Genomic DNA, 144,179 nt, shown 5'->3' on the forward strand with positions numbered 1-144,179 from the left:
GCGACAGAACCGCTGACGATAAACGACAAAGATACAGATTGGAAGAAAGACGAAGAAAAAAATTGTTAGCTTGGCTGACTACCATGTGGGGGACCCGGGTTCGATTCCCGACAACGCATGGGATTTTTTTTTACGCGTAATGATGTGTCTACTAGTAAAGTTACCATAACGTACTCGGGTCTTGGATTGCAGAATAATATGGATGATACTGAAATCTTGGATTGCCGAATAATATGTATGATACTGAAATGACTTGTATTATTCATCAAGTGGATGTAAGTGTGGGTAATGGACTGTTTCAAAATTGTATCACTGATTTTAAGAAGCCCTGTTGTGCTTGGGTGGAAGTTAACTTTGTTCTGTTGTTTCTAACTGCTTAACACGACAATTTTTCTCAGTTCTTAAGAGTCTGTATCATCCTAAAAGAGTTAGTAACAATTCCAAAGGCCTACTTTTCATAGTAGCGTACAACCTACTGCATCTGAGGAAACCTTTTGTAATTGAGTGGACGAACAATTTATTGTGTCGTTTCTGAGTACTAAACCCGTCTTTCTTTCTTTTTTTTTTTGTGTAATTGTGTACAACCTACGGATGCCTCATTTTTTACATTTAACGTGCGGATAATCGCATGAACATTTAAAGTATTGACGTATGCCATTATGTTCACTAGCTCAATGACCAAACGTATATTTAGTGTGGGGCTCAAACGTTTTATCATAGACATTGTGGTAGACGTTCTGTGGTCCTGTTAATAGGGCATGCATTTAGCTCTATGGTTTTCTTATGTCTGTAAATGTTTTATGGACTAATAGCTCTGTCTACATCCTAATATGTAAGTAAATGTTTTTAATACTGAAAAAAGTAGAAACTTGTCGGGAAAGACTGGTCACTCTCTGTAATAAAAAAATTGAGTGAGGTTATCACCGATGGAATTTGAGGTGTCATGTGACTTGCAGAACAACTGACGATAACAGACGAAGATACAGATCGGAAGAAAGGCGACAAAAAAAAGTAGTCTGCTTGGCTGACGAATGTGCGGCTGACAAGGGTTCGATTCTCGGTAGTGGCTAGGATTTTTCTTTGGTGGGAGGGCTGCAACGGGGAACATTCTGCCTCATGATGTCAGATGAGGAGCTACTTGAGGAACAAGCAGAGGCACCAGATCTGCTAAAGCGACGGCGGCTTGGAGTGCGATGTGCTAACCACCATGGCATCTAAATGACCCCAATAGCAGAGGATGACACGGCGATCAGTCGTTCGCGATTGGTCCGTCTGAAGTCAGAAAGGCGGTGCTCGTAAGGTAAGGGTGTTTTTTTAGGCGAAAATTAAAATGTTATGGCTAACCATCGAAATGTAAACTTATTCACTTCAGAAACGTAACAAGGTGGAGATGCTGGGAGCAAGACATACGCGCCTCCACACAAATGCAGTGATACAAACCTGAGGGGGAAACAGGCTATTTTAGAAGACAGATCCAGCAAAGTTTTGAAAAGCGTAAGATCATTCGAATAAAAAATTAAAAGTACTTGGAGAAAAAAGATGTGCTCACTGTCACATTTGTCGAAGTGAACTAAGAAAACCTCTAAAGCGGACTGAAGAAGTAAATGATGCAGTTTGCAGTCAGGAGCGAAACTCCAATAAAGAAGTGATATAATTTATAACACACTGTAGTACGATTCTGGGACGGCGGTATCACTGCATGCGAAGTGGCGTAAACATACAAGACAATAGTTGTGCAGCTGCCAGGGGAAGGATATTCCACGAGTCTCGCAGTTGCGTGCGAACTCCGCACCGTCGACACCGCCGGTGGCTCTCTGGAGAAGAGCCAGAGATGCGCGGCCTGAGATAGCGGCAGCTGCTCCCCTGCCCTCGACTGCAGCAGCCCGCGGCCGTCCGCTTAACTAATGGCCGGCCGCCGGCGCAATTAAAAGCCCGTGTAGCGTGCGGGGCGTGCGGCGGGGGGCAGTGCAGCGCGGGACGAAACTCTGCGCAGCGCGGGCGGCCTGTCCGCGTAACGAGACAAGGCGGCTGTCTGCCGCTCCAGATTCTACACGCCGCGCCGGCTCCAGCTAGCTCTAGCTCCCCGGTCCAGGCAGCGTGCGCTTTGGACTGCGAGGGGAGAATCACGAACATAAGCCGCCCAAAACAACGAATAGGACATAACTTTAAAAGCGGATTGTTGTTGTTGTGGTCTTCAGTCCTGAAACTGGTTTGATGCAGCTCTCCATGCTACTCTATCCTGTGCAAGCCTCTTCATCTCCCAGTACCTACTGTAGCCCACATCCTTTTGAATCTGCTTAGTGTATTGATCTCTTGGTTTCCTTCTACGATTTTTACCCTCCATGCAGCCCTCCAGTACTAAATTGGTGATCCCTTGATGCCTCAAAACATGTCCCACCAACCGATTCCTTCTTCTAGTCAAGTTGTGCCACAAACTCCTCTTCTCCCCAATTCTATTCAATACCTCCTCATTAGTTATGTGATCCACCTGTCTAATCTTCAGCATTCTTCTGTAGCACCACATTTCGAAAGCTTCTATTCTCTTCATGTCTAAACTAGTTATCGTCCATGTTTCACTCCCATAACTCCGAACTTTTCTTTCGTTTCCTTTACTGCTTGCTCAATATGCAAATTGAATAGCATTGGGGAGAGGCTACAACCCTGTCTCACTCCCTTCCCAACCACTGCTTCCCTTTCATGTCCCTCGACTCTTGTAACTGCCATCTGGTTTCTGTACAAACTGTAAATAGCCTTTCGCTCCCTGTATTTTACCCCTGCCACCTCCAGAATTTGAAAGAGAGTATTCCAGTCAACATTGTCAAAAACTTTCTCTAAGTCTACAAATGCTAGAAACGTAGGTTTGCCTTTCCTTCGTCTTTCTTCTAAGATAAGTCGTAAGCGGATTGGAAAACAAAAATGCTAAACAAATGAAAAACGAGTGTAAGACAATTTAATTGTTACAAAAAGCAAATGAAAAACAAGCATTGGTTTTTGCATATTATCCTACCATTATGCCCAGAAGTATGGCGACTTAGTGGAATTATAAAACTGAATTCCCAAGTCACAAGGGGCGATTAATAAGTAATGCAACACTTTTTTTCCTGAAAGCAGATTGGTTTCATTCAAGATTCCATAACACAATATTATTCACCACACTTCTGTCTCCACGTGTGGCGAAATAAATAAAAAACATTTTATATTTTAAATTCCACGTCATTGTTGATTTAATCAGAGTTCTCACCTTAGACGTAGAATTAGTCCTTCTGCCACAATATTAATTCATTAGTCGCCATCGATGTTCTTCTCTTTGTTGACCGTGTGTACCATCATGAGTCGGCATCGGTTCACTTCACGAAGACGGTGGAAACCAAGGAATACTATGCTACGTCGCTATAAATAATTTTCGTAACACTTCGATACTTTTCACTATTTTTTATTCACAACACAATAAGACTTGCTGTGCTCATCGCACAAACCATAATTACCAACCACATGGCTGCCTTTCCGCACAGTCCAAAATCACGTCCATCCTCCACAAGGCAACAATCGAAAGTGTCCCTTAGCTCCTTGGAGTATCAAACAAAAGAGAATCCAATGTGAACTTTACAAAGATTATAATATACATGCCTCTCAATTTATCTTTGGCGCAGCTTTTAAGATATTGTATATCTCTGCATAGGAATGTGTCATTACAACTGCCCCCCTACTGTATACTGTCACTAGAAAATTTTATTTGATTGACAGGATACAGTAGTCGACCTTGCAATTGATAGGTTTGGGGGTCTTTTATTTACAAACTTCATTTTTATTGTCTCATTTTCATGGCACTGTGAATTCTTTGGTATTTCTGAGTGTGTGTCAGTTTTTTGGTATACTTATGCTAATATTTACAAACCTTAATCCTAATATACAAAGTTCTGGTTAATACTGAGAAAATGACATCATGTAGTAAAGTTTGTACAATAAAATATACACTGAATACAACGTTACATACAAATGTTTCCTTCCTCATCCGAGGTGAAAATTAAGTCCTTGTATTGCTTTCTGTATTTATTCTGGGGCGACGAGCTTTGTTCGCTAGCCCGTGTTGAATATGGGCGGGTGATACGCGCGCCTGATTGTTTGGTCGTCCGTTAGCTGGCGACGTTGGTTGAATGCGCGCGCCAGTGCACTGAATATACACCGACGTGCGGGTACCGTCAAGACTTCCGAACCTCAGTATGCGTGTGCTTTTTGTAATTCCTTCCAGTACTTAGACTGGATACAACGAGGTACATTGGAATATGTGCCCCGAACAACACACCACACTATGTGCGAGGCGGAGGACGATCCCGTCGATGCAGCTCCTGGTAAGAAGCGTACCATGTCAAACTTGTTTGGCATTGTCCTTTCCTACTGTGACGCCATGGGTCGTTTGACGATACAAGCTTCAATTTTCGCTGTCACTTGTTTAGGGTCGCTGACATTTGCAACGTAGCACTACTTTGCACAATTTTAATTTCTACGCACACCACTTTAACCGCGAGTATTGCGATCGAAACTTCCTTTTCACTACACTTTTTTTTCTTCGCATTAACCCCTTTTACCTATTGTACTGAGATTCATTCCCCTCAATACTTCTGGTCAATGCACATAATTTGTAAGTCACGGGACTTGGCATGAAATACAAAATACATCACATACAATGGAATAACATATAATACATACAATACATTGTTTACATTAACTACAGGAAAAAACTATCGACTAAAATTGAAAAAATTTTTGACCACTCATAGTGGCTTCTTCGTCTTGGATTTTACTGACACACACGCTCGCCTTTTTCCATTAATCTGTTAGAAGGAACAAGTCCTTTGTTTTCCTTCTTGAACTCGAGTATAAGTTAAGGTTTACCTCCGTTACGTATTCTTCATACGTAACGACATGCATCAGCATGCTGAGAATACACCTGTAGCCGCTCCACTGAAGCTTGGGAAGGGAATTTTCTACCTTCTACTTAGGGTAGTGGCAACGACTACGTGTATGCTACGGTTTTTCGCGTATAAAATCTGAAAATGCACGAAATAATCATTTATATGCAGCATAACCCTAATATGTACAGTGTTTTGGGCGTAAGCACATTCTGGTGTGCTTGTAAATCATTAACCCTAATAAAACTTCCTACCTTAACATGGACATATAAACATAAAATTTTGAAGTTCAGGGTGTAACTACTATTACTATTTACAGAGTTTCATAATAGCGGCACGCCCTTGTTTGCGTGTATCATCTTCAATTAAAGTGCGCTTATAGGCGTCTTGTGTTATCATGGGAGAAAAAATACAGACATTTTAATGCATCGGTTGTCATGAAAATCTATGTACACGAACAATCAGACTTTCATAGCTTCAGTGCAGCATGAAATTCTTTACTACGCTTTTGTTCATAATTCATTCTATAGACGATTCCTTTGCTTACAGGTCGTCGATCACACTACTTACCTGTTTCTCGTATAGCGGCGAGATCATTTTCATTCTTTGTGACTGTAAATTGTAATATGTGTGAAACATATAATTTTGACATGATTTTTCCTTTCATGTTTCAAGTGGGTAAAGTAATTCATACCTTCCTTCTGCATACATGAGTGAAGCATCGCTAATGTTGCACTTTGTATCAGGTTTTTCGTATTTTCTCGTAAACTCGTAGAGTCTTACGGTTTTAATTAACTTGTTTCTTGATGTTAGGTATACATGTTTATAAGAGGTTGTCTTAGAGTTTAATTTTCCTTATACACTTCTACGTTGTTTAAGTTCCGTACATGTACAGAGCTTCTTTCGCCTTTCACACATTCATAGATACGTTTATACACAAAAAAATATCTACCACTATAATATACACTTTGCTGGTGGGGCCCTTTTTCGGTACCCTGCACCATTCCTTCAATATTCCAAAATAATTCAGGGTGTGCTGAGCATCGTCCCTTATATTAATAATACTTACAACTAAATATTTCTTCTTACATACATAACTGCCTTACAGTCCATTAATGCGCATCATTCCCTATTTTCCTCCTTTACACTTTAGCTTTCGTACATGTACCCTCGTGTACAGCTTATATATTCTACAAAGTTGTTTGCTGAGTGCTTCAGGTGTTTCCTAACGTTAATGTGTGTCTCTCTCTCTATAAACTCTAGGTATTTGTTTTGAGAGCGATTCAGTTCATTACTCACGCTGCATAGATCTGTTTATTATTTTCCTATTTTAAAGCTTGTGTCACTCTTTTCCTTAGTCACAAAAATTCCCGCGTTTACCTTGTTGTTCATTCTGAAAATCGCTATCTACTGTGTAATGTAAATGTATGCGTTATCACTTTGATTTCCTCTTTGCTGCTTTTTCCCTATATGTAATTGTGTGCTGTTCTCGTGTACATAGCCTTTCTTCCGGTTATATATCTGCATTATTTATCTATTTATTTTTTTTTTCTATTTTCTTTCTCCTTCCGTACAAGCTAAGATTTTACTCAGTATAATATAATATTACAATACCGTCTATGACCAGTATGTACTTGCATGTTCACTTTTATTACGTAATACCAGCTTATAATTAAATTTTCTAAGTTACTATTTACAAGACTTGTGTACCCTTTCCTTTCTTGTTTTTGAATGACTTTCGTCTCTGTGTCTCATAGTAAGAGTGGTCTCAAAACTTTTAAACGTTCCGCGCATGCGCGCTTACGTACCACGACTGGACTGTAGACGCGGGGAAAACTCTGCATTGTTGGTGAACATTATTCGTGATAGCCACCATCGTGTAATAGTCACGTGACACCTGGACTCGACCGCGCATGCGCCTTAGCGCTTTGTATACGCTCAGCTGATCGGACATGGAAGGGGGGAAGATTTCTCCCCGGCTCGCTGCCTACAGCGCGGCCAATGACCTCGTCTTGACATGCAGCTATCGCGTGCTCATGAGCTGAGCATTGGATTGCAACTTCGACGCGTGGTTTCTTGCTCGTCTCAAGCGAACAAACTCTGACCGTCGCGCTAATTTGTCTTTGTTCCCCTCTCTTAAATAACTGAGTTAGACTACAAAAGTACTGTATGGTTTATTTTTTAGTGTTAAGACTCACAGTAACACATGTTTCATTAGGTTTGGTTAAATATGCGTTTTTAAGCTGGCATATGCCCCCAGTTGTTCGCAAGTTTCTTAGGTTAATGACAGCAATTTTACTATGTGATCCAAGGTTGTACAATTTCAATTTTGCTAAAATAACATATAACCTTTAATGAAAAAATTCCTTGATGTCCTTGTGGGGGTATAACCCTTTCACCTTGCCCGTTCGTGTGTTACCTAACAGATAACATCCTGGGTGAGGTTTGTCTATTATAATGAAATGGCCATCATACAAAAACTGCCACTTACTACTTTTTGACTTGTTACCTATAGCTGTCAAGATTTTACAATTTTCCGTTGGCAACACTGGTACTTTTAATACTTTCGAAACTTCTTTAAATAAACTGTTAGAAATAATATTCGTAGATGCGCCTGTATCTAAAATTACGTTGGTAATTATAGTTCCTATCTTTGCTGTTATTACAGCCTGCACGAGGTCACTTACCTTGTCCGGTGCTTTCACCTCTTCTTCACATAGATCATCTTCTACGGTCGCATCCTGATCATATCTTAAAAATAATTGTCTAAGATGTAATGTGTGCATGTTTGTGCCCCCTGTTGTCAAGTCGGTCGGCCGGTGGGGGCTCATTACGACCGATTGTTGTTTACCGGGGGAGACAACGGCGTTGCTTCAGTAGTGTCCGTTACGTCTACAAAGTGTACTGAGTGGTTATTCTGTCGCCAATTAGTTTCCGGACCGCTGCGTGCAACATTTTCTTGCGACCGGCCGTCGCTATTCCTCCTTGGTCTATCATTCCTATTACTGTAACTATTGTAATTTTCATTTGTGTGCCGCCTTTCATCACGCGGGCCTGACCAATCATTCACGTGATTTCTATCATTTCCATACCGGCGTGGACCGTAATCTGTACTATACCTTCGGTCTTCACGTCTCTGTGGCGCCGAATTCCTCCGATTTCCGTAATTCCAGGTTCCATTATTTGGCCTTGTCGCATACGGATGCCAACTGTGTGGGTTTTGTCCACTGCCATTAAAATGATATCCGTTACCGTTGTTTTGATTGGTTCCGGAATATTCATTCCGATTACCTGTGCTCGGCTCTTCTTCGTATATTAGATCAATTGAGTCAAGCACGGAAAGAAAGTATTCAAGGTCGTTCTCCGGTATGGTTACCAATTTTTCGCGTAAGTTCGCGGGTAGTTTGTTTTTCAGAATTTTGAGAACATCTACGTGCGGTATTGGATTGTTCCAATAGCGCGTCTTATTCAAGTACTTTTCGAAATACTTTCTCAACCCGCCGTTTTTGAGGTTGAACGGTTGTGGGTTGAATACTTCACGGCGCAGTCTTTCTTGGACCCCAGCAGACCAATATTTCTCCAAGAAAGCCCGTTCAAATTGTTCGTAGGTGACGCACTGTTCAGCCATGTCTGTGGCCCACAAAAGTGCGTCGCCTTGTGTGAAGCCTACTACATATCTAATCTTCTGTGCCTCAGTCCAGTTTCTTGGTAAGACATTTTTAAATGCTCTTACAAATACGACTGGATGAGTTTTTCTGGATTCTGTGGAGAAAACTGGAAACTGTCTATGTTTCAACAGGCTCTCATCGACTAGAATCGTCGAGATGCAAGGCGACACGCCTACTGCCTGTTGCAGCACCGCGTTTGGCGAATAGCCATTGTTTGCCTGTGCCGGTGCGTGCACATACGCCGGACTGGGCGCGTGATGTTCTGCGTTATTGACATCGTAATCTGGCACGGGCGAATAAGTGTCGCACTGCCTGTTGCTTGACGTAGGCAAGTCATTTGAAACATTCAGTCTACCAGCAATTTCCTTGCGTATTCTGTCCTCGGCTACTTTGATTTCATTACCTAATTTTTCAAAAAGTTTTGTTTCCCGGTCAGTTATTGATTCATTTACACTACCGTTTTCTAAAGTTTCATTTATTTTGATAATGTCCGCGTTGATACGTCGAGTCTCCTGTTTCAGAAAACCGACTTCTTCGTTAACTTTATTAACTTGGTCAGGTATTTCTTCACATGCGGACTGTACTCTTGTTAAATTTAATTGAATAGCCTGTACGTTTTCATGTATTTCTTTTTGTACGGTTTGTGTTTGATTGTGTGTTTCTACTATTTCTGACAGTTCCTGTTCCTGTTTGGTTGTAAGATCTGACAATTTCTTTTCTAAGTCATTTGCCAATACATTGTATACACTATTGACGGTTTTGATGACTTTGTCTTCGATCTTTTGATCGATTTCATTGGTGAGTTTATTTAAGCGTTGATCGAAATGTCTGTGTATGTTTTCAAATTGCGTGTTTACACTTGAAAACTGCTGTTGGAACCCAATTTCCATGTTTGACAATTTTGTGTTTGTCATTATTTCTAGATTCGCCAGTTTCTCGCTCACATTTGACATCAGACTATATAATGCCTCAAGCGTAACTGACGAAGCTTGTGTGTTTGTATTTATGCCATTATTTGTTGCCATTGTTTCTCTGCCACGGTCTGATTGAATCGAAACCGGGCTAGGTTCACTGACTTCACGCGAAATATTTTCATCTGATCTGGTAATCGATGCTTCATCGACTGTGCACAAGGTTTCATTTGCAAGTGGTTCGTTATTGTTAATCCCTGTGGAGTGCAATTGAATTGTATTTACTTCTACATTATGTTGTGCTGAAAAACTAATTGCGTCATCATTTACGTCACTATTGTCAGAATCGGTGACGTGTCCATGAACATTTGTCAAATTAAAGTTCTTCGATTCCATTGTGAAGATATTATTTTTATCTGTACTTTACTGTTAATCTAAATCTTTAAATTCTCTCGCAGTTGAATTAATAAAAATATCTCGCGATTGTTATTTGTTGCGCGTCGGAAATTTACAAGATGGCGCACTACGTCTTCTAATTCTGCGATTGTTGAACATAAAAAAGTAATTATCAAAGTGTAATTGTGTGTTGCCACAAACACTACCAGGATTTTAATATGGACAGGAAAAGGTTCTGCTTTAAGTGGAGCTAAGCCAACGTGCAGCCACTGCATGCGTTTGCGCTTTCCTACCTTAATTCCGACTGAGCTGCGTCACTCACGATTACGTTAGTTTTGTAAATCCTTGTCCTTGTTCCTTCTGGTTATTGTGCCATCCGTTTATACAGTTAATATTGTTTCACTTTATTCGTCATTTTCCATGTGCGTCATGTAACAGAGAAACAGTAATTAGTACAAGTACATTTGTAGCACAACAATGAAGTACTTACTCTTTGTTCCACCAGCACTGTCCTGTCACGGTCGCCAGTGTGGCGAAATAAATAAAAAACATTTTATATTTTAAATTCCACGTCATTGTTGATTTAATCAGAGTTCTCACCTTAGACGTAGAATTAGTCCTTCTGCCACAATATTAATTCATTAGTCGCCATCGATGTTCTTCTCTTTGTTGACCGTGTGTACCATCATGAGTCGGCATCGGTTCACTTCACGAAGACGGTGGAAACCAAGGAATACTATGCTACGTCGCTATAAATAATTTTCGTAACACTTCGATACTTTTCACTATTTTTTATTCACAACACAATAAGACTTGCTGTGCTCATCGCACAAACCATAATTACCAACCACATGGCTGCCTTTCCGCACAGTCCAAAATCACGTCCATCCTCCACAAGGCAACAATCGAAAGTGTCCCTTAGCTCCTTGGAGTATCAAACAAAAGAGAATCCAATGTGAACTTTACAAAGATTATAATATACATGCCTCTCAATTTATCTTTGGCGCAGCTTTTAAGATATTGTATATCTCTGCATAGGAATGTGTCATTACACACGTAAACTCCGCTGAGTGCGACAGCCTTACAGCACTTTACGACTCTACTGGTTGATGTCAGGGCCAACGTCGAGCTGCAGCGTCAATAATTTCGCCAACATCCGCATACGGCAGAAGCAATTCCGCACAGATGGCCATTCGTTGCTCTTTGTGGTGTTCTATTAGGTAGCACACGTCTTTGAGTACCCCAACTGGTGGACGAGTATGTCAGCACTACCAACAGAGACGTCCAGTTGTGCAGCGAGGTATTCGATTTTGATCCGTCGATAACCTCGAATGAGAGTGCCCGCACATTCCAACATTGCAGGAGTCCCAGCCGTATGCGGCCAGCCGGAACACGGGAGATCAGACAGGTTGAGCGACCTTTTTGTCAGACGCCTCCCCCAACGACTGACCGTGCTTTTGTTCACTGCTAGGTCTCCTTAAGACATTCTGCAAGCACCTATGAATATCTACGATGTTCTGGTTTTCAGCCAAAAGAAACACATTTGCATCTCTCTTCCTGGAACTCACCTCCATTACAGGCACCATTTTGAAGGCTATGTATAGCGCCACCAGCCATCGGAACTTCATGAAACTTTAGGAGCTGAAGCGGGAATATTCCACGAAGTTGCACAACAAATTCTGCATTTTTTCAACCGAAATTGGCCGAGAAAAAATGTTTTGTGTTACTTATTGAACGCCCCCCGATCATTCCCCAGAATCCACATGCAGCACATCCAAAAGAAACCGCGGTGTTACTGTCACGACGACCCGTCACAGTCACATATCGCTATGCGATGTAAACTCACGCTGCCTCGTTTTCGCTGTTACTTCAATCATATTGGAGCGGTGTTCTTACGTGGGCAGCCTTGTGCTCGCCGCGCTGGGGGAGTGCGTCTCTACGGCCTGTTTTGTAGGTAGAAGGCAATCTGTCAATCTCATTAGCTCAAGGAGCCCTCCTCCAAGGTTACAGGCGGTTTCACTGAAGTCGGGTACCGATCGGCTTCGCTGCTTTTGAGGGCCATGCAGGGTGCCTATTCTGTATCTTTCCGCCATTGTGCCGATCGTTTCGGTACTCCAGAGCACCGAACGGTCTAGTACTCGAATCAGAGCCCCTGCATTATTGAGTACGCATTTCGGAAGCGATACCGTTCGGATCTAGAGAACCGAAGCGCTGTTGTCGGCTCGAGTCGCGCAAGCCAATCAAAAGCAAGCGGCTGCGGATCCGCGCATGCGCACTGCAAAGCGCACAGCGCCAGGAACACAAAGCGCCTAGCAAACGACACAGGCTCGCTATTCTTCGAAGTACCGAAAATTGTGTTTACATTGCCATAACGCATGAAGCCGCATTTCATCGAGCTGACGTGCCGGCCTTCATCGCTCTTGCCTCCTCCTTAACAGTATAAGGCGCAGCACATCCATTTCCGTGATTCTCAGCTGAAATGCATAGAAATTTTTAGTTTCCCTGACCGCATGATTCCACGCATGCATAATAACGATAGCGTATTTGACTGTATTCTGCAGATTGTCGTAAATGATGCAATATGTCATCTTATTCTCATTCACACTAACATTGTGTTTTGGATTTTAAGTTTCGGAAAATGAGTTAAGAACAGTGTTTAGTACCACATTGTACTAATACATCTATAAAAACACCCGAATAATTGATTCTCAGAGTTTCAAAGAATGAGAAGATAAACAGAATGTGGTTATAACTCGCTCCTAGAGATCCAAATGATTTAGCAGCCCACTTCCCTGTGTGATACGTCAACGGTTTGGGTCTTCAAAACGAAATTGAAAAAACGCATTTTCGATAGATCCTACAGTTCGTCGAAGTTTATAACATGCATCTCATTAAGGGAGAATGTTTCACATATGGTACTACAGTCTAAAAATATTACGGCAAAGATTTTTCATCTCTGTCTGCTGTTGTTGAGGATTCGATCACAGATAAATACTTGTGACAAGCAAGATTATGAAGATGACTGCGGCTAGTTGCACTACTGGCCATTAAAATTGCTACACCAAAATGAAATGCAGATGATAAACGGGTATTCATTGGACAAATATATTATACTAGAACCGACATTTGATTGCATTTTCACGCAATTTGGGTGCATAGATCCTGAGAAATCAGTACCCACAACAACCACCTCTGGCCGTAATAACGGCCTTGATACGCCTGAGCATTGAGTCAAACAGAGCTTGGATGCCGTGTACAGGTACAGCTACCCATGCAGCTTCAACACGATACCACAGTTCATCAAGAGTAGTGACTGGCGTATTGTGACGAGCCAGTTGCTCGGCCACCATTGACCCACATCTGAAATGTAACGTCCATTGTTCAAAGTGCCGTCAGTGCGAACAAGAGATGACCGAGACGTGTTGTAAGAGGTATGTGCTGCCTGCGATATGTAAGCTAGAAGAGAATCTGAGATCAAAGAGCAGTGTTGACTGCAGTACGAGCTGTGTAGCAGTAGCAGTAAGTTGTTGCTAGCGAGCAGTCGCCTGTCTGCGCTTGTCAGTCCTGTCTGGTGTATCATGTTGGCTGGGCCGGTCGCGGTGCAGCGATGCCGGAGCCTGAGTATTATTTTATAAGGTAAAAAAGCTGCCTCGCGCATTTCTAGTAATATTACGTAAACTCACATGTAAATCTTTTAAAAATGTCCTAATAATAATCTTTGTCTAATTTCTAACAAGCTTTCATTTCAATTTAAAGAATTTAATATTTTTTTTAATGCGTGATCATTCCGATTGTTGCAAAAGAAAAATCATTTGCTTCCTTCCATAAATAACAAATGTATAGGCCAGCATTGCACAGAGCTGTGCCGGAAAAGAGCTATTGTAAGAGCAGATAGTTGCCGACTTTATCGAGGTGAGAATTTTTGCTTTTTATTCAGAATGATCTTACAGGGCCATGACGCAGCACTGCTGTCGTCCAAATTTTACCAGGTTACTGAATTTATTTTTTTATTACGAGGTTTAGGAATTTTTCTGTTTCGAGCTTATATTAAATGAGAAAAGAATTTTGTGGGGACGTTAAATGGGAACCAATTTTGTTCAGAGGTTACACAAAAAATAGAATCATATTTTTATTATTAATTAAGTTTTTTGTGAGGTTACACAAAAATTGGAATCATTAACCAAATAATAAATATTATAATTATTTCGTGTGGGGAGGCTACACTTGGCGACAACCTGCCAGGATCGGATTTCCTTTGTGAATTTCTGAGAAGTAGTCATATATCTGCTCTTAATTGCTTAAATGTAGTTTGCATCTGGCGCAACGCATTTACTAATTTGTCACTCTTTCTTTCACAGATCATCGGCAATTTATTGCTCTTTGTTGTAATTGTTTGTTTCATTTCGCTTTGTCTTTGTTTCATTTGTGCTTAATTTTGATTTGTAAAAAAAATGCCGCGAAAAACTCTTAACAGTACATCGCGATGTGCAATGAGTGAAATTGCCGACTCGATTAATTTGACCGATAATACTTGCGACACTCAGTGTAATGGCGATGATCCTCCATTTACAGACAATCAGTGCATACCGATCACTAGTAATGATTTTAATGCTAATGATGAGCGAACAAATACAATTATGTCCAGAGTAAATGTAACAATTGATGGCGCAGCACGTTCCGATACAATGAACGCTGCTCAGTTTGACACACCCGGTTTGCAAAGTTTGCATAGTGAACAGATAAATTTTTCTCACGAAGATGAACAATGTAGGCAAAATACGTCAGATTTATTTGAGTCCGAGGTAGTGACCAACAGTGCACATCCAATTGGCGAACCTTTTCAAGAATCAGAAAATGACCAAATGGTTACACAAATCGTGACAAATTCCGATACACCACCACATAGCTCAGAGAAAAGAGTCGCTAATTTTGGCTTGGATCAAATTATGGCAGTATTGCTACAACTTAATGAATAACTAGACAACAATTCCAAACAGTCGAATGAAAGACAAGATAACAACTTCAAACAACTTCATGAAAATTACAAACAACTCAATGAAAAATTAGACAACAATTCCAAACAGCTTAGTGAACAGATTACAGCCGTTGCCGTGCAATGTCATGATACTAAAGAACAATTACGTGAGGAAATTAAGGCTTGTGCTAGGAACAGTAGTGAAGAAATTAGATCTGTGGCACAAGAATTAAGTAGTGCACATGCAGCCACAACTAAAATACCTAGAGATGAAATTAGTACAGTCGCTAAACAATGCTCTGAAAACGCAACACAGTTACGCGATGAGTTTAAATCAATGTCAGCAGAACTTTCACGTACACTGGATGTGAAAGTAGATGCGAAATTTGACCAACAGAATAGCCAAATTGACGAACGTTTTAATCACCACCTACAAAACAGTGAAACGCGTTACCGTAAATTTATACAGGAACAGAATAAAGTAAAGCGACAAGTCATGGAAACAATTACTGCACAGAGACAGGAAGATAAACGTAAATTGTTTACGAAAGCAAAAACATACGTAGACAACAATATTGCTACAGTATCAGGCGAAATTAATGCTATCAAACAGTTGAACACCGAATTACATGATGAAATCTCTGATCTTAAAACAAAAACAGACACACACACACAGTAGACTTTCAGACAATGACCGACAGACTTGAACAATTAGAACTAATACAAGCTCCCGATGCCATCAAAGCAGACGTTAAAAAATTGAACGAAACGACACGTAAAATACAAAAACAAATTAATGCTTGTGATAATGAAAACGATGATCAGGTAAAAGCACTGACTGAAAAATATGATGAATTGGCCAGTCGTGTTGATGTTATCGAAAGTAATAATGACACCAAATCAGACGATACGTCACCTGTTTCGTTTACTCAAACACCCGAATTTCAAAATTTACAGCAGACGATCAGTGAGATAGGTTCGTCCAATAATACATTACGTAGAAAATTGTCAACTTTACAGCAAGAAGTGACAGAAATGAAAAATGTTTCAGCCTTTAACACATCACAGCATACGCCACTTTGCGAACATTTGTCAGACTCACACAGCCAGTATAATTTAGGTAATTTACAGAGAGTACATGAGTTAGATTCCGAACAGTCACAGACAAATAGATTCCCATACAATCCTGAACCTGTTCAGATGTGCAGAGACGATAATTTTGACTACAAGCACTTTCTATCAGTGAGAAAATTTAAAGTATTTAAAAATGACAGAACACAGATTGACGCTTTGGACTGGATACGACAATTTGCTTTTGTATTTTCATCAGCTTGGCCTGTAATGCAGAAACTAGCATTGGACTGGATACGACAATTTGTTTTTGAATTTTCACCGCCATTGCCCGTAACGCAGAAACTAAAATTTAATTGTAGCGCGTAATTGACCTCAGGGGATTCATTACACTTCGATGAATATGTGCCGTAGCGTGCACAGGGCCCCGAGCCGTAGTAGTGCTATTTCATCTTTAGTTTTCTGCACTGCTGCCTTCTCTTCTACTATCCTTTATATCTATCAAAACAGCTCTTCAACTATCGATCTATCTAGGATTAGAAACGTGTAAAGAAAACCCGATATGACAAATTTTACCGAAAGTGACAGTTTTCATTAGACGCTCCAGAAATGACAACCACGAAACTTTAATACCAGACAAAAATTTAATCATCAGTATGTGTAAAATTATCAGCAACAGCAAACACATTTTGGTAACAATAGAGGTTTTTCCCAACAACAGCAACGAAACCAACCGGTTAGCATACCTAACCAACAATGTAATGTGCAAGGTAAACCAAGCTTTAATGTTTCGCCGCCTACCCGTATAGCGTCGGCCACACCAAATAGCAACACACAGCAATACGGAAATCACTACATACAGAAGACACATCATTTCAACTCATATCGCAGTGCACCATATAGCAATGATTATCATTACAGACGTAAAGGTAATGAGCACAATTTTCAGCGTACGTTTAATAACAGTCGGTCTTACCAGCAGCAGAATCATCCGCAACAACAGATTATCATGAATGAACCAGACAGTAGATATCATCCCGAAGGTAATACGTCAGGAAGAAATAACAGAACAGTACAAATAGCGGAAATGCCACAGCATCCTCCCGCAAATGATAGCACGTCACATAGAATTTGACTAGATATAGTACAGGTTGCATCTTCCAACAACGCAAGCAATACTTTTGACACGCAGAATCTCGTTCACGAAAATGTTATTGCTTTTGACGACATCCGAGACACTCTCTTGCAGGAAAGACCAGTTATTCAAAAAACCATTTCCCACCCTGTCATTGAGGTAAAGATTGGATCATCCAAATTTTCAGCAGTAATCGATTTTGGATCACCTATGTCAGTTATAAATGAGGAAACTTTCAACGAATGTAACAAAGAGAATACCTATCCTACGTTACCATTAGGCAAAACTAAAGTAAAAGGAGCAGTATCTGGTAAAGGAGTAGATGTAAAATTACAGACACATTTATCATTTTGTATTGCAGGTCATACATTTCACTCAAAGTTTTGGATTGTTCACTTATTGACAACAGACGTTATTTCAGGTACAAATTTTCTGGTACAACACGACGCAATTATTGACTTTCAAAACTCCTATTTAATGTTAAGGGATGAAAATGTACAACTGGCTTTAGAATTTCAGAAGAACAAACAATTAATCGTACAGAGGTCATTTCCGCATCACGTAACGTAGACTGTCATTCCACATTGTTCACAGATGCGTACGTAAACAACTATAATACTCCAGACGAAGCCGACTATGACGTTATACAAATGATTTCTGATTAAGTTAAACAGAGCAGTGCAAATACAGACGACGAACGCACGCAACTACGCAAAATTCTTTTACAGCAAGCTCCAGTTTTTGACAACGTCGCTGGTACTATGTCCGGTTTTATGTATGAATTTCAAGTTAAACAGCACGACACAGTTAAAGCCAAACATTATCCCATTCCGTATATTCACAGAGAACAAGTTAAGAAAGAATTGCAAGCTATGCTTGACCAAGGAATTATTGAACCGGCAGTTAGTCCGTACATAAACCCACTCCATATTGTTAAGAAAAATGATGGTTCACTTCGTCTCGTACTTGATTCGCGTCACATCAACGACATTATTATTAATGAAACAGATCGCCCACAGACACTAGAAGAACTTCTACAGAAATTTCATGGTACTACTATTTATTCCACGTTAGATTTGAAATCGGGATTTTGGCAAATTCAGCTCCATCCGAACTGCAGAAAGTACACAGCTTTTCTCTGTTTTGGTGACTGTTATCAGTTTTGTAAATTACCTTTCGGTTTAACTATTTCTTCAGCAGCAATTATTCGCGGTTTGAATAGTATACTTCCGACAGAACTTAAAGACAGAATCACAACGTATGTAGACGACATTCTTATTGCAGAAGCTAACTGGTCTGAACACAATCTGATTCTTGAACAACTGTTACGAACTTTTCGTGCACAAGGACTCACAGTTAATCTCAGTAAATTTCACTTTGGCAAAACTTCTATAAAATTTCTTGGACATGTAATTTCAGCAGAAGGCATTGCGCCTGACCCGGAAAAACTTCAAGCTTTGCGTGACATTACTGTTCCTACAACGAAGAAACAATTACGCAGCTTTTTGGGTTTAACTTTTTTCGTAAATTTATTCATTACTCTGCTTTAGACACCCCTAGATTATGTCAATTGACGGGTAAAAACAATATTAGGTCCTGGGATAGCCAAGCACATTCTGAATTTGTGAATCTGAAAGAAGCTTTGTTGAATGCACCACTTTTATCATATCCAGATCTTACTAGAAATTTTACCATTGCTATCGACAGTTCTAACACCGCTTTAGGCGTACACATTTTCCAGGAAATTGAAGAAGATGGTTGTACAGTAATTAAAAACATTGCCTTTGCGAGTCGCATTCTGTCACCTGCTGAACGTAATTATTCTGTTACAGAACTTGAAACATTATGTGTTGTATGGGCATTTACGAGATTTAGGCATTTTCTTTATGGAAGACACACTACCGTTTACACAGATCATAGAGCTATACAGTTTTTACTTTCCGCTAAATTTACACACGACAGATTAAGCAGATCGAAACTTTATTTACAAGAATTTAATTTTACAATTGTTCACATTCCCGGTACACAAAATATTGTAGCTAACGCACTATCCCGTTCTCTCAGCAACAATCAGCAAGACATCGCAACCAACTTCTGCAAAGCAAATATCAGCGTCATGTATATTCAACAAGTTGCATTTGAAAATTTCATTTCGTCGTCATTATGAGACATAGCACAAGAGCAGAGTAAAGACAACGTATGGAAAGAAATAAATCACCTTTGGCAAGATAGGAATAATGTTACCATTAGAAACCATTACACTGTACGCAATAATATTCTGTTTCGCCGCTCTCACCCTGACAGCAACAACTGGTTACTATGCATTCCTGACGTTAACAAATTAATTTGGTATACTCATTTAAGTTACGCACATTATGGAGCCAGAAAATGTTTTCTAATACTGAGACAGAACTGTTATTTTACCAACATGGAGAAACGTATTCGACGAGTTTTAGCGTCATGTAAAATCTGCCAGAAAGCTAAGTCAGACACGACTTCACATATTCCTCCGTTACATCCCATTGTACCCGTTAAATTGAGACACATGGCCGCTGTAGACATTTTTGGTCCGATTCCCAGAACTAATAGAGGTTTTTGCTACATCTTTGTCGCTGTTGAACTCACTTCAAAATTTGTTACCTTCACTCCGTTACACAAAGCTACTGCTAAATCTGTTTCGAAAGCATTTGTAAAACATTTTTCATTTCATGTAGGGCATGTATTGAAAGTAATTTCCGACAAGGGACCACAATTTCGATCTGCTATATGGACACGTATGTTACGAACAAGAAACATTTCTCTGATCTATATATCCAAGTATCATGCTGCTTCGAACCCTTGTGAACAATTAATGAAAGAAATTGGTAAACTGTGTAGAATATACTGCCATAAAAGACATATTGATTGGGACACACAAATACTCTCATTCCAGGATGTAATTAATTCCATACCAAATGAATCTACTATGCTATCTCCGACTGTTATACTGAAAAATGTTGAACCACCTAACAAAATTAAAGAATTAGTATCCTTTCCTACATCTCGTCGACTACGACACCATGAAATAATTGACATTGCGCTGAACAACATCAAACGTGCCGCAGAGCGCCGGAGAAGACAGCAAAAACAGGTTTGTACACGCCGTGACTTTGACATTGGACAGAAGATATTAGTGTGTACGCACTATTTATCTAACAGAGGAAAGAGTAGATGTAGTAAATTTGAGTTTCTATACGCAGGTCCATATAGAATTCGCAGCATTCCTCACCCCAATGTAGTACACGTCGAAACTCTGAGAACCAGAAAAAGTAAAGGCAATCACCATGTCTCCAATATTAAACCCTTTATTGAATGAACATACTTTATGATTTATCACACTGTAATGCCATTTCCTGATTTTTATATGACCACTTATACAATTATATTTATATGAACACTTACTGATGATTATCATATTTTTTCTTGGCAAGTGCCCGGCAAGGTAAGGTTAGCAGGGCGCTTTTCTTGTCGTTACACATCAGACCGTGCACATTTTTCCAGATAAACTTAAACATTTTATGACCACTTATGCAATCATATTAATGTGACTACTTACTGTTGATTATTATATTTTTTTCTTGGCAAGTGCCCGGCAAGGTAAGGTTAGCAGGTCGCTTTTCTTGTCGTTACACATAAGACCGTGCACATTTTTCCAGATAAACTTACATATTTTATGAACAATTATGCAATTCTATCTAGTGACATATTAATTTTATCAAATTCTCTTTCCATTAAAGTCTTCAACTCTCGCCTCTATCAACTACACAACATACAAGCTGAACACAAAGAAAGTCATTTCTTGTCGTTATATATCAGACCGTGCACATTTTCCATTTTTTATGTATGTATGATTGTTTTCCTGTTTCTTTGTATGCACTATGAAATCTTTAAGATATAACAAACACCAGTTGACTTTGACATTTTTGCCTTATGATATCTCAACATCGTGACTATTTTACATTTTTTTTTGCTACTACATTATGATACTCTTCGTACATTTTTGCACATGCACACTGTCTGTGTTTTTGACATATTACGTTTTCCGTCATGCTATGTTGTATGCTTAATTATATCACTAGAAACCAGTTTCATTTAATGGGCATATGATTTAAATGCAAGACATTAATCATTGTTCATCATTTTCAGAAAGCAATAACATGTAAAAGAAATAAATGAAACAAACCACACTGGATTACTATGAAATGGGAATTTCGCCTTCGGAATGAACGAAAGAAGATGCAATACCTCGTCACGAAGAGTAAATGGATCAGTATTAACAAACATTAACATGAATATACTATACACATCGTCTGATAGCAGTCTTCACTAATTTTTTCTTTCAGAATACGAGGCGATTGATGCAGGCTGTCAGACAGAACTACACATCTTAGTTTTAGCGATGAAATATGTTAGTAATAAGAAACTCTATACTATGAATAGTTATATGAAGTAAATGGTAATATGAATAATGAATAATGAAGTGTCTTTTTGCAGATGATAATGAATGATGATAAATAGTGGTGCTGAATATGGTAATATAAATAATGAAGTTTTTCTTTGCAGGTGATGATAATAATGAAGTTATGGTGATATGAATAATGAAGTTTTTGTTTACAGGTGATGATAGTGATAAATTTTATATGGCCACTAAACGCACCACTTTCAATTAGAATCATGAACCAAATAATATTTAAAATTATTTCGTGTGGGGAGGTTACAGTGTAACCAATGGCACCCCATACCATCACGCCGGGTGATACGCCAGTATGGCGATGACGAATACACGCTTCCACTCTGCGTTCACCGCGATGTCGCCAAACACTGATGCGACCATCATGATGCTGTAAACAGAACCTGGATTCATCCGAAAAAATGACGTTTTACCATTCGTGCACCCAGGTTCGTCGTTGAGTACACCATCGCAGGCGCTCCTGCCTGTGATGCAGCGCCAAGGGTAACCGCAGCCATGGTCTCCGAGCCAATAGTCCATGCCACTGCAGACGTCGTCGAAATGTTCGTGCAGATGGTTGTTGTCTTGCAAACGTCCCCATCTGTTGACTCAGGGATCGAGACGTGGCTGCACGATCCGCTACAGCCATGCGGATAAGATGCCTGTCATCTCGACTGCTAGTGATACGAGGCCGTTGGGATCCAGCAGGGCGTTCCGTATTGCCATCCTGAACGCACCGATTCCATATTTTGCGAACAGTCATTGGATCTCGACCAACGCGGACAGCAATGTCGCGATACGATAAACCGCAATCGCGATAGGCTACAATCCGACCTTTATCAAAGTCGGAAACGTGATAGCACGCATTTCTCCTCCTTACACGAGGCATCACAAAATGTCTAACCGCATACCCGGAAATCGCTACATTCGGAAAAATGCTGAATTATTTCTGGCAAAAAAAATATAAAGGTCACTGTCGGTTGTTTCACTCACAGCAATTCCATCTGCGTCAATTTCATATTTCGTTTTTTAAACACACAGAAATCACGAAATCATTGCTGAGGAAGTGCGCTCTTACATGTAAGTAATAACGAATATTGGAGAAAAATCATAACTTCCACGAATAACAATGTCTCGGAACATGTTGCACATATGAATAGGAAAAAAAATTTTTTTGCACTCATCTGTGTGCGAACCCGTATCGCAATCCCGCGTGCTAACCACTTGGCCACGCCAAACAATGTGAACATGGGCCTCAATTCCGATACTATTGCGTAGAGGAACGTAGGCTGACTTGGTTGCCAAACGGCTGTGCGTAAGTCATAAATAGGTGATGGTTTGGAAGGTTTCCAATATCAGGCTTCACATAATTGCTTTCCATTGTTACTTGAAAGTTGTAAACACGTTTCGATAATTACTAACTAAACCATTTGGGGGAAAAAGTTACTAGTAATGTCAGTTCACACTCATGTAATATACGTACGTAAGCAGAGCCGATGTCTTGATATTTAATGACCTTTAAACTCTTGTTTACATAAAAGTAACACGTATTTTGAGAGAATATTGACCGAAAATGTTCTTTTTTTGGATGGAAACATTCGCAGTAACAACCTAACCTAACTATATTTCTCATAAAGGAAAATAGTCTATTATGAACTCACTTTCCAACCACTTTCCTCTGTTGATTCTTAAGTAACACAATCACTAAATCCAAATCTAAAACCGCTAAATATGTTTAAAATAACAAATTATAGGTCTACATAAACCATAGCTCACCGATCGACAGGGCCACACCGAAATCCAAAACCTCTCGGTACAATTGTCGTAAAATCGGTGGGAGGACCGTTTGGTAACAGGTCTCAGAAGTTTACTGAATAGACTAACCTACTACACCGATCGATATGAATGATACAGAATAGGGCCCCAGGCTCGTGTACCCCCTGTAGTCAGTGAACGCCACGGCCGCCCCGCAGTCCACAGAGAATAACTGAGCACATTTTTGCCTTTCTGCTCGTCCTTCAGAGAGCAAGGTGCCGCGATACCGCCTGACCAGCTTGGAAGAGTCAGGTGCGTTCACTCTAAAAAGGTGATTCACCCAACACTACTGCATCGCTCTGGATAATGTTCTTGTTGCAGAACGCTGGCTAATAGTGAAGACACTCCTTCGGCTTAGTACCAACTTCGTTCTTAGAAACATGCGCCCGGTACACAAAAGGAAGGACATTACATGTGCTTTCCCTCGCTTTTTGATGATTTCTACAATAATTCTCGTCCATCACATTGCCAACAGCGTAGACTCGTCCTATCCGTGCAGAGTATTTTGAGATGGGGAGTGAGAAGGAAGTTAGGATTGTTGAATCCTGCCTTGTCATCGAATATGGGGCGTCTAGGAAACCTGCTTTCTCGGATCACTAGACAAACAGTTCAAGCAAATCGTATTAATGAGTTTTATTACGAAATGAGCAATGACAATACTTGAAACTTCCTGACAGATAAAAACTGTATGCCGGACTGAGACTCGAACTCGGGACCTTTGCCTTTCGCGGGCAAGTGCTCTACCAACTGAGCTACCCAAGCACGACTCACGCCCCGCCCTCACAGCTTTACTTCTGCCAGTACCTCGTCTCCTACCTTCCAAACTTTACAGAAGCTCTCCTGCGAACCTTGCAGAACTAGCACTCCTGAAAGAAAGGATATTGCGTAGACATGGCTTAGCCACAGCCTGGGGGATATATCCAGAATGAGATTTTCACTCTGCAGCGGAGCGTACGCTGATAAGAAACTACCTGACAGATTAAAACTGTGTGCCGGAAAGAGACTCGAACTCGGGACCTTTGCCTTTCGCGGACAAGTGCTCCACCAACTGAGGTACCCAAGCACGACTCACACCCCGCCCTCACAGCTTTACTTCTGCCAGTCTCCATAATATCCTTTCTTTCAGGAGTGCTAGTTCTGCAAGGTTCGCAGGAGAGCTTCTGTAAAGTTTGGAAGGTAGTAGACGAGGTACTGCCAGAAGTAAAGCTGTGAGGGCGGGGCGTGAGTCGTGCTTGGGTAGCTCAGTTGGTGGAGCACTTGCCCGCGAAAGGCCAAGGTCCCGAGTTCGAGTCTCTGTCCGGCACACAGTTTTAATCTGCCAGGTAGTTTCAAGTATTGTCATTGTTCATTTCGTAATAAAACTCATTAATACGATTTCTTGCCAAGTTCTTTGTAACATTTCCTTTGTTATTGTTGCAATCGTATGAGTGATACGATGTCGCAAGGTAGGAATATCGTACACTTTGGTCGCATACACGCGGTCCTTCACGAATCCCCACATAAAGAGATCAAGCGGCGTAATGTCGAGTGAACGTGGTGGCAATGGGTCCTCCGCGACCGATCCAACGATGGGGAAATTTCCTATCCAGGAACTTGCGAACAGCCGTTGACCAATACAGAGGAGCTCCATCTTGTTGAAAAATGATATTGGGTTGCACGTCTTATACCTGAGGGTACACAAACTGCTCCAACATGTCCAGATGTACTGACCCATTCACTGTTTGTTCCGCAAAGAAGAAAGGCCCAAAAATCCTGTCGTGCATTGGCCCGCACCAGACGTTTAGTTTAGGGCTAAAAAATGGCTCTGAGCACTATGGGACTCAACTGCTGAGGTCATTAGTCCCCTAGAACTTAGAACTAGTTAAACCTAACTAACCTAAGGACATCACAAACATCCATGCCCGAGGCAGGATTCGAACCTGCGACCGTAGCGGTCTTGCGGTTCCAGACTGCAGCGCCCTTAACCGCACGGCCACTTCGGCCGGCTTTAGTTTAGGGCTATCACGAACATGTTCAATGACAATGTGCGGATTTTGCGAACCCCAAATCCGAACATTATGTCTATTACCCCTGCCTGATAGACGAAAGGTTGCCTCATCTGAGAATAAACATCTTTCCAGGGAAGGTGGCATCCATATCAATACGCTGCAGCATATCCACAGCAAGTTGTTTCGGCGTGGTTTGTCGTTTGGCGTCAGATGTTGCAGAATTTGCACTTTGTAAGCACACATATGAAGACGCTGGTGAACTATACGATGCAATGTTGATCGAGATTCATCAGGTTGCCTAGATGCTTGACGAATTGATTTACGTGGGCTTCTGAGAAACGTTTGTCTGATTTCCTCCACTGTGTCTTCTGAAACTCCGTAACGTGCACCGCCAGAATGTTTCAGAACACTTCCTGTTATCAGAAACTTCCTATACCATTCCTTAATTGTGTTCACATCAGGTGGATGACATTCATACACGCGACATTATTTCTTTGCACAGTATTCGGCGATTTTGTTTCAGCAAACCACACTACTGCTTGCAGACGCTGCTGCGGAGTCGCCATTTTCACTTCATGCGACCATGTTGCACTCTGGCGACTATACTTTGCACATCTGACGCGGGACTCTAAATTCTTTGAGATGCTCCACAACGTGGTGAATTTTTCACTGTCGTATCTACTATGGTTTTTCTCTCCTGGGTCCTCGAAATCAGGGAGGTTTGAGTGGGATACCCCATGTTTTCGCATGCAAATGATGATAAGGGTGGTGAATGTCTTCGTTCAAAGGACTGACCCAAGCACCTCGTTCCTTTTGTTACAATTCGGGACTGGTTACTGTAGGCCTAGGAGAACGAGTAAGTTCCCTCTTCAACATGTCCCACGCGTATTCAGTTGGCGAGAGATCTTAGTATCTTGCTAGTAAAGACATTTGTACATCGCGAAAAGCACGTTGTTTCTCAGTACAGTATGTGGTCGTGCGTTGCCTGCTGCAAAGGTACAACACCGTCCTGTCGAAGGAATGATAGTTGCACGAGAATAACAGCCTGTGGAACGTAGCTGGTAGTGGTTACTTTACCCTGCTGAAACATCAAATGTGACCGCGAGTTGTAACTGATTCCCACCCCCCTCACACACACCACACGAGGCCTGTGATGGTCCCTGTGCGTCGTGGGCGAACGCACTCTGGAATAGGCAGCTCACCAGGTCTACGCTATGCACGTGTACGTCCATCACTCGCACACGGACAGAAATTACTCTCGTCAATGAAGACAACAGAAAGAGCGATGTGGCGCAATCGAAGGGCATACTAGAAACACTGTGCAACACATCTGCGCAAAGCTTCACCAGATTTTCACTGTGGTCTCCATTCACGACCGGCCGGAGCCTGAAAATAAAAAATCCCTCGTAGTACAGTGTATATTTACACTTCCGGGTTACAGAAGCCTAGTCGTACTGTTCACACTTTCTACATACTGACACAACAAAACTCTCACACTACGGCCGTACACTGTACAGTGGTTGACTGGTTGATTTGGGGGGGGGGGGGGAGGCGACCAAACAGCGAGGTCACCGATCCTATCGGATTATGGAAAGATTGGGAACGAAGTCGGCCGTTTCCTTTCAAAGTTAGTATCCCGGGATTTGCTTGAAGCTATTTAGGGAAATCACGGAAAACCTAAATCAGAATGACCGGAAGAGGGTTTGAACCATCGTCCTCCCGAATGCAAGGTCAACCTGGCTCGGTGTGTACAGTGGATTTCGGCAAATGTATGTAGATTCTTGTAATGTAGGAAAGAGCAAGGCTACCATTTTGTTGTCTGATTGAGTCTGCATGTCATCCATCTTCATTTTCATAGCGCACTAGTCCAAAATATCACTGCTAGTCCGACTTATAATCTTAGCAACAAAAGACTCGTAAATTCTACGCGTTCGGCAACGACCGTTAGTTTACTTTTTCTTATCATTTGTCTCCAGTGGACTTTTAGTTCCAGTACTGCCGACTCCAGAAAACGCCTGCATCAGTCCTAACAAAAAGAAAAGTGAGACTCGCGGCAATAAGTAACGATACTAACAGGCACCGGAATTATAGTGTATTTGCTGAAATAGTACGTTCAAAAATTGCTAGTCCTATCCTCATAGCGCAGTTTTATAACACGACCCTTCCTAAATTTATGAGTGTTCTTTTTTTTCATTTTCGTTTCAAATGGCTCTGAGCACTATGGGACTTAACTTCTAATGTCATCAGTCCCCTAGAACTTAGAACTACTTAAACCTAACTAACCTAAGGACATCACACACATCCATGCCCGAGGCAGGATTCGAACCTGCGACCGTAGCGGCCACGCGGTTGCAGACTGTAGCGCCTTTAACCGCTTGGCCACCGCGGCCGGCTTCATTTTCGTAACTCTTTGCTGATTTCCCATCAATATCAAACAGATCTTGGTTAGATTCGACTGGTTTACTCTATTTTTGTACTGTGAAAACGAATCACTGTCCATAAAGTGGCAGGATTGACTTTTTATTATCACATTAGTCATTTTAATTCTCTGCCACATTAAGAAAAAGCAGTAACTGTATTAGGCATTATAGTAATTTCCTATAAAAAATATGGACACGCCATTCTACGCGCGTATTTTCTTGTGAACGAGGTCTTACCGTGTTATACGTGTATCCTGCGTTAATGATTACACAATTAGTTACATGATACTCTGATGAGCCAAAATATTATGACAACTGCACACATTGAGAGCGAATATCGCCTAGTGCGGGCACGTGACACGGTAAGGAAAGTATGTAAGTAGAGCAGAGACGAATGGGGATCATTCCAGGGGCGATTAGGGCCGAAAACGAGATAAATATACTAACATAACCAAAACTGACCAAGCACAGATGTTTGCGGGCCTGTGATTGGTAATGTGCTTCTACGAAATGGCTAAGTTGGTCGGCTGTTCGCGTGATACTATCGTGAGCAGTTGTGGAAAGTGGTTGAAACAAGGAGTAGGGGAAAAGGTGTTGGACGTGCTCACCCTCGCCTCATCACAGAACGTGGAGATAGGAAACTTTCCCGCGGTGTTTCAAAGCAAGCCGTTCCGCAAGTGACGACCCCAACCTGTTCCACTGTTAGCCGGCTGAAGTGGCCGAACGGTTCTAGGCGCTACAGTCTGGAACCGTGCGACCGCTACGGTCGCAGGTTCAAATCCTGCCTCGGGCATGGATGTGTGTGATATCCTTAGGTTAGTTAGGTTTAAGTAGTTCTAAGTTCTAGGGGACTGATGACCTCAGAAGTTAAGTCCCATAGTGCTCAGAGCCATTTGAACCATTTTTGTTCCACTGTTGACCGAACGACATCGTCCGTTACGATTGTAGTGGGCACAGGATCATCTAGACTGGACCGTGGATCGATGGAAACGTGTAGCGTGGTCGGATTGCACACGTTGTCAAACCAGATCGATGGTACTCTCAAGATATGCTGTCATCCAGGCGAATGGACGTTCGAAACATAAACCACGCCACAGACGCAGTACGACAAGGGTTCGGCGACGGGGACGAGGGGGAATGGGGCATAGAAACAATATTATGCTATGGGGACATGTGGTAATAACTGAAGGCACCATACTCGTGGATCGTTACGGACCTTCTGAAACACTTTATGCATGACGTCTTTCCTGACAGCGATGTCATCTTCCATCAGGATAACTTTCCGTGTCAAAAGGCCTGAATCGTGCTGCAGTGGTCTTTGGAGCATGACAGTGAATTCACGTTGATGTCTTGTAAGCCAGATTCGCCTGATCTGAACTGGATGGAACTTATCTGTGACGCTATCGAGTGCCCACAAACTACTGGAACTGCGTGACCTGTGTGTGGACATCTGGTGCTACACACCTCCGGAATTCTGCCAAGGACTTGTCGAATCCATGCTACGAAAAATTGCTGCTGTATTGTGTTCTCAAACTGGACCAGCACGCTATTTAGCAGGTGCTCAGTGTCTTGTCTCGCCAGTGTAATTGCTAGTATATGTGGTGTTAATTTTAACTGAAGACATTGAAAGATCTCGAAAACTACACATCGGATCAAAAAAAAGTTGTGATTGTAATTTGTCTTGGAAGGGAACATCCAACGTGACCACACTTGACCCATAACCCCACCCCGTGAGTGGTTGGCGGGGGCAGCTTTGAAATCTTCTATGGGAACCCCGTTTTTTTATACCAGATTACGATTCTACGGCAAAATCTACATAAGTTTTGTCTGAATCATTTTCTTCGTTTCGCCACAGGTGGCGCTGTAATCGAAGGAACAGAAACAGGTACACAGTCGCAATTTATGACATGTTACTCAATGGCCCTTGAATATCAAATGGGACGTGTGATCTCGCCTCCATGCTGCAAGAGTAGGATAGGCCAGTATATCAAACTTGGAAACCCTATTCACAACGTTGTATTCCTCCGACATATCGACCAGGCGACTACTCGACGCGCCGCTGTGGTCATGGCTCAAGGCGAATGCTACTCTACTTTTCCTGTTCAAACGTGGTACCGCCAACTCCAATACATTAGTGATGCTCTCTTAAAACGACCGCACACAGGACAGAAGTATATATATCTGCGGGAATGTCAGCACAGGTATTTCTGATACGGTCGACAATGTCTTCAACGGCCTGTTGGCACCTACTGGTACCCTTTATCTTTTACATATTCCACAGAAAGAAATCCGGCGACGTCTGATCCAGTGTCCTAGCTGGCCAATTAATACGGTCATCTCTGAAAGACCCACATGTCAGTGTAAACACGGTCTAATACCTCCCGCACACCAGTTGCGTAAGCCGGCCGGTGTGTCCGAGAGGTTCTAGGTGCTTCAGTCTGGAACCGCGTGACCACTACTGTCGTAGGTTCGAATCCTGCCTCGGGAATGGATGTGTTGAAACGTCCCCTTAAAAAAAGTTAAGAATTACTGTGCTGGTAAACCCCTTACGTTATTTGATTTCCAAACAGCTGAGCAAAACTGAACGTACTCAGACATCTTGCTCTTTACTTATTCTGATCAACACTAAACTGACACACAATATTTTTTAGCGCAACGCAATCTGACTTTCAATAATCCCTACAAAAGAATGGCCCTGACTAACATTAACCTATACGTTTCACAAATCACTTACCTCACAAAAATCTTCATTGCTCGAACTACTGCAATACAGTGTACGCCAAAACTGCCAGCTGAATAAAAGATTCTAAGTACTGAAGGCACTAACTACTGATAGGCATAGTTAGCAAATTAAAGATTTTGATAGAGAACAAACAATGTATTTACCTTAATAGTGTTCAAAAGTCATAATATATATAGCCGTTCATGGCATCCAGTCTTACAAATTTACTGTCTCTGATGGACACACGTCCAGATCGTCCGCTCTCAAATTTCCGTCATCTCTCTCCCCACATCCACCACTGCTGGTGGCTCACCTCCAACTGTGCAGCGCTACGCGCTGTTAACAGCCAACTGCCCAACACTACAATAGGCAACAACAAAGCAAACCAGCCACAGACTACACACAGCACAGCCAGTGATTTTCATACAGAGCGCTACGTGGCGTTACCAATATAAAAACCTAAACAGCCTACTTACATAGCCCCCGTGCTCCCCACAAAAAATTTTACGAATTGTTTTGGGCAGTGGCTAATACAGATTTCAAAAAAAATTTCATAGTTACAATAACAAAGATATCAAATTGATACAATGTTGGTCAAAAGGTAAAATTTTCTCACAGTCCATAAAGACAGTCCTGATCATTCACCACAGTAAAATTGCAGTGGGTTTTTTTCTCAAAGTGTGAGCACTAAAAGAGAATGCACACGGAAGTAGTGGATTTCCATGCAGTCTTGAAGAAGTAGTGTTGTCCTTTCAACGGAAAGACAGTGCTGACTCTTGACATGCAGACAGGTAATGGGACACAACAGAGCAAACCCACAGCAGAGTCAGTCGAAGTCTTGAAGAATATTGGTAGGTAGGTCATCACAGAACAGACCACTGTAGTCTTGTTAGAGAATACGGTATTGGTGGGCCACCAGAGGTGCAGACCCTATGAAGTCCTTGTAGAAATAATGGTGTTGCTGAGTCATCAAAGGTGTAGACCCACTGTAGTCATTGTAGAGATGGCTAGCAGCCATCTGTTGTGACTGTGCAGGTGCACAATCACCATAGAAGAGTCTTGTGGACAATATAGCAAGTCCATGAACCACCACTTGTGCACTCACAATTTTTTTTTTAAATGTCCTTATAACCAGCAATGCTGTTATCCAGTCCCTTGCTGAATTATTAACACATGTGCAATCACTATCAGTCCCTACTTCTCACATATTGTCCATATACTATGACCAACAGAAACGTGTGCAGTGAAATGTAACTTACAAGTTACTTAATTTGATGAACTGGTGTCAATTACAATTTTATAATATAAGAATACAATAACAAAGGTACAAAATACATCATTAAAGAACATAACAATACAGATAACATTTGTAGTAATAGGTGCTTTACAAAAGAATAGAAATAAACATATACATCAGTGTTACAGGAATAATGACATAAGTAAATACATAAAAGATCAGAATAACTTTTGAAACATCAACTTCACACATGAGCAACAAAACAGAACAGATAAATAATGTCTAAACATCTTTACAAAGTAAATAACACATTATCAGAAAAATTCTACAACATAAATCTTATTAGCTAAACACATACAGACAGGAAAAACACAAATTCACATAGTGTAATAACACAAAAATACAGGACAGGGTTTGTTTTCAGTGTGACATTTGGTACTGCAGTCCACCCCAAAACTTCATTCCATATATCTTTCCTCTTATTTCAACATTTGTTTCCACCAAAAAAATTCTATCCAAGCACGATTTCTGTATTTATATGTTCACACATTTCTTACCTCATTATTTATTTTCTGTTATCTTACCTCATCATTTATTTCCAAGAAAATCCTACCTAAACCTGTTGTCCCTAAACCCTACTATTTTTGCTCATATCCTCTTTCAAAATACGTTTTTGGCCAAACCATTTTCTTATAGATTCTCAATGCATTTCTTCCAATTTATCACAACTTGTTCTCTTATATGGCCTACCTCATCTTAAGCTAACTTAAATCTACTGAGCTCAGATGTTAAACTAAGCGACGAGGCAATGCAGCAGCACAAAACAATTAACGCAAACAACAATGACAAAAAAATGCAAATTGGCAAAGCAAGCAACAGTAAATCTAAATTAACACAGCAATTGCAATATTACAACTAATATGAGCCAATGTGCAGCAACAAGAAAAATAAATCAGTAGTAAAACTGGCTTGACAGAGTAATACAAAGTGAAATTTAGTAGCACTATGCCTGGCAAACAGCAGCAGCAAATGCAATAACTTATACCTAAACATGACAAAGCTCAAGCAGAAAAAATAGTACACTAAAGACAACAATGCAGATAAGGGAGATGTCTATTCACATCTTAATGTCTATATAATTAAAGTGGTGCACCACAAAAACTTATTCTATGAAATAAATTACCAAGTACTTGAAAAGAAATTTATGTGTGCAGTTCCTGTGAAGGGAAGTGTCTTTTTGTGCTCCCTCATTTTTTTGGAAGTATATCACAAAATTATTATTTACTGGATCTGTGGACAGAAAATATTTATATTAGTACATCTATAAAATTTTATTTTAACCATGCTGCAGTGCAGCTAGAAACTAGATGTTAAATAAAATAGGAAAAGCAAGGCATGAAACGTCATTCACTAGCCATATGGCATTTCATAATGCAGTAAACAATCTTTAAACTAGCAAGAAAATATGTGTGAAATGTTTCTCATCATTTCATTAGGCATTTTGGTTAATATCATAAATTAAGAGCTCCACAGTGTAATCATATGTTTCAAGTTTGAGCGTGTTGTATTTGCGATGCTTTCGACAAAGAAATGTCAATAGCGAGGATAATGGCCTCTTTTTTTTCTCCACCTGTGCCTCTGAAAGGCACACACTAATGGCTTTTTTCCAGGCGACTGTCGTGCAGCTGCATGCTTACAGTGCATTATGTCAAGGTGACCTACCTTCCTTACCGAAATATTTACATCAGTTTCCGCTACAGTGACAGTTTGATACAAATAAAATTTCACAGGTCGAAATATTTGCGTTACAAATCTGTAGAAACAAAATCCTATAAATATAACAATGTCCAAAAAAGTTTCGCCGGCATTGTGATACATTCACGCATTTACACACATTTCATAACTCTTAAAGTACGATTCTTGGTTTCCAACATCCTTTTTCACAAATCAGAGTCCCTAACCACTACTCATTATTACTTACCTTATTACACATATACATATTCGTCGACATGTCAATCTTGCGTCGACACTTCAATATTTCATGATAATAAATACGTAGCATAATAAAATTCCCCATATATCATCAGCTTATTGATCATAAACATACCTCAAAAGCATAATACACATCGTCATCATAAGAACACCATAACACCTCAGTCAAATCTCAAAATCGTCGTAGCTTCCTGGAATAATTTCAAAACCTAAAAAAAATTCTGTGCTCATTTCAGTAGTTTCATCTACCTCAAACTTACTTTAAAAATCATGCTCCCTTGCCAGATACATCATTCAAAGCTCTCATAGTATCACAATGGTCCCGAAAAAATATGAACAGTTGACACAGTGCAGACAAAATACAATTTCATAAGTGTGAAATTATCCAACTGTGTAATTGCGTAAACATGTGACACTGACGTAGTAAAAAAAATGTTTGTTTCTCTGTTAAATAATCAGATAGCTGTGTAATTCTGTGTTAGAGAAATATGGTACCGATGTGTAAAGTTGTATAAGCAAATACCATATTAGCTAGGGCTCCTTTTGCTTGCCAAACACATGGTACACAAAGTAGGCGTGTACCCCCTTGAGGATTAATGTAATTATACCCTCAGGTGTTACAGATTACAGCAATGAAGTGAAATGTATCACGGAAAACCTTTGTATCATTGTAATTCAAAAATCTTTAAAAATAAATGTTTTAAGTACAAAATTAATCACTCAAATACGTGTACTGTAGCGCTAAACTGTGCGTCTTGTTGTAAGATAATCTCTGTGGAAGTGTCGTAGTTATTGTCCTCCGAAAGCTAAGCTCTGCAGAAGTCAATGTACTTACCTCATGATAAACAAAAGTGAAATGCTTTGCGTATAGATATCCCAGTTATTACGCTTATTGCCGTGATGAAGAAAGTACTGTGCTGTAACGTATTGTTGCGCTACGGAAAAGGCTGTTTCATTGTAGCTATACCACAAAAGTTACTACTAAAACATGTTTTACTTTCCAGAATAATTCAGAAAAACTGTGCAGATATAAAACAGAAACAACGCAAAAGCAACATTGTAAATTGTCACTCATTAGTAGCGTCGTGATAAAATCGTGTAGCTGTCACATAAACTAACCCCTGTGTCATCTGGTATCTCACAGACAGTACTTTAAATCCAGAATGTATTTCAAGTAAACCAAAATGTTGCATTAAAATCTCATTAGCAGAACTGGTAAATGTTCTAAGTATGTGAGCCTTATAGTCGTTACGTAATCGTGCAACTAAAAAGCAAGAATGAGCACACACAATAACACTGTGAAGTCTGTTCACTATAACAATGCATTCGTAATTTCTGTTTAAATAAGTTCTTTTGGTTCTTGACTGGATATGTAACTTCAAACATTGTTGCATGTTAACAGATTCTAAGTATGACAAAGCATACTACTAATGTAAAGTGAAAAGTTTTATGGCAAAAACAAAGTTAAAAAGCAGATTATCTTTCAATAAACGGTTTTACATCTGAAATGTGGTGTACCTTTACTCTTCGTAGTACGCAGAGTTTCAACTTAAACGCAATTATCATGTGTTATACGTTGGATTCTGTAAGGTTCATTGTAAACTAGAAAGAAATTGTTACTCAAGTGTTTCTTCTTATGTGACAATGAATGAGCTTTAATGAGAACTTTCTGACTAATATATAATTTCTTTGCATTTGCTTTACCGTGTAGTTTTCTCCTTTTGTCTGCTGCAGATTTTATATTTTTAATAGCCAAATCAATTATGTCTTTGTGTCGAAGTTTACGTGTATTCGGGAAAGGTACAAGGTCTCTGATTCTGTTCGGTGGTTCTTCATTCTTCAGTACAAGAGTAGGTGGTAAAGCAGTGGAGTCATGAGGCATTTCATTCAGCACGTTTTGAAATAAGTGTAAATATCTGTCCCAATGCTGATGCTTTCTGTGACAATAAAGTCTGCAAAGCTTATTGATTTCTTTCATAATCCGTTCGGAAGTGTTACAATGTGGTGAGTACAATGAAATAAAAACTGGTTTGATTTTATGATTCCGAAGCAAGTGTGACCAAACAGCAGATCTGAATTGCAGTCCGTTATCGGAAATGACTTTAGCAACGTGGCCAACTTCACGTATGAAATTTTTAACAAAGGCGTTGGATACAGACCGTCCAGTGGCTTTACGTAACGGAGTGAAAGAAACAAATTTTGAAGTAAGTTCAACAGCGACTAGAACGTACGAAAATCCATTAGATGTTCTGACAAGGGGTCCCAAGAGATCAACAGCAGCACATTCTTTTAATTTAGAAGGAATGATAGGAAACAACAGAGCACGATGTGAGATAGTAGATGGTTTCGCCTTTTGACAAAGTTTACAAATACACAAGACTCTTCGAGTTCTCTTTTCCATATTGTTAAAATAACGAGTCGTCCGAAGAGTATGATAACATTTTCGTGGGCCAAAATGTGCATAGCTGAAATGAATGTACCAAATGAGCTTATTAACAAAATCGTCAGGAATGCAAAGTACCCATAGCTTGTCATCAACAGTGCAGCGTTTGAAGAGTATGTTGTTCCTAACCAGATAATAATGCCGAATCTGTGTGTGTGTCTTTTCACGCCATTTGCTTTTGATGTCTTTCCAAATCGGATCTTTATCTTGATCATGAGCAATGTCCTTTAAAGATGTGGAGATGAAGTTTTCAAAGGCGACTTTCTGAATGTAAAGAATACTGAAATTTTTCTCGAGGTTGCCTTCTGTGTTACTTTTCTCAAGCACAGCCGGTGCACGTGACAGTGCGTCCGCAACAATGTTCTCCTTGCCGGGACTGTAGACTATTGTGAAGTGGAATTCTTGCAGAAACAATGCCCAACGTTTTAACCTGTCATGATTTAATTTTGAAGACATAAGAAATTGTAATGCACGATAATCACTGTATACTTTTACGTGCTTACCAGAAAGAAAGAAACGGAACTTGTTAAATGCCCAAACGATAGCTAAAGCTTCTAATTCAGTAACGGAATAATTTTTTTCAGATTTTGTTAGCACTCGGCTAGCAAAAGCAATGGTTTTCTGAACATTAGTGTCATTTTCTGTGGCTTCTCGAAATAAATGGGCACCAAGACCGACTTTAGAAGAATCCGTGCTAAGGCAGAAATTTTGTGACAGATCTGGATGAGCTAGTATTGGCGCATGAAGTAGCGATTCTTTCAAAGAATCGAATTCCAGCTGTGCTTGTTCGTCCCAGTTCCAAATAGTATTTTTTCCAGTGAGAGAACAAAGTTTTGGTGTAACTAGAATTTGCATATTCAGAAAACGACGGAAAAATTTTACGAGACCTAGAAAACTGAGGACTTGTTTTTTTGTGGAAGGAACTGGAATGGCTCTGATTGCTTCTAACTTTTCAGGATCCGGCTGAATGCCTTCAGAAGAAATAATATGTCCCAAAAACTTCACAAGTTAACTGTAATTCCAGATTCTGCAAAAATATGTAACACGCTGTTGAGGATGCGATTGTGTTGTTCTCATGAGGCTTCTGCTATCAGAATATCGTCCACATAGAAGGTGATGTGACGTTTTAAGAACTCTGGTAATATGGAATTTAGCCCGCGAATAAATGCTGCCGAAGAAATGTTCAAACCAAAAGGAAGTTTCCGAAACTGATAACAAACGCCGAAACAAAGGAAAGCTGTGTATTTTCTACATTCTGGATGAAGTTCGATCTGATAAAAGCTGGATCTGAGATCAATAGAAGACAACACTTTTACACCATTAAAATTTTGAAGAAGTTCTTCTAACGTTTGCGGCCTGTCTGTTTCAGGAATGATGATAGTATTGATTTGTCTCGAATCTAAGACAGGCCTGATCGATCCATTTTTCTTCTCAACAACATGTAATGGATTGTTGTATGAGCTTACTACAGGCTCAGTAATGCCCTCGTCAAGCATAGATTGTATTTCTGTACTAACACGGTCCCTATAATGCGCCGGAATTACGTATGGTCTAACACAAAATTTAGTATGCTCACGAACACGAAATTGGTATTGAAATCCCTTGATTGTTCCTGTTTTGTGAGTAAAAACTGTGGAATGTGCTTGTAAAATCTCAAAAAGGTCTTGCCTATCAGTGTCATTACAATTCTCAATTGTTTGAATTTTATTCTGAATTAACTCATTAGTATCAAGTGCGCCGTCGATATCATCCCTGTCAGTATTTGCAGAGTGATTTCTGGTGTCAAGTTCTGTCGAAAATTCCGAACTGTTGTCTAATAGGAGGTAAAGCCGATTAATTTCTTCATCATGGTTTGAGAGCCAAAACTTATTTCAGCATCGTGAAAGTTTAAGATTGCTTTGTATTCATTCAAAAAGTCTACTCCCAATATAATTTCCGTCGACAATAATGAAACAATAAGAAAGTTCATAGAGAAGCTGTGGCTTTCACAAAAGAATTCTAAGTTGGTTTGTTGGCGTACATCTACTATTTTTCCAACGATTGCACCTTGTAATTTAATCTTACGTAACGGAAGTGTGGGGTAATCGTTGGACTTGTTGCATTTGCTAAAGGCTGCTTCACTAATTACTGAAATAGGACGGCCAGAGTCAAATACTGCCGGAAATTTTACGTCATTTACTGTAATGTAAATCACAGGATATGCAATGTTGTTATGTTTTACGTCGTGTTCCTGGAGTAAGATGTCCCTAATGTCTTCCATTTTTACGTAATTACTAGCTACGGCAGCTGTGTCGTCAGTTTCAGAAGTACGTTTTGTGGCTGCCAGCGGTATGAGTCATTGCCTATTGTCTCTTTGCTGGCGCGCGTCGTTATTGGGATTTGGAGACCTAACTTCTACAAATTCACCTTGTCGAGAGGGCCCCGCCCTGTTTGAATCCCGCCAGTTCTGATGCAATTCAGGTCTGTCGTTACGATCATATCATCTGTCGTCATGTCGGTAGATTCCATAGTTTCTTTCTTGTCAGTCACGTGGTGGAGAATTTCTCCCTGAAGCTTAACTGCGCGATGGACCGTTGCGTCTAAAGTTATTCTGTCTCCCTTGATAATAATTATTTTGGTTCCCATATTGTCTGTTTCTCTGATTGTCTCTGTGTTAGTCACTACTGCGGAGAGGTGATCTTTCCCTGTAATTATTACTACTTGCCAACGGTTGTCGTACGGGTGGTGTCTGTTTTGTTCACGATTTGTGTTGTGAGAATAGCCTTGTCATGTCCAGTTATTATTTCTTTCATCGCGGAATTGTGACTGATGTGACCTGTAATTGTTGTGTTCCTGTTTTCGCGTTCCGCGATTGTCAGTGTCGATTTCCAATTCTTGTAACAGTACCTGAAAAGCTTCAATGTCATCTTTGCAACGTCCTGCCAAAATAATATGTCGTAAATGTTCAGGTAGTTTGATTAAGCAAATGTGGATGAGTTCTGAGGGGCTGTATGGGTTTCACAGGTAATGATTCTTGTGCAACATGTCTTCAAAATATTTCACAAGACTGGAAAATTCAGATTGTTCGAAGTGTTTCATCATTATGATGCTATGTTTTACTCGGTCTTGTGTAGCTTGAGACCAATATGCTGAGAGGAAGGCATGATAAAATTCTCCTTCACTGTGACAATCGTGAATGACCGATCGCATTCTTACAGCTGGTTCATTCTCTAAGTAGCCACACATAAATTCTAATCTGTGCTCTAATGACCAGTTGGGAGGAAAACAATGAGAGAATTGATGAAGCCACGCTTGTGGATGAATGTTGTTGCCGGAATTCTTAAATGTTTTGAATTTACGTGTAGTAATGAACAGCTTATAGTCAAAATCATCGTGTCGGCGAGTAGCATATCGGTCATTGTTGCGTCGTGTCGGCTGTTCCATCTCAAAATTCGGTGCACCTTGCCAATTTCTTTCATAATTTCCGAAATGCCCTGTGTTATTATTTTGTGGCTTTTCCGTATTTATAAGTTCCTCTTCCCATGTTGGAGCGCGGGTGTCCTCTGAAATATGTAATTTTTGTATTACTTGTGCCAACTGATCTCGTACTTCCCGGATTTCTCTTTCGTATTGCGTATTAATTTGATTCTGATTTTGTTTCAATTACTTAATTTGTTCATACTCTTCTGTGTCAGTGATGGCTACAGGTCTTGTGTCATTCAGATCATCATCTACCTTTGCAGATAAGTTAGTGAACTGATCCGAAAGTTCGTCTACTTTCTCCGATAGTGTACTTATTTCCTCAGTGTGTTTTTCTGAACCAAGTTTCAGAGTGTCCATTTGTGTTGAAATCGTATCTACTGTGTCCTTTAAGTTTTCCTGAGTTTTTGCAAGTAGCGTAACCGAATCGGTAGATGCAACTGAGTCAATTTTAGCCCACAACGTCTCATGATTTTCATGAACAATGGTTTGCAGTTCTTTTATGGCTGCTTCGTGATTCTGTAATGCATTTTCATGCCACGAAAAAAAAGGTTGAAAATGCTCACAAATTTGTGTTTTTACGTCATTTGACATTTCGATTCAATGTTATGTAACTCAGTAGATCAATCTTCACGTGTTTGTTCAAGTGTGGTGTCTAACTTCTGAAGCTTTTGCTGTGTTTGTCTCTGATTTTGTTCCATTGTGTCTAACTTTTGATGCTTTTGTTGCGTTTGTCTCTGATTTTGTTCCATTGTGTCTAACTTTTGAAGCTTTTGCTGTGTTTGTCTCTGACTTTGTTCCATTGTGTCTAACTGTTGCTGTGTTTGTCTCTGGTGTTGTTCCATTGTGTCTAACTTTTGAAGATTTTGTTCCATTGTGTCTAACTTTTGAAGCTTTTGTCCTATTTGTTGCATTAATTGTAATAACAATGCACTGGTGTCTGAAACATGTTCCTCAGTGCTATTCGGCAATGCATTTGAACCGACAATATTCGCATTTTGAAAAGCAGAAAATGTGTCTTGACTTATTTGAGAAAACGGCGAGGAACCAAAACCTGAATCTACAGTATTTGCAAGATTGTGTCCTGTCATTTCGGATTCCTGAGGCGAGCTGTTGCCGACCGATCGATCGATAACGCTTTCCTGTTCACTAATTGTTTCACTGTTTACACCATTATTTGCAGCCCACTCCATTTCCCTATGCACAATTACCAAATTACTACCTTGAATAATTATTTAATTCATTACTCGGCGGCGCCAACACACTGCTTTCGTCTTCACTGTCATTTCTCAGTTTACTTTGGAGCCTAGTATTACGTTCTTCGCACGCCATTATTGTCGCCATATTTCACACGATAACACAGAAAAGCACAATTTGAAGAGCAAAATAAAAAAACACATTAACATAGCACTGAAAATAATATCACGTTAATTGCTAGTGCAGCTGCGAAATACTTGGTGCAAATGTACATGCATGCCACAACTCTTTTACTGTCCAACAATGAAAAACTACAACTACAAAGGAAATTCTCTCTATAATTACGCGATAGCAATAAACAATAGCTACACTAATTACATAAACTACAAGAAAAAATCAGAAGATTCCAGTGAGGTATCCTCGGCTAAGGGTCGACATATGAAACGTCCCCTTAAAAAAAGTTATGAATTACTGTGCTGGTAACCCCTTACGTTATTTGATTTCCAAACAGCTGAGCAAAACAGAACGTACTCAGACATCTTGCTCTTTACTTATTCTGATCAACACTAAACTGACACACAATATTTTTTAGCGCAACGCAATCTGACTTTCAATAACCCCTACAAAAGAATCGCCCTGACTAACATTAACCTATACGTTTCACAAATCACTTACCTCACAAAAATCTTCATTGCTCGAACTACTGCAATACAGCGTGCGCCAAAACTGCCAGCTGAATAAAAGATTCTAACTACTGAAGGCACTGACTACTGATAGGCATAGTTTTAGATTTTGATAGAGAACAAACAATGTATTTACCTTAATAGTGTTCAAAAGTCATAATATATATAGCCGTTCATGGTATCCAGTCTTACAAATTTACTGTCTCTGATGGACACACGTCCAGATCGTCCGCTCTCAAAATTCCGTCATCTCTCTCCCCACATCCACCACTCCTGGCGGCTCACCTCCAACTGTGCAGCGCTACGCGCTGTTAACAGCCAACAACCCAACACTACAATAGGCAACAACAATGCAAACCAGCCACAGACTGCACACAGCACAGCCAGTGATTTTCATACAGAGCGCTACGTGGCGTTACCAATATAAAAACCTAAACAGCCTACTTACAGTGTGATGTCTTTAGGTTAGCTAGGTTTAAGCAGCTCTAAGTTCTAGGGGACTGATGACCTCAGATGTTAAGTCCCATAGTGCTCAGAGCCATTTGAACCATTTGAACTGGACATGTAGTTAGGATGAGTATGGACAGAATGACGAACAGAGTGTGGGAAACAACAGGGAGCACAAGGGGAAAGTCAGGAACCAAGTGGGTTGTTGAACTTCGGAAGGACTGGTTGGAATTGGGGATCAAAGTCGAAGGAAAGGTAAATTGGAGGAACAAATACACACCGACCAATATGCTGGAGATCAACGACAGAGAAGAATACAGGAAAAGATTAGAGTGTCGCCAGTGCGGCCAACAGGAGAGAAGGACACTGAGGATCACGGAAGAAGAGCGAGAGAGAAGAAGAGAAACAATGAAGAGTTTCTGGGAGAAGAAGAGGGAAGTGCAGTCCACGAAGGGGCTACCCGTATTCCTACAGAGGCCGTAACGCAAGAAGAAGAAGATGGCATTCTGTTGTTAAAAATTAAAAACAGATTTTATGATCTTAAAATGGAGAAGTTTTTTTTTGCATTCTCGATAGCTTATATTACTGTGTAAAACCAAATTAATTAAACGAATAGCCAAATCTGAGGTGCTTTTACTGGGTTAACTGCTTCATAAATTCAGACAAGTAGTCTAAGTTCAAGACTAGCCTTGAAACCGGTATGTTCTCGATCATAAAGTTTGGAAGGTGTCCAGAATATACAACACAGTTTTGGACATCACATCTTTTTCTTTCTGTCTCCCTTCATTATTCATATTAGTGAAAAGCTTATTCGCCCGTTATCGCTCTCGTTTTTAAATAGAAATGATGAAAGTTCCAGCAGTCGTCTTCAAAGAGCGGTGACACATTTTCTCGCACGCAATACTGCAAAAATAATTGTATTTTACAGGTGATAGACACCAAAATTACTATCATCGTCGCATCTAGAATTGAGTCGCCACCGTTTGTTCACTAAGTGTGGTAGAGACTTGGTGGGCAGATTGCTTGACAGTTTGCTAGACACACATTAATAAACGTTAGAATACTCCACTGTAATAACTGCCGTCATCAAGTGGACCTTTCAACCCTGCTCCGTTTCAACGTTTAGACTCTTCCCCGAAATGGTGAGGCTATCCCTATCAAAGCACTTAACTTTTCCGTCACAATGTGTAGGTAACTGCTGTTCACAATTCCGCCTGATTCCGCCTGACCTTGAATATCTGCAATGTCGGTACGCGTGCGACACTCCTCGTAAATCACCCACTGACTAATATACATCTGAGTAATAACTGCGGGGCAAACGGGTTATTACAATATTGTTCTTAAGAAAACAAATTTACAGTATTTCTCTGGTTACTGCAGCTCAAAAGAGCTTTGTTTCCTAAAAGGAAATTTACTCATCTCTATGATCTTCCTAGATATTAAGGAATAATTTCTAAAACTTTACAACTGGTGCACTTGTGCTATTTGACACCACTATGCGGACGTTGCCTGTGCTATCACACAATACATACCTGTATGTCACTATTATTAAGGTAACACTACTAGTTACGATTTATTATGACACAGAATCACGTTACATTTCCAATAAATTCAACAAACACCGCACGTTGTGTGTGAAAAAGAGTCTGTATTGGGTATTAACCAGTGTAAGATTATTGTACAACACTGTAAGAAGGACAGTGACATTTGCTGTGCTGCCTGTAATCAGTTAAATATGAATCTTGCATCGTGGTTCAGTTACTAGAGGAATTGGAGCGCCTACTTGTTGTTGACATTAAGCTTCGGTACCCTGTTGTAGGGGTGACGCTCCCTGCGACTCATTTAATAAGACTGACCTCTTTGCAGAAAGTATTCACTTTCATCAGTTCGTATTGTACCACCTACGCGCGAAAGGCATCAGCGGGACTGAATGACATTATCGATCTCCGTCACGGTCTGATGAAGGCTGCATTAGGCGGCTTCGAATCACCGCGTGACGTACCGGTCCCAAGAGATTTATTGGCTGTGGGTGGAGGGGAAATGCGAACCGGCAGCGCTGACGGCAGACATAATACGCTGTAAATCGCTCAGCTACAAGTTCAGTCTGCTACTAGTGGGACCTGTCTTTTTCACGCCATATCAGAGTACTCTTTTGCGGAGAAGGAAGCGTGCAAGCTGGGAGGGAGAATTAGGGATCTCACCCAAAGGAGCTAACTACGTAACGAAATTCAATTCCGAATCAGTACTGAAGAGGAGCACGTTTCTCATTTTCGTTAAATGACTTGATTCGTTATAATGTACTACTGGGCAAATATATTGCATTGCCACCAACAAATCCTACAAAAAAAACTTTTTTAATTTTTTGATAAAACTGTAACAAAGTGAGCATATCCCATATAGTTTCAGTAAATGACAAGTGTAACGAACAATCACGTCATGCGAGAACTGTGATGTCTCGTTGCATGAAAAGCGGCGTTAGACTGTTTGCCGATATAGGAAAGTAGTATTACACGAAAGTTGTGCGCAAATCAGTGAGGATTTGCAGAAAATAAATGCGTGATGTAATGACTGGCAGTCATCTCTCAATATTAGTAAGTGTAACCTACTGCGCATAACAAGGCGAAAATCCCCGTTGATATACGAGTAGAAAATAAATGCCCAGTCTTTGGAAGCGGTAACTTCCATCAACTTCCATCAAATATCTGGATGTGACTGTTCGAAATGATCCCAAGTGGGATGATCAGATTACACAAGCAACGGGCAAGGCTAACTCTAGATTGCGGTTTATTGGTAGAATCCTGAAGCGATGCAGTCCTTCAACAAAGGAAATTGCTTACAATGTCTTAGTTCGTCCAGTCTCAGAGTTTTGTTCGTCTGTATGGGACCCTTGACAGTTGGGTCTGATTCAAGAGATTGAGAAAGTCTAAAGAAGAGCGGTAAGATTCGTGACTGGTACATTTAGCCATCGCGAGAGCGTTACAAATCTCAATGAACGTTTAAAGTGGGACACACTTGCAGATAGACGACGCGCTAAACGGAAGGGGCTGCTCACTAAATTCCGAAATCCGATCTTCGCCGAGGATATAAAGCATATATTATTACCACCAACTTTCAAATGGCGCAGTGATCACCATTCAAAGATAAGGGAAATTAGAGCTCGTGCTGAGGCGTTCAAACAGTCGTTTTTACCTTGCGCGATGCGCGAGTTGAACAGAGGGGGGGGGGGGGGGGGGGGAGAAATATGACTTTGGTGCGAATTGTGCCCACCACCACACACCCACACACCGCTTGGTGGCTGGCGGAGTACTATGTAGATGTAGAAAATGGTTCGACATCCAGACTTTTGACGAACAATTTTTCTCGCGGGACTATGTTACCAGTTGTGTTGTTGAAATAAGCAACGACTTAACCACCTACAACTTGCCAGAGAGAGCTCTTTCTGTGGATATTACTCGCAATTGTTAGTAACCGAGTTCATTAACCCTGCTAATGGCTGCTCACACTGATATGGCTGTCGTTCGCCCATTACAAAGTTCCAAAGCGTATAAACTTTTATAGCGGTTACATAATGAATAACTGGACACGTGTCTGGTAATGTAATTATGTGTACTATGTGTAAATGTACACAATACGTACGCATCACAAAGTAACACGAATGACCTTGTAACGTACCCTCTCTCTGTTATTGTTTTTGTTTGTTATTGTTTTTGTTATTGTAGTTGTAGAGATATGAAATTATTGTAGCGGTTTGCTTAGTCAGCCGTAGTAAATACTTCGCGTGAAGTGCGATTTGCGGCATAAACAAAAATTAATAGTGGAGATGCAATCCACAGAATATTAACAGAAAAGCTTTAGAACAATGCGCACAACTGACTAGACACATTCAGAGGGTACGTACATTCGCATACGAGTGGTTACGATCTGATGCGAAAGATCTATCTTAATTTTTTTTGTGTAAAATAATTACGTCGCAACACACTCGGAGATTGGGAACGTACAATCAGGGTAGAGGCACGTACTTTCTATCATTCCCCGTGGCCTGGGTAAAATAATTGCAATTATTTAAATTTAAGAATATTTCTTTTTCAATCGGACTCCTATTTTTATACGAAAAGGAAGATTGCAGGTTCTGAATGTCTCGGCAAAAACACATCGAAATTAATCTTAGCGGCCACCAAAGGAAAGTAGTGAACATAATCACCTACCTCTATTGTTGAGCAGCGCCGTCGTAAAGATCGTCGCCTCCATCTAAAATTCGCTTTCTCGAATTAGCAGAATAATTTGTACTCCATTGGTATGGGATTTAGGCTTGATCTTGACAGAAATTATAAAACACATTATTCATCATTTAGCACCTTCATTTAACATACACATAGACATGAAACTATACAGTACGTCTTTACGCCAGCACATCAGAACAAAAAAGGTAGTTAATACTAGAAGTAACAAAAGAATCTCGAAATTGGTCCTTTGTCTCTCAATGATAAAAAAAAAGTTTTTTAGAGTATTTCTCTGGTATGACAGTCGAACAAATTTTCTTCTTGTACCTTTGAGATTAAATTACAACATTTTTTTAGTTCCTTTTCAACCTGAAAATAGATGAGATAATTACCAGTATAATTCGTAATGAGACAATAAATGTTTAAGTCCGTAACACACCTCTTAACCTCAAAATGTTTAATAGGGTATTTCTTGATTGTTATTTATACATTTTTAGGACTCTACAAAATCATAATGTATATCACACCACGTAAGGTTTCCTAGTATTGTAGTAACACGTAAATAATTTAGTCGGGTACTTGCTTAGTAAGAATCGCTAATATCATTACTCTCCAAAGGGTAGTGCATGTGAGTTTTAAAATCACCGTTCTCCGTCTGCTTTTTCGCGGCATTAGTGTAAACTATAAAAAGAGTTGACTTTATTCATTCTCAGTGTTGTCCTTTACGCGGACTCATACTGATGATGATGGACGTACGTATAGCAGAGGCATACTGCCACCATATTGTGTAGCGTCTTGAGATAATATCGTAAATAAGCTTGCGAAGTTAACTGCCAGCCGCTGTGGCCGAGCGGTTCTAGGCACTTCAGTCCGGAACCGCGCTGCTGCTACGCTCTCAGGTTCGAATCCTGCCTCGGGCATGGATGTGTGTGATGTCCTTAGGTTAGTTAGGTTTAGGTAGTTGTAAGTCTAGGGGATTGATGACCTCAGATGTTAAGTCCTATAGTGCTTAGAGCCATTTGAACCATTTGAAGTTGATCAACATTGGACTACGGAGTTTTTATTAAGATTAACCCTAACGCTAAAGCGTTTTTACAGAAATTACTATTACTTTTTAGTGGAAAGTAATTCAGTTGAGCTTAGTCGTTTAGTGAGTGTACGAAAATAAATCACAGAAACGTAATATTGTATTGTACATTAACCGCGGGCCTAGAAACGACAGAGGCTCCGTCCCCGCCTCAGCCGCAGTGGTCCACAACCGCACGACGACTACCGCAGTCCACTTCACCCCTCCGCCTCCCCACACCGAACCCAGGGTTACTGTGCTGTTCGGCCCCTGGTGGACGTCTCACACCAGACAAGTTAACCCCTATGTTTGCGCGGTAGAGTAATAGTGGTGTACGCGTACGTGGACAACTTGTTTGCGCTGCAATCGCCGACATAGTGTAGCTGAGGCGGAATAAGGGGAACCAACCCGCATTCGCCGTGGCAGATGGAAAACGGCCTAAAAACCATCCACAGACTAGCCAGCTCACTGGACTTCGACACAAGTCTGCCGGGCGGATTCGTGCCGGGGACCAGGCGCTCCTTCCCAATCCGGAAAGCCGTGCGTTAGACCACACGGCTAACCGGGCGGCCAACGTAATATTATTCGTAGAATTTGGCTACCAGATTCTCACTTACATGGTTTAAAGAACCTGCAGGATATAGATTGAGGTTCCATTCGGATATCAGAATTAATAATTAACTGGTATTTGAATCCTAATTAACACGTTCAACATTATTTTGTGTTTTTACGTTAATTGTTCAACCTTAGCCTCTCTTTCATCAAAGAAAAGAGTTACTTATATCTGTGCCTCTCATAGTGTACGTAACCTGTGTTGAATGACGTTTAAGTTCAGCAAACGATACCGTTACTACCAATGCTCGCTAATTCTTATCAACAGTACTACGAAGCAGTATCCTCAGCCTTGTTAGTATAAGCACCCCCCCCCCCCCCCCCGCCCAACAATCCTTCTCTCCTAAGAGAGAGGAGTCAGGCGCATTTTCTCTTCGTTTTTGCAATGTGTGTAGCTGGAGTCAGCCTAAACAAATACAGATCATCACGTCTTTCATGCGAAGCCCAGTATTGGCGGAAGGCATTGGTTGATATTTTAAAGAAAAATTTTACGTGCCTGTTCGGTGGATCGGTCACAACTTAGTCTAGTACGATATTTGTTTTATCGGTATGTATTAACAGGGACAGCAAAACACCATGTGTAACCGGTACCCTAGCAGCGACGGCACCACCCAGCCCGCGCTGCCTGCCACCGCCATGCAGCAGTGCTGCTCAGTAGCTGTTGGGAGTACTGGTCATTCTTCGTGATCTACTGTTTCTGTCAATACGTGCCGCTAAAACGAGTATAGTGCTAGACTAATTTGGGACCACTCTGTCGAAGAGGCACGCACAATTCCACTTTAAAAAAACACTGGTGTCCAAAATTAAAGCAACAAACGCAGAATTTGCAAGGTTGCGTTTATTTTTCCACAAAACCGTATAAACATGTGATAGCAAACTAGAAGCAATGTAAAGAATACAGAACGTAATCAAGTGCAACATGCATAACAGTAGACAAAAATGTTCTTCGGTTTTCTCGAACTTAACGGATTTGCACACACATTCTGACTACTGGTTAATGTGCTCAGTGTAGAGTGTGACCACCTCTGGCACCAGTACAGGCCTTACAACGGCGGGACATGTTGTGAATAATGTCATAAATCTCATGTTGAGGCAATAACGCCCATTCTTCCTGCAGAACTGCTGACGAGTCTTGGAGAGTGGTTGATGGATGCTGATGTGATGCAATCCGTCTTCCTAGTGCATGCCAGACACAGACCTGCCCTACTGGATTCAAATTGAGAGAGCGGTCTCTTTCCAAAATTTTTTGGGTCCCGAAATTGTGCTCCACGTGACCTCCAGATGCGAGTCAGTCGAGAATCCCTCTCTAGACCAAATCGGGATACATCTGTGAAAAGAACATTGGCCCACCTTTCGACCGTCCACATGCCATGTTAGTGACGTTTCCAGAGGTAAACAGACAGCTGGTCTCCAACAATAAAGGACACTCTGCTGAAACCTTTTGTACAGAGTTTGCCTCGATACAACACGTCAAGGGGAAGCTGAAATGTCAGATGCCAGTTGTAGTGTAGTACTAAGGCGGTGCTCTCGTATCCTTACAGCCAAATAAAGGTGCACTCTTTCTGGCGGCACACGTGAAAGGCTCTGTCCTGTTTCTTTTTTTTTCCTTTATTGCCTTTCTATTCCCTCCCCCCCACACCCAACCCCCCAAGAGGGGGGGGGGGCGGGCTGGCAGCAGCATAATATGCTGCTCTACAGCCTACAGAAAAGTTAAAAAACCTAATGAGAATATAAACAAACAAGAAAAAAAGGCGATAAAACAGTGACATTATAAAAATCTGTAAAATGGTGGAACGTTGTGGAATTTAAAATATAAAAACACTGTGGTGACGATGCAGATGAAGACACACAATAAGTAGACAGGTACAATTAAAAAAAGCAAGACAACAGTCTGGTTTCTGTTCACACGAGATAAAAAACACAACTAGCGACACTATGGTGGCTGTTCGCAACACTGACAAGAGATGCACAACACTGAATACTCACTTAAAACATCACTATACAGGTGACACGTTGGCAGATGGCGAGGGGGAGGACCTGGATCGATGAGGGGAAAATGGGGGGGGGGAGCCAGTGGAGGGAGGGGACATAGAAAAGAGGAGGTGTGCAGGGCAGACGCGAGAAGCAGTGGGAAAGGCAGTGGAGGGGAGTGCAAAAAGGACTCTGAGGAGAGAAGGGAGGCAGGGAGAGGATAAGTGGGGAAAAAACAGGATGGAAGGGGGTAAGAGGGAGCCTGGGAAAAGGACAGAGGAAGGGAGGGGGAGGTGCGGATCAGAGTTGATAGGAGGTATAAATGGAGGGAGAGAGGGCATCAGCTGGGAGGGGGAGTCGACAGAAGCCACCTTGGGCAAAGAGATGAAGAGTGTAGAGGTAAAGGGTAGGGGATTGGGGGGATAATGGTGCAGGCGCAGCAGAGGGCAGGGGTTAGAGAGGAGAGGAGCAACCAGGGGATGAGGGGGATCAAGGCGGCGGGAGGAGTGGAGGACACATATATGTTCAAGGAAAAGGAGCAGATGGAGGAAAGGAATCAGGTCATAGAGGATCCATGTGGGGATCTGTCCTGAGCCGCGTGGGATTTGCCAAGTGGTCTTAGGCACTGCAGTCATGGACTGTGCGGCTCATCCCGGTGGAGGTTCGAGTCCTCCCTCGGGCATGGGTGTACGTGTTTGTCCTTAGGATAATTTAGGTTAAGTAGTGTGTAAGCTTAAGGTGTGATGACATTAGCAGTTAAGTCCCATAAGATATCACACACATTTGAACATTTTGATCCGTCTTGGTCTCCGACATACGATTTCGGTCTTCACAAACCGTCGCCTCATCCGAGAAACAACAGAACGATCGATCAGTTTGCGACTCTCCTGCTTCCACTCTTCCTATGGCCTTCCACAGCAGAGAGTCTTAGGCGTCTTGTGTATGCCATATTGCACCGACTGTGACTGTGTATACAGCGATTGTGAATGTGTGACTACCCTGCAAACACTACCTCACTTGATAGGTGCCCTGACGTTATTGTCGGTGTGGTTGTCCGTTGATCGGAATAGCATCTTCCGTGTAGAACACGATCATAACGACATCTGTTGACAGTTCATATGATTATATCGTGAGTTAGACAGGACGGGGAAATACCGGTTTGTTGCTTTAATTTAGGACGTCGCATGAGAGACATGATGAGCAGTATGTGCTTGGGCTGAATCCAGCTACACGTTGTAGGAATGAAATCTGAAACATCTGCCAAAACACCACAGAGAATGCGTCTGACTGCTCTAAGGAAAGACATCTATAAGAATAGGTACATGAGTACATGTCCTACAAGAATAGGTACATGAGTATATGTCCTAGTTCGGGGCATCGAAACATACTGTGTCAATACAGAACATACATGCTCTTTCTCAAGAATTCAACTGCACAACAGAGCGTGTACCAATTTGTTGTTCATTGTTCTTTGCAGGACTTTCAACTGAGTAATTTTGTGGTGAGGCTAGATCAGAGTTATTACAGAAAAGAACATATTTTTTAAAAGAGGATTAAATAATATGAAACTTATACACTACATCTTTCTTAGCTTGTCTTTGGAACAGAAAACCACAAATGCTAAAAATTTATAAAACGGGGCCAGGTTACTCTTTGCGAGTTTTTGTTATTGCATGTTTCTGTCTTTGATGTGTATTGTGGACTATCAGATGTGTAAGTGTTGTTCAATACGTGCGAGTATCTGCATAAGGGGACAACAATAAAGCCTAAAGGCATCAGAGTAATACAACAGCTCAATCACCTCGAACATCACGCCTAAAAACGTCATAATACAAAAAAGATTAACTTTATATTTGCAGCTACTTCCCGAAACGCGCCGGGTAGAAAATAAATAATCGAAAATCATACCTGGCAGTAGAAAATATAAAATCTTTCTATATAACAAACAAAACCATTGCTTTGTAACAGGCTTTCACCAACTATTTCTTACTGATGAAATGAATTGATAATTCTGTATGGCTGCTCCTTGTGAATGCAAACTCCAGTCGATGGACACTACGCATAGAGACATTATGTGAAGCAAGGACGCCAGAGGTTTGGGAGCAATGAAATGTAATTACATTACATACCATTTTAAAAAATGCCAACGTGCGAGTAGGACTCGAGCACCGAGGTTTCCGCACAAACTTAATTATGTATACAGACACTTCATCCATTCCGGGAATCGAGGATATTGATGATTTTTGCCTCTTTTAGACATTGATTCTCGCAAGATGTCGGTCCCGGGTATTCCGAGACATCCGAAAATGCTTTAATTTCAAGTTAGAAGTAGGATAACGGATGCACACGATTTACCTGAATTCTTACGGGACTCGGTGGATTGTCTGCCGGACTCGGTGGATTGTCCGCTGCGAGTAATGGGTATAATGGCAGGGGCACTACGAACGTAGTGTGTGGTCTATAATGTGGGTCTCACGGGGAACATGCCGGCGATAAATCCCTGCAGTCGCACTATCTTCTGTGCCCTCGGTGGCTCAGCGTGTTCGGTCAGAGGGTTAGCTGCCCCCTGTAATTAAAAAAAACTGAGTTAATCGATCAACGACGAACTTAAACTGGTGTCTTACGACGTCCACCCCGAGCAGATGCAACGAACGAAAGCGAACAAATTGAGATTTTTTTTTAAAAAAAAGGTTAGAGCGTCTGTCATGTAAGCAGTAGATCGCGGGTTTGAGTCCCGGTTGGGGCACACATTTTCAACTGTCCCCGTTGATGTATATCAACGCCCATCAACAGCTAATGGTATTGATTTCATTGTAAAATGACAAAAAAAAATATTTTTCGTTTGATAGAATTCCAAATTAACGATTTCGGGTTTCTCCCTGTACCTGTACTGTGAAACGTTGCTTCTTGCCAAATTTTATGATTTATGTTCTACGACAAGTGGCTTTTGATGCATGAGTTTTCTAGTTTGAAAATACGTTACATAAATGGTCGCATCTCCTAACTGAATTTATTAAGAAACTTAAAATTTTTCACGTCACCAAGGAACCGAAGACCGTAATATCTGGTATAAATTTGAATTTGAAAAGTCTACTCGTTCCTGAGAAAAATGGTTCTTAACAGTCTGACAGACAGGCAGGCAGAGGGACGGACAACAGAGAGATCCTACACCGCTTCCGTTTTCACAGACTGATGCACGGAACCCAAATAAAGCATACGAGAGTCAAATTGTTGTACGTGTGTGTCGGAAGTGTCGAAGAAAAAGACAAGCAAACATTGATTATTTTGCGTCTCAAGCCTTGTTTTCACTGTTGGTGCTGACTGGTAGGTGAGAAGAGAAATGCTGATTTTATTCGTTGGGGCATCGTATAGTATATGTATGCTTTTAACTTTGTGGACTACTTATAATCAACTCTGGTCTGAATGGAGCCTAAGTAACATTTCACCGCAGAATTCATGGAATACGCCACATATAGGACAAGCCAAGGACTCTTTAGTGGCAACTACAACTATGTGCTACCATGATAAAAAGAGTTATTGACCATCCTCTGAGTGTCGGTAATACGCTAGCGTAAGAAAGAGAAGAAGAGTAGGAAGTGGAAGTGTCGTTCAGAGTCCTGCGACGCAGGTACAAGATGTGCGTACTGTTCTCGGTTTACAGGAGAAACGCCCCTTCGCCCTTGGCTCTTCCCCTGCCGCTTTGCGTCACCACGCCACCTGTTGAGGACTGTGCACACCAGCCGTTCTTCCTACACTTCCAGATACCAGCCTTTCAGTCTGTGGTTTGCCCTACATCTTATTAATGACCGGCGAGGGGAGGTGTTTCCGTCCAGATTCTCACGACCCCTCCTCCTCGCAATCGATACCGCAGCCTCGTTCCAGTGACCTGCCCGCCGCTGAAGGTGAGGAATTTCGCCACGACACCTGATTATTTATCTATACAGGACGAGGCTGCGCGTTCAGCGTGCCGCAACATGGCTTGGCAGCAAGGACTAAAGGCCCTGACATGGATCATTCGGTGTTTTGGAACCCTGTTTTTAGAAACAGCTTTGCGTCTTCACAAAGGGTGGAAGAGCCGGCCGCTGTGGCCGAGCGGTTCTTTTCTCTTCAGTCCGGAACCGTGCTGCTGCTACGGTCGCAGGTTCGAATCCTGCCTCGGGCATGGATGTGTGTGATGTCCTTGGGTTAGTTAGGTTTAAGTAGTTCTAAGTCTAAGGGACTGATGACCTGAGATGTTAAGTCCCATAGTGCTTAGAGCCATTTGAACCATCTTTTTGAACAAAAGAAGGAACATAGGTTGCTCTTTAACATCACTTAGCATTGCTGTAATTATAGGTGGATCACTATAGTGGAGTCAATATAAAATGATCTCTGGACAGCTGTCAGTACAGTTGTCAGCTTCCAGCTGCAGTGAGCAGAAGGTTGCAGGCGGAAACAATAGCTTTATATAGATCTCCGGCAACAATGAGGCGTTGCCGTGGAGACGTTTGCAAATTGCTTTACGTGACAGGTACCGCGCGAAGCTTCCACACCCAGCCCACTGCAATTGTCGAGGATGTTCTTGCACTGACATGCCCATACGGTAGTTCAGTTCTACAAGAAGTGGGAGCAATACGCACTGTGACTTTGTGGAAGTAACCGCTCCAATAGCTGCTTTAAGATCAGATGTGAGAGGAGTGGTAACAATATGCCCTGTGGACTCGTGGAAGGAACAACTCCAGTAACAACTTTAAGATCAGTTATGAAAGGAGTGGGAACAATACGCACTGTGGCCTTGTGGGAGGAAACACTCCAGTAACTGCGTTAAGATCAGTTATGCAAGGAGTGGGAACGATCTCGATTGTGGTGTTGTTGAGAGAACGACTTCAGAAATCGCCTGTAGTGTTTCAAGAAAACCACAGAAGGATGTCCTGTGTAAGGGTAGCTGGATGTGGATCTAACCCTGACTGTCGCGAATACGAATTCATTGACTTAATCATGCACATCTCGTTCGGCCAGGGGTTTGCGACATTTACAGCCTACATCTGCACCTATACTTTCCAAAACACTGTGAGGTGCAAGGGTACTCCACAGTGTACCACTTAAAGACCTTATTCTCATTCCATTCTGACACAGAGCCTCAGAAGATGATTGCTTAAATACCTCTGTGCATGCTGTAATTAGTGTAATTTTGCCCTCGTGGTCTCTACAGGAGCGGTATGTGCAGGATTGTAATATATTTCGAAATTCCTCGCTTAACGCTGGTTCTCGAAACTTTATGAGTAAACTTTCCTGGTTTTACATGGCAGTTTTTGACAAAATGGCACGCAACCTAAGTATCATACAGTCATAGCATCAGTCATGTACTTCACAACGCACGCAAGTACGAGTCGCTACAATGACTGTTCTGTCTCTTTACACTCTAAAGTCCCTTTTCTCTGACAGCAAAAAATAGTTCAAATGGCTCTTAGCACTATGGGACTTAACATCTGAGGCCATGAGTCCCCTAGAACATAGAACTACTTAAACCTAACTAACCTAAGGACATCACACACATCCATGCCCGAGGCAGCATTCGAACCTGCGACCGAAGCAGTCGCGTGGTTCCGGACTGAAGCATCTAGGAAGGGCTCACATGTTATGTACGTGCCTCCCCCTCTCGTTGACCACGACGAAAAAGCACACTCTTGTCGGCAGAGAACTCTGAATTTCTGCCTCCACTTTTAGAGATAATCAGCAGGACTGGTCAATCAAGTCAAATTATGGAAGGGGCTAACATTCTGCGTGGTGTCTGTTTGTTCTAAGCCGTGTCTCCCTACCACTTTCGCGCAACGACGCTCTGAGCGTGTTTTTTAGGGAATTGACTAGTTTGAACCTGGGACCTGTTGCTGGTAAGGAGACGCCAGACCACACATGACATGTAGAGTTCAGAAGGGTTCAGTGAGACTAGCGATGATATAATCAAATACTTAATGATTTCAGCGTCAGCTCCACTGCACTCCCTGTAAAAGAATCTTAATACTAACTAAATTTAGTGGAAGGGGTTCAAGGCTTTCCTATTTTTAGTTAGCTGGTAAAATAACGTCGAAAAAGCAGGTAAGTTTACCATTGGAAATTTTATTCTACTCACAAAACATTGTTCATAAATTGCCCTATTGATAAAAGGAAATATTTTAATGCAGGATGATAAAAACCAACTGTGTTCAACAAAAATGTGAACGAATATTCCCTGAGTGGGTTTCCAAGTTCTACAATCGAAGGATGATCTGTGCCATATCACATCTATAATCGAGGTTTAAATTAAGTTTCACAAAAGAGAAAAGTATCACAATGGTCTACAGTGACCCTCATTTATCTTTAATTACTTATCTAACTTGTCGTAAATTACAGTGGCTGATGTGGCTTCTCAATAATTATATAACAGAAAAATCACCGCGTTTCAGATTTTAACTTACGTAGCAAATGTGAATACCATGAGCTTCAATTGACAATCGACACTAGTATTACGTAAAAAGGGGATGTAACAGATGAGTCTTCTGCAGTTCTGAGTGAAGCCTTATGCGCTCAAAAATGCGGCATCGCGTGTGTTCATTACCTTGTCGGTGTTCGTCAGGGGGCGGCGGCCGGCGCTGCTCCATCCATCTCGCCGTCTCGGAAGCAACGCTCTTCTAACTTCTCCTTACTACAATTTACCGAAGTTCGTTTAAAAAAAAACTATCTGGCTATGTTTTCATCTGACCAATCAGGATCTCAATGTTAACCTTAAGCTCCACCTACAAAAATGCTGTCTATCCAATGAGAAACGTTATACTCTTCACGGTGGGGCAATGTTTTTAAAGTTTGCAACGTAACAGAGACGCGAAAAAGCCTCACGCTAAAACTTGCGCCTGGTGTGGCCCTTTTTGTGTTATCGTAATATCTATACTGTTCTTCTGGAGGGCTCTAGCTCTTAACATGGGCTGGGGGGTGGTCCTGGTGGTTAGCTGGCGACGTGGGTGTCCGACCCTTATCGTAGGGCCCTCTAGCTTAACACGGTTCTGCTCTCGGCTTCTGTTCTCGTTTCCCCCCACAGAACTGCGTCTGTCTCACGGTGGGAAGGTATGACATGCATTTAGGCATTCTTGTGTTAGTCTGTGGTATTCCATTTGCTCACTCGTTACTCGTATTACTTTTCTTAAATTAATGTCACGATTTATTCGGAGCTATGTGAAATACTACTGGATTTGCTTATCATGTCAGGGTTCTCATGGAAGGTGTTAGATTTGCCTGACACCTTAAGTATCACCAACCATCGAACTTAATTTTTGCACTGTAGTTAGGCAATGATTGAATCGTTGTCTAAGTCAGTCAAAAATTATTCCTTTATCTAAATTTTGTTGCCTACTGTTCAGCCACGTTGTTCTGGTTCTATGCTAGTTTGTATTACTATTTTATATTTTTATATTCTTCCACATTATTCTCAAAAATATGTTTATATTGACGAGAGCAGAATATTTTTATACTATTACTATTATTATTTATTTTTAATTATTTTCTTTCTTTATTTAAGTGTGAAGTTTGTTTTTTAAGAAGTTTGTTATCGAAAGTGAGGAGTCTTTCACATCGATTTTCTTAGAAATATTTTTTTTAATAAATGCAGTAATTAAGTAAAATCTATTCCTAACACATTTTCTAATATCATGTACAAGTAAAAATGTTTTTGTTTCTAGACACTCATTTCAACATTGTTGCACTAACAAATAAGAATTATATCCAAGAATTGCTTTGACATAGAAATATACATACACAAGTATTGAGATATTATCCTAACAAATGGTACAAATGTTAAAAAAAAGGGAAAACATCCAACAAGAGAATTTTTTATGCTTTGTTTTTATAAGAAGAAAATAAGTGAAATATAGTTATTCTTTTATTTTTATGAGGAGAAAATAAGTGACATATAGTTTTAGTGTTTATTATGCCTTACTTTTGTTCTTTATATACTGTCCATTTCAGAACAAATGACTTATTTTTATCGATAATCTATTTTTTACTTAAGTCCATAGTGAATGACTGTTATTTTGTAGTTTATTAGCTGTCTGGTGTGCATAACTTAATTTAGTTTTCCACACATTTCTTTTTGCACAATTCCTACATTACGTAATTTGATTTCACACATTCACACAATCCTATGAATGTTTAAGCATGAGGTTGGTGAATGTTTTTGCACGAAGGTGATGGACTTGAGTGAGATGGATGTGGGCAAGTATTTGATGTACAGCTTCATTCATCATTTCTTGTTGCCGTTGCAAGTGTGTGTTGCTGTTGTGGAAGTCCCATAATGGAATGGAGCTGTGAGTGCAGAATCTCGTGGTTTACTGGCTTTGTATGCATGAAAGTGGTCGTTTTTCGTTGTAATACTTTGCAGACGATTAGTTTACAATAGGATACGGATTTGGGAAGGTATGTCGTCTATTCTTCACCCCTCTTCTTTCTTGGTCTCAATCTTGCGAATCTTCAACTTCTGTTCTTCCTGCTTTTTCTCTGCTTCTTACTTGCTTCTTAGTTCTTCTCTGGGCAGGATATGGATATATTTATCGATAACTAGTCGCTTTGAAGCTCTCCTCTTAGTAACAGTTTGATAAATTGTTTGGGCATGTAATTTTTACTTTGTGGAAGTTTTCTTCAGTTTCGTGCATCAGCGTGCTGTTTAATAGCAGTATTGTGACTTTTACACATTTTTTTTTTTTTTTGCCAGTGATGGCTTGGCCAAGCGTTCTTCTCGTCGGGCCGTTTTTTGCTCGCTCCGCTGAGTCGGGGTGTTCCAAGACCCTCTTGTCCTTCCGTGTTCCGCCACTCTGTGGTTCCATGTTCTGTCTCAGCAGGGTTCCACCACCCTGTGGTTCAGCAGGTTTACTGCCCATTTTGGCTACCCTCTGTTGGTCTCGCTGTCCTTTCCTTTCTCTCAACGCTTCTGCCTTGTAGGAATCGTGTCTTGCTAATTACGTCCTTTTCTTTCTTGATACTTCTCGCGTTGCAACTTGTGGGTCAATGCATCTGGTCTTTGCTGGAGTTTTTACAATGGTTCTTACAAAAAGTTTTACTTATAATCATCTAACATATGTCTAGTACCTACATTGTTTTACGCCTTCTTAAAAAGGTTTACAAATTTCGGCGACCTTTCCATGTTACAATTCTAAGATATTTTGAGTCTTAACTTCTACAAGAATCCTCAAATTCGTTTTTTATTTTTGTGTAGTGTCATGGTGTATAGCATTTTAGTATTTCATGCTGTTAGACTATCTATGTTTTATCCCATCACCTTAATCTATGGTACTATTCGTGTTATTTTTGTTTTTGTTTTTATTGAAACTTCTTTCTTTTTCCCACCTTCCTCTCTCTTCATTCTTCTTTCTCCTGATGATCTTATCTCCAAAATAATCTTGAAATATTGTGCTGACTATTTACCAGTAATAAAATTAATCTTCAGACTTTTTGATATGGCTCACATGGTGAAGTCCTAAGGTTTTTTCTGTTTTTGGGTTCATTAGTTCCACAGCATTATCATGAGCAATTTGGCTAATTATGACAGGTCTTTTGTATGCAGCGTAAAACTAATGTATTTTGTGTTTCTGTTTGCTGGAGAGATGGTGTGTTTTTACCAATACTTTCTGGCATACTGAAAATGTTCTTTTAATTGCTGTTCTATCTCCTCTTTCTTTTCTTTTAATGGCTGCCTTTCTGATGTTGGAGAGTGCTGTTGCTATGACTTGTTTGTGCTGTCAACGTGGTACAATAGGAAATCTAACATTTTCTCTGGTTATGTTTGGGGGCTCAATATTTTTAAGTACAGTAACTGGAGGTAGTAGTGTAGTGCTATGTGGCATTTCATTTATTACTTCTTGAAAATCTTTATGGTATATATCCCAAGTGTTGTGTCTTTTGCCTGCATATAATTGGCATAAAGTGCCTATGTCCTTCATAGATCGGTCTGCTGGATTTACGCTAGGTTTGTACTTAGATATGTTGATGGGTTTTATTTTGTGTTGTTTTAACACGTTCTGCAATTGCACTGATTTGTATTGTGGGCCATTATCCGAAATTATTCGTCCCACTCGACCTACTTGTCTGAGAAAATCTTGTCTAAATGCTTGCCTGTTTTAATGGTGTCAATGTAACATATTTAGAAGTAAGTTCCAAAACGACAAATATGAAAATATATCCATTTTTTGTGCGTGGGAGGGTCCCCATCAATGTTGCAGCTATTTGTTTTAATTTTTTAGGGATTATTGGAAACATAGGTGGTTTGGTTTGGAAAGTGACGTGTTTAGCCCTCATACATTTTTTGCATTTGACTAATACTGTTCTAATTCGTCTTTCAATATTAGGAAAATGGCTTGTTTGTTTTATTTTTAAAAAGCATTTCTTTGGTCCAAAGTGGCCATTACTTAAATGTGTATACCATATGTACTTATTGATTAGTTCATCTGGGATATAAATTAACCATTCATTCGTTGCAACATTTCGTCTAAAAAATTAAACATTGTTTTTTACGAGATAGTGCTGTCGAATGTCTGGAAAATCCTTACATCTCCACTTGTGTTTGATTCCTAGTATTTCAGGATCCTTGTCCTGTTCTTTGCCTATGTTTTTCAATGCTGTCGTAATGTAGTTTTCGAAAGGTACTTGTTTCATATAGTACATTATAAACTGGTCTTCTGCTGCTTTCAAACCTATGTTATTGGATGCACCCTGTGGACATCGTGATAAAGCATCTGCTAATACATTTGCTGGTCCTGGTATGTGTATAATAGTGAAGTCAAATTCTTGTAGTATTAACATCCGTCTGGCTAACCTCCCATGAGTTAGTTTAGCGGATAACAGAAATTCTAATGCTTTGTGGTCAGTGTGTACTTTTGTTTTTCTTCCGAATAGGAAGTATCGAAAACGTTGGAAGCCCCATACAATGGCCAATGCTTCCAGCACCGTGACTGAATAGCTTTTCTCGCATTTTGTGAGTACCCGACTGACAAATGCAATTGTTCCATATGATCTTAACCCTGCCTGCTCGTATTCTTGGAATAAAACAACTCCTAAACCTGTTTTCGAGCTATCAGTAGCCATACAAAAATTTTGTGTTAGATCAGGATGTGCTAAAATCGATGCTGTTGTTAGTGCGGTTTTCACTTTTAAAAATTCTTCATTGGCTTGTTGATCCCATACCCATGGCGTGTTTTTTCCAGTCAATGCACATAGGCGTGGTGTTGCGAGAGAGTCGATCCAAATAAATTTTTTATAGAATCCGGTGAGACCTAGAAATCCTCTGAGAGTTTTCTTATTATATGGAGTACAGAATTCTTTGATTGCCATTAGTTTTTCTGGGTCGGGCATTACCCCTCTCTCTGAAATTATGTGTCCTAGAAATTTGACCTCTCGCCTTCCAAATTTGGATTTTGTTATATTTAATGTGACCCCATGCTCTTTCATTATCTGTAAAAACTGATTTAATGTGTCGTTGTGATGTTCCCAAGAGGGTTCTGCTATAATCACGTTATCAACATAACAAGTAATTTTTTGTAAAATTTCAGGACTGAGTATAGTATTAAATCCCCTAATAAACGCTGCTGATGATATGTTTAAACCAAATGGCAATCGTTTAAACTGGTAACATCTACCAAATACGGAAATGCTGTAAATTTTCTACATTCTGGGGCCAATTCTATTTGCCAGAAACTACTCCGTAAATCAACTGATGAAAATATCTTAGCACCGTGGAAGTTTTGTATCAATTCCTGTAATTTTTCTGGGCGATCTGTCTCAGTGATTATGATGGTGTTGATCTGTCTGGAATCAAGCACTAAACTGATGCTCCCATCTCGTTTTTGTACAATATGGAGCGGGCTGTTATATGTGGCGGTAGCTGGTTCAATAATATCATCATCTAACATTTTAGATATCTCCTGGAATACTTTATTCCTGTAGCTTAATGGGATTGTATAGGGTGGCACTCTAAATGGTTTGTGCTGTTTTACTTCAAACTTGCACTGAAAGTGTTTAATACTGGCAGTCTTAGGTAAAAATACCTCTGCTTTATCTCGTAAAATACCCTCTGATTCTCTTTTACTGTGTTCCGAAATATCTTGAACTTCTTGCAATTTTTCGTCGATTTCTTTATGGGCTTCTAACATGAGTTGATGCGATTCCCCCTTTTGTGCATACCATCTCGCATCATTCTTAATTTTTTGTTTATAACTGGTATTTCTTCTAATTTTAGCTTTTGCTCACAGAGAAGTGTGACATTCCCGAATGTTACGCTACCTTTCCCCTTATCTATTATCGTTCGTCTCTCATTTAAAATATCTGCACCTATAATCAAATCTACAGTTAGTTTAGGTATAATCACGAAGTTGGCTTCGATATTTTGACCTTCACACGAAAGAGTTAACCTTGTTTGTCTCGTAACTTCCGCAGCATTGTTTCTAATAGGACCTCTTACTTTAATCTTACGTGTTTCCAGAACTGGCAATTCCTCATTGGCATTACACTGCATGAATAAATTTTCTGACATCGCAGTCAGTTCACTTCCGCTATCAATTACAATATTGACTGGGATATGCTTTACCATGGCCTTCACAATTGGTTGAATTTGAAAGGGTTGGTTCTGTTCTTCTTCTTCTTGCATCAACGAATCCTCCACTGAATCATACATGAGTTTTTTCAGGAATTTCCCTTGTGAATTCGAACTTTCTGTAGGATAAGCTTCGACTGCTACTTCTCTGTCTTTTATTTCCTCTTCTCTATTTCTTCCTTCATTTACGCTTTCTTCAACATCGTCTACTTTTTCCTCATCCTCGTCTATCTTCTCTTTCTACGTCGCTACTTCCACATACTCGCATCTAAATGCTCTAATTATCGCTTCATAACTTCCTTCATTATATACTCTGGGTTGTGTGCCCACTAGTAACTTATTTTCAACTTCTGTCGACTGCGCATTATCCTCATTGAATTCGCTTTCCCTGGTTTCCATCTCAAATAGCTCTGCAATACTCATTACTTCGTCCTTTCCTCCTACATTCGTTGTGCATGCCTCTGGTAATTCATATTCCTCGTCAGTATTCTCCCAATTAATTTCGTTCCAACACGATATTGTTATTTTCCTGTCTTCGTTTTCATCTGGTCCCTACGGATTTGTTTCTTCCTTCTTCTCTTCTCAAGGTATTTACTTCTCTGTTGAAGGTGCTGCAATTGTCCTGGGTCGGTGCGTCATTCCCTTTGGCATGGGCGCTTAGCTGTCAATTCGAACGTTTTTCGGGGTTTGGTGGTCTTACCTCCACCTCTTCTATCTGTATTCTCTTTTCTTGCTCCGCTTGTTGATATTGGTTTCTTTGTTGATAATTTGTCGATCTATTGGCGCTCCAATATCCGTTCCGGTTGTCGTTATTCCCTCTGTAATAGTTGTTGCCGTTCCTGGGTGAATTATAGTTATTGCCATATTCTCTTCTAAATCCATAACCGGTTCTTTGTTGCAATCTATTGTCGTTTCTTGGTGCGAAGTTGTCACGTGGTTCGTAATTATTATTTCTTCGTACTGTGTCTTGTGGATTCCACTGCTTTTTGCTTTCGTTTTCACGTGCGCTTCGTCTTTTTCTTGCGTCATCTTCCGAAAATATGAACTCTAGTTCCCTTAGAATATCTTTAAATGCTTCGACGTCATTGCCTCCGCGACCTACTAATGATTGCCCGTATTTCAATGGTAACTTCATCGCGCATAATTTAATCAACTCTCCGTCACTGTATGGTACATCCAAGCATCGATTTTTCTTTGCCATTAATTCGTAAAATTTTACGGGACTCTTCTCTCCTGAATTTTCAAAATATGGGTTATGTAATAATTCGTACCTCACTCTGTTCTGTGCTTCGCTGGACCAATATCGTGAGAGAAACTTCTCTCTGAAATCTTCGTATGATCGGCATGTCGCTGCAACATTCTGCATGGTTTCTGCGACTGTTCCTGACATGTGTGCACATATAAAGTCTAATTTGTGTGCTAGCGTCCAGTGTTCTGGTAATCCTACTCGGAATTGATCAATAAAAGTTCGTGGATGTAATGAGTTTCCTTCTAGAAAGTATTGAAATTTTCTGACTGTGAGGAAATGATCGTTGTCGTACTTCGTCATCTTTCCATATGAAATTCGCGATTCTTCGCCACTCTTGTTTCTGATCATTTCTCCCGTCGTTCTTTCCGGTTGTGGTAGATCCATTGGATATTGTCCACTGTAACTTTCACGTACCCGCGGTGCAGGCCGTCTGATTTCACCTATGTTACTTTCCGCCTGTGATTGGAATCGCAAATGCATGATATCTTCGTTAATTGTTTGTTTTTCCGGTGCTGTTACAGATACGGATGTGGTTGCAGACTCAGTGCTTGTGCGATCCTGTTCACCACGCTCTTCAATGGTTTGCAACAACTCTGTTCGCAATTTCTGAAATTGTTGCTTTGTTTGCGCTTCTATTTTGACTATACGGTTATCATATCTTTTCAGTGGTGCTTTTGTGATACGTTTGCGTAACACACTGTTTTCAACAACTTCACGCGCTGTTACCTGCTGCTTGTCTAGTAATTACGTTTATCTGTTTCTCTAGTTTCTTGACTTCTCCCTGGGTGTTGTTACGTAATGTTTTGATCTCGTCCTGAGTGTCATTACGCAATGTTTGTACGTCCACTTGTAACTTGTCAACGTCTGTTCTCAATTGATTGTGACCTGTTATTAAGTTTCCTATCACTTCTCGAGATTCTTTTGCCTCGTCTTCAATATGACTTGGGTGTAACTGATTTTTCTTGTTTTTTTTTTTAATCTCACGCATTTGTCTCGTGGTTTCTGCAATTTGTTTCGTCGTTTCTGCATTCTGAATTTTAATTTGGTTCGCAGTTTCTTTATTTTGTCTTGTCATGGTTTCCGTCATTAATTGTAATAATTCTGCCAGATTGGTGGGTCCTATTGCGTTTTCTTCCGACGTCCTATGCTCTGTGTTTTCGCCTAAGTGTTGGTTTGCAACCGATTGTATTGAACTTTGCGGTGACGCGTACTCTGTGGTGAGGGAGCTCTGATTACTTGTACTATGGGTTCTACGTATCCAAGACGCAAGTTAGAATCCTCCATCGGCTGTCCCTCTACTTTCCTGCTCCTCTGTCGTATGCTGGCCTAGGTTTTCTGTGCCTTGGCGTACATTATCCTTGTTATGGTGCGTCATCTGTCCTATTTCTCGCGATACTGCGTCGTCTGTTGTACTGTCCTCTATTCTCTGTCCATCTTCATGTTGGGTCTCTACCTCAATTCGGTCAAGGTCTCGATCTGCCATTGCTAATCTTTCCGAATGCCTTATTTTCTGTTTTAAAAGCAATTCACGCGCCCTACTTCGCGTCAACATGCGCTCATACGATCTCACGCGTTACATAAACTTTTTACGCACACGACTTGACAATCAATTCACTTACTTGTCAACGATGTATCCGCCACCTGTGCTCTTGCATTGGAGTGAAAACTTAATTCTAACAATATTAAAATTCATAACTTAATTATGCTATTGTCTCAGCTAGAATATCTCACTTTCTATTGAATACTTTCTTACTATCTATCGCTGCAGCTACTGTTTTCGACTATGTATAACTTTAAGAAAAAATTTTTTACTACGAAAATTTTTCATCAGGATGTTTTTCTGACCTAGTTAGGCATGCGGTCGCCGGCCGCGGTGGTCTCGCGGTTTTAGGCGCTCAGTCCGGAACCGTGCGACTGCTACAGTCGCAGGATCGAATCCTGCCTCGGGCATGGATGTGTGTGATGTCCTTAGGTTAGTTAGGTTTAAGTAGTTCTAAGTTCTAGGGGACTGATGACCTAAGATGTTAAGTCCCATAGTGCTCAGAACCATTTGAACCATTTTTTAGGCATGCGGTCGACCTTCAGTCATGGTATTTTACCATCCTGGCAAGTTCGCCATTCTCTAACATTCTGCGTGGTGTCTGTTTGTTCTAAGCCGTGTCTCCCTACCACTTTCGCGCAACGACGCTCTGAGCGTGTTTTTTAGGGAATTGACTAGTTTGAACCTGGGACCTGTTGCTGGTAAGGAGACGCCAGACCACACATGACATGTAGAGTTCAGAAGAGTTCAATGAGACTAGCGATGATATAATCAAATACTTAGTGATTTCAGCGTCAGCTCCACTGCACTCCCTGTAAAAGAATCTTAATACTAACTAAATTTAGTGGAAGGGGTTCAAGGCTTTTCCTATTTTTAGTTAGCTGGTAACATAACGTCGAAAAAGCAGCTAAGTTTACCATTGGAAGTTTTATTCTACTCACAAAACATTGTTCATAAATTGCACTATTGATAAAAGGAAATATTTTAATGCAGGATGATAAAAACCAACTGCGTTCAACAAAAATGTGAACGAATATTCCCTGAGTGGGTTTCCAAGTTCTACAATGGATTGAAGGATCACCTATGCCATATCACATCTATAATCTAGGTTTGAATTAAGTTTCACAAAAGAGAAAAGTATCACAATGGTCTACAGTGACCCTCAATTATCTTTAATTACTTATCTAACTTGTCATAAATTACAGTGGCTGATGTGGCTTCTCAATAATTATATAACAGAAAAATCATCGCATTTCAGATTTTAACTTACATAGCAAATGTGAATACCATGAGCTTCAATTGACGATCGACCCTAGTATTACGTAGAAAGGGGATGTAACAGATGAGACTTTTGCAGTTCTGAGTGAAGCCTTATGCGCTCAAAAATGCGGCATCGCGTGCATTCATTACCTTGTCGGTGTTCGTCATGGGGCGGCGGCCGGCGCTGCTCCATCCATCTCGCCATCTCGGAAGCAACTCTCTTCTAACTTCTCCTTACTGCAATTTACCGAAGTTGGCTTAAAAAAAAAAAACTATCTGGCTGTGTTTTCATCTGACCAATCAGGGTCTCAATGTTAACCTTCAGCTCCGCCTACAAAAATTCTGTCTATCCAATGAGAAACGTTATACTTTTCGTGGTGGGGCAATGTTTTTAAAGTTTGCAACGTAACAGAGACGCGAAAAAGTCTCACGCTAAAACTTGCAGCTGGTGTGGCCCTTTTAGTGTTATCATAAGATCTATACTGTTCTTCTGGAGGGCTCTATCTTTTAACATGGGCTGGGGGGGGGGGGAGGGGTAGTCCAGGCGGTCACTATTCGTGGTGGGGCAATGTTTTTAACGTTTGCAACGTAACAGAGACGCGAAAAAGTCTCACGCTAAAACTTGCGGCTGGTGTGGCCGTTTCTGTGTTATCGTAATATCTATACTGTTCTTCTGGAGGGCTCTAGCTCTTAACATGGGCTGGGGGGTGGTCCTGGTGGTTAGCTGGCGACGTGGGTGTCCGACCCTTATCGCAGGGCCTTCTAGCTTAACACGGTTCTGCTCTCGGCTTCTGTTCTCGTTTCTCCCCTCGGAACTGCGTCTGGGAAGGTATGACATGCATTTAGGCATTCTTGTGTTAGTCTGTGGTATTCCATTTGCTCACTCGTTACTCGTATTACTTTGGTTAATTTAATGTCACGATTTATTCGGAGCTATGTGACATACTACTGGATTTGCTTATCGTGTCAGGGTTTTCATGGAAGGTGTTGGATTTGCCTGACACCTTACAAGGGAAGGGATTTTTATAATACGTTTCTGAATTTTTCATTGGTTATAGCTTGCAATTCTTACCGTAATTTGCTAGAGTGCTTCTGATAATGTGAGAGCCAGCACCGTTTCAGTAATAGCAACCAGGAGGACTTCATCTGAGAACGACCTCGGGGCCCCTGCAGCACACTTATTCTTCAGAAGCCTTGCAGTCATATTCACTTCCATCTTACAGAATTTGGACTCTGACACAAAATGAACACAGATGCCATGGGTAGACTTGGATTTTGCACCCTCCACTTCAGCCATTCTTAATGACAAAACTACATGAGTATAGTGAAAATGTGTAACATTTGCATGTATCGCGACGAGGCGACCATGAATTTGCTTCTTTCGAGATTGCTTTCGCCTAATTTAATCACACGGACAGCTCACTTGACTTACTATGCGATTAGGCGAGGAGACCGGTGCTTGTGTATAACTTTTTGGGTCTGTTACCTCTGGTCCAGTTGTCAGTTCTATTGATTAGCTGCATTTGCAATCATTGGTGTTTACGTGAGGATTTTCCATCACGTTATTCACAATCCTACTTCCAACCACTCATGCCACCATCCTAATCTCGTTGAATCATTATGCACTCTGTACTGACTGTAAATTCAATTCATGTTTATTAATGAACATTTGCGTTTATGTAATAAATTTAACCTTTTATTTCATTCGGTAATTAGGTGAAACCCTTCTTTAATACATCTGTGAGTTATGGAACCTCAATTTCACGGCTGTTATGACAACTCCTATTGTTACTCCAGATTGCAATGATTTCCGTTGCAGCCGTCCTTCGTGACCGAGCGGTTCTAGGCGCTTCAGTCTGGAACCGCGCGACCGCTACGGTCGCAGGTTCGAATCCTCCCTCGGGCATGGTTGTGTGTGATGTTCTTAGGTTAGTTAGGTTTAAGTAGTTCTAAGTTCTAGGGGACTGATGACGTCAGATGTTAAGTCCCATAGTGCTCAGAGCCGTTTGCTTTTTTTCCGTTCCGTCAAGTTTTCATTAATTAATTTCACACGATTTCATGCGTGGTCTTATCTGTTTACTGTTTACTAACACCATAGGGGTATGCTGAACAGCCAGCTGCAGTCTCACAGTGGCACAGTTGGTGTCTATCTTCAAGCATCTGCAAGTTCTATTTCTTCAGCACTTCCGTGACACCCTTCCACGAGTCAGATACGTCTGTGATCATAAGTGTTACTTTTCTTTGGATAATTCAGTATCCTCTGAAAGTCCTATTTCTTATGTGTTCCATACACTTGAGTAAATATTCCAGTATAGGTCGCACGATAGTTTTCTTAGCTATCTCCTTTGTAGACTGATTATATTCTCCCAGTATAATACCAATGAATTCAAGTCTGCCACCAGCCCCATCTGCGACTGAGTCCACGTAATCATTCCATTTCGCATCTCTACAAAGTTTTGTACTTAGTTAGTTCTATGAATTGACAGATTATAGTTGTCACTCGCAGATTGTAGCCAGAGGCAGAAGTACGGTCATGGAGAACCCTCCCCCTCATACATACCTACCGCGACTCCACCTGTTCCCAGCTCAACAAAACGTCTTCCCACGCACCATTAGCAGATGGAACAGAGAAAGAGGATAAGGACAGTCATCTCTGCCACTCACTGTGGAGCACAGATGTAGAAGTAGAATGTACCCCACACATTGTCTTTCGTTACATATATTCAATTAACTAACGTTCGCATTCCGACGCAGTTACATCTTAAGCCTGGATGAAGGATATAAATGATGTACATATCTTTACGTCAGAATAATTTCAAAAGCTCTCATTATTTTAGTGTAGCGAAAGACTTCTCTCTGCTCTTAACAAATTTTCCACTTTTCCGTCCATATTAATTCTCTCAGTTTTTCCTCTTTTTTTTTTTTTTTTTTTAATATCAGAGGCACATTATCCATGGAGGCACTGTCGTAGCCGTCCCAGTCTAGTTAAACCCCTGCTGTTATCGCTGGATAGTTTTGTTACATGTGTGGTAATTATTTTCTGCACAGAGTAAACATGTCACGTGACACAATTCTCAACATTACACGGGTCTATTTAAGACGAGGCAGCTGGTGAGCAGCATGAATGGATCTGACTTCATAGGTTTTCTCGCCGTAATAATTGTTGATAACCGGTTTGCTGCGGGATCGTAAAATCAATATTACTCGACGTTTCGGCTATGCTTCTGTCCGCCATTTTCAGGAGAACGCAACTGATTTCCGCTGAACACTGATGAAAAGGCGTCAAATCGTAGTCCCATATGGAACTCCGTACCACACACTTGCACCACGTTCTGCGAAGAGACGTGGAGGTCCAACACTTTGTCTACTACTCATTGTACTGTTTCTCCTGGGTAGACTGGGGCTTAAAAAAAATGTAAACTAAATCTTTTGATAAATTTTATAAATAATCGACAAGTACCCCAAAGAAGAAGAGACAGAAGTACAATGGACGTGTTATTCCATGGACTCTTGCGCTTCTATGCATGAGTTATCTTTCCTTTGCCATTCTCTTATCTTATCTGCTTGGATTCGGACCTAAGAGGACGTTTTTGTGTAAAGCTCATCTTGCTGTACCAGCTGATAATGTAAGTTGTACGTAAAACCCGAAAAATATAATGGTTATTTTGTCAAAAGAATTTGTGTATGTGGTCAATCTATTATAAATCTGATACCTTTATTGTCTTAAGTAGATATGGGCCTTAACAAATAATTTTCATTGTTAGGCGCCATCGTAGAAGATCTTTAACATTTTTCTTTTAGCTCATCTGCGAGACGTGCCGTCGTTAGGACAATTAACTTAATTTCAGATCCCACGAGACCGGAGGCAGCTACTAATAATTTAACAATTTTATTTACGGATTTTCTTTATGTAACAAGATAACATCCCAGGCAGAAAAGGTCTGTTCACAGGATTCCAGTTCCATTATAGGATTTCATTTGTAGATGCTACTCTTGTTATCTTATATTGCGGAATCGAGACGAAACCACGATGTATCGACGATTACATTACTACCCTGAGTACTGAGCTAGTTTACTGAGTGCTTATACACGTCGGGCTAAATTAAACAACGTATTACACTGTTAATAATATTCCTACATAGTTATTTCTCTTTTATGATGAGCCATTGCATTAATGTGGGTTTCTTTTTTGTATAAGTCACGGCTCATATTTTATTTTATTACATTACATCATGGTTTCATCGTCCTTTTAGCATCTGCTATCCATAGATGATTACTACCGCCGACCAGCTTCGCCATTTCTGAGATGCATGTTCCCATTTCCCAGACCAAAATAATCCACCCTTTCTTAAAGTCGCTTATGTCGGCGGATTTCTCATTTGCGGACCGAATCGGTTCTAAAATGATTCCCCCACCACCCCTCTTCCCCCTCCCACTAGTATCCGCTCCACTTGTAGACAGGGTCCGGCAAAAACATCTCGCGTGTTTCAAAAAGTAATTACGAATACAGGAACAAAGATACAGAGCAAATACTTCTATTTGTAAACAACAAATACCAGGGGCGTTTGGAAAGTCCGTGCAGAGTCCCAGAGATGGCACCACAGGCGCGTATAGAGGTCATGTTTAGTTAGTGGCATCTTTGGAAAGAACGCACACCAAGTTTCAGCCCTATTTGTCAATTTCTTGGTGTTTGGCATTCGTGTGAATCAAGGAAGTCGAGTGATTGTCAAAAAATGGACGAAAAAGAATTTCGTGTGGTGATCAAACATTATTTTATGAAAGGCAAAACGCCTCTGGAGACTAAAGAGAATCTTTATAAACATTACGGTGACTCTGCACCTTCGATTAGAACAGTTTATAAGTGGTTTCAAAATTTTCGCAGTGGCCATATGAGCACAAGTGATGCTGAACGTTCTGGACGCCCTGTGGATGTTACGACTCCAGAAATCATTGATAAAATCCATGATATGGTGATGGATGACAGAAGAGTTACAGTGCGTCAGATTGCTAGTGCTGTGGGCATCTCGATTGAACGGGTACATAATATTTTGCATAAACATTTGGACATGAGAAAGCTATCCGCAAGATGGGTTCCGCGATTGCTCACGCTTGACCAAAAACGGAATCGTGTGAAGTGTTGCAAGGATGGTTTGCAGCTGTTCAGGAAGAATCCGCAGGACTTTTAAGAGTCGTTTCGTCACTGTGGATGAAACATGGATACATTACTATACTCCTGAGACCAAACAACAATCTAAACAATGGGTTACCAATGGAGAATCTGTACCAAAAAAGGCGAAGACCATTCCTTAGGCCGGAAAGGTTATGGCGATTGTCTTTTGGGATTCGCAAGGGATAATCCTCATCGACTATCTGGAAAAGGGTAAAACTATTACAGGTGCATATCATTCATCGTTATTGGACCGTTCGAAAACCGAGCTGCAAGAAAAACGCCAGCGATTGGACCACAAAAAAGTCCTTTTCCATCACGACAATGCATCAGCACACACCTCAGCAGTTGTGGTCGCAAAATTATTGGAAATAGGATTCCAACTCGTTTCACATCCCCCCTATTTTCCAGACTTGGCTCCCTTGGACTACTGTTTGTTCCCGAATTTGAAGAAATGGCTGGCGGGAGAAAGTTCTTATCCAAACGAGGAGGTGATTGCAGCAACTAATAGCTATTTTGCAGACTTGGACAATTCCTATTATTCGGAAGGTATCAACAAATTAGAACAGCGTTGGACGAAGTGTAGAAGTCTAAAAGGAGACTATGTCGAAAAATAAACACGGCTTACCCCAAACACACTATGCCATTTTACATTAACTGATTTTTAAAATTATATCCGGTAAGTGGCGTCCTCCATTGTTGACAAATTGAAGAAGCCTTTCACGGAAGTTGTCTATAGTTCATCGTGACATTTTCGGTGGACTGGCAGCCACTTCCTTCGTGATTCCCTCCTCAAGCCCTTGCAGGGTTATGGGGCGATTTTTGCACACTTGAACCCCGAAGTGACCTCAAAGAAAAAAATTACAGGAAGATAAATTGTGTAAATTTGGGTGCCAGGCGATGTCTCCTCGCGAAGAGCCGCCTCAGAATTTTTAGAATTGCATGTGAAGATTTCTGTGCAGAATTCTTCTCACACTCCTGTCAGACAATCCCAGGGCAGCTACATGTATAAATGCTGAACGCTTTGGAGATTACTGGACAGACGCTCTCATACTCGCCACATTTTCCGGTGTTGTTACTGTCCGACGTTGGCCAGTAGATTACCTTTACAGTGCACATCCTGATGCTCTAAACTATGATGCATAAATACGAATAGTTTTTCTATCAAGGACATAATCATGTCGGTCAAGTTCGAACCGAATGCGAAATTCTCGCTGACTAGTAATCACGGGACCACCATTACGGGTATACTCCTCCGCAGTAAAAGCACGCTGCTCACCAAGCCAAGCAGCCAAGCCACTGCGCCTGCTGAAAATGGCAGGGGGTCTAAACCCCCTCGAAATCAGTATCCGCAGAAAAGCTTACTCGGTGGCGTTCCAAGCACGGGATGTGTTTTTGCATGACCCTGTACTTTCCTTACCGCATCACGTGGCCACAGCACCAGCACGCGGAATTCGACATAGGAGGGGGGGGGGGGGGGGGAGAGGGAAGAGGTCAGTGTTCGCCATTGTGTACAAACAATGCGCTGATCGTTCAACTGCTAAGGACGCTCAGTTAAAGCGAAACACATTCAAGTAAACTGCTTCGACAATCAAACTATTACTGGAGCACTGCTTGCAGATTATGGAGAGCAGACTGACTGTACAGTGTGTACTCCGTAAATTCAATGGTTAACTTATCGATGTTTTAAAAATGCAGCTGAGTCACAGTTACTACAACCGCAATATTTTTTTTGCTTGCTTCCAGTATAATTATACATAGGTATGAGCTTATGGCACTAATTAATAACAGTATGTAATTAGACTATAGCAATAAATAATGTTATGTTATCTTTCGGATAAAATTTGACGGTCCTCTTACAGCTTAAAATCTGGGACGCCATTATAATGTAGAAGATTTTACCCAATAGTAGCGTCTCTAAGGACTTCATATCAACACTGCGTACTGATTAGATTCTCCGTCGCATACCTGAAGCGAAAATCTGAAATGAGCTCGATGTTTACCTGTAAACGGAATACAGGGCATACTGTCTAGCCCGTGAACGAAGTTTCTGTTCGGCGGCCTACGATTTACGTAAGAGAGAGAGAGCGAGGGTAAATGCAGTAGTTAAGGAATCTGTTAACTCGCCTCGCTAACGTGTTGGGGAGCTTCTGTAACTCATTGCCCACAAACAGCCATGCACAAGAGGCAAAAAAGGAAAGGTGAGGGAGTTAGAACTGTACAAAATTAAACCCGAAAATAAATAGCGAAAATCAATTTATTGATTACACATACGTATTCCATGAAAGAGATTGCTTTGACCGTTAAGTCTGCTAACAAGTATTCTCGCGAGCTTCCTCTGTACCAAGATAAAAGGAAAGTATGAAATATGTATGGACATTTTTGCTACGGCCTGGATACTTATGAAGTAAAGAATCTTTATACTGGCATATAGACATAGGATTTCGATTTCTGAAAATGTCTTTTCGAAGAGGCAAAATGCCTGTTTTCGGTGACCAGATCGCAATAAATTATTGTTGTATCATAATCTTGTGATCCTTTTTATTGCGCAGTGGGATATAACGATCGCGACGGGCAGAGAAGGTGTGCTGTCGTTGACTTTTTATTGGGTTCCTCATCAGATAATATCACGCCACGTTTAATAAATGTGTTTACTAACCTCTGCCAAAACCTCAAGCGGAAGGCGGAAATGATAGGCGGAAATATTCAGTCCCAAAGGTTATGAGTAAAGTTGTAACAAGATTGTTACTTTTTAAATAATAACAGCTGTTATTTCTGGGAACCGCACGTATAGTCGAGTGCCGGACGCTGTGGCCGTGCGGTTCTAGGCGCTTCAGTCTGGAACAGTGCGACCGCTATGGTCGCAGGTTCGATTCCTGCCTCGGGCATGGATGTGTGTGAGGTCCTTAAGTTAGTTAGGTTTAAGTAGTTCTAAGTTCTAGGGGACTGATGACCTCAGATGTTAAGTCCCATAGTGCTCAGAGCCATTTGAACCACTCGCATAATCGAGTGCTTTGTGAGTCGTCTTTTCCGGGGTTTGGGGATTTGAAACTGCTCCGCATCGAATCCGCATGGCGCAATAACGACGAGAGACGGTTTGTTGGCCAGCCTGGAAGTGATTTTTATGCGATTTCTCACAACCGACTAGATGAATACCAGGCTGTTAGCAACATATCGCTTCACATACATGCTACGTAAACATTTAGCAAAAGGTCCTGACCCTTGAACATGAGATTTACTCCAGACGCAGAAAAATGGATCATGCGAATTCCGTACCACAGGGAGTGCTGTTATTAGGAAGGGGATCCAGTCACCAGCGGTCACTAACATTGCTAAAACACATAAAACAATGCCGATTCCACAGAGTCACGTGAAAACGTTAGGAAGAAGACAGCTATTGTATCTCGGAAGAATTATGAAATAGATAAACGACGCGAAAGAAAGTTATCTAACGATCTACAGAGGTACGCTACTCTAAAGAGGGCACAAGAATCAAGGGAGGAGAGTAACTCACTGATGAAAGAGAATTGCAAGAACAGAACAAACTCTTTGAATGTTTTGCGCAAGCACGCTCAAATTCGCTTAGGTAAGGCTATTCAAAGAGAAAGAAAATAAACAAAGGTTACTCTGATGTACGTCAGCAAATACTAAAGTAACACTACTCGTTGGAAACAGTGAATAAAACATGTTGTGACAACAGGAGAAGTGGGCAGAAATGTATGTAAATATGCACGGGCCGTGTGGCATAGTAAGGTCAATAGTGACCGCGCAGTGGTTACTGGAACCTCAAGCATTTGTCATTTTTGCAAAACGTTTCCCCGTAAATATTCGAGCGTATCTATTTTTCGGTGGCTGTTATGACGATAAATGCGAAATATGAAAGTTTCTTGTCGATAAAATAAACTCCACTGTGACGGCTCAGGGGAGCTATATGTGAAATGAACTCTGCGACGTTTATCTCGAATTATTGCTCTCACTGGACCTGGAAATACTGTCTAGAAAATGTATGAACGAACTGGACCCTGTATGCAATAGTTCTCAACGTGAATGGTCAATTTGTCAGGCCGATGTAGTTCAGGTATCACTGAAGAGATTACAATTTAGGCTGCAGTGCTCCATGTATGTGTGCAATAAAATATTTGCCGTTGCCAGCAGTATGATTATTAGTGATTTATAAATAAACGTTTATCTCTTGATGTTATTATAGCTGCCGCGATCAACTGCATTCCACTGGTGAAGCGCTGGTAAAAAACAGTGCATTAATTGTTTCGCGGAAATACAAAAACGCAGCCGTTCGTTGGAGATATCTTCATTTGCTTAATGAACATCACAACCGCTGTTCATCGATTCCTAAACTTAAGAGATTGATAACAGAGCAGTTTTTTAGGCGTGAAGTGAACGAAGGTACACACTTCATGTGTTCCTTGCAAGATGATTGGCAAGAAAGGGGTTGTTGCTGGGGAAATGACGGAGCTGAAAATCCTTTGAAACTTTTGCCATTTCTACTCCTTTATTCAAAATCCTAAACGAACATATAGAGGCAGTGAAATGAATGTGAGGTCCCTCGTATTGATCTGTACAGCCATACGGTTACACGCTAAACTATAACTCCCGTGACAAACGTAACAATACCAAATTTTCATCGTCATCATCATTTCATCATCGTCACATCATCTCCGTCATCATTGGTTTTAAAATGAGAATCCGGAAAAAAGCACCAAACGCTGCAGCACATTTCAACCCCAGTACAGTGGATTTAACTCATTTATGGGAGTCAGAGAAGGTCGAATCTTCGGTAGGACGGATCCACTCCCTTAGCTGAGTGCGCAGCTCGTCTGATTGCAATGCAGTGGGCCCAGGTTCGATTCCCGGCAGGGTCAGAGGTCTCCTCTCGGACTGGGTATTGTGTTGTCCTCATCATTATTTAATCATCATCAACACGCAAGTCGTTCAACGTGGTGTCAACTGAAAATACTTGATTTAACACTCATGAAACATTATTGGCAGGCTTGGAGAAGCTGTGTACTCTTACGCCTTCAGCCAACATTCTTCCTGAACTAACACAATATGTGCTCCAGGCGTAGCAACACTTCGCTCAACATTCCATTTGGAGGCCGTTTGTTTCCATGCTACTACGAATAAAAGAGGGTATTTGTGTTCGTGTGGCTAACATTAATTGGTATCGAAGCCACTAATTTGTGTTCGTGTGACTAACATTAATTGGTATCTAAGCCATAGCTCCACTCTTTACATTCCCATACCAGCACCCTCACAATCTGGACCCACTCATAATTATTTACGTACACCAGTTGTTGAATATATAAAATTTGAAACATAAACTATAAGCCTATCTGAAAAAAAGAAAAGGAGAATATATGTTTAACGACCCGCAGGTCTGCCATGGTCAAAACTATACTGTCGCTTTCTCTCTCTCCTTCCAGTTGACTCTATATCTCTCTCAGTCCCTCCTCCCATTTCCTCCATTTGCCCATCTGGTATAATTATTATTTTATGTGTTTTGCAATTATTAGCTTCTAATATACGAGCTTTGCTTACTTTAGTACACAAAGAGTGTATGTGGTGTTTTATATGACGTAAACGCAAAAAGAAAAGGAGCTAGTGACCACTGGAGCCATTTACATTTATATTACGTTTATCTTTGAAACACAACTTTGAGCCTTGTTCTGAAACGGTGTGTGTTTCTTTTCTTTTTGTCTCGGCTATGAGATGGTATTACAGGTTACATCCAATATATAAATGTCTTGCTAATTGACATCAGTTCATTTAATGATATAGTATTATTGCTGTTGTTGTGGTCTTCAGTCGAAAGAGAGGTTTGATACAGCTCACCATGCCACTCTGTCCTGTGCAAGCCTCTGCATCTCCGAGTAACTACTGCAACCTACATTACTCTCAATCTGTTTACTTATTCATCTCTTTGTCTCCCTCTGCGATATTTATCCTTCACGCAGCCCTCCAATACTAAATTGGTGATCCCTTGACGCCTTACAACATGTTCTACCAACCGATTCCTTCTTCTAGTCAAGCTATGCCACAAATTCCTCTTCTCCTCAGTTCTATTCAGTACTTCCTCATTCGTTATGTGATCTACCCATCTAATCTTCAGGATTCTTGTGTAGCACCAAAAGGTTCAATCATCTTCCTGTCTAACCTGATTATCGTCCAGGTTTCACTTCCATACATGGCTACACCATATACGAATACTTTCAGAAAAAACTTCCTCTCACTTAAATCTGCTCCATATTAACGAATTTCTGTTCTTTAGAAACACTGACATTGCCATTGCCAGTCTACATTTTATATCCTCTCTGCTTCGACCGTCATAAGTTATTTTGTTGCCCAAATAGCAAAACTCATCTACTGCTTTAAGTGTATAATTTCCTAATCGAATTCCCTCAGCATCACCTGATTTAATTCGACTAAATTTTGGTATCCTCGTTTTGTTTTTGTTGATGTTCATCTTATATCCTTCTTTCAAGACACTATCCATTCCGTTCAACTGCTCTTCCAAGTCCTTTGCTGTCTCTGTTACAATTACAATGTCATCGGCAAACCTCAAGTGTTTTATTTCTTCTCCCTGGATTTTAATTTCTACTCCATTTTTTTCTTTTGTTTCCTTTACTGCTTGCTCAATATATTGACTGAATAACATCGGGGATAGGCTACAACCCTATCCCACTCCCTTCTCAACCACCTCAACCACTGTTTCCCTTTCATGTCCCTCGACTCTTATAACTGCCATCTGATTTCTGTACAAATTATAAATAGCCTTTCACTCCCTGTATTTCAGCGCTGCCACCTTCAGAATTTGAAAGAGTGTATTCCAGTCAATATTGCCAAAGGCTTTCTCTAGGTCTACAAATGCTATAAACGTAGGTTTGCCTTTCCTTAACCTAAGATAAGTTGTAGGGTAACCATTGCCTCTACAGAATCCAAACTGATCTTCTCTGTCATACCAGTTTTTCCATTCGTCCGTGAAGAATTCGTGTTACTTTTTTGCGTCCTTGACTTATTAAAATGATGGTTCAGCAATTTTCACACATGTTAGCACCTGCTTCTTTGGAATTTGAATTATTATATTCTTCATGAATTCTGAGGGTATCTCGCCTGTCTCATACATCTCTGCACACCAGATGGATGAGTTTTGTCATGGCTGGCTTTCCCAAGCCTTTCAGTAGTTCTAACGGTATGTTGGCTACTCCCGGGGCATTGTTTCGACTTAGGTCTTTCATTGTTCTGTCAAATTCTTCGCGCAGTGTCATATTTCCCATCTCATCTTCATCTACGTTCTCTTCCATTTCCGAAATATTGCCCTCAAGTAGATCACCCTTGTATAGGCTTTCTGTTAACTTCTTTCACCTTCTGCTTTCCCTTCTTTGCTTAGGATTGGTTTTCTATCTGAGCTTTTGATATTCATACAGTTGGTTCTTTTCTCCAAAGGTCTCTTTAATTTTCCTGTAGGCGGCATTTGTCTTACCCCTAGTGAAATACTCTTCTACATTCTGATATTTGTCCTCTAGACATTCCTGCTTAGCCATTTGGCACTTCCTGTCGATCTCATTTTTGAGACGTTTGTATTCCTTTTCGCCTGCTTCATCTATTGCATTTTTATATTTTCTTCTTTCATCGACTAAATTCAATATCTCTCGTGCTACCCAAGGATTTCTACTAGCCCTCGTCTTTTTACCTACTTGATTCTCTGCTGCCTTCACTATTTCATCTCTCAGAGCTACCCATTCTTCTTCTACCGCACTCCTTTCCACTGCTCTTGTCAGTTGTTCCCTAATGCTCCCTCTGAAGCTCTCTACAACCTCCGGTCCATTCAGTGTATCTAGGTTCCGTCTCCTTAAAGTCCTTCCTGTTTGCAGTTTCTTTCGTTTTAATCTGCAGTTGAGACCATAATTTGTGGTCAGAGTCCGCCCCTGCCCCCGGAAATTCTTACAAATTAAAACCTGGTTCCTAAATCACTATCTTACCATTATATAATCTATCTGAAACCTTCCAGTGTCTGCAGGTCTGGTCCACGTATATAACCTTCTTTCATGATTCTTAAGCCAAGTGTTAGCTATGATTAGGTTATGCTATTTTCAAAATTCTATCAGGCGGCTTCCTCTTTCTTTCCTTGCCCCCAGTCCATATTCATCTACTACTTTTCCTTCTCTTCCCTTTCCTACTATCGATTTCTAGTCCCCCATGACTATTAAATTTTCGTCTCCCTCAACTATATGAATAATTTCTTTTATCTCATCATACGTTTTTCAACCTCTTCGTCATCTGCGGAGTTAGTTGGCAGATAAACTTGTAGTTCTGTGGTAGGCGTGGGCTTCGTGTCTAACTTGGCTACAGTAATCCGTTCACCATGTTGTTCGTAGTAGCTTATCCGTGTTCCTATTTTTTATTCATTATTAAACCTACTCCTACATTACCCTATTTGATTTTGTATTTATAGCCCCGTATTCCCCTGACCAGAAGTCCTGTTCCTCCTGCCACCGAACTTCTCTAATTCCCCCTGTATCTTACTTAATTAACCTGTTCATTTTCCTTTTTAAATTTCTAACCTACCTACCCGATTAAGGGATCTGAAAATTCACTCTCCGATCCGTAGAATGCCAGTTTTGTTTCTCCTGATGACTTCGTCCTCCTGAGTAGTCCTCGCCCGCAGATTCGAATGAGGTACTATTTTTCTTCCGGAGTATTTTATCCAAGAGGGCGCCCTCGTCATTTAACCGTACAATAAAGCTACATGCCCTAGGGAAAAATTGCGGATGTAGTTTCCCCTTGGTTTCCGCCATTCGCAGTACCAGCACAGTAATACTATTTTGGTTGAAGCTACAAGGCCAGATGAGTCAATCATCAAGATTGTTACCCCTGCAACTACTGAAAAGGCTGCTGCCCTTCTTCAGGAACCACACGTTTGTCTGGCCTCTCAACAGATAACCCTCTGTTGTGGTTACACCCACGGTACGGCTATCTGTATCGCTGAGGCACGCAAGCCTCACCACCAACGGCAAGGTCCGTGCTACATGTAGTATTAACCCTCCGAACTTCGTAATAGAAATAAAGCAAGTCTTGACTGGTTACAACAGTTTGTAGTTTGAATGTTTGAATTGACATTCACGTCAATCGCTGTAAGGCATGACCTAAAGGCTGTAAGTAGGCTGTTTAGGTTTTTTTATTGGTAACACCACCTCTGTATGAAAATCACTGGCTGTGCTGTGGGCAGTCTGTGTCTGCTTTGCATTGTTGTAATACTCGCCATTGTAGTGTTGGGCAGCGGCAGCTGGCTGTGAACAGCGCGTAGCGTTGCGCAGTTGGAGGTGAGCCGCCAGCAGTGGTGGATGTGGGGAGAGAGATGGCGGAGATTTGTAATTTGTCATGAACTGCTATATTTATATATGATGATATCAAGGTAAATACATTGTTTGTTCTCTACTAATATCTTTCATTTGCTAACTATCCCTATCAGTAGTTAGTGCCTTCCATAGTTTGAATCTTTTATTTAGCTGGCAGTAGTGGCGCTCGCTGTATTGCAGTAGCTTGAGCAGCGAAGATTTTTGTGAGGTAAGTGATTTGTGAAAGGTATAGTTTAATGTTAGTCAGGGCCATTCTTTTGTAGGGATTTTTGAAAGTCAGATTGCGTTGCGCTAACAAAATATTGTGTGTCAGGTTAAGCACAGTCATGTATAATTGTTGAAAGGGGACGTTTCATATGTCGACCCTTAGCCGAGGATACCTCGTTTCATATGGCGACTCTGCCAGGATACCTCACTGGAATCTTCTGATCTTTTGTTGCAGTTTGTTTAATTAGTGTAGATTTTGTTTATTGCTAGCGCGTAATTGTAGAGAAAATCTCCTTTGTAGTTGCAGTCTTTCATTGTTGTACAGTAAAACAGTTGTGGCATGCATGTAGATTTGCACCAAGTATTTCGCAGCTGCAATTAACTAGATATTATTTTCAGTGTTATGTTAATGTGTTCTCTTATTTTTGCTCTTCAAATTGTGTTTTTCTGTGTTGTCGTGTGAAATACTGTGACAATAATGGCGTGTGAAAAACGTAATACTAGGCTCCAAAGTAAACTGAGAAATGACAGTGAAAATGAAAGCAGTGTGTTAGCGCCACCGAGTAATGAATTAACTGATGTTCAAAGTAGTAATTTGGTAATTGTGCATAGGGAAATGGAGCGGGCGGCAAACAATGGCGTGGACAGTGAAACAATTAGTGAAGAGGGAAGCATTATCGATCGATCGGTCGGCAATAGCTCGCCTCAGGAAGCCGAAATGACACGACACGATCTCGCAAATACTGTAGATTCAGGTTTTGGATCCTCACCGTTTTCTCAAATAAGTCAAGACACATTTTCCGCTTGTCAAAATGTGAATGTTGCCGGTGCAACTTCACTGCCGAAAAGCACTGAGGAACATATTTCAGTGCATTGTTATTACAATTAATGCAACAAATGGGACAAAATCTTAAAAAGTTAGACACAATGGAACAACACCAGAGACAAACACAGCAACAGTTGGACACAGTGGAACAAAATCTCAAAAAGTTAGACACAGTGGAACAAAATCTTAAAAAGTTAGACACAATGGAACAAAATCAGAGACAAACACAGCAACATTTAGACACACTGGAACAAAATCAGAGACAAACGCAGCAACAGCTTCAAAAGTTAGACTCATTGGAACAAACTCTTGAACAAACGCGTGAAGATTTAACTACTGAGTTACATAACATTGAATCGAAATGTCAAAAAGTCTGTAATGACGTAAAAACTCAAATTTGTGAGCATTTTCAACCTATTTTTTCGCGGCATGAAAAGGCATTACAGAATCACGAAGCAGCCATAAAAGAACTGCAAATTATTGTTCATGAAAATCATGAGACCTTGCAAGCTAAATTTGACTCAGTTGCATCTACCGATTCGGTTACGCTACTTGCAAAAACTCAGGAAAACTTAAACAACACAGTAGATTCGATTTCAACACAAATGGACACTCTGAAACTTGGTTCAGAAAAACACATTGAGGAAATGTGTTCACTATCGGAGAAAGTAGCCGAACTTTCGGATCAGTTCACTAACTTATCTACGAAGGTAGATGATAATCTGAACGACACAAAACCGGTAGTCTTTAATGACACAGAAGAGTGCGAACAAATTAGAAAATTCAAACAGAATCAAAATCAAATCAATACACAGTACAAAAGAGAAATCCGGGAAGTACAAGATCAGCTGACACAGGTAATACAAGAATTACGTATTTCAGAGGACACTCGCGCCCCAATACGGGAAGAGGGACATAGAAATACGGATCAGCCACAAAATAATAACACAGGGCATTTCGGAAGTTATGAAAGAAATTGGCAATGTGCACCGAATTTTGAGATGGAACGGCCGACACGACCTAACAATGACCGATATGCGACTCGCCGACATGATGATTTTGACTATAAGCTGTTCATTACTACACGTAAATTCAAAACATTTAAGAATTCTGGCAACGACATTCATCCACAAGCATGGCTCCATCAATTCTCTCATTGTTTTCCTCCCAACTGGTCGTTAGAACACAGATTAGAATTTATGTGTGGCTACTTGGAGAATGAACCAGCTGTAAGAATGCGATCGGTAATTCACGATTGCCACAGTGAAGGAGAATTTTACCATGCCTTCCTCTCAGCATATTGGTCTCAAGCCACACAAGACCGCGTAAAACATGGCATCATAATGATGAAACACTTAGAACAATCTGAATTCTCCAGTCTTTTGAAATATTTTGAAGACATGTTGCACAAGAATCAGTACCTGTCAAACCCATACAGCCCCTCAGAACTCATCCGCATTTCCTTAATCAAACTGCCTGAACATTTACGACATATTATTTTGGCAGGACGTTGCAAAGACGACATTGAAGCATTTCAGGGACTTTTACAAGAAGTAGAAATTGACACTGACAATTGCGGAACGCGAAACCAGGAACACAACAATTACAGGTCACATCCGTCGCAATTCCGCGATGAAAGAAGTAATAACTTGATACGACAAGTCTATTCTCACAACACAAATCGTGACCAAAACAGACACCACCCATATGACAACCGTTGGCAGAGTAGTAATAACTACAGGGAAAGAACACCTCTCCGTGGTAATGACTATCACAGAGACAATAAGAGAAACAGACAATATGGGAACCAAAATAAATACTATCAAGGGAGACAGAATAACTTTAGACGCAACGGACCAGCGCGCAGTTACGATTCAGGGAGAAATCCTCCACCATGTGACCGACAAGAAAGAAACTACAGGAACTACCGACATGACGACAGACGATGTGATCGTAACGACAGACCTGAATTGCATCAGAACTGGCGGGATTCAAACAGAGCACGGCCCTCTCGAGGAGGTGAATTTGTAGAAGTTAGGTCTCCAAATCCCAGTAACGACGCGCGGCAACAAAGAGACAGACAATGACTCGCACCGCAGGCATACACGTGCGCCGGCTGGCTCCGAGAAAAATAACATTATATCTGGTACTGCTAATGAGATTTTAATGCAACATTTTGGTTTACTTGAAAATATATTCTGGATTTACAGTACTTTCTGTGAGATACCAGACGCCACAGTGGTTAGTTTATGTGACAGCTACACGGTTTTATCACGACGCTTCTAAAGAGTGACAATTTACAATGTTGCTTTTGTAGTGTTTCTGTTTTATTTCTGCACAGTTTTTCTGTTTTATTCTGCAAAGTAAAACATGTTTTAGTAGTAAATTTTGTGGTATAGCTACAATGAGATAGCCTTTTCCGTAGCACAACAATACGTTACAGCACAGTACTTTCTTCATCACGCCAATAAGCATAATAACTACGATATCTATACGCAAAGCATTTCACTTTTGTTTATCATGAGGTAAGTACATTGACTTCTGCAGAACTTAGCTTTCGGAGGACGATAACTACGACACTTCCACAGAGATTATGTTACAAGACGCACAGTTTAGCGCTACAGTACACGTATTTGAGTGATCAATTTTATACTTAAAACATTTATTTTTAAAGATTTTTGAATTACAAAGAAAGTTTTCCGTGATATATTTCATTCCATTGGTGTAATCTGTAACACCTGAGGGTATAATTACATTAATCCTCAGGGGGGTACATGCTTACTTTGTGTACCATGTGTTTGGCAAGCACAAGGAGCCCTAGCTAATATGGTATTTGCTTATACAACTTTACACGTTGGTACCATATTTCTCTAACACAGAATTACACAGCTATCTGATCATTTAACAGAGAAAGAAACTTTTTTTACTACATCAGTGACAGGTGTTTACATAATTACACAGTTGGATAACTTCACACTTATGAAACTGTATTTTTTCTGTACTTTGTGAACTGTTCATATTTTTTCAGAACCATTGTGATACTATGAGAGCTTTGAATGATGTATTTGGTAAAGGGATTATGATTTTTAAAGTATGTTTGAGGCAGATGACACTTTTGACATGAGCAGAGAATTTTTTTAATTATTGGAGGAAGCTACGACGATTTTGAGATTTGACTGAGGTGTTATGATGTTATTTTTACGACGACGATGTGTATTATGCTGCTGAGGTATGTTTACGATTAATAGGCTGAGGCTATATGAGTTATTTGATTATGCTTCATATTTATAATGACGAAATATTGACGAGTGTCGATGGATACGTATATGTGTAATAAGGTAAGGAGTAATGAATAGTGGGTAGGGACTCTTGACTTGTGAAAAAGGATGTTGGAAACCAAGAATCGTACTTTAAGAGTTATGAAATGTGTGTAAATGCGTGAATGTATCACAATGCCGGCGAAAATTTTCTGGACAACGTTATATTTATAGGATTTTCTTTCTACAGATTTGCAACGCTAATTCTTGACCTGTGAAATATTTTTATGTGAGACTGTCACTGTAGCGGATACTGGTGTCGTAAATATTTCCGTAAGAAAGTTAAGTGACCACCTGCACGTAATGCGTCGTGGGCACGCAGCTGTGTCAAACACCTGGAGAACAAGCCATTAGGGTGTGCCTTTCCGGAAGCACAGGTAGAAAAAAAAAGAAAAAAGGCAGGCCTTTATCCTCGCCATTGGCATTCCTTTAGAGAAAATATTGCAAATGCGACACCCTCATTACTTCCATTAACCTTGCTGTTGACATTCCTTTGTAGAAAGCATCGCAAATATTACACGCTCATTACCTGAAAACGTATGATTACTCGTACTTTGTGCTAATTACTGCAATGCTTATGAATTGATGGGAAATATTCGTACATCTGCACACCTGATTATGACAAGTGTCTTTCTATGAGAGTTGAGAGCTACTAACTTATGAAATGTCACATGACTATTGAATGATATTTTTATGCTTTGGTTTGCGTAATTGCTTATTTCATTTGATACCTGCTTTCCAGCTGTGTTACAGCATTAGTTTTATAAAATAAACTTAGATGCATTTGCTAATGTGAACACTTTCTGTCAACAGATCTATTAAATGATAATTTTGTAATCCACATTCTTTAAAAAAAGGAGCACTTGGAAAGGAAAGAACAATAAGAAGGAACTAGTAACAGTAACACATAATTTTCTTTTCAAGTACATGGTAATATTTCTTTTTACAATCAGTTGTTGTGGTGCACCACTTTAATTACATAGATATTAAGATGTGAATATACATTTCCCTTATCTGCATTGTTGTTTTTACTGTAATATTTTTCTGCTTGAGCTTTGTCATGTATAGATATAAGTTTTATATTTTTTATATTTGCTGCTGCTGTTTGCCAGGCATAGTGCTACTGAATTTTAAATTGTGTTACTCTGTTAAGCTAATTTTACTACTGACTTATTTTTCTTGCTACTGTACATTGGCTCATATTAGTTGTAATGTTGCATTGCTTGGTAATTTATATTTACTGTAGCTTGCTTTGCAATTTTCCATTTTTTTTGCATTGCTGTTTGTGTTAATTTGTTATGTGCTGCTGCATTGCCTCGTCCCTTAGTTTAGTATCTGAGCTCAGTAGATTTAAGTTATATAAGAAACTAACTATTATAAATTTATAAGAAATGCATTGAGAAGCTATCAGAAAATGGTCTGGCAAAATAAAAAGGATACTGTACAGTGGAGAAAAACTATTATTGACAGAGGATGTGAACAGAATACAGAAAGCAGAGAGAAAAACTATTTTTGACAGAGGATGTGAACGAAATACAGAAGGCAGGCTTAGATAGGACTTTTGGGAATAATGATGAATGGAGGGAGATCTCCAAGAAGCAAAGAAAGTTTTGTTTGCAAAATAATGCAATGAAACAAACCCTGTCCTTTCCTTTTGTGTTATCCCACTATGTGTTTGGGTATCCTTGTGTATATATGTTCTTCCTGTCTTTATATGTTTACCTCATCAGACTTTTGTTGTAGAATTTTTCTCATACTCAGCTACATGAACTATGATGAGGAATACTGTTATCCTCAAATATAATTTTTTATTAATAATATGTTATTTACTTTGTAAAGAAGTTAGACATTATTAATTCTGTTTTGTTTTAATGCTCATGTGTAAAGTTGATGTTTCAAAAGTTATTCTGATCTTTTATGTATTTACTCATGTCATAATTCCTGTAACACTGATGTATATGTTTATTTCTATTCTTTTGTAAAGCCCCTATTACTACAAACGTTATCTGTATTATTATGTTTTTAATGATGTGTTTTGTACCTTTGTTATTGTATTCTTATGTTATAAAATTGTAATTGACACCAGTTCATCTTATTATTAACTTGTAAGTTACATTTCACTGCACACGTTTCTGTTGGTCATAGTATATGGACAATATGTGAGAAGTAGGGACTGTTAGTGTTTGCACGTGTGTTACTAATTCAGCAAGGGACTGGATAACAGCATTGCTGGTTCTAAGGACAATTCCAAAAATTTTGTGAGTGGACAAGTGGTGGTTTATGGACTTGCTATATTCTCCGCAAGACTCTTCGATGGTGATTGTGCACCTGCACAGTCGCAACAGATGGCTGCTGGCCGTCTCTACAAGGACTACAGTAGGTCTGCATCTTTGATGGCCCACCATTACCATTATCTCTACAAGGACTACAGTCGGTCTGCACCTCTGGTGGCCCACCAATACCGTAATCTCTACCAGGACTACAGTGGGTCTGCTCTGTGATGACCTACCTACCAATATTCTTCAAAACTTCGAATGACTCTGCTGTGGGTTTGCTCCATTGTGGCCCATTACCTGTCAGCATGTCAAGAGTCAGCACTGTCTTTCCGTTGGAAGGACAACACTGCTTCTTCAAGACTCCATGGAAACCCACTACTTCCGTGTGCATTTTCTTTTACTGCTCAGACTTTGAGAAAAACACTGAAATTTTACAGTGATGAACAATCTGGACTGTCTTTATGGACTGTGAAAAAAATTTTAGCTTTTGACCAGCATTGTATAAATAAGTGTGTGCATTTGATATCTTTGCTATTGTAATTATGAAAAATTTTTTCAAATCATTATTGGCCACTGCCCAAAAATATTTTGTAAAATTTTTTGTGGGGAGCATGGGGGCTATGTAAGTAGGCTGTTTAGGTTTTTTTATTGGTAACACCACCTCTGTATGAAAATCACTGGCTGTGCTGTGGGCAGTCTGTGTCTGCTTTGCATTGTTGTAATACTCGCCATTGTAGTGTTGGGCAGCGGCAGCTGGCTGTGAACAGCGCGTAGCGTTGCGCAGTTGGAGGTGAGCCGCCAGCAGTGGTGGATGTGGGGAGAGAGATGGCGGAGATTTGTAATTTGTCATGAACTGCTATATTTATATATGATGATATCAAGGTAAATACATTGTTTGTTCTCTACTAATATCTTTCATTTGCTAACTATCCCTATCAGTAGTTAGTGCCTTCCATAGTTTGAATCTTTTATTTAGCTGGCAGTAGTGGCGCTCGCTGTATTGCAGTAGCTTGAGCAGCGAAGATTTTTGTGAGGTAAGTGATTTGTGAAAGGTATAGTTTAATGTTAGTCAGGGCCATTCTTTTGTAGGGATTTTTGAAAGTCAGATTGCGTTGCGCTAACAAAATATTGTGTGTCAGGTTAAGCACAGTCATGTATAATTGTTGAAAGGGGACGTTTCAAGGCCTCTTGTGTTATGGAAAAGCTTAAAATATGTAACAAGCGCAAGCAGTCAGTACCTCGCGATACTTTTGTTCCGTGATTATTGAGTATCGGCGCAGCTTTGAGTATTAGCATGTATATCAAATAAATAGAATCTGATCTACGCGTCATATACAAAAAAATACCGTTCTAAGCCTATACGGACTAGTAACACTTTGTATTAAAACATTAACCGTAATTTTCATATTTTGCATCACGCAGTGGCACAGCACTGTTTAGCAACTTCGTAAGAAGTGTTATAGCCAATCTGTCGCGTTGCTGCAGATGATTCACCAATACATTTGAATCACACATGCTTGACGTAACTATACTGGTAGGAAGCAAAATTTACCACACTGACCAGATATAGAAGTGAAATAAAATGTGAACTCCTATGTAAAGAACTTCTGATGTATATTGGATTTACGAAGTATCAGTAACAACTGACCAATGAGAAATCACAGTTAGAAGCTGACGTCAGACATTCATTTGATGTTTGCACAGCGACGGAAAGGTAAAGACGGAAGGAAATTGACGCCGCAATAAAACTGGTCTTCGCGCGGTTCTTCACACCAACGCAGTAACAAGAAACTTTCTCTGCTCGGAAACTTGGTCATAAATACAAGAATATAAGAAAAGCAATTACAGCTCTCTCAGAAATTCCAATAAACAAAAAGCAAGTATGACTGTACAGAGTGACGTAACAGCAGCACCCGTGTCTGGTCAAACGTCGTGAGCAGAACTAATGTACAGAACGTGATAGATCCGGAGCGAAAGGATCACGCTGGAAAATACCTGGTTTTAACATCATTTCACTCATTTCAGACTTGGCAAGACGGTCTCCCGAAATCCCGAAGTTCAGTTGCTGCCGAAGCTGAGCCTTTTAACTACTTGTTATTCGCAAGTGGAATAATCTGTGCTTTCTCAGTTCCAGTCTTATTTGTAAAACGGTTTGCTTGTTTCCTTCTTTTTGTTTGAAAAAATTTCCTGTCGAAATCGACATAAGGTAGATCAAGGAGAATTCAAAGTGTATCATTCAATAAATAATGAAATGAGTAGAGCGCAATTAATTTGACACAAAAATAGTGTGTTGATTAATTAGTTTTCAAAGTAAGATCCAAGTCTCCCCACACATTCTTCCGTTATGGATCTGGTTTCACTATACTTCTCTTTGGAGACTTGCCATTTGCCCACGATCCACGACGAATTTTCCTTTTTTGTGGGAGGGGACCAAACACATAAAAGCTCAACCTTGCAAGATCTATAACGTATGGTGCTAGAGTATCTCTCAATCGGACAAATGCACGAGATATTCAGATTAACATTTTTATAGAATGTTGTGGAAGTGTTCAGGACAGACGAGGTATAACCTTTTCGAGGGTCTGTCATAGCATGCAGCGTTCCAAGAGGTCGCTTGTATGTGTAAGTCAGGCAACAGTTCATCATGTATATTTTCTCCACAGGTGAAATACATTTGAATTTTTCCTTCTCTGGGCAGTCGGTTTGTTTCTACTCTATCTGTTTTATTCTAGACCATCACCTTCTTCAGAAAACTAGGCCTTTCGCAGCAAACACATGAAGTGGTTCAGGCTTGTCATTCATCTTCTCATCTCTCAGGTTTTTGGTACCAGCAGGCTACCCTTTAATGAAATTTCACTATGTCACGCAGTACGCGTTGTAACAGGAGCTGAACCGCTCTGTCAATGTTTACAGAATGCTACGCAGGTCGTTAGCAGTTGCCCGGTCAATGGAAATTACAGCTGATCATATTTCTTGTGAAGGCGTACCGGCACATTTTCAGTCGTCCGACGGTTGCTCGCCCTGCGACGCCGAATATGGCGTGACGGACTCAGCGTGGGTGAATATCGAAGAGCCCTACGCGAGGACAACCGACAGCTGGCGGCGATCTGGGACGCTTTGTGGAGGCGGCTGTATGTGGAGACAGTAGCCTACTGGCTAAGCGCTGACATGCGACGCCGGAAACACCAGGCCACGACGCTTGGAATTATATGCTGAGTTAGGGATGTCAGCCTCTATATGTGGTGGCGAACTAAACACCACTGGGATAAGGCAGGGTATGAGTCTGCAAGGGCGATGTTCTTGAGGACAAGATTATAGAAATGGAAGAGAATGTAGACGAAGATGAAATAGAAGATATGATACTGAAGACCTAAGTCGAAACAAGGCCCCGGGAGTAGACAACTTTCCATTAGAACTACTGACAGCCTTGGGAGAGCCAGGCCTAACAAAACTCTACCACCTAGTGAGCAAGATGTATGAGACAGACGAAATACCCTCAGACTTCAAGAAGAATATAATACTCCCAATCCCAAAGAAAGCAGGTGTTGACAGATGTGAAAATTACCGAACTATCAGTTTAATAAGCCACGGCTGCAAAATACTGACACGAATTCCTTACAGACGAATAGAAAAACTGCTGGAAGCTGACCTCGGGGATGATCAGTTTGGATTCCGTAGAAATGTTGGAACACGCGAGCCAATACTGACCCTACGACTTATCTTAGAAGATAGATTAAGAAAAGGCAAACCTACGTTTCTAGCATTTGTAGACTTGGAGAAAGCTTTTGACAATGTTGACTGGAGTACTTTCTTTCAAATTCTGAAGGTGGCAGGGGTAAAATATAGGGAACGAAAGGCTATTTACAATTTGTACAGAAACCAGATGGCAGTTATAAGAGTCGAGGAGCATGAAACGGAAGCAGTGGTTCGGAAGAGAGTGAGACAGGGTTGTAGCCTATCCCCGATGTTATTCAATCTGTATATTGAGCAAGCAGTAAAAGAAACAAAAGAAAAATTCGGAGTAGGAATTAAAATCCATGGGAAAGAAATAAAAACATTGAGGTTCGCCGATGACATTGTAATTCTGTCAGAGACAGCAAAGGGCCTGGAAGAGCAGCTGAACGGAATGGACAATGTCTTGAAAGGAGGATATAAGATGAACATCAATAAAATCAAAACGAGGATAATGGAATGTAGTCGAATTAAATAAGGTGATGTTGAGGGAATTAGACTAGGAAATGATACGCTTAAAGAAGTAAATGAGTTTTGCTATTTGGGGAGCAAAATAACTGATGATGGTCGAAGTAGATAGGATATAAAATGTAGACTGGCAATGGCAAGGAAGCGTTTCTGAAGAAGAGAAATATGTTAACAACGAGTATAGATTTAAGTGTCAAGAAGTCGTTTCTGAAAGTATCTGTATGGAGTGTAGTCATGTATGAAAGTGAATAGTTTGGACAAGAAGAGAATAGAAACTTTCGAAATGTGACGCTAGAGAAGAATGGAAATACGCATTCAGATAGCTTAGGTATTCATTGTTATAGGTTCATTTGAATAGAATTGGAGAGTAGAGAAATTTGTGGCACAACTTGCCTAGAAGAAGGGATGGGTTGGTAGGGCATATTCTGAGGCATCGAGGGATCAACAATTTAGTATTGGAGGGCAGCGTGGAGGGTAAAAATCGTAGATGGAGACCAAGAGATGAATACACTAAACAGATTCAGAAGGATGTAGGTTGCAGTAGGTACTGGGAGATGAAGAAGCTTGCACAGGATAGAGTAGCATGGAGAGTTGCATCAAACCAGTCTCTGGACTGAAGACCTCAACAACAACACGAGTGTGCATATGAGTCGTGGTTAAAGCGGATAGCTCTGTGGAGAAGTCCACTACGTATGTGCTAGTATCTACCTCATGAAAGGCTGCTACTGAATGGTTGAAAACATGGTTTAAGTTTTCTCTTTTAAATGTTATTCATAACCTAAAGTTCAAAGTATATATTGGGATTGTCTCACCATTGTCTTGTGCATAGAGCTACTTTTCTTTACAGTGTCAGACTGACATATTAAGTCATGTGTATGTTGATAATGGGTAAAGTACGCTGTAAGCTGAATGACCGTCATGTAATGTAATGCGATGTTTTTGTCTGAGGAATGAATATCTGTTCTCAGAATGTACAGACTATACTTGCTACAGCTAAGCTTGATGTGTATGGTACGTATTTAGACTCTGTATTATAGTTATCTTTAAGACGTTTCATCTGATTATTATATTTAGTTTATTTAGTTTAAACGCTGTTTGTAGCGAACGATTTTATACTTTCATATGCTCAAAGGAAAACATCCTTTGAAAACTCTGTGTTTGCATACTGCAGTAGTCAGTACTAACGTATTGTTGCAAAGTGATACAGTATTAAAAGATGCAGGCGTTATTTCCAAATGAACTAACAAGATCTTTCTTAATAAACTTAAATTATTGCTCTACTTATGTAGTAGGGAAGTCTGAACAGTGTCTCGTGTATGTGAATCCGCCCATTCAGCCACTCCCGTACACCATAATGCTAATAGTAACGTATCACTCCATTGTCACTGGCCCCCGGAATCTAGCCGTCGAATATTGGCTTTCCAATAACTAAAAATGATAATCTGTCCCAAATGTAATACATCTGAAAGCGAACAAAGGTAATACGCTGAAGAGCCAAAGAAACTGATACACCTGTTCAATATCGTGTAGGGCCGCCACGAGCATGCAGAATAGTCGCAACACGACGTGGAACGGACTCTACTACTGTCTGAAGTAGTGCTGGAGGGAACTGGCACCATGAATCCTGCAAGGCTGTCCATAAATCCTTAAGAGTACCAGGAGGTGTACATCTCTTCTGAACAGCACGTTGCAAGGCATCCCAGAGACGCTCAATAATGTTCATGTCTGGGTAGTTTGGTGGCCAGCGTGTCAGAATTCTCCGTTACATTGATTAAATATTACACTGAGTATAGAAAACAATATAGCCAACTTAAAGCTATTCTTTGCATTGCGTAAGATTGGAAATAAATAACCACTCAGATATCGATAGTAACAATCCCAGGGAAAAACATGGGATCGTGATTCCAAGCATTGTCAAATGAATCAGTAGTGTCGGTCGAGAGCTCGGAGACAGAAGACGTGTCACGCTGTCCTCACGTCGGTGATGTCAGATCTTACCCCACTCAAGGCCTGATTTCATTTATATGGCCAGCAGAGATTTAGATGGCTTAACTTCGCTTGAACATGTAAGTCAAGTAAAATATGCAAGCATAGCGTAAATCGCAATTGCAGGGTTAGGCTCGTGATTGTTAGTCCGAGTTTGCAATAATCCAATGTTTCGCTTGTCAGTGAAAGAAGCCTCCTTATTCTCCAACTAAATAAGCTGTGGTTATTATATGTTAATGTAACTTTGAAATTAAAATAATCTTAATCTGGCACTCAGCCATTATTGATACTTATGTCATTGTCAGGCATTTCGCCATTATTAATTCTTGTATTATTGCTCATGGTGATTTTTTAAGTTTTTAAATAGACTTAATTTATAAAATCCCTTCTTACAAGTTATTTAGTAGTTAACAGGACCCAAGCAAACTCCTTTTTATTAAATTCATTCTTAGTGACAATACGCTTTAGCCGCTGCTGCTACATGCTGCTGTGAATTGCTGTAAACCACTTGGAAAAAGGCAGTCATCTAAAGAGGTGAGTGCAAAACTTCGGGCCAAAACAGAGACACTGACACACCACACATTGTCATGTAGGGGGCCTACTCTAATCCAGACAATTCCGTTGCACAAGCCAGATTCTCTATCACTTGTAAATTCTTATTCAAATATGCATTCAGATAGCTTAGGTATTCATTGTTATACGTTCATTTGTTCCTGCAGTTTTTCATATTCAAACACGCAGTCAGATAGCTTATCCAAAGGTTAGTTTTAAGTTTTTCATGTAACGATCTGTTGGGGGCTTAAATGTCAGTGAAACTGACATTAATACAACAGACACACAGTGTTATGCAGGTTAGATTCCGATTACTGATAGCTCAAGATGCTTATCGAGTCCATTTTAACAGAAGAACATAGGCTTTATTTGTTGTAGGTAAGTTACACCGTTATTTCTGGCAGGCAGTCATCGATTCAGGACGCCAGTTCCTTTCACTCACTCTTTTTTGTGGTTGCACCCGTGTTTGTTGGACCTGCTTTCTGGTGAACAAATAAGAAGATGAACTGTAGGACAAGAACGCTAAGCAGCGGGATCGACCACCTGTATTTACGCTCTACGAACCGTTTTGCCCTATTGACTCTCAAGGCCTCTGCAACTAATTTCGTTTGTTCCAGGGGCTCTTCACTTTCTTTTACTTGGGAAGAATGCAATGAGGAATCTTATCTTAGCCTTTCCACAGTGTAAAAATTATTCAGAGAGTCGTAATGATAAATCACCTGAGAGCTACCAACCGAACTCTCAAATGCATACAGTATTTGAGTATTTTTGACTTAGCGTCTAAATAACTTACTACCTTAGTTTGTACGATGGAATTGAAGAGCAATAAACCACAGGTAAACTCAGTAAATGATTAATTTGAATTGCTGTGGGTGGTGGATTTAGGGAAGGGGGAGGGGAGGAGGAACGAAGGGAGGAGAATAACAAACCTGCAAACTAGAAACCAATAAGACATATTAAATTTTTATTGCAGATTTGATTTGTCATAGGATAATGAGGTCCAGACACTAAGCACAGAATGAAATAAGTGTTTTTACACAGTTCATTATTATGACAGTGGATACCCGATAGTCGAATTCAGCTGCCTGACATCTCCGTGACCAGTTGACAGTAATTACAGTGAAAGTACATAACGACAGCAGGTTTTTATTGTCTGCACAGCGTAAAAATCACGTTGGACCCATGTTTTTATTAGTGGCAAAAGGTGTCACAAAAAATTTACATCTATATTCCGTAAACGACCGTTTAGAGCGTAGAGGAGGCTACGCAGTGCACCAAAATCATTTTCTCCTCTTCTTGTCCCATTCACGAATTGTATGTGAGAGGAAAGGTTGGTATTATGCCTCTGTATACTCCCAAATTATTGTAATTTTTGCCGCGTGATCATTACGTGTGATATGAATTGGTAGAGGTAATATGGTTGAAGTTGAGGATATAGTCTTCTGGGTTATTAGGTCATGCCATTTTTTTCTTCAGATTCCTTCTTCAATCTTCAATCTTTAAGCTATCAGCTGGGAACTTCTTCAGGACTGTTCCACTGTCTCCAACAGGCATAACACTTTTGAAAAAGATGTTTTCTCTTTAGCCGCTGGCTTCGGATAAAACGGCTCTTCAGTCACGAGTTCGAGTCTCGGTCCGGCATACAGTTTTAATCTGCCAGGAAGTTTCAGTATATGACTTTCTCTCACATACATCTCGCCTAATGACCGCGACGAGAAAATTCTAGAAATTGGATCCTATACAGAGGCTTACCGACAGTCGTTTTTCCCACGCGTCATTCGCGAATAGAACAGGATAGGAGGGATCAGTTAGCGGGCCAGAAGTATCCTTCACCACACATTATTACGTGGCTTTCAGAGTGTGATACAGGTAACTCCAAAGCTGCGACATTGACGAGGTATTGTTGTGCTGTCTGTCTGAGCGGACGATTAACATTAGTAACTGTAGTATAGTTAAATGCTTTGCAATATGAGGCACGATCGCAAATATTTACTACGTGTTTTGAATGTAATATTTCTTCTGCTCATTGCACTGCATTGCAACAGACTTAATTTAATTTAATATCCGTTGCTTCAAATATGAACCGCATTTAAAGATGATCGTCTCTATAATGCGCACTGACGATTCCACGTCAAAATTTATATCATAGCAGCTGCTTGGTACGTTTGTGCACGCCCATGAGTTGCCAGTACTGGAAGAGACACACCACAACATTTCCTGACACACACCCTCTAACAACTCAACAGCTGTGCTAGTTTCTCCTGTGTCCTGAGGTAAATGGCCAACTTTACTCAGCTCACGACCGAATGAACCAACGTCAATTAAAATTAAGTACATCTTGAAATTTCTGTAAGTATTTTTGTTTTTTACTGAGCATGAAAACTACACTCTTAAGACGTTCTTACCGTCAGTTGACGGTTTTCTATTCGGCTGTTACTTCCGAGATGGCTGCTATTATAAAAAACCGGCTGAGAACAGCGAGCCGCACGAATACCTGATTCGAACCGCGTGTGAGGCGCGGGCCGCAATTTGACGACAAGTGATTTAAACAGTTAAGGAAAACGGCTCAAGTGCTACATCAATACAACGACCGAAAACGACGGCAGACTAAACATAATTTCGACCAGTAAAAACGAGTGGTTGCTGTCAGTAGTACTGGGTATGAAAGTTTTATGGGAACAGCAGCTGCACTCCTACTATTCACAAAAAATGCAAACTTTAACTCATTCTGACTTCATACCTCGTGTCACGTTTAGCTAATGGATGCTGCAGCGTCTGTGGGTCTATTTTTCTCGGATGTAGCTTTTTTAAAACCAGAAACAGAATACCAAGTTGCAGCACTGGTCAAGTATGAGCCGTTGAGGTTCGAATCATGTCCATGGAACAAATTTTCATTCTTCCCTTCAATCTACCTCACGCAAACAACCATGCCTCCGAATGTTTTATGCGAAAACTCGGGAAGCTTTTTAAATAAAACAAACTTTATTAACATTGTACATCTTCATTCAAGCCTACTTATTTATTTCTTGACATAATCACCATGATGTAGAACGTACTTCTCCCAAAGAGAGACTGATTTGTTGATGCTGTCACTGTAGAATGTCTGAATTCGTTGACGGAGCCACAGGCTCACCTCTGCGTGCACCGCTTGATCACTATCAAAGCGAAGTCGTCGAAGGTGTTCTTCACGTTTTGGAAACTGATGAAAATCGGATGTGGACACGTCGGGACAGTACGGAGGATAATCGACGACAGTGAACCCAAGGCGTCGGATTGTTGCAGATGTGTGGTCTCACGTTTTCATGCTGAAGGAGAGGGTGTTCCACGTGTGGACGAAATCTTCGAATTCGAAATTATATTACAGCACGCTGTTTCTCACGCACCGACATAGTTATGCTACACGCCACCATGTTACACGCTACAATTCGGAGCCCTCTAGTGGCAGGTGGTTGCAACTAGCGTCAGCGAAGCGCGAAAAACGACCGAGTAATATGCATGACATATAATAACTCAACCGATATTAAGAACAGAATAAAAAATCCGGAGACGTTATTTTTCAGCACGCCCTCGTATGTGGTACGAGAGTGGATATGGAAATCTCTTGAAATGTCGATGAGGGAGCGACTACCGCCGTCAGCTTACGCACCGTCCAGCAGAGAGAGCCAAACGTCAGTAAATTATATGGTACGAACGGACGCGAGGTGGATGTCTTTTTCTATACTAGGAGCTCTACTTCCCCATCAGTACCTCTGCTACTAAGAAGAAAAGTGATTGCCTATTCGATAAAACCAAAGAGGACAGTAAAATATTCGACGACTTCACACTAGCCTTCAGTTCTATTAGCAGCTGAAGGTTTGATATCTATGCGCCAAGCACGTAAAATAACTTTAAATCACGACAAAATGCTTCTCCGGGTATACCATTAGCCATTATTGGAGTGAATTATGATCAGTTTCTCCGGTGTTCTTTCTTTTATTCCTGGTCATCAGGCAATACTATCTGCTTTATTTTGTGAGTTTCTTCGCTTGTGGTAATTGCAAATGAAACATTAACATCGCATTTTGCGCCATAAGAAGACGCTAATGCGCTATGAATACCGGATTACTATATCACACTCTTGTCTGTCGGAACGTGCACCAGAACGACGGCCTTCTGCAAGCAGGTCATCCGTCTCTTTAATGTCTTTCTCAGCGACTCAACCAGTTTCCTATCATCGCTGCCGCTCCTCCAATCTTTTCGCGTCATAAATGTGGACACGCAATGACACGCGCACGCACCCGCACACTTTTTAAAACAATATTTGTGACTAGTTGGTGTTTAAATTACAAAACTTGTAATAACTGTACAACAACCAAGGTTGCCAAAATGTCGATTTTCGACAAGGTTGCGTTATGCATTTAATGTATTCTCTGTCATAACAGATGCCGCGTAAAACGCCTCTGCCGAGGGTAGAAAGTGGAGTCTTACGTGTATCCAGATACTCTCTTATGCGAAGTTTGGACCATGAATTCAACGTTGATGACCCCTTTTCAACGGAATGCTTCCGCAGGTGATGTCACGCAACAAGGACGAGCCAACTACAACGAGATGTGATAAAAAAAAAGCCGGCCGGAGTGGGCGAGCGGTTGTAGGCGCTACAGTCTGGAACCGCGCGACCGCTACGGTCGCAGGTTCGAATCCTGCCTCGGGCATGGATGTGTGTGATGTCCTTAGGTTAGTTAGGTTTAAGTAGTTCTAAGTTCTAGGGGACTGATGACCTCAGAAGCTAAGTCACCTTAGTGCTCAGAGCCATTTGAACCATTTGATCAAAAAAAAAACCACGATGAACCAGTTTCGTTAGCAGCAACTGCTGACGCTACAACCATTTGATGTAATTTGTCAGATAACCTGATTCGTTGAGCAAGCAGCGTCAAGTTAGTATACGTTCCGACTTGTCAGTCAGCGTCCAGAGGTAGATAGAGATTGTGTTTACCGCGTATGCCGCGTATCATGCATTTCGAACAACGCGCGAACATTTAAGTTCTGTTTCAGATTGTAAAAAGTGCCAAACAGACTCACGAAATGATGAAATTGGTATATGGCGATAATGCTGTAACTCTGAAGACTGTTTACAAAGTGGTATGAGCGATTTAAAAGCGGAAATGAATGGCTAGAAGACGAGCAGCGTTCGTGATGTACATTAACCTCAAAAACGTGGGAAAATGTGTTGAAAGTGGCTCTTCGTTGAAACAGGCGAATAGCTATTCGAGAGCTTACAGAAGAACTTAGTATCTCGTACGGGTCCGTGCAAAGCATTTTAACTGATAATTTGCAAACGAGCTTAGTGAATGCAAAATTTGCTGGCAGACTTTTAAGTGATGAAGGAAAATCATGTGTCACTTTGGACGGAGTTGACGGATCGTCTTCATTCAGATCCAGACTTCATGTCCGAAACTGTAACTGAAGATAAAGATGAAAACTGGGTCTACGTTTATGACCCAGCGACGAAAAGTCAGATTCCCCACAGGAAAAACAGTGAATCTCCTGCCCTAAAACGCACTTCAGTCAAAATCGAATATCAGAGTCATGCTAATTTTTGTTTCGATATTGAGGGCATAGTGCGATCAGTGTTCGTTCCAAGAGGAACTGCCGTAAACGCCGAATTTTGCAAGGGCTTGCTGCAACGACTGCAAAACGATGTACAAAGAAACAGACCAGAAAAATTGGCCAGTGGCTTTCTTCTTTATCACGACAACGCACCGTGGCACACCTCGCTTTTTATTCGCAAGTTTAGATTTAAGTGTCAGGAAGTCTTTTGTGAAAGTATTTGTACGAAGTGTAGCCACGTATGGAAGTGAAACATGAACGATAAACAGTTTAGACAAGAAGAGAATAGAAGCTTTTGAAATGTGATGCTGCAGACGAATGCTGAAGATTAGATCACGTAACTAATGAGGAGGTACTGAATAGAATTGGGGATAAGAGGAATTTGTGGCAGAATTTGACAAGAAGATGTGATCGGTTCATAGGACACGTTCTGAGGCATCAAGGGATCACCAATTTAGTACTAGAGGGAAGCGTGGAGGGTAAAAATCGTAGAGAGAGACCAAGTGATGAATACGCTAAGCAGATTCAGAAGGATGTAAGTTTGCAATAGTTATTCGGAGATGAAGAAGCTTGCACAGGATAGAGTAGCAAGGGGAGCTGCATCAAACCAGTCTCTGTACTGAAGACCACAACAACAATAACAAGAGTGAAAGCCATTAACATTACATTATTAATTATTATATTAAAATGCAATGGTTGTACATTTCTCAGCGTAACTACTTTAATCGAATAGAAAAGCATTATTAGTTTAATAGAACATCTTTATATAACGTACACTCTCTGATGAATAGTATAAGGACATTAATGTGGGCTACGTCCACACTTCACTTTTACAACGGCTTAAGTTCCTCTGGGGACACTTTTAGTGAGCTCTCTGAATGTCTGTGGAATAATGACAGGATGTTCTTCCTCAAGAGCCGAAACCAGAGAAGGTAGTGTCGGGACGTAGGGCAGACCAGTCCATTTCAGGAATATTATTGCTCACAAACCACTCACTCACAGATGGTACTTTCTGACAGGATGCATTGTCATGTTGACACAATCATCGTCTCTAAACTGTTCCTCTACAGTAAGCTGTACTTAATGCTGTAAAGTGTGTTCATATCCTCCCGCATTAACCGTCTGCTTACGCGCGATAAGGGGACCACAGCCTATCCAAAAAAACACATCTGTATCGTATCACCGTCTCCTTCGTACTTCACTGTTTGAACAATGCATGATGGCAGGTAACGTTGTCTACGCATTCGCAAAACCCAGAGCCTTCCATCAGGTTGCTTGTAACACTTACGTCCACTACTGCTGTACCATAACCTTAAAAGTTGGTAGCAGGTCGTAAAATGGAACTATCTCGTTAAAGCAATTATGGTATAAAGCAACAGAGCAGTGTTGCCCTCTGAAAGGAATTTTGTTGTGTTGACCGCGATTTACCTAACGGAGGTGGCTTATCGGAAGTGAAAGTCAGAATTACGTAAATACTTAAACACTAACAAACACCATTTTGCTTATCCACAGTGTCCAAATGATAATAAAAACGGTCGCCAACCTAATTAGGCATAAGAATGAGTAAAATTCTTGTTCAAGAAAATAGATATGAGTAACTTTAATGGACAGACTCAGTCTATACTTTATCACATGAGAGTGCAATGAACTCTACCACTAGCAGATCTTGACGTTAAAGAAAGTGCTAACAGTTATAGGAGAACAAGACTATTCGCTTAGGGACAACAGAAAGTGACATACACTTTTACCTTCAAGGCTTGGTCAAACTGAATGTTTTCAATAATATTACTATTAAAGTGCACTTTAGGAATATAAAATTAAACATACATTTAGTCTCACTTTTCACACATTTTCCTATCTGACATGAGAAGTGAATAAAGTTCACTGCAAAATTATACATTTGGCATAGGTTTAATCTTTCTTTTACCAATTATTTTTCTAACTGATATGGGAAAAAATTCATTAGCAAAATATTTCTCACTGTCCCTGAATAATAGAAGTTACTGTTTTCATGGATAGTGGTCTTACTGTTACTTGTTACCTAGCATAAGCACAATAGACAAACTGTGGATCCTGTTACTCTGTTAATATGCACTTCAAATACACAAGAGAGACAAGCACTTAGCAAACATGAGTATATAACTTTCCACAAATGCAGTTCACGACTTTTACTGCAGTGAGACACAATATTGACAAATTTGTAATTAAAACTAACTCACCTCTTAAAATTTACAACAGGCAGTTCTATGATGATTAACTAAGCAAAACTTTATAAGCCTCAGTTTTAAGAAATTTTTAAAAGCAACCGAAAATTGTCTTTATTACTACAGTCAAGTCAATGATCAAATAAATAACTTTGAAAGTCCACTAAACTTTAAATTGGACTGTTTCAACCACTGGGAGGCTTTCACAAAGCTACATTTACAACCTCGCACAGTTTTACCAAATCCACAATAAATCTGAATACTCCATCTTACCAAATATCAAACAACATTATTTAATTAACTGTTTGGCTTTGAGGCTTTCATTTTTTTCACAACAAGGACACTCGGTAATCGTAGTTCAAACGGAGAGGAACCTGAGAGGTGTTGTGATAAGGAAAGAATCAAGGTAGGTACATAAATTCAGTTATAAGTTACCTTATAATTGAGCACACTAAAACATCTAATGAGCTGATCCTTCACTTTACATATCTACAATTCCTTGGTTCCTTTTCAGGGATTGCGCAACGTGGAATCGAGTGCACGTCGGTGGGTGGATTTGCAGGCGGGAATGCTGGACTCTTGTCATTTCTTGGTGGCGATGATAGGTACCAATTCCAGAATAGTTCCAGCTCTTTATCCGTCCATCCAAGCCATTGGAAAGCGGCACGAAAAGCCTCTTTCGGCACCAGCACAATACACAACTTTTACATGAGCAGTTGACAGTTTGGTAGCTCGACCCCTACTGACTCTTAATCCACCTCTCCTACCTATGCCAATCACAATTTGCGCGTTCTACTAACATCCGTTCCGGAGGGGAACCACACCACCTTTTACATACAAAATAACTAAGAACCCTAAGTGAAGATCAGCAGTTTACATAACAGCAAAAAAAAAAAAAAAAAAAAAATGGTTCAAATGGCTCTGAGCACTATGGGACTTAACATCTATGGACATCAGTTCCCTAGAACTTAGAACTACTTAAACCTAACTAACCTATGGACATCACATACATCCATGCCCGAGGCAGGATTCGAACCTGCGACCGTAGCAGTCGCGCGGCTCCGGACTGAGCGCCTAGAACCGCTAGACCACCGCGGCCGGCCATAACAGCAAACAATCACTGTAAACAAAACATATTATTTGCAGATATTGGTAGTTCTACACAAATTTATTTAAATAAAAATATGCAATTTTAGAGATAACCAAAGAGATTATATGATAAAGACAAAACATATCCTTTGCTCACATTATGCACATTACAGAGATTACACTTCATTACAGTATCGAATTAATCATACACTAATTACAGAAGTTCAACGATGGGATGTTGAACAAAACAGAAAGCTAAATGAATTAACAAAAGGTATGTAGTGTGTAAGCTATGGTGTTACATGCTACATCCTATTCCGCGATTCATCCTCCAAATCACTCGTTTCCAGTCATCCAGTACCTAGCTGCGTCGCTCTTTACACCTCCAGAAGCGTTGCATAGCGTTAACTGTGTAGATGAGGAGCTGCTCGACTACTTTCCCCATTATTTTTAGCTTCCTACACAAAGTCATTGTTCTAGCTCGGCTGCTCGTAGTTTTTGGAGCTCACATCTGATTCCGTCCGATGATTTCAAGCGATTTTGTACAGCCACCCTCCGCAGAAATCCACTGTCTCCTTCCGTCAGTATATGAGGTCTAACTGGTCCTGATCTAGCTGTGATTGTTCCTCGCATTTGCACTTCATGATCACATCACCAACAGTCGACTTGCGCAGCTTCAGAAACGCTAATGTTTCCGTGATGGATCTTCCACTCAGGTAGCATCCAATCACTCGTTCACGTTCAAAATCACTGATCTTCCCTGACCGCCCCATTGTGCTTTTACCTCTTCTCGACTGACAATCCAATACTCCCCATCTCCACTTATACCAGTGAGTCCACCTTTCGTGACATCTACTGGCCAATTCTGCATTACATAGGGATGACCTGATACTTTTGTTCAGCTGGTGTATTTAGAGCTTTGATACTGAATCACTTACAGATCAGGTATGATTTTTGAGTAATATTGTTTAAGAGTTGTAACAGACGTGCTGAAACTTTTATTCAGCTTCAAAGAAATTCTAAAGCCTCATACAATGTAGTCTGCTGGCCATGGTGGTGGGAGCAATGCAGTTGCACTGGTTATGTCAAATGACATCAGTGACTGATGTAATTACATAGGCCCAAACGCTTCGTCTGTCGAGAACGTACGAGGTAGAGCGGGCGCTGGATCTTTTCGTAATAACGACATTTAGAAATCAGCAAGTAATATTTATGATAGGACACTTTCGTTTCCTCTACAGCAAATTGTAGTTGCGTGCCAGCTTTGGCTACTATAATTTGCACTGGTTTGCCTCTCGCGCTACGGCTGCAGCGGAACGAAAACAAGCCGATTATAATCTTCGAACCGACTGGAAAATTGAAGATTTGTCACGGCTCGACGCACCGGCTCATTCACTGCTAACTTCTGTGTAACAATGTTTTCAGTAGAAGCGTGTCGAATCCTCGTAGATAGTGTGCCCCACTTAATCGTTGGCTCCGCACACACACACACACACACACACACACACACACACATATAGCTGGCGTCTTTAAAGACCCAGGAAGTCGCTTGGTAAGCAGTGGGCAGTGCTACCCAGAAGTCATTCGTCGTCCGGATCAGGTCCGCGGCGAATGAACCCACAGCGCGGTCGATATTCATAATTGGTCTTGCTCCAATTAGAGTTCACATTTCACAGTCCGTGAATGCAGTTGGCGGTGAAAGTAATAATGCAGCCGGCGGTGGCGGCGCGATCTTTTCACTTCATTTGACTCGCCCTATAAAACCCAATCAACTGGCGCGGTGGCGGTACGGAAACGCGAGGCCGGCAGATTTCTTGGGCCGTGTATTTCTTTCACATTTTTCTTTTCTCCTGCAGTGAAACTTGGGCAGTATTCGGCGGCAGCTGAGCGTGAAATACCGTTCCATTCGCTTTGTGACTCTTGGTTGCCTTTAAGAAGAGGGTATTTATTCGGACCAAGACGATTATTGCATGAATACGACTACTAAGAAAAAAGGCCTGCCTTACGCCGAATCAGGAGAAATCAACTATCGCTAGTCCAAACTGGAATCTTTTTATTTTCTTAGAAATTCTAGCGAAGTCCACACGTTTACTACTCATAAGCGACCACGTTCTATACAAGAAAGACATCGTATGCTCATAAAACCTCTTTAGGCAAATTTGACCATACACTGATGGACGTGAAAATCCCTGTATACACTCCTGGAAATTGAAATAAGAACACCGTGAATTCATTGTCCCAGGAAGGGGAAACTTTATTGACACATTCCTGGGGTCAGATACATCACATGATCACACTGACAGAACCACAGGCACATAGACACAGGCAACAGAGCATGCACAATGTCGTCACTAGTACAGGGTATATACACCTATCGCAGCAATGCAGGCTGCTATTCTCCCATGGAGACGACCGTAGAGATGCTGGATGTAGTCCTGTGGAACGGCTTGCCATGCCATTTCCACCTGGCGCCTCAGTTGGACCAGCGTTCGTGCTGGACGTGCAGACCGCGTGAGACGACGCTTCATCCAGTCCCAAACATGCTCAATGGGGGACAGATCCGGAGATCTTTCTGGCCAGGGTAGTTGACTTACACCTTCTAGAGCACGTTGGGTGGCACGGGATACATGCGGACGTGCATTGTCCTGTTGGAACAGCAAGTTCCCTTGCCGGTCTAGGAATGGTAGAACGATGGGTTCGATGACGGTTTGGATGTACCGTGCACTATTCAGTGTCCCCTCGACGATCACCAGTGGTGTACGGCCAGTGTAGGAGATCGCTCCCCACACCATGATGCCGGGTGTTGGCCCTGTGTGCCTCGGTCGTATGCAGTCCTGATTGTGGCGCTCACCTGCACGGCGCCAAACACGCATACGACCATCATTGGCACCAAGGCAGAAGCGACTCTCATCGCTGAAGACGACAAGTCTCCATTCGTCCCTCCATTCACGCCTGTCGCGACACCACTGGAGGCGGGCTGCACGATGTTGGGGCGTGAGCGGAAGACGGCCTAACGGTGTGCGGGACCGTAGCCCAGCTTCATGGAGACGGTTGCGAATGGTCCTCGCCGATACCCCAGGAGCAACAGTGTCCCTAATTTGCTGGGAAGTGGCGGTGCAGTCCCCTACGGCACTGCGTAGGATCCTACGGTCTTGGCGTGCATCCGTGCGTCGCTGCGGTCCGGTCCCAGGTCGACGGGCACGTGCACCTTCCGCCGACCACTGGCGACAACATCGATGTACTGTGGAGACCTCACGCCCCACGTGTTGAGCAATTCGGCGGTACGTCCACCCGGCCTCCCGCATGCCCACTATACGCCCTCGCTCAAAGTCCGTCAACTGCACATACGGTTCACGTCCACGCTGTCTCGGCATGCTACTAGTGTTAAAGACTGCGATGGAGCTCCGTATGCCACGGTAAACTGGCTGACACTGACGGCGGCGGTGCACAAATGCTGCGCAGCTAGCGCCATTCGACGGCCAACACCGCGGTTCATGGTGTGTCCGCTGTGCCGTGCGTGTGATCATTGCTTGTACAGCCCTCTCGCAGTGTCCGGAGCAAGAATGGTGGGTCTGACACACCGGTGTCAATGTGTTCTTTTTTCCATTTCCAGGAGTGTATATTAAGCGGACCACACCCTGCCTATCTATCCCATGTTAATTTGGGCAAATATTTGACCCATTTCCGAAAAAACTATTTGATGCAGGACCTTAATATTTTTACTGTATGTTACATGATGCTAATAGAGTCAACTGTACTAAAATCTACTTTATCCATTTTACAGTTTTTAAGAAATACTTTTTTAAATTTATTAACAAAAAATATTAAGTTTTCTCTGCAGAACGTATTTTTTTGTGAACTTCCTAATGGGGGAATATTAATGAATGTAGTACCAGAGGTGGATTTTTATGTTATGCAGAGCCTTTGAAAATGTCATTCATTTATCTGTGATAGTTTCTGATATAATGGGGCATATGTACTGAAAATTTTAGTTTGCGGGAAAATGACTTTAAAGAAAAAACTTTTGAAATTTGTTGCTGACAATTAATTAAAACTGCCCTGCTGCATATGATGGCCCTTCTTTGGCCTCTAGCAGGTCTTCCAGCTTCTTTATCAACTTCCTGCTTGTTTGTCTTGCTTCCTTGGCCATATTAGACGCAGACCTGTCTGCATCGGCTATCCTCATTTTATCGCAATGTTGCAGCCCAGTGATCATGTTTTCACCAGGATTAATTCCCAGCTTTTTCAGTATCCAACATTTTCGAATATTACCACAGTTGAATGTAATAACAGCATTATGAACTCCTAGTTTCATTGTATGCATGCCTACAATAGAGTTTTAGGAAGGCGGTTCCAAATTATGCTGTTGAAACATTCATTTGGGTTCTGTATCTGTCCATGCAGACTTTTCCTTAGAAGGTCAGGACGAGCCAAGTCTCTGAAAATAGGTTTAATTGCTGTAATAACAGCAGCAGGAAGAGAATGCTGGTGAGAATAAGATTCTCCACTTGCCTGAGCCCTATTGTATTTGCACCACGAATTTTCTCCTGATGGACACAATCCATGACATGGCTTATCATCAGTAGAGGACTTATGGAAGAATATGGACCAAACATCTCTCTTCATTGCCTCCAGATTTTCTTTATTTCTCCTAATTTCCTGCAAGTTTTCTATTTCAGTTTTAGTTAACCGACCCTGCCCAGTCAACAATTTTACATCTTCTAATTTTTTTCCTCTCATATCAACAGTTAATTTTCTCAGCCTTGTTTTCAAACGTTTTTGTACATGGCCTACACATTCTATTTTGATAATAATGGCATCTCCATATGGCTTAGAGTTTACCACATTGTTGTATGCCTTGCTGTCAGCATCGCCCAAATATTTGGTATACCGTACGCCTCTTGTTTCTACGGAGCGATGAAATATTTGTTGTACTCCATGAACTTCCATACCAGCACTTGTTCCTCTAAAATTAGCTACACGGTTGTGTTCTTTATTTTCATTGACTTTACAACATTTGCAAATTTAGACATTATCTACACATCTAACACTTTACGAGTGCCTACACTCGTGGCAGTCACTACTCCATTCAGAGAAGTATGTCCTCTTTTCTGACAACTTCCATCAAGTGCAACTGCAATATCCGAACATCCATCATTTTCTTCCACTGCTTCCCTAGCAGCCAGTTTCATGATTTCCTCGCTGACCTCACATACAGCTTTCTCTAATATTTCAGTCAGTTTTTCAAATTTATTTGGTGGTTGATGTAAGTTCACCACTGAACAAAATGTTCTCCCTGCAGCCATTCCCTTGCCAAAGGATCGTAAGGCATAAACTAATCTAGTATTGGTTTCATAAGGGCCACTTGCATCTGGTTATGAAGAACTCATAGATGAAATCACAGCTGAGCATTTGGTGCAAATTAAATCCAAAGCAATTGCTAGGCATTTTCTCCCACTGCCGCTCTCACAAATTTTCACGCTCTGTGACTCACCACACTATCTACATCGTACAAATTTAGAAATTACATCTGATAATATTCTCAAACTTATAATAATGTTACTGCACCCCTTGTCACTTACAGTAAATTCGTTGTAACTCTCTTGAAATGGTGAGAGCTTCTCCGATGATGCATTTGTTGAAGAATTACAATTAGAAACATCGTTGCCAGGCGACATAACCTCTTGTACAGAAAGCTTTCTAAACTTGTTTCCTCAAAATTGTCGTTTCTTGAAAATGCCTTTACGTTTCGTTATCTTCAATAAACACAACAAAACACACGCAAACAAGCACTGCAAACGTAAGTATAACAACTACTCGCGATCACACTTGAACAAAACTAACAGCGTGTTTGAAAGCGTGTTGTTTACAAACAGCAGAAACAAAAGAATACCAACCGTTGCATTCCAAGGATAGCCAACACACTCGGGAGTAAAGAAAAATCACTAATGTGCAATGTGGGGGATACAAAGATCTAAAATATATGCAGAAAAGTGGGTGACAGAAAAGTGGGCGTGGCACATAAACACACGTGGTAGAAAAATGCTCTTTAAATGCTCGAAAACAATTTATTTCAGCAAAATCCTTTTCAGAGTGCTTAAATAAAACCTTAATCTATCGAAATATGATGAAAACAGAAAATCGATTTTTTTCGACCTGAGCCCGGCTGAGTAAGAAAAGGACCCCTAATCGCTCAAATGGTGTCGCATTAATTGTTTTCACTTCGCAGCACGCTTGAGACGATGTGTATAATCGACGGTAGACAGCCACTGTGTACTGACTTCAACGTCTATCGTTGTACTTCAGGGCTGCGATACTGGTAAAACCAACTTAGATAAAATCGTTTACATCAAACTATTTTCCAAGTTATTACGCGACTGTCGAAAGACCAACATGAGTACCTACGTCGGTGTTAATTTTTTTATTCGATCCATTTGAAAATTGGTTTCTTTATGAACTGGTAGCAGATGTTTACTATTCGGTCACGTTTCGTAACCTGTGGTATAATTTTTTCTCTTCCGACAGGTTGTCTCTGTACGTTGCTGTACTATATTTTAAGATCAGTGGTCAGAAGAAAAATTAACGCTGTGACGTAATTAGGATGTATCTTTCTCATAACGAAGTTTTGTTAATTTGAAACACAAGCAGTATGTGTCCCGTCAGTCAAGAGAGAAAAATTAGTGTATTGTCCTCAGCATACGAAGATACGAGGAGCGCTCCAATTCGTTATAACTGGCGTGAAAACATTTTCGTGATGACGCATGTTGTCGTTCTCTGTTCCCACCTCACACTCGAGAGGATTGTATCTAATAATATATTAAATTTGGTTTATTTTTTGCAACAGATTAACCGTTCAAATCACGCCAAAGAATACTTCCTAGGAGCAAATTTTCTCGTTTCTAATCCCAAGTAGAAATGTTTAAAATTTCTTTTGCAGTAAATACAGTCTTCACGTCAAACGGAATCTCAGAGTTGTGAAATGGGAATAATTCTCATAAGTACATCGTCATCTAATTTGTGATATGAAGTTCATGTTTGTCAGATATATGATTGACAATGGGTCTTTGCAGTGCAGTGAGAGATGTTTCGATACTTCCGGACAGATTAAAACAGAGTACTGGACCCTGTCTTTCGGTGTTACTGATTAAGCTACTATTTTTAAATTATGAAGTGACAAAACAAAATTATTCAGTAAAGAAAGCCACAGACTGATCTGGAATCGAATTCTCCAACTCGAGAACCCCTCCGTGAAACTTCACGGCGCTAACTTTCCTATAGTCAATCTTTAAGGGCGCCAAAAACCTTCTTAGGCTCGGCTGCTTGTTGTTATAAGTTCGCGAAGCTTTTTGATTTATATTTTGTGTTAAGTCAGAATAAAAACTGCTCTTGCATGCGTAAATACCTTTAAGTACTTTTGTTGTCTCTGTAGAGACTTAACTTTGAAATCGTAATAGCAGAACTTAATCCTCTTGTAAAGAAGTGCTACGAACTTTATTTCAGATGTAAGGCTGGTGCCCGGGAAGGAATCGGTGTATGTCGGAGTCGTGCCTTTTCCGTTGCCACCTGTGAGATACCAGTGAGGGTGGTATCGATCTACTATAACTCAGCTCGCATTACAGATATTATAAATTATAGACTAGTGTAGATGCGAATGAGTTTAGAAATCTGCTACTTCTGGGGAGGAAAGGGGATCACACTCTGGCGAGGCTCAACAGTGAAGGATCTGCCCAATACGCTGAAAAGTGGTTCAATTCGAGGCAAGTTGAAATTCAACAGATAGGCCAATCGTGGCTAATATGTCATCGTTCCATAATGTCACTGGAGAGACTCAGTTCTCCGTTTGATTAAGTGGTGCCCATGGTGTTGTTCCTGGATGTATTTCTCATACTGATCACAAACAAATATATCTTTTAGTTCGCAATACTTTTTAAAACAACTATTGTTTTATAATTATTAAAGCGAAAGTGCTGTGTGGTAGCGGGATCGAAAATAGAGTGAGATTGCTCAAATTAGGAGAACATCGCACAGCTAGCTTTACTGTCCCTCGTAGCTGTGCATGCTTACCTTTTGAAATAGTTACCAAATCAACAACTACTACCCTAAGAATGCTTGACATCGGATATGTTACGCAAGTCAAAAAATAACGTTGATATTACCTTAAACGATATCTACTCATTCTGGATGCTGAATAGAGACTCAGTCCAGAGCTGGTTTCCTCTTGGGACATCCTTCTTAACAGCTTCACATTTACCTTTCCTGTTTATACGTCTAACCAGAGTAAAGGTACGTATCCCCACAAAAAAGAAAAATGACTTCTTTGTCAAAGTTGTGGAATAAATATGCATCACACCTGTGAGCACTTCCATTCTTTTTTGCACTTAGAAATGCTTTCTCTGTGGAAATTGACAGAAAAATACTCAGAGTCTACATATGGAGTTAGCCATTCAACTGCTGAAGATGTGAGACCTCCTTCAGAAAACACATCAGTCCAGTCATGAATTTCAATTTCTTTTTCACGCGTTCCCTGTTTGGCCTCCCAGTGAATTGTCGATGTTCTTATATTTATAGGCTGTTTGACGTACCAGGTACGTCAATACACTGAGTGCCACATCTTTAGTGAGACGTGCTGAACTGTTGAAGCCAATATTTACAAGCAAATCCTTTTCGCTTCTATCTTTGGCATTATAATTCAATTAGACGATAAATTGGCCTCTGGTTTAACACATGACCGGAAAGAAAATACTCATAATCTGCATTGGTCTCTTCTGGAAAAAGTACGCGTCTTAATAGAACTTTGTCAAAAAGCAAACAATCATCAGATGCAACTAATTCGTCTGTCAGTGTTTATTTCGTCGAAGATAAAAATAGGGGAAGATCAGTTTGGATTCCGTAGAAATATAGGAACACGTGAGGCAATACTCACCCTACGACTTATCTTAGAAGCTAGATTAAGGAAAGGCAAATCTACGTTTCTAGCATTTGTAGACTTACAGAAAGCATTTGACAATGTTGACTGGAATACTCTCTTTCAAATTCTGAAGGTGGCAGGGGTAAAATACAGGGAGGGAAGGGCTATTTACAATTTGTAAAAAAGAGTCGAGGGGCATGAAAGGGAAGCAATGGTTGGGAAGGGAGTGAGACAGGGTTGTCGCCTATCCCCGATGTTATTCAATCTTTATATTGAGCAAGCAGTGAAGGAAACAAAAGCAAAATTCGGAGTAGGTATCAAAATCCATAGAGAAGTAATAAAAACTTTGAGGTTTGCCGATGACATTGTAATTCTGTCAGAGACAGCAAAGGACTTGGAAGAGCAGTTGAACGGAATGGATAGTGTCTTGAAAGGAGGATATAAGATGAACATCAACAGAAGCAAAACGAGGATAATGGAATGTAGTCGAATTAAGTCGGGTGATGCTGAGGGAATTAGATTTGGAAATGAGACACTTAAAGTAGTAAAGGAGTTTTGCTATTTGGGGAGCAAAACAATTGATGATGGTCGAAGTAGAGAGGATATAAAATGTAGACTGGCGAAGGCAAGGAAAGCGTTTCTGAAGAAGAGAAATTTGTTAACATCGAATATAGATCTAAGTGTCAGGAAGTCATTTCTGAAAGTATTTGTCTGGAGTGTGGCCATGTATGGGAGTGAAACATGGACGATAGATAGTTTGGACAAGAAGAGAATAGAAGCTTTCGAAATTTGGTGCTACAGAAGAATGCTGAATATTAGATGGGTAGATCATATAACTAATGAGGAGGTATTGGATAGGATTGGGGGGAACAGAAGTTGTAAGTGGCTGGTTTTTTTTTTTTTTTTTTTTTTTTTTTTTTTTTATTGCTAACACCACGTAGCGCTCTGTATGAAAATCACTGGCTGTGGTGTGTGCAGTCTGTGGCTGGTTTGCATTGTTGTTTGCTATTGTAGTGTTGGGCAGCTGGATGTCAACAGCGCGTAGCGTTGCGCAGTTGGAGGTGAGCCGCCAGCAGTGGTGGATGTGGGGAGAGAGATGGCGGAATTTTGAGAGCGGACGATCTGGACGTGTCTCATTAAGAAAGAGTAAATTTGTAAGACTGGATGTTATGAACTGATATATATGACTTTTGAACAATATTAAGGTAAATACATTGTTTGTTCTCTATCAAAATCTTTCTTTTGCTAACTGTGCCTATCAGTAGTTAGTGCCTTCGGTGGTTTGAATCTTTTATTTAGCTGGCAGTAGTGGCGGTCGCTGTATTGCAGTAGTTTGAGTAACGAAGATTTTTGTGAGGTAAGTGATTTGTGAAACGTATAGGTTAATTTTAGTCAGGGTCATTCTTTTGTAGGGATTTTTGAAAGTCAGATTGCGTTGCGCTAAAAATATTGTGTGTCAGTTTAAGCACAGTCATGTATAATTGTTCAAAGGGGACGTTTCAAAGCTTGTGGCACAAGTTGACTAGAAGAAGGGATTGTTTGGTAGGACATGTTCTGAGGCATCAAGGGATCACCAATTTAGTATTGGAGGGCAGCGTGGAGGGTAAAAATCGTAGAGGGAGACCAAGAGATGAATACACTAAGCAGATTCAGAAGGATGTAGGTTGCAGTAGGTACTGGGAGATGAAGAAGCTTGCACAGGATAGAGTAGCATGGAGAGCTGCATCAAACCAGTATCAGAACTGAAGAACACAACTGAACTGAAAAACAGATGCTCTTTAAAAGTTTTAAACAGTTCTGCTCAAGCTCTAATTAAGTTCTTCATTTGTGTGGCCATAATTGTCCGTAGTTGCCTTACCATTCTTGAGGGTATTTTCGTTCTGTCGTTGCAACTGTTTTTTCACCATACACGTTTCACTTTACTGAGGTAAAGAGTGGTGTGCCAAAAAGTGTACAGTGTAAAACATAAACAATGCACAGCGCTGCAAAGAAATTAAAAACTAGACCACAACTACCAGTGTCTAAAGAAGAAAAACATAAATGATGTGTCAGCAGACGACATTTCCCGATGTAGGCGAGAAATCTAGCGCAAATCACCGTATGTAAAAACCAGCATACTGTTAACGAACTGTTTTCCGATCTTAAATCAAATCACAACGTAAATAATTTAATTACAAACCACTGATGATGCTTTACCTCAATAAAGCGAAACGTATGTGGTGAAAAAAACACAAATTTTTTGTAGTTGCAACGACAGAACGAAAATATCCCAGAATTAAGTTTATTGCATCTAGTTAATCCACAGGATATTTTCAAATTGCTTCGTCGATGTTTAGAGCGCTGAACGACAGCCTTAAGGAGTGGATTCAGAATCATGTGGTCAAGTTTTTTTTTTCTGAGATTGCAAAATAAACTCGTTATTGCCCTTTCCACACAAATCTCGTATCCAGTCGATGTTATCTTTCTGTGGCGACATACAAGTTTAGTTAAAGCTGACAAGTACAAACACGTCATATTTAATACTCACGAAGCACACATACATAACTGCTGAAAAGGGAGATTTAACTTAGGAATATGTTTGTTAATGTCACTTTAACATACTTAAGAAACTAATCCGTCTACGTAGTTCCTGCACTGCTATGATTGTTACAGCAATCTCCCAACTAGGTATTTTCTGCGAAGGGTCGGGGTTCTGTTTCTGAATCTTACTTCGAGGCAGACCTAACGCCGGCCGCGGTGGCCGTGCGGTTCTGGCGCTGCAGTCCGGAACCGCGGGACTGCTACGGTAGCAGGTTCGAATCCTGCCTCGGGCATGGGTGTGTGTGATGTCCTTAGGTTAGTTAGGTTTAAGTAGTTCTAAGTTCTAGGGGACTTATGACCTAAGATGTTGAGTCCCATAGTGCTCAGAGCCATTTGACCCATTTGAAGCAGACCTAACAGCTTATTCTTCAAATTTAACATGTTATCCTCGAGGGGAAATATTCAGAGCATAACAAGGGATTACGAACATTTATTTTACCCCTCTTTTACACCGAGATACCCACTTGCGCTGAAAAACAACGTTATTTGGCAAATATCTATACGTTATCATCCTGAGTTTTGTTGACGATGTTCTTGCAATGACTAACTTTACAGATATGCCTGCTCCTACTTATTTAACCGACAATTCAGTACTCACTAGAAAAGTAGCAATGACTACACAAACCGCAACACTACTCGCATACGAATCCATTACTGCTTGGGGATCGCAGCTTGAACGACAATGGCCGGTCTGTCGCCATTTGTTCCTAGTGATGTCAGAGCGGGTAGCTCACGGCCGACTACAAATATCGACAGTGAGTTTCGCGCGGAGACCTGAAATACAGCCCCCTCCAAATGCTCAGGCGAGGTGCCACGTCCTACCCTTACTCCCTTCTCGCCCCTTAGTCCACGACACGGCATCTAAGTACGGGTCTCGGTATACATAACCGGAATTTCGCGCACGAGTAGAGGCGAGCAGATAAGGTCGGCGCGCCTGTTTCAAACTTGAATGTCGACATCAACTAGGCGATTCAAATCATTTTCAACCGATATTCTATTATGTAGACTGGTGAATGACAGAGCTTAATATCCTATAATGACTAAGTTGAAGTTTAAAATGTTTGTGCCGTAAAAAGTTTCCTCAGAGGCCAGTATTTCTGTGGAACTTCATAGGTCAGTTGTGCCATACGAAGGACAGCCATGTGATGGCAGTATTAAAATTAATTTACAATGGACCTAAACGGAACGGGGGGCAAGGCCGCCGTCGAACAGGGTTGCTTGTATACTGCATGGAACGCAGCCCAACGCTTAATCCCGTCTCGAAGACGAAAGTGAGCATATTGGATAATATCCGTGATATTAATAAAGGTCGGAGTGTAGTACCAGACTAAGGAACTAGTAATTATTGAGTTTATTTATGGCCAAAGGAAAACTCGTAAGTGATGCACTTTACTGAGGTTATACTGTAAATTTTCCGCACTCCTGAGAAGTGAAAGAATAGAAAAAGTGAAGCAACATTTAGAAACAACGATAATTATTTGCTCGAAGTTGTATGCCGTCGATTCTTGCTACTTCGAAACTCAATGAATTCAGCGTAAAGTTCGGAGACTTACAACCTGTAATAAGGCCATGATTAACTGAAAAGCTATGCAGCGTTCAAATCAACGTTTGGATTCATGACAGGTTCTTTTTTCCGACGGACGGTTCACCAAGGGTGTTACTTGCCATCGCTCTATGAGACATTGCAGAGGGATTTGGAGTTTAACCCTGCTCATTGGTGAGAAATCTAGTGGTCGTAAATTTTACGTTACCGCCGCTTCTCCTCTTTGCTACCAAAACCTGTCGAAGAAAGACTTTTCATCACTAGTATTTGCACTGGCTACTGTGAGTCGAGAGCCACCGCACAAGCGTGCGTTAGTGGTCATGTATGCGGAGGGGGAAATTAAACAAGTGACAGTAGATGAAAAAACCTCCAAACAAAGACACTGTTGACGAAGGTAAGACTTCATTTGATTCAAATGAAAATCGTGTTTCGGATATTACTTCAAAAAAGCAATTTTTTCTGGAGCAATCAATGCGTCTTCTTTCCGCAAAGTACGATATTGTTTCCATTTTCATGCGTGCGAAGTCTGGAACCTCAAATCTATTCTCAGCTGTGCTAGAGGAAGTTTTCTCACCATCCAGCTGGGAAAACGAAACATACCTGAGCCATCTTCGTTTACTGTTTGCCCGAAGTGCTCATGAGTTTCAACAACAAATGTACGAACTCGTTCAACTTGAAAACTGGTCCTGAAGACCCGTTATATAAACTAAACTAAACTCCGTCCGAACAGACCTTGAAGGGCCAACGGTACCGACCGACCGCCGTGTCATCCTCAGTCCACAGGCGTCTCTGGATGCGGATATCGAGGGGCATGTGGTCAGTACACCGCTCTTCCAGCCGTTGTCAGTTTTCGTGGTCGGGGCCGCTACTTCCCAATCAAGTAGCTCCTCAATTGAAAACCAATTACGTGACTCAGATAATGCATAACTAACAAACGAAAACGGAAAAAAGCACATATTAACAATCGAGTACTGAACTACTTCGTAAGTGCTTTGTATTTAGGGCAGTTCAAGACTGGATGCGAGTTAAACAGCGAAATAAAAAGAGCATGTGCTTTTAACGCATTAAATGGGGGTTTTCCAAATTGAGTTCGTCATGCCAGAAAAGGAAAGCTCATGATCAGTTTTGACTTATGGTAGGGACACTTGGAATTTTAATGTGAAAACTATTCGGATATTAATGGTTGCAGTAAAAAGACCCATGTTGTGAATCACAGGCAGCAACAGGTCAACAAACAAATGGGTCCGGGATTACGATAGGTTGGAAGCAGTATTCATAACTGTAATTAATTTTAATTTTAAAACGGAGGTAGGGGGGAGACATAAGCATGAAATGCCTGGTGGACAATCCAGATAAGTTTTTTGCTGGATTCTAAGACATAAGAAATAATTCAAGGTTTCTAGGGTTGGGTTGTGTGGGGGAAAAGACCAAACTGCGAGGTCATCGGGCTCATCGGATTAGGGTAGGATGGGCAAGGAAGTCGGCCGCGCCCTTTTCAAAGGAACCATCCCGGCATTTGCCTGGAGTGATTTAGGGAAATCACGGAAAACCTAAATCAGGATGGCCGGACGCGGGATTGAACCGTCGTCCTCCCGAATGCGAGTCCAGTGTCTAACCACTGCGCCACCTCGCTCGGTGGATGACGTCGGAACCCATGCCTGAGCAACAGGGGTGCATACACCTGCACAGCAGAACTTGGGAAAATCTAGAGTTCTTTAGCCAACAAATGACTGACGATGATGATGGCGGTGATGACGACGGCGCCGTTGAGGAGGAAGAGGTAGTAGTAAAAGATTAGTGTTTAACGTCCCATCGACAACGAGGTCATTAGAGATGGAGCACAAGCTCGCATTAGGGACGGATGGAGAAGGCAAACGGCCGTGCCCTTTCGAAGTAACTATCCCGACATTTAAGTGATTTAGGGAAATCACGGAAAACCTATATAAGGGTGGCTGGGCGTGGGTTGAACCGTCATCCTCCTGAACGCAACTCCAGTGTGCTAAGAACTGCGCCAAACCGATCGGAAGGAGAAGGAGGAGGAATAGGAGGATGATAATGATGAAAGCCTGATACATTAGTTTCACAGTACCGTAGGTGCAATACATGGAAGTTCTTAAGTAAGATTTCGAGAGTTCTTGGGCGTCTTTCTTCCAGTTAGAGACTGTTCAGTATCTCTGCTACTTTACTCCTGAACAACCAAGCCTGAGACCATTCATACTACACTTATTTGTAAGTCCTATATGCCTCCATCTACGAGGTGCATTCAAGTTCTAAGGCCTCCGATTTTTTTTCTCCGGACTGGAAAGAGATAGAAACATGCGCATTGTTTTAAAATGTCAATACGTCCCAGAGATGGCAGCACCGTACGGCAGATGGAATTTTACCGCCAGCGGCGAGAATGACAACTGTTTTAAATACTTAAAATGGCGACGTTTTCCTGTCTTGAACAGCATGCAATCATTCGTTTTCCGAATCTGCGTGGTGTGAAACCAATTGAAATTCATCGACAGTTGAAGGAGACATGTGGTGATCGAGTTATAGATGTGTCGAAAGTGCGTTCGTGGGTGCGACAGTTAAAAGAAGGCAGAACATCGTGTGACAACAAACCGAAACAACCTCGGGCTCGCACAAGCCGGTCTGACGACATGATCGAGAAAGTGGAGAGAATTATTTTGGGGGATCGCCGAATGACTGTTGAACAGACCGCCTCCAGAGTTGGCATTTCTGTGGGTTCTGTGCACACAATCCTGCATGACGACCTGAAAATGCGAAAAGTGTCATCCAGGTGGGTGCCACGAATGCTGACGGCCGACCACATGGCTGCCCATGTGGCATGTTGCCAAGCAATGTTGACGCGCTTCGAAAGCATGAGTGGGACTTTCTTTTCGTCGGTTGTGACAATGGATGAGACGTGGATGCCATTTTTCAATCCAAAAACAAAGCGCCAGTCAGCTCAATGGAAGCACACAGATTCACCACCACCAAAAAAATTTCGCCAGTGCTGAAAAAATGATGGTGTCCATGTTCTGGGACAGCGAGGGCGTAATCCTTACCCATTGCGTTCCAATGGGCACTACGGTAACAGGTGCATCCTACGAAAATGTTTTGAAGAACAAATTCCTTTCTGCACTGCAACAAAAACGTTCGGGAAGGGCTGCGCGTGTGCTGTTTCACCAAGACAACGCACCCGCACATCGAGCTAACGTTACGCAACAGTTTCTTCGTGATAACAACTTTGAAGTGATTCCTCATGCTCCCTACTCATCTGACCTGGCTCCTAGTGACTTTTGGCTTTTTCCAACAACGAAAGACACTCTCCGTGGCCGCACATTCACCAGCCGTGCTGCTATTGCCTCAGCAATTTTCCAGTGGTCAAAACAGACTCCTAAAGAAGCCTTATGTGTACGTTTGCAGGGCGATTACGTATAGAAGTAACGCCAGTTTCATCGATTTCGGGTGAGTAGTTAATTAGAAAAAAGTCTGAGGCCTTAGAACTTGAATGCACCTCGTGCGACTACATAATTCCTCCGCGCGTACCGCACAGTGTATGGAGAAGATATTTTGTACCTTTACAAGTCATTTACTTTTCTGTTCCGCTCGCAAATGGAGCGAGGGAAAGAAGACTATCCTCACACCTCCGCAAGAGCAATAATTTCTCTTAACTTTTCTTCGTGCTTCTTAAGCGAAAGTACAGTACATTGGCTGCAGCAGATCGTTATGCCGGTTCTCTAAATTTTCTCAGTAGTGCTTCACGAAGTCTAGCAGCACGCTTCCGAATTCCTTCGATGTCCTCCTTCAGTGGGGTCTCTGGCGATTCCAACAACTCGACCATTACTGAAAAGTGGGTACCACTAGATTTCTACACGTAAGCCACATGAGTCACGCTTTTCTAAAATTCTTCAGATAAACCGAAGTCGACCATTCGTGTTCCGAGACTACCGTCCTTCGCGCTCGTTCCATTTTATATTTAATCGATGAGACTGTGTCAAGCAGCAAACTGCTAACGCTGTATTCGACCATTACAGGATTGTCTTCCCTACTCATCTGCATTAACTTACTTTTTTTACATTTAGAGCAAGCTGCCACTCATCACAGCCTCTAGAACTTTGGTCTAAGTAATCTAGTGTCCTTGTGCAGTCACTCAATGATGATACTTTACTGTACATCACAGCGTTATCATCAAACAACAGCAGATTACTTCTCAACCTGTCCGTCGGGGGATCTATGTATCTAGAGAATTAAGAGGTGTCCCATCAAACTTCTCTGGGGCACTCCTTATGATACACTTGTCTCTGACAAATGAACTGGGTTCTACTAGTTAAGCAGTGTTCGAGCTACTCACATATCTGGGAACCCACTCGTATTCTCGGAACTTCGATAACAATGTGCAGTGGGGCACCGTGTCAAACACTTTGTGGAAATCCAGGAATCTGGAATCTGCTTGTTGCCCATTATCCATGGTTCTCAGGATATAATGAGAGAAGAAGACAAGTTGTATTGTATTGTATGTTAACCAGGGGCCTAGAAACGACGGAGAGGCTCCGTCCCCGCCGCAGCTGCAGTGGTCCACAACCCCACAACGACTACCGCAGTCCACTTCACCCCTCCACCGCCCCACACCGAACCACTCTTTCAGCAGGGTATTTGTGCTGTTCGGCCCCGGTGCCCCCCTTCCCCCCCCCCCCCCTCCCAGGGAACGTCTCGCACCAGACGAGTGTAACCCCTACATTTGCGTGGTAGAGTAATGGTGGTGTAGGGCGTACGTGGAGAACTTGTTTGCGCAGCAATCGCCGACATAGTGTAGCTGAGGCGGAATAAGGAGAATCAGCCAGCATTCTCCGAGGCAGATGGAAAACAGCCTAAAAACCATCCACAAACCGGCTGGCTTACCGCACCTCGACACTACTCTGCCGGGTGGATTCGTGCCGGGGACCAGACGTTCCTTCCCAATCCGGAAAGCTATGCGTTAGATCGCACGGTAACCGGGCGGGCAAAAGACATGTTGAGTTTCGCACGCGTGATTATTTCTAAATCTGTCCTTATTTAGGGACAGAAGCTTTTCTGTCTCAAGCAAATTTATTATATTCGAACCTGGAGTATGTTCACTATGTTCAAGAACTCTGTAGCAAACCGATGTTAAGGATATTGGTGTGTAATTTTGCGGGTGTTTTTTTTTTTTTTTTTTTTTTTTTTTTTTACACTTCTTATATACGGGAGGCACCAGCGCTCTTTTCCAGTCGGTTGGGACTTTCAGCTGGGCGAGAGTTTAGCGATAAAAGCAGGCTTAGTGAGGGGTCTACACCGTAGATTACTCTCTATAAAATCGAATTCGGATTCCATCTGGACCTGGCGACTTATTCCTTTTCAATTCCTTCAGATGCTTCTCTACGCCAGGGATCACAGTTTCTATGTCCTCAATATTGGAATCTGTGAAACAGTAAAACAACTGTGTGTCTGTGCGATCCTCCTGCAGGAATGATTTCTCGAACGCGAAATTTAAAGCTTCAACTTTCCTTTTGTTGTCTTCTGTTACCAAAGCAGACCGGTCGACAAGTGGCTGTATAGTATCTTCCGACCCGTAGGAGCAGAATCTTTTCGGGTTATCGGTAAGATCTTTCGCTAATGCTTAGGAAGTAGATCTACGGGCAGTGGCTAACGTGTGATGGTTGAAGTCGTATGCTTCGCGCATCGATCTTCTTGTAGAAACGCGAGTTTCTACTAACTGCTGCCTGTATATGTTTCCACTTTCTTTTTTGGCCCGAGAGTGCAACATTCTTTGCTCCTCAGCATTTTTCAAGTTTTATTATTAGACCCCAGTGGGTCTTTTCCGCCCTTAACCCACCTACTGGGCACGTACTTCACCAGAGTCTTGTTAGACTGGCGTTATATGGGTTGTACTGACTGAAGCAGTATCCAAGCGTGTACCATCGGACCTGCAAAAGTTTTTCTTTCGTAGAGAAATTTCTGTGTCATAACATCGCACGAATAAGTCGAATCTTGTATTTGGCTTACCTACAACCGAGAGTACGCGGTCGTTCCATCTCAAAGTTCTATGAATTTTTATTTGCAGGAGTTTGTAAGATGTAAAGTACTCCAGATGCGACTCATAAATGATGTAGTCAAACCTAACTATATGTACAAGTTTGACGGGATCTATAGTAACAAGCGATTTATGAATATTTTTATGTCACAGTGCCATACTTTTTGATGCACTACTTGTTTTATTTTATTGGACGATGTACGTCAGTATCTCCCAACGAGTGTGTAATTACCTCTAAAGGGATGATATGAAAATATCTGAGGGGTAAAAACAAAATAGGTCCGATTATGCCTTCTCAAGACATCCACCGCTGAATAAAGACTTACTGCAGTCTTTTCCACGCGCTGCAGTCTATATCGAAACGCACTGATGTCTTTAACTACAACTTTCGTAATGCGTTCACCGTCCATGAGGTAGTGGCCGCAATCTTTTGTTATCTCTCGGGATCGAGTAAAGAACCTTCTTGGTCCACCTGCCATACAATCGACTTACTTCATATTCCGCCCACTTCAATGCAATTTTCGTAACGGTCAGTGTTTCCTGAGCCATTTCTTTCTCTTTCCATCTGCTTCGCCGAGCGAGATGGCGCAGTGGTTAGCACTCTGGACTCGCATTCGGGAGAACGTCGGTTCAAACCCGCGTCCGGCCATCCTGATTTAGGTTATCGGTGATTCCCCTATATCGATTTAGGCAAATGCCGGGATGGTTCCTTTCAAAGGGCACGGCCGATTTCCTTCCCCATCCTTCCCGTGATCGATGGCCTCGCTGATTGGTCCTCTCTCCCGAAACAAACAACTAACCGTCTGCGCCAGTAATTTCCGTCAGGCGTCTGTTCATTGCTCGGTGAACAACCTCCAGGTTTTGAAGAGTTCCTGTATTTCAAGTGTACGAGTATGTGTCGTTGTGGTAAGTCAAAACGAGTAATGCAAAAACCATATTTAGAAACAGAAAGTAGCAAGCGTTTCGTTGATTTTTTATTTCTTGATTTAATAAAAAAAACAACAAAAACAAGCGAGTTTTATTTGGTTGAATGTTACTAAAATATTCTATTTCGTCACTACTATTAGCGTAATATTTCGTTAGATGTTCATGTTTGTTGGGGTCACTGAACGTGGAAATCGTTGATCCGGTTAGTGTAATGGCGACAATGCCACGTGTACCGATAGTTGTGTTTTTGCAATACTTTATTACACTTATAATTCCGTTACCAGCGCGATTTTTAGTTGATAATGTCGTCTTGCTTAGCGGACTGAATATGCTAATTTTAGTTAAAATGAGTATGGTGTCACTTTTAAAAAAATCACTAAATAGGTGGCCCAGGGCGCGGTGTGGCGTCAAAGGTCATGCGGTTGCAGGGAACGATCTGCCGGCTGGGGGTGGTGGCGCGCTCCTGTAATCCAAGCGACTGGGAAGCCGTTGTGCGGGAGAAAACTGTGGCTGTGCACACAGTTTCGTTCGTTCTGTGAGCTCAAGGACGACCGCGGCGCCCTTCCCGAGCATTTGGGTGGGGTGCAAAGGAATTCTTCGCGCCTTGGAGCTGCATTAACGAACGAGAGGCCGTTCGCCGAGCAACGCCGAACGAAACGCAGTGGATGCGTATCGAGAACAAAGGGGGGCCGTGAAGAGTTGCGAAGTCACAGAACTGCGCAAATATCCATTCTCAGTGAGGAAGCTGAAGCTCGGAGTAGTCGCAAGCGAAGCAGTGGCCAATCGCCGTCAAGATGGCTCACCCGGGCAAGGCGCGGGGGTGGGCGTTGTTCGACTGCACAACAACTTTTTTTTCTCCCATTTTTCGATCTTTTGTTGAGGTGATATGGTCCATCAACAAGGAAAGTAGCTTACAAAACACTCGTTCGACCAATACTTGAACATTGCTCGTCAGAAAGGATTGATAGAGATGATACAAAGAGGAGCTGCATGTTTCGCTACAGCTTTATTTAGTAAGCACGAAAGCGTCGCGGAGATGGTGAGTCAACTCTAAGGCAATTTCATCTTAAATCATACAGGACATGTCAGTTCATGATTATGAATTTCTCTGAATGAAAATTTGTTACACCTCTGTATCATATGGGCTATGAAATAAAATATTTCCATCTTGTCTTGGTTTTTATTAATGATGCAATTCTTTGAAAAATATGTATTTGTAAATAACTCTTATAACAGTAGATAACTAAACACCCTTATATATTTTTTCTGGCAACAAACAAACTGCTTTCATTTGGGTGCATAGACGGTACATACATCCAAGAATTTAAAGCAACTAAGGAAAAGACGAAAAACAGAAAAAATGACGATAACACAGCCATGTCAGGCATTTTCAAGAATATCCATCTCAGACTCCACAAGACCATACAAAGCATTAAATTCAATCAGACCTGTAAGATAAATAATGTAATTTCGAATTATATTAAAGACACGACAAAATGCAGCATATCACGTATACCACATAATACGTTTATTGTATGTAAAAAAGGAAACAGGTATTGCAGACCACTGATGATTCCCAAATAAATGAAGCGAAACGCGTGTGGCAGTAAACAAACTGCCTTGAATTGGTTGCATAGACGGTACATACCTCAAAGAATATGTATATATGTAACTAATAAATCAAAAGTACTGCAGACCTAGCAGATGTTTTACTTTAATACACCCTCTCTATAGATTTAACTTTTATTGGAGAAATAAACACACACACACACACACTAATCGGCTTTCTGTTAACTTACAAATATAAGAAGAAAATACAAAAATTTTAATTCTTTTACTTAATTTTTTTTCAAATTTTGTAAGTCACACAATGTTACAGAATGCTCTTGTTATGTTAACGGATGCAGCTGATGTAGTTATAAGCAATATCTTCTCTGCTCCAGCGCTCTATATAAGTAAATATTTATTACTAAAAATTTAAAAATCGCATTTTTACGAGTTTTTACGAATTATTTACTCGGAAACACTCATCACAAAATTTACAAAAATTGCACAATATATTGTTTAGTTAATGAGTCAAAATGAGTAATATTGTTTTCTGTAAAAATTTTCAACATAATTGAATTTCTAGTTAAAGTGCGCATGTTGGGGACACTCTTTCCAGCTCTCTTCTGTTTATAAGAAGCTTGTGAAAATTTGCACGTGAATCATTCTGCATTGAGTTTTGTGTTTGGTGTGAGCTTTTCGTTGGATACAATGTCAGTGAGGGAATTTGTAACAACCGGTTACTACGGGTTATTACGTTATTATTGGGAATGTAAATGCTTATTGCTTGTGAAGTTAACTTGAGAAGATTAGGGTCGCCACCGACTCTAACCATACAACTAATCGAAGGTGTGGTCGAGTCGGAAAATAAATTAATTTGATCACAGACCAAAAACTCACAACCATGCATACGTTGTGAGGTCGCTCATAGCGGATACGATGTAATTAATAGTATTGCCCGTGCACTGTTCACGACAATCAAACATTTAAAATAAAATAGAAAATGCATGAACACTGCATAAGGTCAGCTCCCCGCAACACACCTGAAAATAAGACTTAACCTAAAGAATTTGTTATGAAATACAAGGGGATACTAATCACTGGACCTGTGCATAAGGAAACGCATTGGTGTGCTAACGGAAAAGCTACGAGGTGAGTGGCTTAGGTGCAAAAACGTAATCTCGGAACACAAGAGAAAATTGTAGATAAAATCATTTATTCCTAAGATAAGGATGTGAGGCATGTACACGATTCCTGATAACACATGGTTTGTGGAGACACAATTTCTAGGTATAGTGCCAAATTCCAACAAGATCACATCACACAATCATGTTAACATCATCTAAAACAAACATGCGATCGGAAAGTTAGTGATGCCGGTAGCCCAACAACTATAATGTTCTACCATGTGGTTGGCTCCCCACGGACGAAAGACACACAAAGCAAGGAAAATTTACGAGAAGGCAAAGCTCTAAATATTTAGAAAGGTGAAAGCTTATGCAGGCACAGCTGAAGGCAAACAGACATTCATACAGAAACGAGTGCTCACTTCTTATCGACACCTTTGTGTGGCGCTCTTCCGGCGGATCCAAGTCTGCTACAGAAAAACCAAAAGCTAACAGCTCTCCCCTCGCCAAGTAACAACGCGCCACGCGGCAGTCTAACTCACCCTTCTTCGACTGGAGCACAGCTGTGGACGCTTCCCGTACCGGCGGCAGACTGCCCCCTTTTCCCTCTCCAGCCTCCTCCACGCTCCGCGTGGACCGGAAAGCCCAAAGATGCCATTTCCGCCACCAACCTAACGCAGGTGGGTTTCTCACAAGTAGCGCAAACCTCTTTGCCTATTTGACCACTACGAGAGTTGGCTATTCTGTACCAGTGCTGCTGAATCTGTACGACTATCGCAGACTTTCTGCAGCAGACTACGCCACCGTCTACCAATATGACACACAACCACATTCATTCAGTCACGCCACTATGAGAGTAAAGAGAAAAGAGAAACAAGGAAAAGACAGAGAAATACTTGTGAAATTGGGCTACCGGACTATGAAAGGTGGCTACAGGACCATTTCAAATTCAGTAGTGAAAATGTGAGATGTGTGGACTACAGAAAAAGATAAAAGAAGGTGGTGTTTAAAAAAAGTGAGAAACACTTCACAATTGTCGGAAATCTGTCAGAGGTATTCCAGAAATATCTTGGACCTCAAGGAACTCTAATTGTTATACTCGCTACAACAAGAAATATGGTGAAAGCCCCTGAACGATTACCGCCATCAGAGTGGAAACTGGAGAGACAGATGTTTATATTCCTTGACATGAAGTTGTTGTTGCGTTGAAAGTTACTATTTCTGTGGCAGCCCCTAATATATCACCCTTAAACGCCCACGCAAGATAAGAAGAGCACGAAGAAAACGGTATGTACAAAGAAAAGTGGAACACACTGAAACAAGTTTTACACAAGCAACATCTTCCAATATGCACTTGGTGCAGACACTGAAGGTAGTGACATGTGCACCCAACGTCATGTGTGGTTTCAAAACCCAAACACTGCTGTCTCGGCAGCCACCTACATTAAGAAGGTACAATTACTGACACTGATACCAAACAGCTACTCCCAGCATCAGATACAGAAATGCATACCCACTTCTTCCCATTACGTAATTTCAAAAGCTCGTAAAATAAAGAATGAAATGGGTATTTGGGCATGCCCAGAGTCCTACTGTGGGCATCATTTGCAAGATTATATGCTTAATGGCTCCGAGCACTATGGGACTTAACTTCTGAGGTCATCAGTCCCCTAGAACTAAGAACTGCTTAAACCTAACTAACCTAAGGACATCACACACATCCATGCCCGAGGCAGGATTCGAACCTGCGACCGTAGTGGTCGCGCGTTTCCAGACTGAAGCGCCTAGAACCGCTCGGCCAAACCGGCCGGCTATATGCTTAATGTTGCTCTGGAATATTACCTAAGTGATAACAAAGATTTCAGTAGACAGAGTCCTAATCAGGCTAATGTTATCTCTGCTGGTGCAAATGTTCAAAAAGTGAAAACGGCGAAAAGATATATCACTAAGACAAACATATCTCCTAATAAAACAGGAGAACCCAAATTTAAAAATTGGCCGCACAAAGTTGTACTCCTTACGACCATAATGGGTAAAATGCCAGCTAGTGATGGAAGCATGCACATGTATTTACTGGCGGAATTTGGAATTTAGTTGTTTCACACAGAAAAAGTACACAGAAATGGACCTGATGGTTTCGTGTATATGTCAAGAACTGCAAAATAAATTTTGATTGCAGGAGTGTACAATGTGTCCCGGTGCTGAAGGGATGATCGTTGAATCATTAACCTTCAGGATACTGGCAATGGCATAACCTACACATTGGTAAAGAAGATAGTGGAGCTAGGAAAGTTTGTTACAGAGACTAGGCATTGGGTCATGAAAGCAGTAGCTCATCATCATATCCGCACGATTCAGAGACAGGCTATAGCAGAAGTAAAGCCAGGCACATCCCAGAATACTGACGCATTAGTTCTTCATTTTGACTTTTCTGAGAACTATCTATTCCTTTGCGGAATGAAGTTCAAAGTCACCACTGGCACACATCACAAGCGTCAATATTCATATATGTTGCTCACTTCTTTGGAACATTAAACAGTTTTACTATCGTCAGTGATGATCTTTTTCATGACATGAACATGCATGCTATGCTGTCAGCAAGATAGTTTCTGGCATAGCACCTAGAGGCCATACATTTTTTTAAACATGTACATGTGACTGATGATGCAGCATATTATTTGAAACCAGCTTTCACGTTTAGAGCTTGGAAAACCACTGTACAGGAATTAAGACAAAAAAATGGAAATTTCGGCAATACGTCATGGAAAAACTGCTTGTGATGGGGTTGGAGGTCTCTGTAAAATCTTACAAGCTGTTGCTGCTATGGCAGATGCTATTGGATCTGTACGGACCATATCAAAGTTACTACAAACATGAAACTCTTACTTCTAAATGAAAGCACGTTACGGGAATTCCGTTTAATAAGAGTCCTGAAGATACTTTAGAAGACTTTGGTGTGAGCAACTTCATTTCTTGTGTGTATGACAATCATTGGTGGATGGGACAAATAGTTAGTGTCCCTCATGAGCTGCGAGATAGAACAGTCTCCTTCATGGCACTTCGTGGTCCGGCAAATACTTTCAAATGACCATCATCACCAGTATCCAGTTCCCATTTCCCAAGTACTGCTCTCGATGGATCAATCTTGTCCATGCGAAAATTCATCTCCACTATACAAGGTTCACGAGGAGCAGATGAAGACAACAGACGAACTCTTTTCAACAGTGCAGTATTGACTGCTACAGTGTAGGCAGTTTTAATGCATGGAATGTCCTAAAGAACTAAAATAGTGCCAGAAAAAATGAACAGGAAAATGTATATACAAAACTATTTTCTATATTTTTTTTTTAATTTCTTGAACAAAATGAATAACTGTTTTCTCACCCTTTTATAAGGCTGTAAAATAATTATTTTGAATAAGACATATCGGTTTTTGCATTACATTTACTCAACATCAGCGATCAGTTTAAATTTTTAAGTGTCCAGGACTTCTTGACCTTGGATGTAGCTTTTCAAACTTTGCACCACAAAATATTGCCCACTCTTATTGTACCTTCCATAAGTAAAATGAGCAGCTTACATGTGATGCAATTCTTAGAATATTCTGGATGGGGTTTTTAGAGAAGATAATTTATAAATAATCAAAAAATTCCACATTCGTTCATCTTTATGTAGAAATATTTTGATAGTTTAAGAATTTTAGGCGTTAATGTCATAACTGATAGTTAGCAGTCTTTCCACTTTATCATTTCTCGAGACACTTAACATCCTGTGACTATTCGTATTTTCAAAACATAATTTTGAAGTTTGCTAAAAGTTACTAATTTTCATTGTTTATTTTCTCAAATTAAAGATGGAAAAAAAACTCAGAAATGTGTGTGTGTGTTAATCATATCCGATAGCATTGTGAACAAGGTTTTAACTAAAAAATAATTTCTTATCTCCATAGCTTGTAGTTCTTTATTGTAATTTTTTATTTTCCCTTTCGTTGCGAAATCTTACAAGTACGTTTCAAGAAATCATCGGAAAGTTCAAACATTTTAGTTTTTGAGAGGTGATTTGCGAGACTTCAACATACATTTTGTTCAGAAAACTTTGAAATTATGATGTTACGCATTCACTCTTGAGGTGTATAGTGAAATCGCCTCCCAGTACCAGACGTTGCAAGAGAGGCGTTCTGTAGCACGGTATCGTCTGCTGATAAAATTCCGAGAGCGTACGTTCCTAGGAGAGTCAACCAATATATTGCTTCCCTCTACGTGCATCCCGCGGAAAGGTAATGAAGACAAAATCAGAGAGATTCGAGCCCATATGGAGGCTTACCACCAATCGTTAGACCCGCGACTGGAACAGAAAAAGGGAGAAGTGACAGAGGTAAAAAAAGTACCCTCCGCCATACACCGTAAGGCGGCTTGCACGGTAAAGCTGCAGATGTAGAATGAGATGATTGTTTTCCAACAATCCAGTAAATCGATCGTTTTTATTCGGCTGTTCCTTCACTACCCACGATCCACCTTCACAGCTTTACTTGCGTCAGTACCTCTCTTTGTTATGTTTCCGCCTCCTTTGTATATGTTCTTATCACGTGCCGATCAAAGGGATGGGGAAAGGGACTCATAAGGGTCAATTCCTCACTCCTTCCTAAAGAGAATTTTACTAAGAGCGTAAATTTCCAGAGTCCTCAGCGCAGTTTAGGAAAATAAAGTGGCTCGAAAACTAAGAGACTAGAAAATAGCAAGGAATTCTCGAAAATTAAAAGCTATGATCAACACAGGATTCTTTTCATTTGCTTATCAAATGGATAGCTAGCGTGGATGCACTTCTGACTTTTCTTGTGGCAGAATACATTCCAGACAGGAAAAGGTGCACGTTCACACGTTGATCTTAAGCTCACCGTACAAATAATTAGTAACCCATAGAGAGATCATTACAAGCACAATTCAGTACCGTGTAATTCCGATCCTGGATTTAATAACAGCCGGATTCAATTAGGAAGATATTCATCAAGGTTATGCAGGTATGTCCCATCCAGGTTGGGCTACTCGCTGGGTATTTGATCGCGTAGTTCGCCAAATTTCGGAGATGCTGATGTCGGCGTTTTACCCTCTGTTCCAAAATGTTCCACAGATTTTCTATGGGGCTCAAATCAGGTGATTTTCCAGATCAGTCGAGATGTAACAGGGTGGAGGAGTGTTCAAAAAGCCTGTCACATGTTCGCACAGGCCGATGAACTTTGCTGCTGTCGTCTGTCTGTGCCTGATGAGCAATGGCCTCTTGACAGTTGACCGACTCCCACGTTCACTACATGCAGTTGCCGTCGCAGTGTTCTCTCGCTAACAAGTCGGGGTGGACCATTATTCACTGCCTACAGCAATTCCTACCGGGCTTGGACGCGATTTCGATTCACAAGCCATGAAACGCATCTCCGGGCCTTTCAGACAGGTTCTTTTTCCGATCACGATTCTGACGTCGTGTTTTATGGCCACGTGTGTCACAGCACTGGTTGTAGAGACGTTGAACACAATCTGCCGCGAAACATAAAAAAAACAGCAACTTCATACAACGTATGGCCATGGGCACGTCCAACCACGACTGCCCCTTTCTGCCATTCGGTCACACCCTTACGTTTCTCACATTTAGGTACAATATCCGCTTGAAATACAAATGTCTTATTGATTGCTACTGACTTAAGCTCACGTAGAGGCAGTTTTTGCGCGGTTGAGCACGTGACTCGATTACTGTGCCATCTGTAAAAGCTTGGCGATTTATCTGTACGTGTGCAATGAGGTGACTAATTGTTTAAGGGGCTCCGGAAAGGCTCAAAATCATGAAAAGTTCAATTATTACTTTTTTGCGTTTTCTGAATCTGCAGACTATTACCTTTTAATAGATATATAATTTATTCAATTCCGAAGACTACAACTATTTTTAAATTTTTTTGAAATGTGTTCTACATGGGCGTGACCCACTGTGGCGCTGTTAAACTGCTGTCAAATGGTGTTATTATTAACGTCCGTGTTCATCATGTACATTTTAGTGATGTGAGATAAAGTATGTGTTGTGGCTAACCTGTGATGGTTCAATATATATCGCTGGTGTGATTGTCGATTGTTTCATGTTTATTTACTCTGTCGTTATCTCGAAAATATTCGTAATTAATTCTGTTTCTTGAGTCTCTGTTTTGTTGAAGTATAATAATGAGTAAAAGTAAAGTTATTAGAAATCCTCTGAAGGCTTTTAAGAAAAGGAGAAATGTTGGAAAGCCAAAGGTATGTGTTATTACTGTAAACAATAAAGACGATAACCAAGTGAGTGAACCTAACCTCTCAAGTACACCTGCCCATAGCAGTCAAAGTGGGAAAGAAAATACTTCACAGAAGAAGCTTGGTTCAATGAGTGAAAACTATGAATGTTTTATGGGCGAATCGGACGTGAATGAAATATTTGATATGTCGGTTCTCAAAGGAATTTTTTCAAACTGTGTAAGATGTATTCATTGTAGTGAAGTTGGTCTGGAACTCTCCATAATAAAGCACGTAGGACTTGCTAGTGAAATACAACTGAAATGTGATAAGTGTTCATACATGACAACCTTTTGGAACAGTGTTGCAGTAACTGCAACTGAAGAAAATGGTAGCAAAATCTACGAACACAACAACGAGCGGTGCTTGCTTTAGACAAGGAACGCCTTCGGGCTGCAGACAGGGCTGTAAAGAGTCTAGAAACACAAGCAAGAGTAAACAGGAGGAGGAACAAGAGGAAGCTGGAGGAGGTGTTTGCAGAGGATGAAGATAATCCATCCTATGGACCTGGAATGCACTAAAAAGTTAATCCAATCTTTGTCGCTCGATTCCCAAAACTTTTATTTTCTCATACTAATTACATGTTTTCTAAGGATCTTCCAAACATATTTGTTTCAAACTTTCAGTAAATGTTACACAGTACCTTCTGCATAATTTAACACAGCCTTTTTCCAAAAAACTGTATATTTTTGAATATATAAATAAAAAATTGCAAAAAAATGTTGTGAATTTTCATTACAATTGAAAAAAAATCATCTTTAATAACTGAACTAAAATTTTGTAATATCCCTGTGTTAAGTTGTAGCCCATATTCCAATAAATAATCTGTAAAAAGTTCAACTTCCTACCTCAAATACTTTGTGAGGAAAGATGTAATTTATAAGCGTTATTTTAACATTGCAAGTATAGGGCGTTCCGGAGCCCCTTAATTGTTTGTCCGGTGAGCTTATCTGCTCTCAGTCCGGTTCGTGAATACGCATGTAGAGCAGACAAACAACAGAATGATCCCCGGGCGGGGGGGGGGGGGGGGGGGGGAGAGAGGAGGGATGGGGGGCTCCACCGGGGACCGAACCGCGCAGTAACCCTGGGTTCGGTGTGGGGCGGCAATGGGTTGGCTGAACTGCTGTGGCCTGTTGTTGGATTGTGAACCACTGAGGGCTACAGCGGGACAAAGTCTCTCCGTCGTTTCTGGGTTCCCGGTTTGATACATACGTACTTACATAAAAACCGAGAAAGTGAGAAAAGGCAACAAAACAAAACAAATATGAAAAGGAAGACATTCTACTGAATGGAAGTGGAAACGATTGAAAGAGACAGCATTATCCACTTGCATAGCCAGTCTGCAGACCTGTGTTGAAAACTGCACGCAGTGAAATTTGGACCCAAACAGAAATCTGTGAAATTAGCACGCAGTATACGTAGAAACTATCTGCCTACCATGTCACAGCCTTTCTACACCCTAAGTCCTTCCTCATCCGCTCCCTACACACGTAGTTGGGTGCTGTGCGCCCTGTCCGAGCACCGTGGATGCCGCCATGCAAATGACCAACGTAAAAAAATACCCTGCCGCCGGAAGAAGAGCAAGAGCTCTACCGATGTCTAGATGACGTATAGTCCCTCTTACATACGCATATGGCAGTTGTTCTTCTTATCTTCCCGTTTACATTTTGCTTTTTACTCATTTATGAAGCAATGCCATCCCATGAACAATGGACCTCGCCGTCAGCGGCATGCCTTGTGCGCTTCCGCGATACATACATCCGTGTCGTAGGTGCAACCAAGACGGAAGGATATCTGTTGTGAGGCCAGACAAACGTATGGTTCCTGAAGAGTGGCAGCAACCTTTTCAGTAGCTGCAGAAGCAACAGCTTTGCAACACCAACCAAAACGGCCTTGCTGTGCTGGTACTGTGAACGACTGAAAGCAAGGGGAAACTACAGCCGTAATTTTCCCCGACGGCATGCAGCTCTGATGTATGGTTAAACGATGATAGCGTCTTCCTGGGTAAAATATAAAATATTCGAGAGGTAAAATACTCTACCATTCGGATCTCCCGGGAGGGGGGACTACGCCGGAGGATGTCGTTGTACCGATCAGAGCGTGGAACGTTAGATCTCTTAATCGGGCAGGTACGTTAGAAAATTTAAAAAAGGGAATGAATAGGCTGAAGTCAGATATAATGAGAATTAGTGAAGTTCGGTGGCAGGAACAACAGGACTTCCGGTGAGCGAATATAGGGTTATTAACATAAAGTTAAGTAGGGGTAATGCAGGAGTGGGTATAATAATGCATAAGAAAATAGGAATGCGGGTAAGCTACTACGAAAAGCATAGCGAACGATTATCGTTGCCAATATAGATACGAAGCTGACAATTTCCGCAGTAATACAAGTTCATATGCAATCCACGATTGACGAACTGTCAGTTTAAGAAGTCATGGCTGCAAAATACTAACACGAATTCTTCATAAAAGAATGGAAAAACTGGTAGAAGTCGACCTCGGGAAAGATCACTATGGATTCCGGACAAATGTAGGAACGCGCGAGGAAATACTGACCCTATGACTTATCTTAGACGATAGATTAAGGAAAGGGAATCGTACGTTTATAGCGTTTGTAGACTTACAGAAAGCTTTTGACAATTTTGATTGGAATACTCTCTTTGAAATTCTGAAGGTAGTAGCAGTAAAATATAGGGAGCTAATGGCTATTTACAACTTCGACAGAAACCAGATAGCAGTTATATGAGTCGAGGGGAACGAAAGGGAAGCAGTGGTTGGGAAGGGAGTGAGACAGGATTGTAGCCTCTCCCCGAAGTTCTTCAATCTGTATATTGAGCAAGCAATAAAGGAAACAAAGAAAAATTTGGCGTTGGAATTAACGTTCAGGAAGAAAAGATAAAAACCTTGAGGTTTGATTAAGACATTGTAATTCTATCTGAGACAGCAAAGGACGTGGACACTCAACGGAGTGGACACTGTCTTGAAAGTAGGATATAAGATGAATATCAACAAAAGCAAAACGAGAATAACTGAATGTAGTCGAATTAAATCAGATGATGCTGAGGGAATTAGGTTTGGAAACGAAACACTTAAAGTAATAGATGAGTTTAGCTACTTGGACAGCACAATATCTGCTGGCGCCCCAATGAAAGAGGATGTAAAATGTAGACTGGAAATGGGAAGGAAAGAATTCATGAAAAAGAGAAATTTCTAACATAGAATATAGACACAAGTTTAAGGAAATCTTTTCTGAAGTTACTTGCATGGAGTGTAACCATGCATGGAAGTGAAACAGTGACGATAAACAGTTTAAACAAGAAACGAATAGGAGATTTTGAAATGTGGTGCTACAGAAGAATGCTGATTAGGTGCGCAGATAACGCAAATAATGAGGAGGTACTGAACAGGCTGACCGCGGTGGCCGTGCGGTTCTAGGCGCTCCAGTCCGGAACCGCGCTGCTGCTACGGTCGCAGGTTCGAATCCTGCCTCGGGCATGGGTGTGTGTGATGTCCTTAGGTTAGTTAAGTTTAAGTAGTTCTAAGTTCTAGGGGACTGATGACCACAGCAGTTGAGTCCCATAGTGCTCAGAGCCATTTGAGCCATTTTTGAGGTACTGAACAGAATTGGGGAGAAAAGAAATTTGCCCCACAAATTGACTAAAAGGAGAGGTCAGTTGACCGAACACATTCCGAGACATCAAAGGATCGTTATGCATCGTTACCTTAACTCATTCATACAGAAGTTATGATGTTATGCAACTTGTGATGAGTCCTCCGTTCTTTGAAAGTGCATTTCGCTTGATATAGAATTTTATAATGATCGTATGTCTTCCACTTTGGAGTAACGACAATGATATGCAGAACTATCCAACAACAATGATATGCAGAATTAACCAGGAGTATTGCTCCCACATAATACTCGCACCACTGCATAGAAGAGTGATTGATATTAGTGCAAGTGCCGTTGAGAAACAGTGGATATCACTAAAATATAATAATAGTCCTGATTGTACGAGTACCAGATTTCCGTCTGGTATAGCATATTTTTTAACCATTATATATCACAAATCCCTCAAACAAAAAACCGTGCCCAGTAATTGGAAGAAACCACAGGCCACACTCAGCTACCATAAACGTATCAGACGTGAACCAGAAAACTAACATCCAATATCCTTGAGTTCCATTTGTTGTTGAATCTTAGAATATATTCTAAGATGAAACATAATGAGATATCTCCAAGAGAATGACGTCCTCTATGCCAAACAGCGCGGATTCCGAAAACATCGACGATTTGAAACCAAACTCTCAGTTTTTTCACATGACATCGATCAAGGCAGTCAGGTAGATGAAATGTTTCTCGATTCTCGAAAAGCATTTGTCTCAGTACCACATCTACGTTTATTATCAAAAGTACTCTCTTATGGTGTATGAAGTGAAATTTGTGGCTGGATTGCGGATTCTTTGATATGAAGGACGCAGTAAGTTATCTTGGAAGCAGAACTGTCAACACATGTAGAAGTAACCTCGAGTGTACCCCAGGGAACTGGGTTGGGATACTTGTTAATGTTGTGTATTGATGACCTAGCGCATAATATTTTAGTAACTTCACACTTTTCGCAGGTTATGTAGTTATGTATAATGAAGTTCTTTCTGAAAAATGCTGATTAATATTCAGTCATATCAAAGACTGGCGACTTGCTTTAAATATTCAGAAATGCAGAACTGCGTACTTCACAAAACGAAAACAACGTGGCGTTCCACAGTATCAGCGCGTTATAATTGGAATCGGTCAACTCGTGGAAATACTTGGGCGTCACAATTTGTATGGATATGAAATGGAGAGATCACATAGGCTCAGACGTAGATAAAGCCTATGGCAGACTTCGGCTGATTGGTAGAATACTCGGGAAATGCAGTCAGTTTACAAACGAGACTACTCACAAAACACTGGCGTGACCTACCCTATTCCTCAAGTGTGTGGAACCTGTACCAAATAGCTCTAACATGGGATCTACATCTATCTACATCTACATGCGTACTCTGTTATTCACAATAAAGTGCCTGGCAGAGGGTTCAATGAACTACCTTCATGTTGTCTCTCTACCGTTCCACTCTCTAACGACACGCGGGGAAAACGAGCACTTGAATTTTTCTGTGCGAGCCCTGATTTCTCTTATTTCATCGTCATGATCATTTCTCCCTATGTAGGTGGGTGCCAACAGAATGTTTTCGCAATCGGAGGAGAAAATTGGTTATAGAAATTTCATGAGAAGATCCCGTCGCAACGAAAAACGCCTTTGTTTTAATGATTGCCACTCCAATTCATTTATCATATCTGTGTCACTATCTCCCCTATTTCACGATAATACAAAACGGGCTGCCCTTCTTTGTACTTTTTCGATGTCATCCGTCAGTCCCACCTAATGCGGATCCCACACCGCACAGCAGTTCTCCAGAACAGGGCGGACAAGCGTAGCGTAAGCAGTCTCTTTGGTAGACCTGTTGCACCTTCTAAGTGTTCTGCCAATGAATCGCAGTCTTTGGTTTGCTCTACCCACAATATTATCTATGTGATCGTTCCAATTTACGTTATTTGTAACTGTAATCCCTAAGTATTTAGTTGAATTTACAGCCCTCAGATTTGTGTGACGTATCATGTAATCGAAATTAGGCTGATTTCTTTTAGTACTCATGTGAATAACTTCACACTTTTCTTTATTCAGGGTCAAAAATGTCCAAATGTGTGTGAAATCTTATAGGACTTAACTGCTAAGGTCATCAGTCCCTAAGCTTACACACTACTTAACCTAAATTATCCTAAGGACAAACACACACACCCATGCCCGAGGGAGGACTCGAATCTCCTCCGGGACCAGCCGCACAGTCCATGACTGCAGCGCTCGAGACCGCTCGGCTAATCCCGCGCGGCTATTCAGGATCAACTGCCACTTTTCGCACCATACAGATATCTTATCTAAATCATTTTGTAAGTCGTTTTGATCTTCTGACGACTTTACAAGACGGTAAATGACAACATCATCTGCAAACAATCCAAGACGGCTACTCAGATTGTCTCCTATGTCGTTAATATAGGTCAGGAACAACAAAGGGCATATAACACTTCCTTGGGGAACGCCGGATATTACTTCTGTTTTACTCAATGACTTTCCGTCTATTACTACGAACTATGACCTTACTGACAGGAAATCACGAATCCAGTCGCACAATTGAGGCGATACTCCGTAGGCACGCCGTTTGGTTAGAGGACGCTTGTGAGGAATGGTGTCGAAAGCCTTCTGGAAATCTAAAAATATGGAATCAATTTGGCATCCCCTGTCGGTAGCACTTATTACTTCATGAGTATAAAAGAGCTAGTTGTTTTTCATAAGAACGAAATTTTATGAATCCGCGCAGACTGTAAATCAATAAATCGTTTTCTTCACAATGTTCAAATACAGTATATGTTCTATAACCCTACTGCAAATCGACATTAGTGATATAGGCCTGTAATTCAGCGGATTGCTCTTACTTCCCTTTTAGGGTATTGGTGTGACTTGAGCAATTTTCCAGTCTTTAGGTACGGATCTTTCTGTGAGCGAGTGGTTGTATATAATTGCTAAATGTGGAGCTATTTTATCGGCATACTCTAAGAGGAATCTGACTGATATACAGTCTGGACCGGAGGCCTTGCCTTTATTAAGTGATTTAAGCTGCTTTGTTACACCGAGGATATCTACTGCTATGTTTCTCATCTTGGCGCATACATAGAAAGGCAGCACTAAAGGTCACATGTTTGAGCCATGGGAGAATGTCACGGGGATGATGGTGAAACTGTACTGGAAGACGTTTGAAGATCGAGGGAAACTGTCCCAGGAAAGCCTACTCAATAAGTTTCAAGAACCAGCTTTCAATGATGAATCTAAGAATATAGTACAACCCCCTACATATCGGTCCCGTAGGGATCGCGAGGACAAGATTAGACTAATAACAGCGCCCTCTGAGGCATTTAAGCAATCTTTCTTACCCAGATCCGTACATGAAAGAAACCTTAATAACTGGTAAAATGGAAAAGGACTTCTGCCATACACATCACAATTTAGGATTAGTTGTTGTTGTTGTTGTGGTCTTCAGTCCAGAGACTGGTTTGATGCAACTCTCCATGCTACTCTATCCTGTGCAAGCTTCTTCATCTCCCAGTACCTACTGCAACCTACATCCTTCTGAATCTGTTTAGTGTATTCATCTCTTGGTCTCCCTCTACGATTTTTACTCTCCACGCTGCCCTCCAATACTAAATTTGTGATCCACTGATGTCTCAGAACGTCTCCTATGAACCGATCACTTCTTCTTGTCAAATTCTGCCACAAATTCCTCTTCTCCCCAATTCCATTCACTACCTCCTCATTAGTTATGTGATCTAACCATCTAATCTTCAGCATTCTTCAGTAGCACCACATTTCGAAAGATTCTATTCTCTTCTTGGCTAAACTATTTATCGTCCACGTTTCACTTCCATACATGGCAACACTCCATACAAATACTTTCAGAAAAGACTTCCTCACACCTAAATCTATACTCGATGTTAACAGATTTCTCTTTTTCAGAAACGCTTTCCACGCCACTGCCGGTCTACATTTTATATCCTCTCTACTTTGACCATCATCGGTTATTTTGGTCCCCAAATAGCAAAACTCATTTACTACTTTAAGCGTCTCATTTCCTAATCTAATTCCCGCAGCATCACCCGATTTAATTCGACTACATTCCATTATCCTTGTTTTGCTTTTGTTGATGTTCATCTTATATCTTCCTTTCAAGACACTGTCCATTCCGTTCAGCTGCGCTTCCAGGTCCTTTGCTGTCTCTGACAGAATTACTATGTCATATGCGAACCTCAAAGTTTTTATTTCTTCTCCATGGATTTTAATTCCAACTCCGAATTATTCTTTTGTTTCCTTTACTGTTTGTTCAATATACAGATCGAATAACATCGGGGATAGGTTACAACCCTGTCTCACTCCCTTCCCAACCACTGCTTCCCTTACATGCTCCTGGACGCTTATAACTGCCATCTGGTTTCTGTACAAATTGTAAATAGCCTTTCGCTCCCTGTATTTTACCCTTGCCACCTTCAGAATTAGGATCAGTATTATACCGAAACTAGTTTTCATGTTTTTAAGTGACACATAGCGAACGTGCACACGTATCGTTAGAAGTAGAAGAAGCAGCTACATAAAACTGATACCACCTAAGCGGGGTTAACCAGAACTTCACCGACAAAATTTCGGAGTTTATTCCCGGATTACTTATGTATAACGGACCTACGGCCTCCGGTGGCTCGTTACACAGTATATTGTAATTATGATTCATTTGACTTTGTTACCTGAACTACATTTGCTTCTGCGAAATTGCTTTCACAACAGCGAAAAAGCCTATAATGCGAACTCTCCAAAACACAGTAACTCGAAATGATCCGGTTATTCTTGTGCGTCTAAGTACCGGTGGAAAACGGCTGTTACGTGGTTGCCTTCGCTGCGGGAACAGCTGAGCATATCTCCTTGTGCTATTTTTCCATTGCATTCAGCGAACCCACAGACGAGATGCATATCGGCTGATTGTTCATCAGTAAACGTATCCACACTTTTGTGTATCACTGTTAACATACAACTAACTTGCGGAAAAACAGTAGGCCTTACTGTTGTCAACAGCAAGTAGTGTGAGTGAATGGAACAAGTTTGTATCCAAACAAGAAACACAGCGTGCCGGCCGAAGTGGCCGTGCGGTTAAAGGCGCTGCAGTCTGGAACCGCAAGACCGCTACGGTCGCAGGTTCGAATCCTGCCTCGGGCATGGATGTTTGTGATGTCCTTAGGTTAGTTAGGTTTAACTCGTTCTAAGTTCTAGCGGACTAATGACCTCAGCAGTCGAGTCCCATAGTACTAAGAGCCAACACAGCGTGTGCCACCAAAATTTTCACTGTTGTGCGTGTATTTTCAATGCAATACCGATAGAAGAGATAAGAAATGAAACGAAATGTAATTATTCTTTAACAAGCCACCGGAAGTCAGGGGTCCCTTAGATCAAAATACTCGGAAAATATCCCTGAAAACTTCAGAGAGTTTGTTGGTGGAGTTTTGATTCCCAATGTACACACGTGTAATGAGCTTTTCTCCACTGTAGACAAGTGTAATGAGCTAAGAAACATTTTCCTTAGAATGACAACACATCTTATGTACGCTACGTATACCAATGCTGATCCACGGGTATAGACCGTATTTTATTTTACAGCATGTTTTGTCGGGTATAAGAGGTGCGGTATTTAAAATCCATGTATGTAATTCTGATTTAATGTTTTCCGTCGTTTTTTCTGAAAATCTGGTCTTATGTAAAATTGCATTATTATTGCATCCAAGGCCGGCCGCAGTAGCCGAGCGGTTCTAGGCGCTTCAGTCTGGAACCGCGCGACCACTACAGTCGTAGGTTCGAATCCTGCCTCGGGCATGGATGTGTGTGATGTCCTTAGGTTAGTTAGGTTTAAGTAGTTCTAAGTTCCAGGGGACTGATGACCTCCCATAGTGCTCAGAGCCATTTGAACCATTGCATCCAACAGAAAATAAAAAAATTGTAATCCCTTCAGATAGTAAAAATTCAGACATTACAGTTGTTGTTCGAGGATTTCCAGTCCCCTTCATCAGCACAGAAGGGTAAGTGCGCGTCGCTCTACTACGGGCCGTGCACGTCACCATATTGGGACGGGACGGATTAGTGGACCCTTCCTCAACCATTTCTGGGTGCAAATTTCAGATTATACTGAGTGCAGTTTACAGAAAAACGTGTTGACAATCGTAGCGCTGACTAAATTACTGATAATGCTAGTGTTTTTAAGATTACGTGTCTTTTTCTAAACTGTAATTCCTCGCAAGTTTTGTGGCAGAACAACAGTCGTTAATCCGCCGCACATATCCGATCCGGCCCTGGCTCACTTTCCTGCCTCGCAAGGTAGCGCGTTAAAGGAATTACAACAGGTAACACCTAATAATTAATTCATTTTCCATCTTAACAGGGACGTTTTATTGCTATTGCCAGGGTACATTTTTTATCCTCGGCCGGCCGAAGTGGCCGAGCGGTTCTAGGCGCTACAGTCTGGAACCGCGCGACCGCTACGGTCGCAGATTCGAATCCTGCCTCGGGCATGGATGTGTGTGATCTCCTTAGGTTAGTTAGGTTCAAGTAGTTCTACGTTCCAGGGGACTGATGACCTCAGAAGTTAAGTCCCATAGTGCTCAGAGCCTTTTGAACTATTTATTTTTATGCTCACTACTTCTGGCGTTGTCTGTTATTTTTCAGCTAAAATGGTAATATTCTTCTGATACTCTTAACATCGCATTTCCTAATCTAATTCTTTCAACAACATACCATTTAATTCATCTATATTTAATTACTTTGATTTATTGATGTTTTTCAATGCACTATTGATTGATTGATTGAAATTTCTTGAGAACATTTCGCTGCAACGAAAAACGCCTTCGTTTTAATGATGTCCACCCATAATCCAGTATCATGTCAGTGACACTGTCTCCCCTATTTAGCGACAATACAAAACGTGCTGCCCTTCTTTGAGCTTTGTCGATATACTCCGTCAATCCTATCTGGTAAGGATCACACACCGTGCAGCAGTATTCTAAAAGAAGACGGTCAAGCGTAGTGTAGGCAGTCTCTTTAGCAGATCTGTTACATTTACTAAGTGTCCTGACAATAAAATGCAGTAAATAATTCGTTAGCCTTCCCCTACAACATTTTCTGTGTGCTACTTCCAGTTTAAGTTGTTCGTAATTGTAATACCTAGATATTTAGTTGAATTTACGGCCTTTATATTTGAGTGATTTATCGTGTAACCGAAGTGGGTTTCTTTTAGCGCTCTTGTCGATGATCTCACACTTGTCATTATTTAGGTCAATTGCCAATTTTTGCACCATTCAGATATCTTTTCTAATTCGGTTTGTAATTTGCTTTGATGTTCTGGTGAGTTTACTAGTCGATAAAAGACAGCATCATCTGCAAACAACCTAAGACGGCTGCTCAGATTGTCTCCTAAATCGTTTATATAAATAAGAAACAGCAAAGGGCCTGTAAGACTACCTAGGGAAACGCCAGAGATCACTTCTGTTTACTCCATGACTTTCCGTCAACTACTACGAACTGTGACCTCAGTGACAGGAAATCACGAATCACATAACTGAGACGATATTCCATAAGCATGCAATTTCACTACATATCGATTGTGTGGTATAGTGTCAAAAGCCTTCAAAAAATCTAGAAATACAGAATCAATTTCAAATCCCTTATCGAAAGCACTCATCACTTCGTTTGAGTGATGCTGAGATTGACAAGAACGATATTTCCTAAATCCATGTCGACTGTGTGTCAATAGACTGTTCTGCCGTCTCAGACAGAATTGCAATACCACATGCAAACCTTAACATTTATTTTTATGTTTTTTCTACATCCTTCCTTAGTTTTCATTAATGCTTGCTCCACGTATACACCGAGTAACATGAGAGATACGCTACACCCTTGCCTCACTTCCTGCTCAGTTTAATATACTTTCAGTAATCATCCGCTGCGACATGAAGTCCACGGTAAACTGTACTGAAATATTTTTGTAGTGTGATTCGCCTTTGCGATGGTCTTCCTTTTTTTTTATTTACTGGCTATCAACGTTTCGGGCTACAGAAATAATTACAGACGTTAGTGAGAGGAACTACAAGAGAAGGTAAAAAAAAGACAACTTGGATAAACGACTCGTCGATGTCAGACCCACTAGAGACTGGAAGGTTGGGGGTGGGGGCGGATGTTTCGCTGTACACTTGCAGTGATTTAAGGAAATCAGGGAATAAATCAGGATTTTCTCGCAGACACGTAATCCCGGGCCCTCCCCAATACAAGCCTCGAGCGAGTACTA

This window comes from Schistocerca serialis, chromosome 1 (assembly GCF_023864345.2).
Source record: "Schistocerca serialis cubense isolate TAMUIC-IGC-003099 chromosome 1, iqSchSeri2.2, whole genome shotgun sequence".
In the NCBI taxonomy this organism is placed as follows: Eukaryota; Metazoa; Arthropoda; class Insecta; order Orthoptera; family Acrididae; genus Schistocerca; species Schistocerca serialis.